This window comes from Triticum urartu, chromosome 7A, assembly GCF_056163025.1.
Source record: "Triticum urartu cultivar PI428250 chromosome 7A, HENAU_Tu73, whole genome shotgun sequence".
Taxonomy (NCBI): domain Eukaryota; kingdom Viridiplantae; phylum Streptophyta; class Magnoliopsida; order Poales; family Poaceae; genus Triticum; species Triticum urartu.
The window spans coordinates 697,374,896-697,519,074 of NC_141879.1; the positions used below are offsets into that span (position 1 = coordinate 697,374,896).

The 144,179-nt window shown below is 47.2% G+C and overlaps 3 protein-coding genes and 1 pseudogene across 3 annotated transcripts; 2 read left to right on the forward strand and 2 right to left on the reverse strand.

Moving 5' to 3' along the window:
* Window positions 1-35,959: 35,959 nt before the first annotated feature.
* LOC147961720 (transcription factor IBH1-like 1) lies at window positions 35,960-37,426 on the reverse strand. The gene is made up of 2 exons (XM_087536921.1): window positions 36,826-37,426; window positions 35,960-36,739 (listed from the first exon to the last, which is right to left on the reverse strand). The coding sequence occupies exons 1-2, from the start codon at window positions 37,399-37,401 to the stop codon at window positions 36,737-36,739; spliced, it is 579 nt and encodes a 192-aa protein (XP_087393047.1). The 5' UTR covers window positions 37,402-37,426; the 3' UTR covers window positions 35,960-36,736.
* Window positions 37,427-43,401: 5,975 nt separating this feature from the next.
* Window positions 43,402-90,394, forward strand: LOC147961721 (transcription factor efuD-like). The gene is made up of 4 exons (XM_087533914.1): window positions 43,402-43,707; window positions 88,726-88,728; window positions 89,186-89,382; window positions 89,854-90,394. Exons 1-4 carry the CDS (start codon window positions 43,402-43,404, stop codon window positions 90,392-90,394), a joined length of 1,047 nt encoding a protein of 348 aa, XP_087390040.1.
* LOC125528732 (uncharacterized) lies at window positions 73,846-78,255 on the reverse strand. The gene is made up of 5 exons (XM_048693171.2): window positions 77,581-78,255; window positions 76,893-77,019; window positions 76,616-76,816; window positions 75,120-75,198; window positions 73,846-74,639 (listed from the first exon to the last, which is right to left on the reverse strand). Exons 2-4 carry the CDS (start codon window positions 76,986-76,988, stop codon window positions 75,148-75,150), a joined length of 348 nt encoding a protein of 115 aa, XP_048549128.1. The 5' UTR covers window positions 76,989-77,019; window positions 77,581-78,255; the 3' UTR covers window positions 73,846-74,639; window positions 75,120-75,147.
* A 20,455-nt stretch (window positions 90,395-110,849) lies between the features above and the next one.
* Window positions 110,850-136,770, forward strand: LOC147961722 (uncharacterized; annotated as a pseudogene).
* The last annotated feature ends 7,409 nt before the right edge of the window (window positions 136,771-144,179 follow it).

The window sequence follows — 144,179 nt, forward strand, 5'->3', positions numbered from 1 at the left end:
CATACTTGAACGGAAACGGATGGTGTCACAAAAACATCAATAGTACATTCAATGTCAGCCTCATACAGTGAGGGAAATTCCCTGCTTGCTAGAGAAACCAGTCGTTCAAACCACTTAATAATCCAGTAATGAATTTTATATTTTAGTCTGCAAGGTCAAAGAGTTTGATGAGCACCATAAAAATTTCAATGGCATTGCAATAACATTACCAGATTATATTGGTCTTGCAAACTTCGAACAGATTCATAAACCACTTTACTAACTCAAATGAAAGGGGAAAAATGCATGATGGGGATGAGGTTCTTGAGCAGAATGGCACATAATAAATACACCACAGTGTTTTTATGCATCAAACCTGACACTCACAAGTCATAAAATACCACTGCAGTCATAATTCTAAAGTGTAATAAAACTATGCTTAGAATATATTTTTATGGTAAATCTAACTATGGTGTTCCAGTTGTATCAGTACAATTATATAGCCGGTTAAGCAAATACTATATCTTAAATTTGAAGCTGCAAAATAGAATATCATGATTGCCATGAGATCCGATAATGAAAGGTCAATTATCATAATCTTTTAATATATATGTACGAAGTGCTACTCAAGGTATGGTGTCACTGTGATAGATCACATAAAATAATTTGATTAAATAGTTGCAAGCTAAAGAAGTTTAGACCATATTAAATAATTAAGTTAAACATTTACATGCAAAAGAGTTTCAACCCTTACCACTTAATCTTGTTTTATCGGCAGAGTTGGAACTCCACTCCTAAGTAAACAAATACAACCGTGTTAAACATCCCAAAAATATATCACATCTTATCAATCTTGTGGATCTGAAGTTTTGAAACCAAATTTTGGACACTGAAACTTGCGTGCTGTAAAATCTACAGAAGAAAGATGAAACAAAGCCACAATAAATGATAGAAGAAAGAGAGGCATATACCGGAATCGAAGTAGATGGCACGTATTCAATTTTTGGTAGTCCCTGACCAGAAATATTTTCTCCTCGCTTTATATGCTATCTTCCCTTCGTTGCTGAAAGTTTTTGTAATAAGGAGAAGTTGTGGCTGCCCTGCTCCTGCTAGAACCGTCGCCAATCCATGCTCTTCTTTGTAACAAGATGATACGAAAGATATATCACTTAGATTATTTTTGCTCAAAGAAGTTCCCATAATATATCAATGGCGTCAACACTGCTACAGTCATGAAGGTCTTAAACTACTACTTTCAGATCTACTGGAGCAAGGAAATTTTGAATAAGATACTTTATTTAGCTTCAGCGGATTTGAGGAGCAAAAATGGTCAATGAACAAAAGCTACAACAGGTGTTTCCCTCCTTTTAAGGGTTACCAGATACCAACAGGCAAATGTCATTGTCCTTTACAAAGCAAGCATGCCTATTTTTTCTGATGAAACTGATATGTATATATCTCTTAAGAAACTGCAGCAGCAGGTACAGATATGAAACATTGCATACCTCAAGAAAAGATGATGTTTCATGGAAGCCATCCGGTGAATCCCAAAACTATAAAGCTTTTAGCCTTTGGTAGAAGTTTTTCATCTTCGCAATAATGTTGACATCTTGCACAACTCCTTCTGAAGCAAAAATAAAAAATTATGTGCCAAGCACCATAGCTAAGTCTTTATACAAGATAATTTTTTTACAATTCTATGCAGATTCTGCTACCAACAAGCCTATAAACATGTTGATGACTATTGCATCTCTCAACTCAATCTCTAGATTAACAGTTGGAACTGGATTAATCCATAAAAAGTCCCCCAAAGGATAACGAATGTTAAAATAGAACCTGGCAAAGGGAAGAGTAACAGCTAAGGTAAGGGATTAACATAGCAATGTAATATGGAGAACCATCACCTCAAAACCAGATACCGGGATTCAGAAGTAAGAAAGAAAACGATCACCTCAAATTTAGATACCTGGTTTCAGAAGTAAGCAAGTATTAACAAAGGCACGAATAATGGCAGAGGAGAAATTGTGATCATATGACAATTGTGATAAATCCTCACATTTATGGTTCAGATCAACAAAAATCACAAATCACTTGATATTGGCTACCAACTCTCAGTTAGCATGGCAGCAGCAACAAACTATGGCAGAGGAGAAATAATGGCCTCCAACATGTTCAGATCATGAAGATAAAATACTTTTTTTGCGGGAAGAGAAGAGAAAAGACTGCATGAGCATGGCCCGAACAGAGAGAGGGAAGCAAAGGGCCTTCCATAGCGAGCCATGGGCTGCAAGCCTGCCATGGTGCTCCTCCGTCACACCCGCAGCCTGCAGAAACCAACCGCACAGATCAAATCAAAAAATCCAGAAGAAGAAGATGAGGTGAGGGGAGGGGAGGCGAGGGGAGGGGAGGAGGATGGAGGGCGCTAGTACCTTTGATGTCTACGTGCTGCAACCCGTCACCGACGTCGATGTCCACCACATCAGCAAGCACCGAGAGAAGGCCGCCGCCGCCGTCGTCGTCGCCCCATCCCCATCCATCCATGGGTGGGTGTTGGGCTAGAGTTTCATCCCCATCCATCCATTGGTCGGGCCAGACCTCCATGGCCGACCTCGAGGCCCAGGTGGACGAGGGCGCGGTGGTGCCGCTGTGGATCTGGGCGCCCCCTCACCTTGTCGTGCGATATGGAGCCTTCTCTCCCATAGCCCCACACCTTGTCGCGCGGATCCAGGCTGAGAAGGTGAGGGGCTGGAGCAGCGGCGCTAGAGGAGGAGGAGGCCGGCGGCGGTGGGATTGAGGCGGCGGGGTGTTGTGGTTGGGGCAGACGAGAGCGGCGGTGGACAAGTGCATCGAGGGCACGAGGGTTCGGGTGAGAGCGGCTGGCTAATTTTCGTAGGTTTATTTTCGTAGATTATTTTCAGAACGAGTTTTTTTCGACCAACCGAAGGGTTTAGCACTGGACATCGTGGGAGCATACCATTTTTTCTTTCCTGGTTCGAGGGCGGAGGGGGAATTGATGGGATGCGGGAGGTGGGATCGAGGACGAAAAAAGACCGTCATTGGTAGGACGGAAATTGACCAGCGGAAACTAGCAACTGCTTTATTAGAAGTAGAGATAAGGCCGGATCAGACCTAGAAATGGGCTCGTGGCATCGGCACTCGGCCGCAGCAATGCGAACGGGATGGGTATGTGTTGACGACCTGCATGTGACGGGCATACACTCAGCTAACTCTTATAGCCGGAGATGCGACCCCCCGCGTCGTTTCCCCTGGAGGCTCGGGGTATTACCATAGCCATCGCCACTACTTCCCCTGCTCCTTTTCGTCTCACCGTCGTTAAGGGCGCCTTCGGTGAAACCGGGCCGGCCTCGAGGAAGGAGGCGTCCGACACTTGCCTGCCGGCACGTGCATGTGCGTGGTGAGGTGGCCAACGCTGAGGCGGTTTCGCATGGTGACACAGCAGCTCCCGGGAAAGGCGGAGCGGCAAGCGGCAAGTGCGCGGGACACTTTTAATGGGTTTCCCTTGCGGCTTGCCCCCCCGCAGTAGGCACCTCGCAACCTTGCAAGAAGAGCCCCCGGCAGTAGGCACCAGATCTCAAGAGAGGAAACTTTACCAAGACTCATCGTTGACCACCACCACACGCCGCAACCTGGTCCCTATCCTAGGAAATTGATCGGAGGCCTGACCACCGCACGGCGCACGCACCGAAGCGAGCTAGCTGTGTGTCCTATTTTCCTTGCTATTTGTTTCTTATAAACCGTGCGTTTTCGATCCGGGAAACTGGAACTGTTCTATTGACAAGTGCTTGCAGAAACAACCTTGTCTTTAGCATACATATCCTTGGTTTCGATAACATAGGGTAAGCTATGAGGAAAAATAAAACCATCTGCATCCGAAACCTGATCAAAGGTAATCAATCTTTTTTCTGATGCCGTTGCCAGAAAATATTTCTGATACCTTAGTAAGTTCACTAGATCCTTGTTTTTATTTTTTATTTTTTGTTTTTACTTAGTTTTTTCCTTGGTTTATCTTTACGCAAGTTTATCAAAAACTCTAAAAGATTAGTAGCATGGCTAACAAAAAGCCTGGGGAATTTGCAGCTCTTGATGAAGATTTTATGCGTGCACCTATTGCACAACCTGCAGTTCCAGCTGAACAATCTGATATTAATCTCACCTTGTTAGTTGTTATACCATGGTTCAGTAAAACCAGTTCAGAGACTCTGCTTTTGAAAATGCAGGTATGCATCTACATACTTTTACTATTTGTTTCCATGGAGAAAAGACAGTACGATTTATGCAAGTTTCCACACTCTCTAATACCTTTTTTGTTTTTAGATACAACTGCAGGTACATAATTTCTGGCACCATTTTCTCTGCTGATCTACAGATAGTAGTCTCTTCACTCATCTAGCTAGCTCAAAAGCACCATATAGACATATACCGATCTAACGTCCTGGAAGAACAAGACCAAATGCTGATGCATATATTTCTTTACCGCTCATATATTTCTTTACCGTATAAATTTCAATGTGTATGTAATAACTTGCTCATTTGGCATGCAGTATCAGCAGTGATGCTTTGGTCTCGGTGTGCACTTACAAAGGAGGCATGATTAAGTATGTGGTAGTGTTGTGCCAGTACGTCGGTGCGGGAGGCACCGCGTGCGGCCGCCATGGTGACGTTGGCGGAGGGCTTCACGGCGAGCTTCCTCTCGTGGAGGCTCATGGCACCGCTGCCGCAGGATGTCCTCGTGCATGCCTGGAGCTGGAGGTCCAAGAGGATGTTCTTGAGGAACTCGTGCTTTAAGGACTTGGTGCCGGTGTTAGGGCCTTGCATTACTTTGTGTTCTTTGTGTTTGCTTGAGGAGAGTCAAGTACAGATGTAGTTGCTGTGGTAAGTAATGTTGATGGATGATGGGTACCAGAAACAGGGGCGCTCCTGATGATTAAATAGCAGTAATCTTCGGCATGTGGTGTCACCAAGATCCTAATCTCAATGATGTACCTGCTGTCGGCGATCGCATTAATACCGCCAGCAGGCGTGTGCTCGTATTCTTCCGTGATGATGATGTATTGTCGTACACTAGGCTTGGACGTAGAACAGACAAGTACGGCTTGAGATGTTCACATGCTTAAGGTCTCCCAAGCTCACAATGGTGTACATAATTACTGAGCTGGCTAGCTTCCCCAGTGTTTATCGACAAAAATGGCTTGAAAAGTAGAGAAAGAGTGGGCTGGTATGGGCGTTACATGTACGCAACGCAAAACATCATACACTTTTTGATAAAAAGAATATATTAATATCGCGAAAATAATATCATACATTTTTTTGAAAATATATATATTAATATCGCGAAGATATCAATTACACACGGCATCTGTACCTATAAAATATCGCAAACAAATTCAAGATGCACACAACCTCAAAAAGAAAACAAAAAAGAAAGGAAAAATAAAGACCCGCCATAGTGATCAACTCCTCTCAGCAGCAACACACAAACCACTACCAAAGACAACACCCAAAAACAAAAAAGGTCTTTAAAAGCAACGCCTTCAAAAAAAAACAATGCATAAGTGCCGTCATCACCCAATTCAAAATTTTAGGTTTTCACCCTGGAGAAAGTCTGATCTCTCGAAACAAAACATAATACATGCCAGCTAACGTACATAAACATTTACCTAGGCGTCGATCTCGTATCAAAAGCATCATGCATCATCACGCATTGCATGTGCGTTTGGTACATACTATTATCATTGTTTACTACGTAGTATTATCATTGTGCGTTGTCGTATGCTGGGTATGGCCGTATGGATACAAGATGGACACGTACGATCCAAGATGTCCACAAGCCTGCTTAGGGTCACGTACTTGAACCCTCAAGCGCATGATGATCGATGGTAACAAACATATAATCACTGAGCTGGCTACCGTGTCATGGTCACAGAAGAAAAATAGTTTGGAATGAACCGGAGGGAAAGACAAGACGCACGCACATGGCACCACATGCAGCGCCAGGGGCTGCGCAAACAGGATGGGGATGTGTTGACGTGCATGCGATGCTGCTGATGCATCATGTAGTCATGTACTTCCTTCGTTTTAAAATAAATGACTCAATTTTATATTAATTTTAGAACGGAGGGAGTAGGAGTATACAATACTTTTTTACAGGGACAAGAATACATGGTAGGTCCGATTTCCTAAAATGTCGCAAAAGTGTAAGTAAAGTTCAGTGTATATATGTAGTCTTGACCATACTTAATCTACTGATGTGGAGGAAGCTTAGGAACCTGGCCAGCGAGGCGGCGAACCGGTGACCATGGATGCACCACGGTAACTTCGAGTTTCTTGGCACCATGATTGAAGAGACCTGCCTTAGCAGCAGCTTGACGGTAAGATCTATATACACTATAGTTAGGGAGCTAGTACTACGTACGTAGTACTCCCTCCGTTCTTAAAAGAGTATACTTTCAACTTTGTTAAAAATCAAACTTTTTTATATTTAAACGTATTTATAAAATAATAGACCAACATTTATACCATCAAATTAGTAGCATTAGATTCATGATAAAACATATTTTCACCATATAACTATTAGGTTTCACAAGCATTGACATATCTTTACATAAACTTTGAGATATATTGACCCTCCAACAAAATTGAAAATGAACTCTTTCAAGAACGGAGGGAGTAGGTGACTGTGTGTGCGCATTGATCGATGCTAGTTCCATGAAACATTGGAGTGCATGGTGCATGCGGCAGCGCAACAGTTAACACACTGCCCGGGGAAAGGCAGGCATGCGGCGGGCCGCGAACATCTTCACATGGCATGGCATGTGTTAATTTGTTCGGAACTTTGGATTTTTTTTTTTTTGCGATGGTACATCGGGGTTGTGATTGCGTGCACATGATCTGATGATTTCCCTTCTTCAACCAATGCACGTTGCGGTTATAAGCGTCTGTCTGGCGAGTGTGGCAACATCCCTACGTCGATTGAACACTATTTTTTCTACAGAAAAGACACTCAAATGCAGGGCCGGCCCTAGCATCTTAGAGGCCCTTGTACGAACTTTTGAACCCCACCGGCCATGGGCCCTCGCCTTGGCACGGCTCTGACTGCCACGACTATCACCAATAATGTTGTGGCAGGTGTGTAGTGGCTGCGACCCGTCGAAAGAACCGACAACGAGTTTCATCCAACGAGAAAAATCATTGGTTGCATGGTGCCTAATTAGTGGAGTATTGCATGCTTTTTTTAGCTTGAATCGGAGTATTGCATGATGCATGGGGCTTAATTAAAGGAGTGTTGCATGTTTTTTAATTTTTTGAGAAGGAGTATTGCATGCTGCGACTCATACTTGCCAAATTTTTGGCTGCATGGAATGGATACACATCTCACGCTGCATAGATCCGGCATTAATTGAGATCGATAATCAAGGATATTAGCAGATTGGCTGATTTCATGGCCAAAATTTTCGCCGCAGAGTTAATTCCTAGCTTGGTCGCGCAGCGGGAGTAGGTGACTGGCTGAATGGTTGTCTCTTGGCTGGTCTTTTTACCTTCTCTATCTTTTCTTCTTCCTAATATGCTTATATATCTACTAGAGACATGCAAACGGATGGGCCCCTGCTTTGGCTGGGCCCTAGGCGGCCGCACTCCTCGCCATGCCCCTGGGCCGGCCCTGCTCAAATGTATCTCGGAGCATCTACAATTGGACTGGGCTATTTTGTTCTCCTATACATCGACAAACGTGTCCGAACAGCGTCCGGACGTGCCCGCTTTAAACCCTCATTTATCTGGTCATTACTAACTATGGTAGACGGGAGCTATTTATTTACACACAAGATGATTGGGATCTAAGGGTAAAACAAATGTGATAATAACTCATCGATAAGGTGGGTGATAGTGTGTAGCACTTAAGAGCATCTATAGTGGTTGGTAAGATTGTCTTATCTTAAGTCTGCCACATAACTTAAAGAAGGCTATAAAAATATGATGTACAACGAGTTAACTCTAACTCTTGTTATTACTAAATACCTAAACATGGTGAGGGATATCATTGCTAGAGATCATTCCTTAATTAAGAGAAAACAAGTCTTTTTATTTCTTTCTCATTTCACTCTCCTCCAGCTCAACATTTATCCTCTTGAAACATGATTTTGCCCCCACTTTATAAATAAAAGCACCGCCTCGAAACAACAAGTCAAATGCAGAGAAGAAGATAAAAAGGTCAGCTCGGTGGAGTTATTCATGCAACCCGAAAAAAAAGGGGATACAAGGCTCGTCGGAGCCAATCGATCATAGGCTAAGAGGTGAAGCAAGTTGGCGGCCTGCCACTATAATATTTAGGGAAACGTTTCGGAACGGCGCGCCCGCCGAACTTTCGGCCGGCCGCTCGCTCTCACATGCAAATCCCGCACACATGCAGCATGATTGCACGCGCACCATGCAGGCAAACTACTCCCGCACGTGGTGGGTTCTACGCAACTGGCCGGCCCCCTTTTCTACCTTATCTCTTTCCCTTTCTTCTACCTCCAGCCCACATCGCCTAATACTCCTTCACGCCCTCGTTTCTCCTCTTCCTGCTCTTAGAGACAGCATGCGCGCTGCTACGACCCACCACGAGCACCGGCTGCAAAGAGAGCCTTGGCTCAGTGGTTGGGCATGCGGTTGTGCAGCCTAACGACCCGAGTTCAATTCCTAGAATTAACAGGTGATGCACAGGGGTTTTCCCCCATTTATTGAGGATCAAGTTTGGTATGTGGTGGAACCACTCATCAAAAAATATCTTGATACTCATTTAAAACATTCTGAGGATCATGTTTATCTTGGTACTCATACTAAAATGGTCATATGCATCCCTAGTTGGTGCAGAGGCCGGGGAAGTGAAATTCTCCCCCATTTTAAGGCACAAGCACCAGCCCCCGCTAGGGCGGCTCGGGCGGCTCCCTACCCAGCCGCCGGGGGCACATACTCCTTCCTCCCCACCCTCCGTCGCCGCCGGGGGACGCCGCCGGTCTAAGCCCGAGGGCCGACGGCGGTGGCTGATGACCCACAAGTATAGGGGATCTATCGTAATCCTTTCGATAAGTAAGAGTGTCGAACCCAACGAGGAGCAGAAGGAAATGATAAGCGGTTTTCAGCAAGGTATTCTTTGCAAGTACTGAAATAAGTGGTAACAGATAGTTTTGTGACAAGATAAATTGTAACGAGCAACAAGTAACAAAAGTAAATAAAGTGCAGCAAGGTGGCCCAATCGTTTTTGTAGCAAAGGACGAGCCGGAACAAGCTCTTATAATAGGAAAAGCGCTCCGGAGGACACATGGGAATATCGTCAAGCTAGTTTTCATCACGTTCATATGATTCGCGTTCGATACTTTGATAATTTGATATGTGGGTGGACCGGTGCTTGGGTGCTGTTCTTACTTGAACAAGCATCCCACTTATGATTAACCTCTATTGCAAGCATCCACAACTACAACAAAAGTATTAAGGTAAACCTAATCATAGCATGAAACATATGGATCCAAATCAGCCCCTTACGAAGCAACGCATAAACTAGGGTTTAAGCTTCTGTCACTCTAGCAACCCATCATCTACTTATTACTTCCCAATGCCTTCTTCTAGGCCTAAATAATGGTGAAGTGTTATGTAGTCGATGTTCACATAACACCACTAGAGGCTATACAACATACATCTTATCAAAATATCAAACGAATACCAAATTCACATAACTACTAATAGCAAGACTTCTCCCTTGTCCTCGGGAACAAATGTAATTACTCACAAAGCATATTCATGTTCACAATCAGAGGGGTAATAATATGCATATAGGATCTGAACATATGATCTTCCACCAAATAAACCAACTAGCATCAACTACAAGGAGTAATCAACACTACTAGCAACCTACTAGCACCAATCCTGGACTTTGAGACAAGAATTGGATACAAGAGATGAACTAGGGTTTGGAGATGAGATGGTGCTGGTGAAGATGTTGATGGAGATTGCCCTCTCCCGATGAGAGGAGCGTTGGTGATGACGATGGTGATGATTTCCCCCTCCCGGAGGGAAGTATCCCCGGCAGAACAGCTCTGCCGGAGCTCTAGATTGGTTCCGCCAAGGTTTCGCCTCGTGACGGCGGAGTCTCTTCCCGAAAAGTTCCTTCCTATTGTTTTCTCATCGAAAGACTTCATATAGAAGAAGATGGACGTCGGAGACCCACCAGGGGGCCCACGAGGTAGGGGGGCGCGCCCCCACCCTCGTGAGCAGGGTGTGGGCCCCCTAGACTTCATCTTTGGCGAGGATTTTTAATTATTTATTTTAAGATATTCCGTGGAGTTTCAGGACTTTTGGAGTTGCGCAGAATAGGTCTCTAATATTTGCTCCTTTTCCAGCCAAGAATTCCAGCTGCCGGCATTCTCCCTCCTTATGTAAACCTTGTAAAATAAGAGAGAATAGCCATAAGTATTGTGACATAATGTGAAATAACAGCCCATAATGCAATAAATATCGATATAAAAGCATGATGCAAAATGGACGTATCAACTCCCCCAAGCTTAGACCTCGCTTGTCCTCAAGCGAAAAGCCGATAACAATAAATATGTCCTCATGTTTAGAGGTACAGGCGTCGATAAAAATAAAATACGGACATGAAGGCATCATGATTATTCTCATAACAGCAACATATATAGATTTTGTCATATGATTACTTATATTCAAGCGATGATCTTTTCACAATGCAAAAGTATGAATCATAAACCTTATTGGGCTCCAACAAACTATAATCTCAGTCATTGAAACAATTGCAACTTATCATAACATCGGAAAGAGTCTATGTCAGAGCTTAAAAGAAAGTCCACATACTCAACTATCATCTAGTCCTTCATAATTGCTAACACTCACGCGATACTTGTGGTTACGGAGTTTTAATCGGACACAGAGAAAGATAGGGGCTTATAGTTTTGCCCCACAACCTTTTACCTCAAGGGTAATGTCAACAATAATGGTTCATGCTCCCATACATCCAGTTAGATATATATATCATGTTCTTTCCAACATGCTAAGCTTGCCAAAGGATAAAATGAAAAAGAAAAGGTGAAGATCACCATGACTCTTGCATAAGGTAGAAGATAATAATAAAGATAGGCCCTTCGCAGAGGGAAGCAGAGGTTGCCATCCGCTTTTATGGTTGGATGCACAAAATCTCAATGCGAAAGAACGTCACTTTATATTGCCCCTTGTGATGTGAACCTTTATTATGCAGTCCGTCGCTTTTATTACTTCCACATCACAAGATCGTATAAAGCTTATTTCTCCCACACCAATCGATCATACATATTTAGAGTAATTTTTATTGCTTTGCACCGATGACAACTTACTTGAAGGATCTTACTCAATCCATAGGTAGATATGGTGGACTCTCATCGCAAAACTGGTTTAAGGGTATTTGGAAGCACAAGTAGTATTTCTACTTGGTGCTGAGAATTTGGCTAGCATGAGGGGGAAAGGCAAGCTCAACAAGTTAGAGGATCCATGACAACATACTTTATCTCAGATATAAGAAAGACATAACTCATTACGTTGTCTTCCTTGTCCAACATCAACTCTTTAGCATGTCATATTTTAATGAGTGCTTCCAATCATAAAAGATGTCAATGATAATATATCTATATGTGAAACCTCTCTTTCCTTATTACTTCCTATTAATTGCAACGATGACCAAGGCTATGTCTACCAACTCCCAATAACTTTTAATCATCAAACTCTTTCTATGTGAAGTCATTACTCTCAATAAGATCAATAAGAACTTTTTGTTTCTTTTTATTCTTGTTCTCTTTTCTTTTATTCACCCAAGATCATGGCAAAATTATTAGGCCCTTGACTCAACACTAATCTTTATTATATATAGCTCGCGGACTCGATTACAAAGAGAGATCATAAAGCAAAACTCAAAACTAGATCATGCCATAAACTTTATTCTACTAGATCAAGATACTACTAATAGGACCGAACTAAGAAAAACGGTAAAGATAGGAGTTATGATTGTGATACGATATCGAGGCACCTCCCCCAAGCTTGGCAGTTGCCAAGGGGAGTGCCCATACCCAGGTGATTATATCTCCTTTGTCGGTGAAGAAGGTGGGGGTGTTGTCGATGATGCAAGCTTTGCGTCCATCTTCCAAGGCATAGGTTCACCATCATAGAAGGATGATCGAGTCTCCGGAATCCTCAAATCTGCAGCCAAACTCATCCTTTTGAATCTATATTCATACTCACAGTTTTGGTTTTGCAGGTCATAGATTTGGGCTTGGAGGTGCTCGATCTTCTCGTGAAGCTTGAAGATGGTCTCCCCGATGTTGTCAGCATCCAACTTGTGGTTGCTAGTGAACTCCGCGATCATCATATGGTTGGAGTTGAGTCCACGTTCCACCATCCCTTGGCACTTGAAAACTTGTTGCTCCACTGCTTCTAGCCTCGTCTCCACGCTTCTGGTCCCCTTTGGTACCTCTTCATCGTGGATGTGCAGCAACCCATCACGCAACTCAATGGTTTGAGGGTGTCGCAGCACCTCCGCGAGGTAAGGGTTGATAACCTTCTCGAAAAACTTGTCCTTGGAAGCACTTGGGGCCGTCATGATGGCTTGGATCTGTCAGAAAAACAGCTCAAAACAAAAACAGAGGAGATTTGCGTGATACGGGAGTCAAAACCTTCGGGAGAATATATAATGAATTTTTACTGACCAAAATACGTATCGTGCAAGAAATCGGAGTCCGGAGGGCACACGAGGTGCTCACGAGGTAGGGAGCGCGCCCAGAGGGGTAGGGCGCGCCCACCACCCTTGTGGGGCCCTCGTGTCCTTCCTGGACTGGTACTTATTTTTCTATTTTTCTAAATATTCCAAAACGGAGAAATATTGCCTTAAAAATTGTTTTGGAGTCGGTTTACTTACCGTACCACATACCTATTCCTTTTCGGAGTCTGAAACGTTCTGGAAAGTGTCTCTTATGTATTCCTCTGGGGTTACGGTTTCAATAATATTGGTTTCAACGTTTATGGGATTACCTGAGATATAATGTTTGATTCTTTGACCGTTTACCACCTTCGGATTTGTGCCTTCGAAGTTGTTGATTTTTATGGCACCGGAACGATAGACCTCTTCGACAACATAGGGGCCTTCCCATTTAGAGAGAAGTTTTCCTACAAAAAATCTTAAACGAGAGTTGTATAGCAATACATAATCACCTACATTAAACTCACGCTTTTGTATCCTTTTGTCATGCCATCTTTTAACTTTTTCTTTAAACAACTTGGCATTTTCATATGCTTGGGTTCTCCATTCATCAAGTGAGCTAATATCAAATAACCTCTTCTCACCGGCAAGTTTAAAATCATAGTTGAGCTCTTTAATAGCCCAATATGCGTTCTAGTTCGAGAGGTAAGTGACATGCTTTTCCATAAACCATTTTATATGGAGACATACCCATAGGATTTTTATATGCAGTTCCATAAGCCCATAATGCATCATCAAGTTTCTTGGACCAATTCTTTCTAGACCTATTAACGGTCTTTTGCAAAATTAATTTGAGCTCTCTATTTCTCAATTCTACTTGACCACTAGACTGCGGGTGATAAGGAGATGCAATTCTATGATTAACATCATATTTAGCAAGCATTTTACGGAAAGCACCATGAATAAAGTGTGAACCACCATCAGTCATTAAATATCTAGGGACTCCAAACCTCGGAAAAATAACTTCCTTAAGCATTTTAATAGAAGTGTTATGATCAGCACTACTAGTTGGAATAGCTTCTACCCACTTAGTAACGTAATCAACAACGACTAGAATATATGTGTATCCATTAGAGGCAGGAAAAGGTCCCATATAATCAAAGCCCCAAACATCAAATGGTTCAATAACAAGTGAATAATTCATAGGCATTTCTTGACGTCTGCTAATATTACCAATTCTTTGACATTCATCACAAGACAAGACAAACTTACGGGCATCCTTGAAAAGAGTAGGCCAATAAAAACCGGATTGCAATACCTTATGTGCAGTTCTGTCTCCAGCGTGGTGTCCTGCATAAGCCTCGGAGTGACACCTGCGTAGGATTGATACGTCTCCAACGTATCTATAATTTTTGATTGCTCCATGCTATATTATCTACTGTTTTGGAATATATTGGGCTTTATTTTCCACTTTTATATTATTTTTGGGACTAACCTATTAACCGGAGGCCCAGCCCAGAATTGCTGTTTTTTTGCCTATTTCAGTGTTTCGAAGAAACGGAATATCAAACGGAGTCCAAACAGAATAATCCTTTCTGGAACGTGATTTTCTTCCCGAATATGACCCAGGAGACTTGGACCCTGCGCCAAGGAAGCTTCGAGGTGGGCACGAGATAGGGGGGCGCGCCCTACACCCCCAGGCGCGCCCCCACCCTCGTGGGCCCACCGAAGCTCCACCGACATACTTCTTCCTCCTATATATACCCACGTACCCCAAACGAACAAATACGGAGCCAAAAACCTAATTCCACCGCCGCACCTTTCTGTATCCACGAGATCCCATCTTGGGGCCTGTTCCGGAGCTCCGCCGGAGAGGGCCGTCATCACGGAGGGCTTCTACATGATCATAGCCTCTCCGATGAAGTGTGAGTAGTTTACCTCAGACCTTCGGGTCCATAGTTATTAGCTAGATGGCTTCTTCTCTCTTTTTGGATCTCAATACAATGTTCTCCCCCTCTCTTGTGGAGATCTATTCAATGTAATCTTCTTATTTTTGCGGTGTGTTTGTTGAGACCGATGAATTGTGGGTTTATGATCAAGTCTATCTATGAATAATATTTGAATCTTCTCTGAATTCTTTTATGTATGATTGGTTATCTTTGCAAGTCTCTTCAAATTATCCGTTTGGTTTGGCCAACTAGATTGGTAGTTCTTGCCATGGGAGAAGTGCTTAGCTTTGGGTTCGATCTTGCGGTGTCCTTTCCCAGTGACAGAAGGGGCAGCAAGGCATGTATTGTATCGTTGCCATCGAGGATAACATGATGGGGTTTATTTCATATTGCATGAATTTATCTCTCTACATCATGTCATCTTGCTTAAAGAGTTACTCTGTTTTTAACTTAATACTCTAGATGCATGCTGGATAGTGGTCGATGAGTGGAGTAATAGTAGTAGATGCAGAATCGTTTCGATCTACTTGTCACAGACGTGATGCCTATATACATGATCATGCCTAGATATTCTCATAACTATGCTCAATTCTGTCAATTTCTCAACAGTAATTTGTTCACCCACCGTAGAATACTTATGCTCTTGAGAGAAGCCACTAGTGAAACCTATGGCCCCCGGGTCTATTCTCATCATATCAATCTCCATCATTTTAATCTTGCTTTGCTTTTTTTACTTTGCCTTTTACTTTTCACTTTGCATCTCTATACCAAAAATACCAAAAATATTATATCTATCAGATCTCACTCTCGTAAGTGACCGTGAAGGGATTGACAACCCCTAATCGCGTTGGTTGCGAGTAGCTATCGTTTTGTGCAGGTACGAGGGACTTGAGCGTGGCCTCCTACTGGATTGATACTTTGGTTCTCAAAAATTGAGGTAAATACTTACGCTACTCTGCTGCATCATCCTTTCCTCTTCGGGGAAATCCAACGCAAGCTCAAGAGGTAGTAAGAAGAATTTCTGGCGCCGTTGCCGGGGAGTCTATGCAAAAAGTCAACATACCAAGTACCCATCACAATCCCTATCTCTCGCATTACATTAGTTGCCATTTGCCTCTCATTTTCCTCTCCCCCACTTCACCCTTGCCGTTTTATTCGCCCTTTCTTTCTCCTTCTCCTTCTCCTTCTCCTTCTCCTTCTCCGTTTGCCTTTTTCTCGCTTGCCTTTTGTTTCCTACATTGTTGGATTGCTTGTTTGTCGCGATGGCTCAAGATACTACCAAATTGTGTGACTTCACCAATACCAACAATAATGATTTCCTTAGCACTCCGATTGCTCCTCTTGCCAATACTGAATCTTGTGAAATCAATACTGCTTTGTTGAATCTTGTTATGAAAGATCAATTCGCTGGCCTTCCTAGTCAAGATGCCGCTACTCATCTGAATAGCTTCGTTGATTTATGTGATATGCAAAAGAAAAAAGATGTCGATAATGATGTCGTTAAATTGAAGCTATTTCCTTTTTTGCTTAGAGATCGTGCTAAAGCTTGGTTTTCGTGTTTGCCTAAAAATAGTATTGATTCTTGGAACAAGTGCAAAGATGCTTTTATCTCTAAGTATTTTCCTCCCGCTAAGATCATCTCTCTTAGAAACGATATTATGAATTTTAATCAACTTGATCATGAACATGTTGCACAAGCTTGGGAGAGAATGAAATTAATGATACGTAATTGCCCTACTCATGGTTTAAATTTGTGGATGATTATACAAATTTTTTATGCCGGATTGAATTTTGCTTCTAGAAATCTTTTAGATTCAGCCGCGGGAGGCATTTTTATGGAAATTACTTTAGGAGATTCTACTAAACTCCTAGATAATATTATGGTTAATTATTCTCAATGACATACTGAAAGATCTTATAATAAAAAAGTGCATGCAATAGAAGAAATCAATGTTTTGAGTGGAAAGATGGATGAACTTATGAAATTATTTGCTACCAAGAGTGTTTCTTCTGATCCTAATGATATGCCTTTGTCTACTTTGATTGAGAATAACAATGAATCTATGGATGTGAATTTTGTTGGTAGGAATAATTTTGGTAACAACGCGTATAGAGGGAATTTTAATCCTAGGCCTTATCCTAGTAATCCTTCTAATAATTATGGGAATTCCTACAACAACTCTTATGGAAATTATAATAAGATGCCCTCTGAATTTGAGAATAGTGTTAAAGAGTTTATGAATTCACAAAAAAAATTTAATGCTTTGCTTGAAAAGAAATTGCTTAAAGTTGATGATTTGGCTAGGAACGTTGATAGAATTTCTCTTGAGGTTGATTCTTTAAAGCTTAGATATATTCCTCCTAAGCATGATATCAATGAGTCTCTCAAAGCCATGAGAATTTCCATTGATGAGTGCAAGGAAAGAACCGCTAGGATGCGTGCTTCCAAAGATGCCTTTATTAAAGCGTGTTCTTCCAAATCCTATGAAAATCAAGATGAAGATCTAAAAGTTATTGATGTTGTTGACGCTCGAAAATGGCATGATCGCAAAGAGTAAGTTGAGGCTATAATGAGATGATGTCAAATTCATGATTTCATGTCACCATTGGATGACTCTCTTCAAGCCGATGGGAATAAATATATAGATGGTCCAAAACGGAGCTCGGATGCAAAAGTTATGACAAGTTCGGAGATGTTCATGTTGACACCAGAGTAAAGAAAGGCATAAAACTTACTCAAGATGGCCTATGATGGAAAATGTTTCAACATGAAAGTTGTTCGTCTCGTCAAATCGGTTGATTTTGATATAAAAACTTGTCTTAATCCGAGGTCGTATGCAACCTGTGGAGGCAAAACAATGTCAGAAACAGAAGCTGCAGAGTTATTTCGGACCGACCGAGTTGATTTGATCGGTGAGACCGAGTTCGTCCAAAAATTTACCAGAGAGATGGCAATGTTGACTCGGTAGGACCGAAGCAAACTAATCGGTAAGACCGAGATTGATCCAGAAATTACAGAAAGTTACAGAGAGTTGGCCACGTTCACTCGGTGGGACCGAAGCAAACCAATCAGTGAGACCGAGATTGATCCGGAAATTACCAAAGATTCGTGTCCGAGTTAGGTTAGGGTTTTTGATGTTTTGGATGGAATTTTTAGTCCTTTTCTTGTACGGAAAGTCCAGCCGCCTCATAAATAGATGAGAGGTGACGGCCGATTGAACAACACACAATCGATCAATTCATCTACCACTTTTTATCTTTTATATTTTCTCCTTAACCCTAGTTCTTCTTCTTCCTCGTTCTTCGTCTGTTCTTCTTTGCAGGGCGGCGAACCTCGAGGCCCTAGGGGCGATCAGGTCGACCTAGGGCAGCCCATAGCCGCCGCGCGTCCAGACGGGGTCCCTACCGGACGTGCGGGGTTTCGGGTCTTCAAAAGCGCCCGCCGGATTGCCTGCGTACCGCGCTTCCGGCCGGGTCTCCTTCGACGTGAGCTGCTGTGCATCACCCTCGGCGTTGGAGGTACACGGTGACGTGTTCGTGTGTGAACACACTTTTTGGCGACTCCGCTGGGGACGAAGCTTTGAACGGTCTCCAGCCCGTTCTTGCTACGAAGAGATCGTCATCAAGTTGCTGTAATCTACAAAGGTAATATGAATACCCAATTCCCCTTTGTAGATGCAAATAATCCATGTGTTGTTGTTGGATCACCTAATGAGCATAATGTATCGGCTAGCCCTAGTTTTATCAATCATGCATCTAATTATGCGCAAGGGCCGATGCAAAGCAATCTTCATGCTTCAAATTCTTATAATTTTAGCAACGTACAACATATGTATCCAAACTCTCATGCATCGGCAACCCCACAAATCCATATGCCGATGAACAACATGATGGGTTTGGTTAATCAATTTGAAACACCTCATGTTAAAATTTCCAATAGCATACAAGAAAGTGTTTCACCTTTTTATTCATCGGCAACTAATTTGCAATATGTGAATACAACCTTGCCGATGGAAGGGAGAATTGGCCATGCTACTGCTAGCTATTCGGCCAGTTACTCTCAACCGTCATATGCTACACCTCATGTTAGTAATTTTTCGGCACCATACACAACTGTAGATGCTCAAAATTCGGCTTCACACCTTTCAGGTCATAGCCGAATAAATGTAAATTTTACAGGAGCGGTTATACCAAATATTGTAGAAGATGAGGTAGTGGTGGCTGCATTGAAGAGTTTAGCCCAGAATAAGAGGATTAGTGCTATTTGCCTTGAACAACATGAAAAGGGGCTATTTCCTGATTGTGCCGCAATAAAAGCTAGAGTTTTGCAAGAAGATGAATCTTTGCCAATTGATAAAATTGGCGAGCAAAAATATGGTTTTACAACAATGCATATGCCTTCACCTAGTACTACATCATATTATACACCCCCTACACTATTGCAAAATTTCGGCAACACCCGTGTGTCATTGCCGAAAGAATCTAAAAACATCGGGGGGCAATTATATCCGGAGTGGGCTGAAATTGAGAAAAAGCTTAAAGCCAACTTTGCCGCTCGCCGCTAGAAACAAATAGAAAAAGAATTGGCTCAGATAAAAGAAGCATTGCCAATGGGTAGTATCAATGAAAAGAAGGATGATTCAGAACTTGAAAGTGCTTTGGTTGAAAAAGCCGAATCAAGTAGTATATATTCCAAATCCATCAAATCCAAAGAGGCAAGTATTATTGAGAAAGGGCATGGCAAGCATAGCAAAACAACCATGCTTGATTTTTCTGAAGTTAATGGAACCTACTTCCTGCCCTATGAGTTTCGTGCCATAGAAATTGACAAGCTTCAAGGACAAGAACAAGTAGCCGAACAAAGTTCGATTGACAAAGATCTTCAAATTTATGATGCACGAAATCAAGAAGAAAATTGTGACATGGTGTTGGGAAGTCATCCAGAAGCAAAGCACAATATTATTCATCATATTCAATCATCATGCTCTCCCAACATATTTGAAGAGGTATGTCTAGCAAGTAATTTACCTATTTTCAGATTTGGTCACAACTTTATTGTTGATGCGTTTATTAGAAAAATTCTAGTAATTAATTTTCAAAGACCAATGAAGAAGGGCAATTTACTTGTTAGCAATAAAATTGTTACTAATCGTATCGGTATATTGCACCATTCAGAAAGACCGATAGTGAAAAATTATTGAAGCCAAGGCTTTCCCCATTGCTTTATCTAAAGCTCATATCTAATTGGGTAGCTTTGCTTATTTCGTACTTGGCTTGCACTTGGTCTCAACTGAGACATGTATGTTCTAAATATCTTTGTTTCAAAAATTTAAGGCCAAGGTTAAATTCTATTGCGAAAACCGATGCTAATATAATATCTTATCCAAAGGCATTGGAGATAGAGTGGAAAACACAATGCATAGCCGAATGGGAAGATTCCAAATCTGAACCATTTGTTTGCTTACCTCCAAAACCGTTCACACAGCAAGATCGGCTAGAAAACAAGAAGTATACCTTCAATTCAAGCATGTGTGATCAAATATTTGATTTGTTGCTGAAAAATAATTACATTACAATCCTTGATCACCATGTTAAGCCATCAATCCAAGGACGAATGTATTGTAAGTTGCATGGTTCATTCAAGCATAATTTTTAGGATTGCAACATGTTTCGTCAAATAGTTAAACCGGTCATTGAAAAAGGACTATTGAAGTTTGTTGAAACACCAATAGATGACCGCTCTATTCCGATTGGTCCCGGTGGCAAAAAGTTTTTGCATCGGCTGCTTCAAGCCGATCCATTTAAAGAAAAGGTAAAAACCTCAGGTGATGGGATCAACCTTTCATGTAAAGAAGTAGTTGAAGATCACAATGAACATGTACTTGAGGGTGAGAATTCCATCGAATCTACAATGAAGATGCTAGGGACTGGGGGGCAACAAGAAAATCCAATGATCGATGAAAGCAAACCAAGAGAAAACAAAGGCCGAAATAAGCGCAAGTGTAAGAGATCAAAAATCACCTTCGCTGAACTATTGGATAAATATCAAAAGAAGAGTGAAGAGAAGAATGCTTATCGGCCAAATCATGCAAAGAAACCAAGATCACCCCCAAGGCGCAAATATGAGGATCGGTATTGGCAAAGTGAGCATTTTAATGCAACATATTCATATCCTTATTTTGGGCCGCCAGTGCCAATGCCGTGGATACATCCCTATGCTCATGTAGATCCATATCCATCATGGGACAGGTATGATACAAGGGCACACTCTCCATCTTATTTTAGACCATCTAACCAATATTATGCATTTCTGAGAAGATCAACATTTGAACAATCATATGTTAAAGACTGTTTCAATCATAAGGAATCGGTCCGGAGCTCAAAGAAGAAGAAAGAGGTGGTCAAACAAGTGTACCGTGTTAAAAGAGATGGTCGTAAGAGTGCAACTTCAGATTTGATCTCAAATGAAAAGGAGCCAATTAATGTGTTGACATTGGCTACTAAAGGCAATGAGACAAAGCAACCAATTATCAAGAGTCAAAGTGCTAAATCTGAAGAAAAGAAGTTGACAGTGCACAAGGTAAAACAAGAATTGCCATTGCTTCAAACAAAATCACAGCCGGGGTGCCCACACGGCTTATCGTATTGGCGAAAGAAGGAATTACAAAAACTTAGTGCACAAGAGCTGAAAAAGAAGAACATGGCATGGGTTCCCAAGAGGAGCAATCAAAATAAAAATGATGTGCAACCTTCTATTGCAACAAGTGTTATAAAAGTGAAGAAAGAGAAGGATGGAAACCAGAAATAATTAATTCGAAGGTTTGCATCACCCCATCAAAATCTTCGGTTAGCACATCATCCATGTTTTTCAACCATACCATTGATGCCTTTGCCATGGAGTTCATCATCAGGTATGATAAATTACCCTCCCTGGATTTATTTTGATCCATGGAAGCGACATAATTTTCTGCATCATGAGAGGGTATTACCAAATCTCTATACAATTTATTAGCTACATTTTTTCTTGCTAATCCAAAGGGCCGAAATATTTGATTGCTATTTCATTTGTTTATTTCGGCTATACATGATTTGGTGAATGAATTCTACATGGACCTCATGGTAATGGCCAATACTTATCTATCGCCCTAAGAATATATGTAAGAATGGCCGGTGTGGTACTCTAACACCGTCCTTAGTTTGAGTAGAGATTGAGATAAGTGCTTGCAAAGGAATTTATCAAATTGATGTCATTGATGATATTATGTATAGACCAATTCACCAAAATTGCAAAGTGAACTTATCTTTTGATTGGGTGTTCTTTGGCTTGTTAGTTTTCAAAACTTACGTAAGGCCAAATCATGGTTGATTTTATTATTGAGCATCATATTGACATCATGCATAATATTGTTTTTAGCTTGATCTCTCTAGTACCATGGAGATTATATATTGATGGTTAAATTTCTAACAATGGCCAAGGTGTTGGTGTTGTTTATTTATCTCCATATGAAGCTATTTTGTGTAGCCTCATGCCGCTTAAAATATTTTCGCACAATGATCAAAGCCGAATATGCATTGTTATTCGGATTGGAGCTTTGCCTTGCTATAGGTGCTATACATATTGAGGCTTCCGGTGATTCGTTATTGGTAGTGCAACAAATATCCAAGGGTTATCAACGTTTTGATGAATCACTTATAGTTTATCTTTTGTTATGTCTAGATGCAAGATTTACCTTGGGTTGCTTTAAAATTGTTCATATTTCTAGACATGACAATTCGGAAAAGTTGGCACAGCAAGCATCTGGCTACTATGTTAATCATGGTGTGTTGCATTTCTATCAATAGCCGATGCTTAGTCTCGTCAACATAGGTAAGGCCGAACTGAAGTCCACCGCTTCGGCCACTAATATTTTTTTATACAGGTAAAAGTGAGGATTGGAGAAAGTTTATTGTTGATTATCTGCAAAGTCCTAACAAAAAGGGTGAACAATATGGTTCAGAGGATGGCCTTGAGATACATATCTATGGAACTTCATCGAATTGTTAATGAAGTTGAAAAGGTTTCACCCAAGTTTGCATCAAGGATTCAAACAAATAATGGCTGATTATATATTTATCGCCCTAAGTACATGCAAAGTGGCCGATGGAGTGTTGACATCGTCCTTAGAACCAACAGGTACAAGTTATTTTTCGGCACGCTACATTTGCCGAAAAACAGGGGGGCATGTGTTGACGCTCGAAAATGGCATGATCGCAAAGAGTAACTTGAGGCTATAATGAGATGATGTCAAATTCATGATTTCATGTCACCATTGGATGACTCTCTTCAAGACGATGGGAATAAATATATAGATGGTCCAAAACGGAGCTCGGATGCAAAAGTTATGACAAGTTCGGAGATGTTCATGTTGACACCAGAGTAAAGAAAGGCATAAAACTTAATCAAGATGGCCTCTGATGGAAAATGTTTCAACATAAAAGTTGTTCGTCTCGTTGAATCGGTTGATTTTGATATACAAATCGTCTTAATCCGAGGTCGCATGCAACCCGTGGAGGCAAAACAAGGTCAGAAACAGAAGCTGCAGAGTCATTTCGGACCGACCGAGTTGATTTGATCGGTGAGACCGAGTTGGTTCGAAAATTTACCAGAGAGTTGGCAATGTTGACTCGGTAGGACCGAATCAAACTAATCGGTAAGACCAAGATTGATCCGGAAATTACAGAAAGTTACAGAGAGTTGGCCACGTTCACTCGGTGGGACCGAAGCAAACCAATCAGTGAGACCGAGATTGATCCGGAAATTACCAAAGATTCATGTCTGAGTTAGGTTAGGGTTTTTGATGGTTTGGACGGAATTTTTAGTCCTTTTCTTGTACGGAAAGTCCAGCCGCCTCATAAATAGATGAGAGGTGACGGCCGATTGAACAACACACAATTGATCAATTCATCTACCACTTTTTATCTTTTATCTTTTCTCCTTAACCCTAGTTCTTCTTCTTCCTCGTTCTTCGTCTGTTCTTCTTCTTTGCAGGGCAGCGAACCTCGAGGCCCTAGGGGCGATCAGGTCGACCTAGGGCAGCCCATAGCCACCGCGCATCCATATGGGGTCCCTACCGGACGTGCGGGGTTTCGGGTCTTAAAAGCGCCCGCCGGATTGCCTGCGTACAGCGCTTCCGGCCGGGTCTCCTTCGACGTGAGCTGCGGTGCATCACCCTCGGCGTTGGAGGTACACGGTGACGTGTTCGTGTGTGAACAGATGTGTTCCCTATCAAATCTTTGTTTTGCAATATGAATCTTGATGAAACTGAATATGATCTTCCTTTACCTAGAAGGTGTTCTAAAAATTCGGAGTATTTAGATCTTTATGATGAAATTGATGAAAGTGGGATTGAAAGAAATAAAAATCTAGATGTTGCTAAACCCACTATTTTGGATTTCAAGGAATTTAATTATGAAGTTGCTCTTTGATTGATTGTGTTTCCTTGTTGCAATCCGTGCTAAATTCTCCTCATGCTTATAGTCAAAAGAACGCCTTCACTGAACATATTGTTGATGCCTTGATGCAATCTTATGAAGAAAAACTTAGGTTGAAAGTCTCTATCCCTAGAAAACTCTATGATGAGTGGGAACCAACTATTAAAATTAAAATTAAAAATCATGAGTTTTATGCTTTGTGTGATTTGGGTGCTACTGTCTCCACTATCCCCAAAACTTTGTGTGATTTGCTAGATTTCTGCGATCTTGATGATTCCTCTTTAAACTTACATCTCGCGGATTCTACTATTAAAAAACCTATGGAAAGGATTAATGATGTTCTTATTGTTGCAAATAGGAATTATGTGCCCGTAGATTTCATTGTTCTTGTTATAGATTGCAATCCTTCTTGCCCTATTATTCTTGGTAGACCTTTCCTTAGAACGGTTGGTGCGATTATTGATATGAAGGAAGGGAATATTAGATTCCAATTTCCATTAAAAAGGGCATGGAACACTTTCCAAGAAAGAAAATAAAATTTCCATATGAAACTATCATGAGAGCCACTTATGAATTGCCTTCCAAAGATGGCAATACCTAGATCTATCCTCGCTTTTATGCCTAGCTAGGGGCATTAAACGATAGCTCTTGTTGGGAGGCAACCCAATTTTATTCTTAGTTTTTTTGTGTGTTTTTCTTCTGTTAGGGAATAAATAACCCATCTACCTTCTGTTTGGATGTGGTTTTGTGTTTTAATTAGTGTTTGTGCCAAGCTAGACCTATTGGATCTTCTTGGATGATAGTTATTTGATCTTGCTGTAATTTCCAGAAACTTTGCGTTCAGTGCCCGAATTATTAAAAATCATCAGAACGTCATAAAATACTGATTCCAATTGCTGCTGATAAATAAACAAATTGTCTAGGTTGTATAATTTTGGTAGTTTTTTGGAGTACCAGAAGTTTGCGTTAGTTACAGATTACTACAGACTGTTCTGTTTTTGACAGATTCTGTTTTTCGTGTGTTGTTTGCTTATTTTGATGAATCTATGGTTAGTAAAATAGTTTATAATCCATAAAGAAGTTGGAATACAGTAGGTTTAACACCAATATAAATAAAGAATGAGTTCATTACAGTACCTTGAAGTGGTCTTTTGTTTTCTTTCTCTAACGGAGCTCACGAGATTTCTATTGAGTTTTGTGTTGTGAAGTTTTCAAGTTTTGGGTGAATTCTTTTGATGGATTATGGAACAAGGAGTGGCAAGAGCGTAAGCTTGGGGATGCCCATGGCACCCCCAAGATAATATAAGCACACCAAAAAGTCAAAGCTTGGGGATGCCCCGGAAGGCATCCCCTCTTTCGTCCACTTCCATCGGTAATTTACTTGGAGCTATATTTTTATTCACCAACATGATATGTGTTTTGCTTGGAGCGTCTTGTATTATTTGTGTCTTTGTTTGTTAGTGTGCCACAATAATCCTTGCTGTACACATGTTTTGAGAGAGCCATACATGAATTGGAACTTGATAGAATACTCTATGTGCTTCACTTATATCTTTTGAGCTATGTAGTTTTGCTCTATGTGCTTCACTTATATCTTTTGAGCGTTATAATTTTGCTCTATGTGCTTCACTTAGATCTTTTAGAGCACGGTGGTGGTTTGTTTTAAAGAAACTATTGATCTCTCATTCTTCACTTAAATTATTTTGAGTCTTAATAGCATGGTAATTTGCTTAATAATAATATGTTTGGTATTCAAGATTTGTGAAACTTTCTTTTGAGTGCGTTGAATACTAAGAAAAGATTGAAGCATGATAATTGTTTTGAGATATGGAGGTGATAATATTAAGTCATGCTAGTTTAGTAGTTGTGAATTTAAAGAATACTTGTGTTAAAGTTTGTGATTCCTGTAGCATGCACGTATGGTGAACCGTTATGTGATGAAGTCGGAGCATGATTTATTTATTGATTGTCTTCCTTATGAGTGGCGGTCGGGGACGAGCAATGGTCTTTTCCTACCAATCTATCCCCCTAGGAGCATGCGCGTAATACTTTGCTTTGATAACTTCTAGATTTTTGCAATAAGTGTATGAGTTCTTTATGACTAATGTTGGGTCCATGGATTTTACGCACTTTTTCCCATCCTTCCACCATTGCTAGCCTCTCTAATACCGCGCACCTTTCGCCGGTATCATACACCCACCATATACCTTCCTCAAAACAGCCACCATACCTACCTATCATGGCATTTCCATAGCCATTCCGACATATATTGCCATGCAACTTTCCACCGCTCCGTTTATCATGACATGCTCCATCATTGTCATATTGCTAGCATGATCATGTTGTTGACATCGTATTTGTGGCAAAGCCACCATTCATAATTATTTCATACATGTCACTCTTGATTCATTGCATATCCCGGTACACCGCCGGAGGCATTCATATAGTCATATTTGTTCTAAGTATCTAGTTGTAATTTTTGAGTTGTAAGAAAAATAAAAGAATGATGGAGACTATGATTCCCCCATAAGTCGGGATGAGACTCCGGACGAAAAAAAGGAGGCCATAAAAAAGGGAAAAGGCCCAAATAAAAAAATGAGAGAAAAAGAGAGAAGGGACAATGTTACTATTCTTTTACCACACTTGTGCTTCAAAGTAGCACCGTGATCTTCATGATAGAGAGTCTCTCGTTATGTCACTTTCATATACTAGTGGGAATTTTTCATTATATAACTTGGCATGTATATTCCAATGATGGGCTTCCTCAAAATTGCCCTAGGTCTTCGTGAGCAAGCAAGTTGGATGCACACCCACTTAGTTTCTTTTGATAAGCTTTCATATACTTATAGCTCTAGTGCATCCGTTGCATGGCAATCCCTACTCACTCACATTGATATCTATTGATGGGCATCTCCATAGCCCGTTGATACACCTAGTTGATGTGAGACTATCTTCCCCTCTTTTTGGTCTTCTCCACAACCACCATTCTATTCCACCTATAAGTGTTATATCCATGGCTCACGCTCATGTATTGCGTGAAGATTGAAAAGGTTTTGAAAAAGTTAGAGTATGAAACAATTGCTTGGCTTGTCATCGGGGTTGTGCATGATTTAAATACTTTGTGTGGTGAAGATAGAGCATAGACAGACTATATGATTTTGTAGGGATAACTTTCTTTGGCCATGTTATTTTGAGAAGACATAATTGCTTTATTAGTATGCTTGAAGTATTATTATTCTTTATGTCAATATGAACTTTTGTCTTGAATCTTTCAAATCTGAATATTCATACCACAATTAAGAATTTTTGCATTGAAATTATGCCAAGTAGCACTCCGCATCAAAAATTCTCTTTTTATCATTTACCTACTTGAGGACGAGCAAGAATTAAGCTTGGGGATGCCTGATACGTCTCCAACGTATCTATAATTTTTTATTGCTCCATGCTATATTATCTACTGTTTTGGACTATATTGGGCTTTATTTTCCACTTTTATATTATTTTTGGGACTAATCTATTAACCGGAGGCCCAGCCCAGAATTGCTGTTTTTTTGCCTATTTCAGTGTTTCGAAGAAAAGGAATATCAAACGGAGTCCAAACAGAATAATCCTTTCTGGAACGTGATTTTCTTCCCGAATATGACCCAGGAGACTTGGACCCTACGCCAAGGAAGCTTCGAGGTGGGCATGAGGTAGGGGGGTGCGCCCTACACCCCCAGGCGCGCCCCCACCCTCGTGGGCCCACCGAAGCTCCACCGACGTACTTCTTCCTTCTATATATACCCACGTACCCCCAAACGAACAGATACGGAGTCAAAAACCTAATTCCATCGCTGCAACTTTCTGTATCCACGAGATCCCATCTTGGGGCCTATTCTGGAGCTCCGCCGGAGAGGGCCGTCATCACGGAGGGCTTCTACATCATCATAGCCTCTCCGATGAAGTGTGAGTAGTTTACCTCAGACCTTCGGGTCCATAGTTATTAGCTAGAAGGCTTCTTCTCTCTTTTTGGATCTCAATACAATGTTCTCCCCCTCTCTTGTGGAGATTTATTCGATGTAATCTTCTTCTTTTTGCGGTGTGTTTGTTGAGACCGATGAATTGTGGATTTATGATCAAGTCTATCTATGAATAATATTTGAATCTTCTCTGAATTCTTTTATGTATGATTGGTTATCTTTGCAAGTCTCTTCGAATTATCCGTTTGGTTTGGCCAACTAGATTGGTAGTTCTTGCCATGGGAGAAGTGCTTAGCTTTGGGTTCGATCTTGCGGTGTCCTTTCCCAGTGACAGAAGGGGCAGCAAGGCACGTATTGTATCATTGCCATCGAGGATAACAAGATGGGGTTTATTTCATATTGCATGAATTTATCTCTCTACATCATGTCATCTTGCTTAAAGTGTTACTCTGTTTTTAACTTAATACTCTAGATGCATGCTGGATAGCGGTCGATGAGTGGAGTAATAGTAGTAGATGCAGAATAGTTTCAATCTACTTGTCACAGACGTGATGCCTATATACATGATCATGCCTAGATATTCTCATAACTATGCTCAATTCTGTCAATTGCTCAACAGTAATTTGTTCACCCACCGTAGAATACTTATGCTCTTGAGAGAAGCCACTAGTGAAACCTATGGCCCCCGGGTCTATTCTCATCATATCAATCTCCATCACTTTAATCTTGCTTTGCTTTTTTACTTTGCCTTTTACTTTTCACTTTGCATCTCTATACCAAAAATACCAAAAATATTATATCTGTCAGATCTCACTCTCGTAAGTGACCGTGAAGGGATTGACAACCCCTAATCACGTTGGTTGCGAGTAGCTATCATTTTGTGCAGGTATGAGGGACTTAAGCGTGGCCTCCTACTGGATTGATACCTTGGTTCCCAAAAACTGAGGGAAATACTTACGCTACTCTGCTGCATCATCCTTTCCTCTTTGGGGAAATCCAACACAAGCTCAAGAGGTAGCAAGGATCTGTTCATGTTTATGCTCAGGTACACAACATCTAATAACACCATCTACTCCTTCTTTATAAAGATGTGGGTAATCCCAAAAGTAATGTCGTAAATCATAGAAAAACTTTTTCTTTTGTTGGTATGTGAAGCTCGGTGGTATAAATTTAGCAACAATATAATTAGCCTAATCAGCATACCAAGGAGTACTACGAGAAGTACTTATAGCATTTAATTGTTCGTCAGGAAAGCTATCATTAATAGGTAGTGGGTCATGAAGAACATTTTCTAACCTAGATAAGTTATCTGCAACGGGGTTCTCAGCTCCTTTTCTATCAACGATATGCAAATCAAATTCTTGTAGCAAGAGAACCCACCTAATAAGTCTAGGTTTAGCATCTTTCTTTTCCATAAGATATTTAATAGCAGCATGATCAGTGTGAATAGTTACTTTAGAATCAACAATATAGGGTCTGAACTTATCACAAGCAAATACAACTGCTAAAAGTTCTTTTTCAGTAGTAGCATAATTTCTTTGAGCATTGTCTAGAGTCTTACTAGCATAATGGATAACATTTAATTTCTTATCAACTCTATGCCCTAGAACAACACCTACAGCATAATCACTAGCATCACACATAATTTCAAAGGGTAAATTCCAATCAGGTGGCTGAACAACAGGTGCAGAGACTAATGCTTTCTTAAGTATTTCAAATGCTTCTACACAATCATCATCAAAGACAAATGGTATATCTTTTTGCAATAAATTAGTCAGAGGCTGAGAAATTTTTGAGAAGTCCTTAATGAACCTCCTATAAAATCCAGCGTGACCAAGGAAACTTCTTATACCTCTGACGTCCTTGGGACATGGCATCTTTTCAATAGAATCAACCTTGGCTTTATCAACTTCAATACCTCTTTCAGAAACCTTGTGTCCCAAAACAATACCTTCATTAACCATAAAGTGGCACTTTTCCCAATTCAAGACAAGATTAGTTTCTTCACATCTCTGCAAAACTCGATCAAGATTGCTCAAGCAATCATCAAAAGAGGAACCATAGACGGAAAAATCGTCCATGAAAACCTCACAAATCTTTTCACATAAGTCAAAGAATATAGCCATCATGCATCTTTGAAAGGTAGCAGGTGCATTACATAAACCAAAATGCATACGTCTATAAGCAAAAGTACCAAAAGGGCATGTAAAAGTAGTCTTTGATTGATCTCTAGCCGACACAGGTATTTGAGAGAAACCAGAATAACCATCTAGGAAGAAGTAGTGTGTGTGTTTGCATAATCTTTCTAGCATTTGATCAATAAAAGGTAAGGGGTAATGATCTTTCTTAGTAGCTTTGTTTAATTTGCGGAAATCAGTTACCATCCTATAACCTGTAATAATTCTTTGTGGAATCAATTCATCTTTATCATTCGGAACAACAGTAATACCTCCCTTCTTAGGGACACAATGAACAGAACTTACCCACTGACTATCAGCAACGGGATAAATTATACCTGCCTCCAGAAGCTTGAGTATTTCTTTTCTTACTACTTCTTTCATTTTAGGATTCAGACGTTGTTGAGGATCATGAACTGGTTTGGCATCTGCTTCCAAGTTTATTTTACGTTGACATAGGGTGGGACTAATGCCCTTAAGATCATCAAGAGTGTATCCAATAGCAGCACGGTGCTTCTTCAGAGTTTTCAATAATCTTTCTTCTTCATGCTCTGAAAGGTTAGCACTAATAATAACAGGATATATCTTCTTTTCATCAAGATAAGCATATTGAAGATTATCAGGCAACGGTTTAAGCTCAAACACGGGATCACCCTTGGGTGGAGGGGGATCCCCTAAAATTTCAACAGGCAAATTGTGTTGCAGAATAGGTTCCTGTTTAAAGAATACTTCATCTATTTCCCTTCTTTCATTCATGAACATGTCATTTTCATGGTCTAGCAAATAGTATTCTAAAGGATCACTAGGAGGTACGGCAATAGAAGCAAGACCAATAATATCATCCTTACTAGGCAATTCTTCCTCACGATGTTGTTTACTAAATTTAGAGAAATTAAACTCATGAACCATATCATCCAAGCCAATAGTAACAACATTCTTTTCGCAATCTATCTTAGCATTAACAGTGTTCAAGAAGGGTCTACCAAATATAATGGGACAAAAGCTATCTTGTGGAGAACTGAGAACAAGAAAATCAGCAGGATATTTGATTTTCTCACACAAGACTTCAACATCTCTAACAATTCCCACAGGTGAAATAGTATCTCTATTAGCAAGTTTAATTGTGACATCAATTTCTTCTAACTCAGCAGGTGCAATTTCATACTTGATTTCTTTATACAAGTCATAAGATATAACACTAGCACTAGCACCCATATCACATAAGCCATGATAACAATGATCTCCTATTTTAACAGAAATAACAGGCACGCCTACCACAGGTCTATGTTTATCTCTATCACATGGTTTAGCAATTCTAGAAGTTTCAACGTTGAACTGAATAACATGCCCATCAATATTATCAGACAAGAGATCTTTAATAATAGCAATATTAGGTTCTACTTTAACTTGCTCAGGGGGTACATAAGTTTTGATATTGCTTTTACGAACAACAGTTGAAGCTTTAGCATGATCCTTTACTCTAATAGGGAAAGGTGGTTTCTCAACATAAGTAGGAACAATAGGATCATTATAAGTGACAGTCTTTTCTTCAACTTTAATAGGTGTAGCTACTTTTACTTCTATGGGAGGATGATATTTAAACCACTTCTTCTTAGGGAGATCAACATAAGTAGCAAAAGATTCGCAGAAAGAAGCTACTATCTCGGAGTCAAGTCCATATTTAGTGCTAAACTTACGGAAAATACGGTATCCATAAAAGATTTAACACAATCAAACTTAGGTGTCATACCTGACTCCTTACCTTCGTCGAGGTCCCAATCTTTAGAGTTGCGTTTAATTCTATCCAATAAATTCCATCTGAATTCAATAGTCTTCATCATAAAAGAGCCAGCACAAGAAGTGTCGAGCATGGTGCGATTGTTTTCAGAAAGCCGAGCATAAAAACTTTGCATAATTATTTCTCTCGAGAGCTCATGATTGGGGCATGAATATAACATTGATTTAAGCCTCCCCAAAGCTTGAGCGATGCTTTCTCCTTCGCGAGGCCAGAAATTATATATATAATTGCGATCACGATGAACAAGATGCATAGGGTAATGCTTTTGATGAAATTCCAATTTCAATCTTTTATAGTCCCACGATCTCGTATCGCATAGCCTATACCATATCAATGCGTCTTCCTTCAAAGATAAAGGGAAGACCTTCTTCTTAGAAACATCATCGGGTACACCTGCAAGCTTAAATAATCCACAAACTTCATCCACATATAATAAGTGCTCATCAGGATGCTTTGTTCCGTCTCCTGTAAAAGAGTTAGCTAGCAGTCTTTCCATCATACCCGAAGGAAATTCAAAAGGAGTTTCATTTTCAATAGGTTCAGTAGGTTGAGGAGCAACTCTTTGCTCTACTAGATGGGGCGAAGATACCCCGAACAAGCCCCTCAGAGAATTACTTTCCATAGTAACAAGTGACAGTAAATTTCAGCACACTATATAAATTTTTCCTTACCAAATTCCACCTACCAAAGGCGCTACACTCCCTGGCAATGGCGCCAGAAAAGAGTCTTGATTACCCACAAGTATAGGGGATCTATCATAGTCCTTTCGATAAGTAAGAGTGTCGAACCCAACGAGGAGCAGAAGGAAATGATAAGCGGTTTTCAGCAAGGTATTCTCTGCAAGTACTGAAATAAGTGGTAACAAATAGTTTTGTGACAAGATATATTGTAACGAGCAACAAGTAACAAAAGTAAATAAAGTGCAGCAAGGTGGCCCAATCCTTTTTGTAACAAAGGACAAGCCAGAACAAACTCTTATAATAGGAAAAGCGCTCCCGAGTTCACATGGGAATATCGTCAAGCTAGTTTTCATCACGTTCATATGATTCGCGTTTGATACTTTGATAATTTGATATGTGGGTGGACCGGTGCTTGGGTGCTGCTCTTACTTGAACAAGCATCCCACTTATGATTAACCTCTATTGCAAGCATCCGCAACTACAACAAAGTATTAAGGAAAACCTAATCATAGCATGAAACATATGGATCCAAATCAGCCCCTTACGAAGCAACGCATAAACTAGGGTTTAAACTTCTGTCACTCTAGCAACCCATCATCTACTTATAACTTCCCAATGCCTTCCTCTAGGCCCAAATAATGGTGAAGTGTTATGTAGTCGACGTTCACATAACACCACTAGAGGCTAGACAACATACATCTTATCAAAATATCAAACAAATACCAAATTCACATGACTACTAATAGCAAGACTTCTCCCTTGTCCTCAGGAACAAACGTAATTACTCACAAAGCATATTCATGTTCATAATCAGAGGGGTAATAATATGCATATAGGATCTGAACATATGATCTTCCACCAAATAAACCAACTAGCATCAACTATAAGGAGTAATCAACACTACTAGCAACCTACTAGCACCAATCCCGGACTTTGACACAAGAATTGGATACAAGAGATGAACCAGGGTTTGGAGATGAGATGGTGCTGGTGAAGATGTTGATGGAGATTTCCCTCTCCCGATGAGAGGAGCGTTGGTGATGACGATGGTGATGATTTCCCCCTCTCGGAGGGAAGTATCCCCGGCAGAACAGCTCTGCTGGAGCTCTAGATTGGTTCCGCCAAGGTTCCGCCTCATGACGGTGGAGTCTCTTCCCAAAAAGTTCCTTCCTATTTTTTTCTCATTGAAAGACTTCATATAGGAGAAGATGGATGTCGGAGACCCACCAGGGGGCCCACGAGGTAGGGGGCGCGCCCTAGGAGGGGGGGGCGCCCCCCACCCTCGTGAGCAGGGTGTGTGCCCCCTGGACTTCATCTTTGGCGAGGATTTTTCTTTATTTATTTTAAGATAGTCCATGGAGTTTCAGGACTTTTGGGGTTGCGCATAATAGGTCTCTAATATTTGCTCCTTTTCCAGCCCAGAATTCCAGCTGCCGGCATTTTCCCTCCTTATGTAAACCTTGTAAAATAAGAGAGAATAGCCATAAGTATTATGACATAATTAACGTGAAATAACAGCCCATAATGCAATAAATATCGATATAAAAGCATGATGCAAAATGGACGTATCAGTGGCGGAGGACATCACCTCTCTCCCGTGGATCTGGGGTTGTGCAGATCCCCGAATCATGTGGAGGTGCCTCAGATCCGATCGGCAACAGCGATGGCTGTGGCGCGGCGGCGCCGGAGGCGGCGCGGGCCGCGGGCGCGGCGGCATCGGAGGCGGCGCGGGCCGCGGGCGCGGCGACCAGCCCTGTTCGGGCGGCGGCGGCACTGCGGTCGGCGGCGGCGGCGGCGCGCCATCTGCCTTTAGATCGGCGACGGCGGCGTGGAGGGCATCGTGGTCGCGTAGGCAGCACCTCCGTCAGATCTGTTCTGATCGATGCAGTCGGCGGTGGTGGTCATCTCTTCCGTCAGAAGTGATCGGCCTGCGGCTGGTGATCGGATCTCGAGATCCGTCAGCTAGTCCTGGCTATGAGTCGGGGAGACATAGTTGCCGGTGAAAACCGAGCCGTTGGCGGGCGATGGCGGCGTTTTGCATCCTTACCTTGATGAAGGCATCGTCGTGTAACTGTTGTCAACCCCTCGTGCTGCTTCGGGTGAAACCCTAGGATCTGGTCTTCCAGATCGGACGATGGCGCTACTACGGTGCCGTCTCTCTCTTGGGAGCATCGTTTGTGGAGCAGCGCCGGAAGACAGAGGCGGGAGGTGGAGCGGCTTCGTCTTGCACGGAGCTTCGGTGGAGCTGTCAAGTCATGCCTGGCCGACAGGTGCTACGCTGAGTCATGCCTGGTCGGCAGGTGCTACGCACGACAGATCTTCCAAAGACTTCAAGTTGTGTCAGCTGGTGGTACTTGGCAGCATGGTGCTGAGGTGTATGAGCGGCGACCGCGACGTGCTCAGTTTTTTGCACGCAGGGAGGAGGTACCGTTGGGCGCCGTGGTGGCGTCGACGATAGCTAGACCGAGCAAGGTTGATGCATCAGTACAGTTCTGAAGATGGAGCGATGGCTGTTGGCCGCGGTGGCCTCTGAGAGCACGCCGGACCGGCGAGACCCATGCCCGGCAGGCGTCCTGGATGGGTCCTCAGGTCTTAGATGTTAGGTTTGGCTGCAATGTCTGTTTGGTATTAGGCCCAGGCTATCTGCGCCCCTTCATCAACTGGATAGGTGTAGCGACAGTTTGTTGCTTAGACGGCGGCTTTAGCCTTACTGTTGTATTACTTTGTAAGGTCTTGTTAGAATAATTAATAAAGTGGCCGTATGCATCGCCCAAATGCAGAGGCCGGGGGTCATCCTCCTTTTCTAAAAAAACGAGCACCGGCTGCATCCGGCTGCTCCATAGCAGCAACGACACACCGTCGTTTTGTTGGAACTGGCACCGCGGGGGAGCTGCAACTAGTTTGCCGGAGAGCTGCAACCAGCAATGTGTGGTGTTACAACCAATAGAGCAGGCGACGGGGACAGATGCCATGGCGGAGCTGCAACCACAACGGGGCAGGCGACGGTGGGTGCCTAAGGCTGATGAGTGTTACAACTTCGGCATCCAAATGCTGGGACCAACGCCCGGTTTTGCTACCACTGTGGCGATCGTCGTCATAGACGCTTGGAGCATGGAGGCACAGGAGCTGCAACCAGCAGCACGAAAAGCTGGAACCGGCTAAAAAAAAGCTGGAACCCCAGCGAGAGCATGGGCTACGAGGCCCGACGTCGGCCGCTACCCTTTGCTGCAACCGAAGAAAACAAAGCTGGAGCCGGCGACAAAAAATGCTACATCCAGCGACAAAAAAAGCTACCACCGTCGAGCATCTGCACGATGGAGCTGCATCCATGAAAAAAAATGCTACAACCGGTAAGTGATTTTGCTGGAACCAACACGAGCGCCGGAAGGCCACACGCCGCCACCGTAGTTGCTACCATGGGGCCATCTCCGTCGGAGCTATGGCCATCTTCACCGGAGTCACGACCGCCACCATCGGAGCTGCGACCGTCGTCATGGGGAGCTGCAACCACGAGGGGGCACGCTGCTGTACACATGAAGCCGGTGGGAAAGGCAGGAGACGACGGCGGCGAAGGGCGGCGACCGAGGGTGAGTGCCGCGACAGGCGGCAACAGACGAGATGCGCAAGGCGGTGCTTCGAAGCCGAGTGCGTGCTCATCCATGGCGACACATTGGGCTGTTTTTCCATAGAAGAGAACGCAGGGAGGAAGAGAGAATCGTGTATTTGGGCCGGTGCGCCGGCGCAGAGTGTTGCCCTAATATTTATCACTTCGCCAAGTTGATCCGTGTCCCGCTGCATAGAGAGTGGGTGCCACTACAAGGGTGGCGTCTCCTCCCAAAAGAACAAGAGAAAATCCTGATATATATTTTTCACCACTCCCCGAGCATCAATCATCATGGAGACCATGTCTTTCTTTTTGCAAAGGCAACGGCACTCCACCACCTCATACAAAATAATGCCTCTTTTTCTCCAAGTGCACACTAAGACCAGGAATCACTGCACGCCGTTGAGCGACCTATTAGTTACATACACAATGAAACTTAGCAGTAAATGGAATTAAGCAACTAAAACTTTTGACGTACCGGCCGACCCATGGAGCTGGATCTTTTCACGGCTTCGGAGAGCCGGCGGAGCACATCGACCTGAGCACGCAGGTGAACGGCGTAGTCCATGGTCTCACGGAGCAGGGTGACCTCGTCGACTGCGGCGTGCCGGCCTCCCGGTATCACATCCCTCAGCGCGATGGTCCACCTCCTAAGGAGCCTCCCCGCAACATAGCTCCTCTTGCAGCCGCGGCACCTCCTCACGATCCTCCGGCACCTCTGTACCTTGCACGCTCTGGACGCCGGAGCCAAGATGGCCTTAGGCCACCTCGCTCCACCGCCGTGCGCAGTCGCCATAGCGACGTCCACGGCGGACATGACGGCGCGCTTCCTCACGCGGAGGCTAGTGGTGCCGCCGAAGGACGTGTTCGGGTGTGCCTGTAGCTGGAGGCTGAGGAGGAGGTTCCTGAGGAAGGCCTGCTTGAAGGACTTGGTGCTGGTTCTAGGACCTTGCATGGTTGTGTCTGCTCTTTTGCTGGAGCAGAGACAGGATGTACTTGCTGTGAGAAGTAATGTTGACGGATGATAGGATCGTACTTGCTGGCGCAGAAACATGGGCGCTCCTGCTGCTTAAATAGGACTGGTCTCTGGCATGTGGTGTCACTAAGTAGTACCTTAATTCCTTAAAAGGTAGTACCTTAATTCAACATGCATGTGCCATAGCCATATAGGACGTGTCGTCTTATCTGATTCATAATCTCTCACACATGCATGGATGATTTTTACGATGATGTTGGATATTAATGCTCCTCTTTTTCATGATGTATACCTTGTGTCGGCGACTTGAAGCTCAAAAGTATAGAACCTCATGCTCATGGCATTTAATTGCGACACTGTTGACGTGCTCATATTCTTCGATGATGACGATGTCTTGTCGTATGCTATGCATGAACGTAGACTGGACAACTAGGACGCGAGATGTCCACAAGCTTAAGGTCTCCCAAGCGCATGATGATATACCAGTGAGCTGGCTCCCGTGTCATATTCACACATAAATGGCTCGAAAAGTTGAAAGGGAGTTGAGCTATATAAGGTGCGGAGTACAGCACAACACATGCCCACTAAGCGTATATATACACATCTCAAACGTCTCATTATCACAAATTGCCTGTGTCTTAGGCCCTTAGCTGTACATATCATCATTGTGTGTTGTCGTATGCTGGGCATGGAACTATGGATACAAGCTGGACAAGTACGATCCTGCATGTCCACAAGCCTGCTTAATTAACTGAGGTCTCCCAAAGTCTCAAGCGTATGATGATCATAACTTAATGTCACTGAGCCGCATGGCTCCCCTGTCATGGTCACCGGCAAAAATGGCTTTGGAAATTAAGTTGGAGACGAGGGAGCTCGGGAGGTAAGGACAAGACGCGTGCACATGGCCGCACATGCAGCCTCAGCGCGGCGCTGACACTTGGCTTCAGCTCTCCCCTGCGAGCTGGATGGGGTTGTGTGTTGACGTGAATTTGTTCCGGACATTTGAGCCGTGCATGAATGCACATGATCACCCCGTTTTTATTGGACTACCTATTTCGTCGGATGACTGGAAGAAGTTTAGTTTCGGTTGATTTTGACCCTGTTAGATAATCTTGTTAAAGATGGTTTATTAGTGTTAGCTAAGTTAATTAGCGATCAGGTATTGAAGTACTACGTACTAGTTGGTCTAGTTTCTGTAGTACATGTATGGCTCGGAGTAGTAGTCTGATTGGAGTTGGTTGGCCGTGTGTCCTAGTAGTATATTGTCTACGTGAGTCAAGGTGTAATGACTTGTACGTGTGACCGTGTGTGGAGAAAACAGAAAATAAAAGATAAAAGAAGGGCACGACAAGGGCCCTTGGCTATCAAAGTTTTTGCGTGCACATGTTCATCGTGATTTGATGTGATCGATCCTGTGGGCGAGTTTCAACAATTGGTATCTAAAGCAAGGTTCGGGAGTTGAAGCCGTGCTTGCCCCGAGGTGGCGATCTACTAGCGCCTCGGGGCGGGCGATGAAGTCGCTGGGTGGTGCAGCGATGAAGAGGTTCTGGTGATCGTCGTTTGACGGAGCGACATGGAGGGAGACGGCAGGCTGTCGTTGGCAAGGTGGTGGAAGGAGATCGTTGACGGGAGAGGTGATGCCGAAGTGCGGCGCTGGAGCTCATCAAGATCGTCGTCCGAAGGAGTCGGATGAGTCAAGGAGTCGTGCGTGTTTGCACGATCAGTCATCGTTGTGTCTGTGAGTCATCATCGTGTCCAAGTGCTGGTCTCTGAATTCGTTGAGTGCAAGCGATGTGCACGGTGTTTCGTGAGTCATGTCCATGTCCTCGTGGAGCGTCCTGGTTGCGGCCAGTGTGGATTCGGTGTGATGCCGAAGGCGGACGATGGTAGGCGAAGCCATCGTAAAACGAGGAGGTGTGCGACCAGTGGAGAGTGGATCTACTGCAAGCAAGTACAAGGAGTATGGTGCGAACCGAGTGCAAGGCAACGGCCAAGCAATGGCGGTGGCACACCATGGCATAGCAAGGAGGCACTGCATGTTTCCAGGCGGGTCATACTCAATGTACCGATATGACAGTTGAATATTAAGCTCGGCTTGTAGTGGGACAGCGACCAGTTAAGATGAACAACGTGAAGACTGATGATGTGTCCAGTCTTGCACGTTGCACGCGTAGTTGCGACCGTGTGGGCTGGTAGTTCAGATCATGCGTCAGAGTTTGGATCAACAAGTTACGGATCTTCAACGGGTCAAGATGAGAAAGAGCATGAAGGAGATGAGAGCATCAAGATTAGGGGGAGATTGTTAGATAATCTTGTTAAAAATGATTTATTAGTGTTAGCTAAGTTAATTAGCGATCAGGTATTGAAGTACTACGTACTAGTTGGTCTAGTTTCTGTAGTACATGTATGGCTCGGAGTAGTAGTCTGATTGGAATTGGTTAGCCGTGTCCTAGTAGTATATTGTCTACGTGAGTCAAGGTGTAATACAAGTCCGTTTAGGACTTGTACGTGTGACCGTGTGTGGAGAAAATAGAAAATAAAAGATAAAAGAAGGGCACGACAAGGGCCCTTGGCTATCAAAGTTTTTGCGTGCGTATGTTCATCGTGATTTGATGTGATCGATCTTGTGGGCGAGTTTCAACAGACTCAATGATTGGATTGAATGTCTGGGTGTGGGAAATAGCTGCCGGGCAAGAAAAATTATTAGTGATTGACACATAGCAAATGCGCTTTTTGAGAGATCTACTTGAACTCGCCCATCGCTGATTTGGAGAGGAGCGAGCTTCACGCGCTTCTCATGTGGTGATCATAGATAGGCAATTTATCATTCTCTTCAGATATATCCTAATTTATCACTAGATCTTTATGTCAGCGTAAAAGTAACAGAGGTGCATATAGAAAACATATATACGTTATCCTACATCACATCTCAATCCCACCAACTTATCTCTTCTACCATGAGATTCCGAAGTATGGATCCTGCTAGTCTTGTAATGAACCCAGCAAATACGGTCCAACGTTCACGTGTCCGCGCTCATGCGGGAGTCAGATGGCAAAAGCAACACCCATGCATATGGTGTGTCGAAACAGGCACCAGCCTGCTCTGTCTCTCCCTAGTCCGTGAGCATATGCATGCATTTCTTCGCTTGTTCATCCTAGCCTTGGTCTGCTCCGGTCTTCGATCCACCAAGTATATTCATTCCACGGAGCTTAATTCCAAACTCCCATGTCTACTGATTAGTCACAAGGCTAGTTTGTCTCCACAGATACATTGCTCTCCCTTGAAACATGGGTGATGTCTCCGGAATGCACGGGCTGTTCCATCTTATCCGCGCTTGTGGCTGTGATGCACATGTTTCCTCTTTTTCCTTTGTGTAAAAACGAACCGTAATAATGGTTTATTGCAAAAAAAGGAAGAAGAAATAATCCTTCTGTACTAAGAGCGCTCGAAACCTGTGTATATTGGAAGAACCCCCATTTCTTCATATTTGTGGAATTATATTTCTAAAATTTAAATAATTACAAAAGGCTCAATGCGCAAAAAAAGTTCTAACCAACACAACGAGGTGCTTGATTCTTTGTAGTAACCTTTTAAAACTTAGATATTTGATTTTTAGGTACTCTTATATGTTGCGCTTTTGCCCATCGGTACTTTGTGTTTCAGATCCATCAACGATTGGTGGAGCAGCGTCGCCGCTGGGAACCAAAGGAATGCCACTATTGCTAATTTGCTGCCTATTTTGCCTTTGATATTTGGAACGAAAGAGACCGTCGTATTTTATAGAACTCCACGCCGGCCATATTACTTCGTCTGTCGGCCCGATCAACTCCGAACTAGCCATGCGGGCTCCCCAATCTGGATATGAGTCTCTCGATGTTGTACAAATAGTGCTTACTTGCAAATAAACTTATTTTTTCTCTTGAACTCCTACGTGTATCTCCCTAATCTATTATGCAACGGCATATCATCTGTTAGTCTAGCTTCAAAAAGTTGTTTGAACTCTTACTGGCAGCTAAACTTATTGGCTCATTGTTTGCTCTAATTTATGTGTAGGATGGATGCAAGTTTTGGTATTGGGAAAAAGATTACATCGATCTATTGATAGCACGAAAATTTATAGATGCTCATGCACTCATTGCTAGAATAGAGGCTAGAAATAAGACTAGATGTGAAGCAACGTCTACATCTTCTGAATCGAAGAAGAAACAACTGTGCAAGCTCGAGAAGCCGCAGATCAATAATGAAGACATAAAGAAGATATTAATCCAACTAGTGGGGAGCAGTTATGGAAGTTGGATATCTTTTAAAATGTCTATTTATGGTTCTTGTTTTCTTTGATCTTTCTTTCGTAGCTAAGAATTGGTGAATTATGTACTCCAATGTATCAAAATGTTGTTGAATGAGAAATAAAGGAGTAAAGAAATGTGTTTCGGTGATTGAAAATGAAATGCAAATGAAAAAAAATACTCCGTTATATATAAGGGGTCGGTTAGGTAGGGCAAAAACTTATTAGAGTAAAAATACTCCACTAATGTTTTACTCCACCAGACACTTCACTATTTTTAGCAGATCGGTCAAAATGCCCTAAATGAATTCAGTTTCTTTAGTGTAGTTTTTCATTGATCTTAATATCAATCCAAGTACGGTGAGCTTGCTTGTATGTGGAGTGAATATATAATCTCATGACACTTACTATTTTTCTAAGAAAAGTACGGCAGTTCAATAACTCATCATAAAAGTTAGGCAGCACCAGCCATCCGATAAGTTATTACATATTTATTTCTTCCTAGCTCCCATTGAACATGCAAGTATATATATAGCTCCGATGTATGCACCGTCTTTAATAGTCATTTATCTCAAGAGAGTTAGCCACTATGGACTCCGTTAAAGTCATGCTTCAGCAAAATATGAAACATACATTGTAGCACACATGCACATCACTACACATATGTTAGATTTCGGGATGCATTAAGAAAATATTTGCATGTTGTTCTTGCAAATCTTGCACATCATATTCCGTTGTGGCATTACTGTGTGGTCCTACGATGCAGGTGACCATCAGAACTAGCAAGAGTAAGAACATGCTTAGTTTCATGCAAAAGTTTTGCTTATCAGTGTTTGGGAAAGCCGAAAATGTTAGCTGATATCTACTAATGCTCAGCAACAGGCATATTTTTTATACCTCTAGCATATACTTTCTCCGTCCGAAAAAGGTTGTCCCTAAAACGGATGTATCTAGCATCAAGTTAGTGCTAGATACATTACATCCATTTGAAGGACAAGGTTGGAACAAATTTTTTTGGACGAAGGGAGTACGCGTAAATACATACAAAAGACGTTCGCCGTCTTCTCCCACGGTGAGCCTGTCCACGCCATGCGACACACGATCCCCACATTCTACGAGCCCGGCCACCATCCCCGGCATGCCTCCACGATGGGAGCCCGTGGTGGAACCCTCTCAACTCCATGCCACAAGCAGCTGAGTCCGGTGACCCTCGCTTGAACACGGCCATGTTGCCGTGCATGCAACCTTGAAGGTTCTCAACAACGTGGACACCATCACTATGATGAACACAGCGAAGGCTCACACTTTCAGGCCCTGTCCTGCAGCATTCGCATTGCCGTCGGAAACGTGTAATCGATGCCACGACGGCAGCGGTACCAAGGAATTGCACCGCGAGGCCGACGAAGAACAACAACAGTACTGCATCGCGCCTCAACGACGACGGCGACTTCTCAAGCTCAGTGACCTTATGGCTCTGACACGCCCGGATTTGTGCACAGCTTGCTTCCTCGGTTTGGACTTTGGACCACTTGGAAGTGACGCTGGGACGATGGCACTACGGTGGCTATCCGAGTATTAGGGGGAGTGAGAAGAAAATATGGCCGCCGAGAATTGGTGCTTGTATGGCCGTCGGACACGCACATGCATGCATATCCGACTCCAATTCCTTTCCCGTTTCCAACAAGGAGTCCAGTCCAGCCGTCCCGGCCACGTCTATAAACAATCTCCCCAGAACCAGGTTTAACCACGATTTGATGGATCTACCATGAGACTTCCTGCCGCCGCCGCTGAGATGACGTCCGTGTCCGTCGGCCCGTTCAACCGCCTGGTGAGCCTAGCGGGGCGCGCTTTCTACGACGATCTCCTCCCGGAGGCTGCACAGGGCATGGCCGTCGTCGTCCTTGACGCCTTGACAAGACGGAACGGACAGTGGGTCCGAGAGGACGACCTCGCCGCGTCTCTAAGGATGCAGCCCATGCCGCTCCGCCGCGTCCTCCGCTACCTCGAGGAAGAGATGATAGTGGCCAGAGACCACCGTAAGGAGCCAGCGCCAGCCAATCCAGCCGCCACTGCTGATGGTTATACCATGGAGGGTGATGTTAGAATAAATCCGAGGCATACCGTTGACCATCCGAGGACCAAGCAATCACATGACCACGACACCGAGATTTGTTAACGAGATTCACCGATATGGCTACATCCCCGGGGCCTGACTATGGGCGCTCTTCCCCATGACACCACTACAATACAGCACCCGGTCGCCTTGGACACCGGCACATGCCGTCGGCTTCCCCTGCGTCCCGGTGCTATTATGTTGGCATAGGTTACATCGTGTGTCTACCCCCGATATATATGAGAGGCCTAGGATACAAATGTCCTATTAGGACACAACTCCTACCCTGTCTACACACAGTCCAAAACAAAGTCCAACTGTAACCTACCTTGTACAATAATATTCGACACAACTCTAACAAACTCCACCTTGGCGAATATTCTCCATCATCTTGGATTCATCCGTGCGTCGAACCTCCATGTACATTGGACTTGAGATACGCCATGAGCACCGCTGCTACTCCCAGACTCCACATGACTCCACCTGCAATTGTAGTCCCTTCTCGTCTTCCTCACAGTCAATACTCGAGCAAAATTAAGTTCCTCAATACTCTACTTTGTGCTCCCAACTTCCGGAGTTTCCGTTCAACGCCATCACTCACCGATAATTTATCTGCGTGAAAATGAACAACTCACATATTGGATGTCACATACAAGAGTTACCTGAACTCAACATCACCGCTCTTTCTTGACCGTCTGTCTAAAAATTGAAGGAATTTCACTGTCGCCCTGTGTCACCCTGAGTCAAATTCACAATTGTCTCATCCTTTTTCCCGGATAGTCTTTGACATGTCCCATAGCTATAGCACTCCGCCTCCTTCTGCTTTGTCATCCGCACTGAACACCACAGAATATACGACCATATACTCTCTCAGCTTTTGACAATTTCAGACTTTCCGCCACTTTCTCAGATTCTCCACGGTCAACTCCTGTCCGTCAACTAGCACCGATAGACCCAGTCACCAACTTGAATCTGGTACTCGTAACACTGCTTCAGCACCCTTGCACACTTTGTCTGACCACCGGTGCCTTGGTCTGTCGCTGTGTTCCGTGCTTACCGCACGCCTCGCCGCTATCACCGCGTCAAGCCTCTGCTGTCCTGGTCGAGTCTCCCGGGTAGCTAGCCCACACTGCCTCAACCCCCACTGCAGAGAACCATCGATCATCACCGACCGATGCCGAGTATCATGTCTCCATCAGACCACTGGTACCCAGTCCGATCCACGTGTCTCTCGCTATCCCGCTGAAATAGGCTTCGACTCTCCATGCATTTACGTCGTAGCCCCTCCATCAGCACAGAGTGAAGTCGTCCATCAGACTCCAGCTCCACCTTCAACATGACTCTATGTAGCTGGCCATGCTACCCTGCGCCCTGTTGACTTCAAGCTCCCTTGTGCGCACCGTCTTGAATCAACTCCGCGCCATAGTCTGTCGAAACCGCACAAGCCCTCAAGCCTGCACCACGTGTTTCCACGCCCCAGAAGTCGGCCACCATCAGCATGACGCTCCTATGTCGTCGTCACCAAAATCACCACCGTCTTCTGCTTTCACCAACATATCTGTCGATTCGTCTGACAGTCCAGTCCGACCCAGCCGAAAATTATCCGACTGCAACCATGCTCCACCCTGCGTCGTGTCCTCTCCGCACATTCGTACATTGCTTGACGCCTTGTGTATGCATGAACCTGTAAGACGAGCTCCAGACTCCTCCGAGCCTTATACGCTCGTCACTAGTTTATTGTTGTCTCTTTCGTAGGACGTTCTAACTAACCAAAAGCCATCAGTCCGACCATGCCCCACCAGTTATCCTCCTGCCGTGTGGCTCTCCGATCACCCGCTGCTCACCTAATGGCTTCTCTCGCTAAAACCATCCGGACTCGCACGACTCTGTATTTGTTTGTCCACGTCGTCCATGCTCTACGGCCCTGAAAACACTTGCAAACCTAACTCTGCCGATTGTCATAGTCCCCTGAGCAAGCTGATCATGCCAACACCATCTAAACTATACAAGAACCATCGAGAATATGATCACAATCCAACAGCCAACACCAGTCCTCCTCTTACACATCACGTATCTTCCTGATGCATGCACTCCATGTACTTTCTAGCACAAACAGCACCAAATACGCAACGTGTCCTGAATCCTGCCCTTTGACTTCTGATTGCTCTTTTCCTTTTAACAAATCTCATATCGCCTGCATGCACCGAAGCTCCTTTTGTAGACATGTAGCGATCAAAGCTGCTCCCTGATGGACTGCCTGCGTGCCCATCTTGCTGCGTTTGGGCCATCCGAGTGCCATGGGCCTGCTACTGCATCCGGCCCAGCTCCAGCCTGCATCGAGCGATCGGCCTGAAAACACGCTAGCTCGCCCGCCAACGCGCGTGTCGAGCCTCCCGTGCCGCATCCTCTCCCTGCTGCCGCAGGCTCTACGCTTGGATCCTTGCCACCTCGAACCCAAATACTTCCGCACGTGCTTCCGATTTTCTGGAACTTTCAATCTCGCCGACTCTACCCGAACAGCTTCTCCGATTCGGATTGCTTTTCAACCAAGCCTTCCGTCCGCTGATTCATTCGCCGCCATGACGAAATAAACAGCAAACTAGCTTCGTCTCCTCTAGATCAACGCAGTTGCGACCTCTAAATAACCTAGCTCATGATACCACTTGTTAGAATAAATCCGAGGCATACCGTTGACCATCCGAGGACCAAGCAATCACACGATCACGACACCAATATTTGTTAACGAGGTTCACCGATATGGCTACATCCCCGGGGCCTGACTATGGGCACTCCTCCCCATGACACCGCTACAATACTGCACCCGGTCGCCTTGGACACCGGCACATGCCGCCGGCTTCCCTTGCGTTCCGGTGCTATTATGTTGGCATAGGTTACATCGTGTGTCTACCCCCGATATATATGAGAGGCCTAGGATACAAGTGTCCTATTAGGACACAACTCCTACCCTGTCTACACACACCGGTAGAAAAAGGGTCTGTTGTCCCGGTTCGTAAGGGCCTTTTGTCCCGGTTCTGAAACCGGGACTAAAGGGTCGGTACTAATGCCCTGTCCCTTTAGTCCCGGTTCAATCCAGAACCGGGACAGATGGGCCTCCACGTGGCCTGTCCGCGGAGCCCAGGCAGGAGACCCTTTGGTCCCGGTTGGTGGCACCAACCGGGACCAATAGGCATCCACGCGTCAGCATTTCTGTGGCTGGGGTTTTTGTTTTTTTTTGAAAGGGGAGGGGGGGTTGGGGGTTTTGGGGGGTTAATTTAGGTGTTTCATATATTGTGTTAGCTAGCTATAATTAATAGAGAGAAGTGTCCTCTCTTATGTCCGTACTTGGTCGACGCTACATACTATACATACGTATAGAGAGGACTAGACACGCTAGCTAGCTAGTAAGCAAACGAAGGAAACAGAAGATCGTCATGAACATATATGCATACAGAGAGAAGTGATATCGACCACCTCTCCTTCTCCGAGAGATTGGTCGAACAACAAGTTCTCGTATATCTATCCGGCACTACCGGCTACATATATACAATAATTATCTCTTACAGATATAATCATACGGACTCATGGTCCACATAGTATTCTCCGTCTTCAGCGATCACGTGGTCAAGAAAGAATGCCACCAATTCCTCTTGAATTGCTCGCATGCGAGCTGGTGCTAGGAGTTCATCCCGCTTCCGAAACATCTAATTTAAAGAAGGGGGTCAATACATATATATATGAATGAATGAAACTCAACACAAATGATGGTAATAAAATAAAATTGTGAATGTTGTTATTTACGTACTTCATATTGTTCGTCAGTGTAGCCCCGCTCACAGGTCGTGTGGCGGATGGACTCGCAAACGTAGTATCCACAGAAATCATTCCCTTGTTCCTGCCACAACCACTTTACAAGAAATAGAGGTCAATCAAACTGATAAGTAAGAATGCCAAATGGTATTGATGAAACTAGCGCTTGAATCACTAGTAGATGCGCGGAACATGCTACTATAGTACTTACTTTCGGGTGTCTAAATTGCAGCTCCTTCGGCAGTCCCGGAGCTTTTCTGGTGAATTTTCTCCAAACCCTGCCGGACAAAGAAAACAATTACTTGATATATCAGGAAATGAACAAAGTTGCTGATATGGTGGATAATGATCGATTTAACTTACTTCTCGAGTATTTGAGTCATGTCTGCATAGTCCTGGGGATCTTTTCGTCTTGAGTCTAAGACGGTTACTAATCCCTTCTCAAGCTTAATCTCTAGGAGAATATAGTGGAAACTGCACACGCATGCATAACTCATCAATTACATTACTATAACCTTGACTAATATATAAGGGAAACCGAATACGCACAAGACAGTAACACTCACTTGAAGTTGTAAGGAAAGAGTATTATATCTTTGTTTTCATTTATTACCAACGATCGTAGCAAGTTGCCCTCGGTAGCTGCGGCATGAAATTTAACCTGAGTTGCATCTATGAGATATGTGTTAATGAACCCAATATCACCGACTTGTCTTTTCTTCAATTCGGCGATCTTCAATCTGCATAATATAGTGAGCATGATTATAAATACATGCAATGAAAGAGCTGAGCTATATAGAGAGACTTAATGACAGAAGTAGTACTACTTACAGACAGTAGCAAGCGACCGTTGTTTTATCGAGGGCCAATTGATTGAAAAACTGAAAGAACTCCTCAAATGGAACAGGCAATAGTTCAATTCCAACGAGGTCATGCTCCTTTTTAACTTTCACATACAAAGTACTCCTCCCCCCAGAGTCTGCAGATTTTCAAGTACCAATCATGCAATCTTCGCATCATCGTTGATAGAGATCTTTCATCTTTGACGAGAGGCTTTCCGTACTCGTATCTTTGTATCTGCACCTCCATGGGTTCAGAATGTACATCGTCGGGCAGGTAATTGGCAAGATTGCTATAACCGGGCACCATCCTCGGATCATTCGCGACGTTATCGCTAGGCACCTTGAGCAGGGGGCACGATTGCTTCGCTTGTTCGCCGAGCTGGGCAATTTGTTTCCCAGCTCGTCGTTCTTTCAGCCTTTGATCACTGACAGTACTTCCCGACTGCTCCGCTTCGGCAAATTCCTTTCCAATAATGCGCTCATAGTTTCCTTTCGGCGGAGACTTGGGTGGTTTTGTCAGGGCAGCCAGAGTGCGCTTCGCTTTCACCGGATCTACCTTCTCCTCCGGAGGTGGATGTTTCTTTGCTTTCACCCCTTCTAAGAAGTTCATCACTTCTTCTCGTGCGATCTCGGCGTTCTCCTCCGGGGTCCTCTCGTATGGTAACTTCTGTGGAGTCTTCAGAGAAGGACCAAATCTGTATTTCCTCCCGCCTCTGGCTGTACTGCTAGACGCCGGCTGAGCAGACGGAGCGGTTGTCTTCTTTACTTGCTTACGAGGCGGAGAAGAAGGACTACGACGCGCCGGAGCAGCCGGAGCGGCGGCAGGTCTCTTCTGCCCTTGCTGACGAGGCGAAGAAGGAGGAGGCTGGCTGCTCGGGCGCGTCGGCGCAGGCGGAGAAGGAGGCGAAGTGCCGCCCCGCGCTGGAGAAGGAGCTGGTCGAGTGCCCTGATCGTCACTCGCCGGAGGAGGAGGCGGTGGAGGAGGCGGAGTGCCCTGACTCGCCGGAGGAGGAGGCGGTGGAGGAGGCGGAGTGCCCTGACTTGCCGGAGGAGGAGGAGGAGGCGGAGGCGTCCAGTTCGGAAGGTTGATGAGCTCCTTCCGCCATAGGCATGGAGTCTTCAGATCAGACTGCAACACCCTCGATGCGGCTATATCTCCTACGTGTCGAAGCATGACTTAGAGGCATAACCGCATTGAAAGCAATGTCGCAAGTGAGGTAATCTTCACACAACCCATGTAATACATAAGGGAAAGAGATACATAGTTGGCTTACAATCGCCACTTCACACAATTACATGAATAAAGCATTACATCAAACAGATACAATCAAGGTCCGACTACGGAACCAAAATAAAAGAAGACTACCCCAAATGCTACAAGGTCCCCGATCGACCCCAACTGGGCACCACTACTGATCAACTAGAACGAAACAACACAAAGGACAAGATCTTCATCGAGCTCCTCCTGAGCTTAGTTGCGTCATCTGCACGGACTCATCGTCACCTGCAAGCTGGTTTTGGAAGTATCTGTGAGTCACGGGGACTCAGCAATCTCGCACCCTCGCGATCAAGACTATTTAAGCTTATAGGTAGGGTAAAAGGTAAGAGGTGGAGCTGCAGCAAGCGACTAGCATATATGGTGGCTAACATACGCAAATGAGAGCGGGAAGAGAAGGCAAAGCACGGTCGATAAAAGTATGATCAAGAAGTGATCCTAGAATAACCTACGTCAAGCATAACTCCAAAACCGTGTTCACTTCTCGGACTCCGCCGGGAAGAGACCATCACGGTTACACACGCGGTTGATGCATTTCAATTAAGGTCAACTTCAGGTTTTCTACAACCGGACATTAACAAATTCCCATCTGCCCATAACCATGGGCACGGCTTTCGAAAGTTCAAATCCCTGCAGGGGTGTCCCAACTTAGCCCATCACAAGCTCTCATGGTTAACGAAGGACATTCCTTCTAGCGGGAAGACCCGATCAGACTCGGAATCCCGGTTACAAGACATTTTGACAGGTAAAACAAGACCAGCAAGACCGCCCGATGCGCCGACATCCTGATAGGAGCTGCACATATCTCGTTCTTAGGGCAACACCGGATGAGCGCTCCGTACAACTAAAACCAGCCCTCAAGTTTCCCCGAGGTGGCGCTGCAAAGGACTCTAGTTCGGACCAACACTTAGACAAGCACTGGCCCGGGGGGGTTAAAATAAAGATGACCCTCGGGATACTATTTCGGACATGCCGCGGACGCGTGCAAGTGTGGTTGGGCTCAAAACGGACGACGGAGAGAACTCGGAGAACCCGGACGAATGCAAGTTTTAAAACATGATGATGCAATGCACATGATGACATGATAAGATGCAACACGCAAGCAAATGACATGACAACGACAACGAATAACTGGAAAACACCTGGCACATCGGTCTCGGGGCGTTACAACACTCCACCACTACGAGAGGATCTCGTCCCGAGATCTAGAATGGCACCGGAGGGAAAACGGAAAAGAAAGAGAAGAGGTAAAACTAAGTTGCTTCTTTGACAAATGAGTGAAACCATGAACCTTGAAGAGGTTAAGCCATTTCGAGAAAAGAATACAACGGAGATGAACGAAGTTGAAAGCACTCCGTTAAGAAAGAGGAACAAGGAAGAACAAATTCGAATAGCACTCCGGTTGAGAAGGGATGCAAGACTTGATAAGGCGAAAAGAGCTTGAGGAAAAAGGACACAACACTTTGGTTAAATGGATAAACCAAGAAAAGAACACGATCCTGACAAAACGAAAAGATGGGTTGAAGAGAGCAACATCACAATGCCTCCGGAACGAAAGAATAGAAGATAGGTAATTGAGAGAAAAGAATGGAGAAGAAAATGCCAAGTTCTGTCACAAAAGAGCTTGACAAGGCATCTTTTAGGAGAAGGGTCGAACGGAATTGTTGGAAAACCAACAACGAAAAGAGTAAGCTGGTAGTGGGATTATGAAAAAAAAACTTCTCAAAACTATGAGGTGAAATTTTGCCACTAACGGAACAATAGATTGACTTGATATCAAGGAGATGATAAACTTACTCACCGGAAGGATAAAAGAACTTGGGTCCTTTATAAGCACCATAGATAGCAACAATCCTTAGGGAAAGTTTTAGGTGAAATATAACCCAAAATAATTCCAACAAAGAGGTTGATGGATTTAAAATATCTCATTCTTAACAACATTCGAATCATGAAACATGAACTCAGATTATGAAGAATGACACAATACCATCTCCAATGATACGGAAGAAAGAATTGCACTCCGGATTGCAAGATGAAGAATGCTTGAGCTCCTTAGAAAAGAATCTCGATGAACGCTTCGAGAAGGAATTAAATCCTTGATGAACCATCATGTAGAACCTTCATGAAGAACTCCGGTAACAAAAGGATGATCAAACAAAAGGAAAAAGAAGTTGAAAACACAAGGTGAAACCTTGTAATGTTTTAGATGGATCTCCGTGGTGATATAATTGCGAGAGCTTGGAACTCCAAAAAAGAAAAGATGAAACAAGTGAAACCGAGAATTTGAAGAACCTCCGGAATAGGGAATTAATCACTTGGATGAACAAGAATAAGAATCATGTTATGCTTGTCCTTCACCAATTAAATTGATGATATACCATAGATTTGGCACACTACTTATTCTCGTAGAAAGGATTAAGATAGATATGGAGCAAACTTGAGAAGGTCTTCAACAAGTCACCGGTGGGATTGAGAAGAACGAATTAATATATACGATAACGACTGACGAGAACTCTTGCACGAACCACTGTTAGGATTGACAACGAATAAATAGATATGATAGCAAGGAAGAAAAATCCTGAATAGCCACCGTAAGAATTGGAAATGAACGAAGTAAAGGGATGAATCACTGGTAAGAATTAGCAAATGAACGAAGATGCTTGTGGGAATTTAGATGCAAGTGAGCGAAAAGATCATGAGCTGATTAGAGGATATTTAAACGATGCACCGGTAAGATTTGGAGAAACGAGAACTGAAAGCTGGGAATGAATAATCTTGAATTGATGGACTCCGGATAACCAAACTAAGAAGACTCCTGAATTGCTCCGGAAGGGTGAAAAGAATTGTCACAATCAAAACAATTATGAGAGGATGACATCAAGCTAGAACCATGAATCTCTGAGAGAGCGGACAAGATATGGAGGAAAATTCTTCTTCGGTCTTCAAATGCCGAGAATGACGATGAGAAACACCACCATGAATCGTTTAGGCACTCCGGAAGAATCAAAAGCGAAGAGATTGAACCAACGCTGAAAAGAGTTGGAAAGATCTTGGAGAAAGACATTTGACTGATGATAAATCATTCTTACATCAAACTTCAAAAAGAATTTAGGATAGCTCCGGGAAAATAAGAAGAGTCAGGTAAGATCCTGGGAAAAGACCTGTGGGTTAGGGCCCACTGAAAAGATACACCGTTGAACTATTGCTTGGAAGAGAGATTTGTACCGGTTAAATAAAATGACTTGAATGAGATAACAACCTCGAAATAACTTGAATGGATCGAGAATGTAACCGTGAGTCTTCTGAGATATCTTCAGCACTCCGGAACAATTGAATAACGAGAAGTGAATGATAAAGAGATGCACCGGCATGAGAAGGTATTTGAAACAAGGAAAAGGGATATGAGATCAACACCGAAAACTTGATTTGAATCCACCGGAGAAGAAAACGAGTGAAGAGTGACGAACTTGAAGCTCCGTTAGAATCTTCATGAGAATCACCGGGAAAGAACATGAAGGAAAAGAATGGAGAGACTTCACATGAATAAAAAGATACTTGATTAAGAAATCTGAGTCCTTGAAGAAACAAGGGTGGGAGGGTGGGAAAACACCATTGAGAATGAAACGAACACCGTTGAGACGAAATGATAATTGATCTTGCTGATGTAGAAATGATCGGATCCACTTGAAGAGAAACACGCCGGTGAAAAGGATAGATAAGACAATCTTGATGATCAAGAAGGATTGGTATCCACATCGGAGTATGAGAACACTATTTGGGGAAGGTATGGAATCAACACTTGACATCGAAGCAACTCGAATACCACAACTCAAAACAAAAACAAAGGATTGGCTTGCAGAATAAGCCAGAGCAAACATATGATAGAGATTTCGTCCGAAGTTTTCGTGGTGGGGCCTACACGGGCTCGATCGTACAGCACCATCATGTACAAGGCAGTGCACATGACATACGAAGCGTCCCCGAGTCAGCATAGCCAAGGACTCTTTAAGACACAACGAGACCACTGTAAAACCGACCGTGAATAGGCGGACCACTAGACGTCGAACCCCAATTTTCACATCATACATCTGTCGGAAAGAAATCCTAAGATCTACTTGAATTCCCACTTATAAACTCCTGAAATTTTTACAGTTATGCAATCAGGTGTTGGGGATACAGGGGAAGCATAATATCTCACCCAAAACTAACAAATTCTACATCCAGCTGTATCCATCCTTCAACACATAACCAAGAAACCTTCGGAAATCATCTACCTCAACCTTCGAAAAGCATCCGTTATACGAGTTATGGCAATACTCCCGAACTCCCGCCCCAGTACTGGGTGGCGTCGAGGTTATCTCACCAACAACTGCATAAAAGAGATTTTCGATGTCAGCGTACTAAACTCAGGTATTCCAGAACTGCAGCGATAAAATTGTGACGACAACACCTCGGAGCTCAACTCCCCGGGACACTGCCACAACCCCTAAAGACAGGAGGCACAAGAACAATGTTCTCGTCACAAAACCATCGGAACGATTCCAAGATACCCGCGTGATCCTAAAAAAATTTTAGTGAAATTTGAGAAGAGAAGAGTCAAAACTCTATGTCAGGATGCCTTACCAGAGCGATGAGGAGACTGGGGAGTAAAAAGAATTCCTAAGCTCTCCGATATATAATTCCTAAATGAATCAAAACATTTTTCTAGACACAACTCAGCTGCTAATAACGATCAAGCAATGGGGGCTCCTAAGGTCGGGGAATGGCTCTGATTACCAACTTGCAACGCCCTCGATGCGGCTATATCTCCTACGTGTCGAAGCACGACTTAGAGGCATAACCGCATTGAAAGCAATGTCGCAAGTGAGGTAATCTTCACACAACCCATGTAATACATAAGGGAAAGAGATACATAGTTGGCTTACAATCGCCACTTCACACAATTACATGAATAAAGCATTACATCAAACAGATACAATCAAGGTCCGACTACGGAACCAAAATAAAAGAAGACTACCCCAAATGCTACAAGGTCCCCGATCGACCCCAACTGGGCACCACTACTGATCAACTAGAACGAAACAACACAAAGGACAAGATCTTCATCGAGCTCCTCCTGAGCTTAGTTGCGTCATCTGCACGGACTCATCGTCACCTGCAAGCTGGTTTTGGAAGTATCTGTGAGTCACGGGGACTCAGCAATCTCGCACCCTCGCGATCAAGACTATTTAAGCTTATAGGTAGGGTAAAAGGTAAGAGGTGGAGCTGCAGCAAGCGACTAGCATATATGGTGGCTAACATACGCAAATGAGAGCGGGAAGAGAAGGCAAAGCACGGTCGATAAAAGTATGATCAAGAAGTGATCCTAGAATAACCTACGTCAAGCATAACTCCAAAACCGTGTTCACTTCTCGGACTCCGCCGGGAAGAGACCATCACGGTTACACACGCGGTTGATGCATTTCAATTAAGGTCAACTTCAGGTTTTCTACAACCGGACATTAACAAATTCCCATCTGCCCATAACCATGGGCACGGCTTTCGAAAGTTCAAATCCCTGCAGGGGTGTCCCAACTTAGCCCATCACAAGCTCTCATGGTTAACGAAGGACATTCCTTCTAGCGGGAAGACCCGATCAGACTCGGAATCCCGGTTACAAGACATTTTGACAGGTAAAACAAGACCAGCAAGACCGCCCGATGCGCCGACATCCTGATAGGAGCTGCACATATCTCGTTCTTAGGGCAACACCGGATGAGCGCTCCGTACAACTAAAACCAGCCCTCAAGTTTCCCCGAGGTGGCGCTGCAAAGGACTCTAGTTCGGACCAACACTTAGACAAGCACTGGCCCGGGGGGGTTAAAATAAAGATGACCCTCGGGATGCGCGACTCCCAAGGGAAAAAGGCTAGGTGGCGAATGGTAAAACCAAGGTTGGGCCTTGCTGGAGGATTTTTATTCAAGGCAAACTGTCAAGGGGTTCCCATTATTACCCAACCGCGTAAGGAACGCAAAATCCGGGAACATAACACCGATATGACGGAAACTAGGGCGGCAAGAGTGGAACAAAACACCAGGCATAAGGCCGAGCCTTCCACCCTTTACCAAGTATATAGATGCATTTATTAAATAAGAGATATTGTGATATCCCAACAAGTAAACATGTTCCAACAAGGAACAACATCTCCATGTTCCAACAAGGAACAAACTTCAATCTTCACCTGCAACTAACAACGCTATAAGAGGGGCTGAGCAAAGCGGTAACATAGCCAAACAACGGTTTGCTAGGACAAGGTGGGTTAGAGGCTTGGTTCAACAATATGGGAGGCATGATAAGCAAGTGGTAGGTATCGCAGCATAGGCATAGCAAAAGAGCGAGCATCTAGCAAGCAAAGATAGAAGTGATTTCGAGGGTGTGGTCATCTTGCCTGAGATCCCGCAAGGAAGAAGAATGAGTCCATGAAGAAGACAAACAGACGTAGTCGAACGGGTCCTCACAAACACGACGTTATCGGAACCGACCCGAAGAAGCAACACCGGAAAGAAGCACACAACATAGTAAACAACCACCACATAAGCATGGCACGATGCGCAAACAAGTATGATGCATGTCCGGTTTAATGAGGCATGGCATGGCAAAGTGCACAAACAACCCTACAAATTAAGTGGAGCTCAATATGCAACGGAGTTGCATATTGAAGAAAACACCACATGACTTATTTAGTTCTCTCTCGTTTATGTACCCAACAAGATTAAATGTTGTTAGCATGGCAAGAGGGTGAAGCAAATGAAAACTACCTATCTAGTCAAGTTTAAATGAGGCCGGAAGCAACAAGCAACAAGTCCGGAAAAACCTCATGTGCATATTTTACGGTTTGGTACTGTTCTTCCCTAAAACACAATTTTAGAATTATTAAACATGCAAAATAAAGCCACCATGTTAAACTAGGCATTTTTCTACCCCATTTACATATAAAGATTATTTTAAACCGAACTACGGTTATTTAGCTATGAAATAAATCATTTTAGCATGGCATAGGAGCAAATTTAAACAAACATCATTTTAAACATTTCAAACATAGATGAAAGTAGCATATTATGAAACTAGACACAATTTTAAGCATTTTACATATATAGAACTTTTTAATCCGATGCACCGTTTGTGAGTTATTAAATGCATGAAGATGAGGGTCTTTTCTGTAAAACGGCATTCTCTAGAATAAAAGACAAATTCGCAGGCAAGGAAAAAAACACAATCGGGCTGAAACTGCTGGCCCAACAGTGCACAGGGGGTTTGGGTGGCTGCTCACATCGGGCTCTCGGGCCGGAAGCGAAGAAGCGGCTGGACGCAGGCTGGACCTTCGAGGTCCCACGCTCGACCAGCGAGGTCAACGGGCACGGGCGGCTTCGTTCTGTCGCTCGAAGCAGAGGACATGGACAGGCGACGCGGCTGCAGTGGAGCTGATGCAGGGAGCGGCGGCGCGACACTGAAGATGGCAGGGCGGCCCTAGCGCAGCTCCCGGCGACGAGGACCAGGCGAGGAGGAGCGGATCCAGGCGGAGGTGACCAGGAACTTGGCGCGCGAGCAAGGAACTTGGCAGCGGAGACTTGGGCGCAGGCAGGGCTACGGGGCGACGCTGCTGGCGAGCTGGGGACGTTGGGACCCGAAGTAGAGGAGCGGGCGCTGCTCCGGCGGTGAGACGGCGACCCGGCGAGAACCGAGGCGAGGCAGGGGCGCAAGCGTCCTCTTCTGATCGACCTGAAGCAAAGCAGCAATGGCGACAGCTTGCAGGAGGGTTCGTGGGGCTCCGGCAATAGGGAGGCGCGTCCTTGGCGAGGCAGGGGCGCGGACGACGCGGAGACGGCCGGATCCGGGCGGCGAGGAGGCAAACGGCGACTGGACTAGGACGGCACGAGGACGACGCCGACGAGCTTGGGCGAGTTCCTGCCTGTTCCTGGGAAGGAGAGAGAGAGCCACCATGAGAGAGAGAGAGAGGGAAAATTAGGAGGGGGATCGGAGGACAGGGAGGAAGGGTCGACGACCCGCGGGGCTCCAGCAAGGTTGGGGAGGTCCGGCGGCATGAACGTGCAGGGCGGCGGGGACAAGCTCGGTGCTCACGATCCATTCAGGATCGATCCGAGGAGGGAAGAGGAGGCACGGCCTCGATCGTGCTCGAGCAGATGGGCGGTGATGAGGCAAGGCGGTGGTGGTTGGTCGGGGATGGATTGGATCGGCTTGGTGGTTGGTTGGGCACTGAAAACAAAGAGAGTGGCGGCGGGGATGGATTGGATCGATGGAAGGATGGGACGGGATCCCTAATTCCTAGGGTTGCCCATTATATACGCAACTGGGTTAGGTTAGGGGCTAACGGAACCCTCCGATCGTAAATGGACGACCGAGAATAACAGGTTAGAGGAGTCCAAATAAGAAAACGGTGACGTTTTGTAGATGTTTGGGGATGATCCAGATACAACGGAAACGACTGTCCGGGTCGGGTTCGGGACAACTTCCGGACGCGCGCGTGGGGTCGAAGCACTGTGCAAAGAAGGGTAGGCATGGGCCTAGGTGGATTGTGGAGAGCGGGTTGGGCTGAGAGAAGAGGGGAGAGAGGGACCGGCATCTGTTTCCGGAGACCGAAAACGTCCGACGTTAGACCGACTATATTGTCGCTATAGTTAAACGTTGGGGCGTCAAACGGACTCAGAATGCGATGAAACTTGACAGGCGGTCTATCTACACTATAATAAGACCACACGCCAACTTTCATCCCGTTCCGAGAACATTTTCCGGCCACTTATAAAATACTATTTCGGACATGCCGCGGACGCGTGCAAGTGTGGTTGGGCTCAAAACGGACGACGGAGAGAACTCGGAGAACCCGGACGAATGCAAGTTTTAAAACATGATGATGCAATGCACATGATGACATGATAAGATGCAACACGCAAGCAAATGACATGACAACGACAACGAATAACTGGAAAACACCTGGCACATCGGTCTCGGGGCGTTACAACACTCCACCACTACGAGAGGATCTCGTCCCGAGATCTAGAATGGCACCGGAGGGAAAACGGAAAAGAAAGAGAAGAGGTAAAACTAAGTTGCTTCTTTGACAAATGAGTGAAACCATGAACCTTGAAGAGGTTAAGCCATTTCGAGAAAAGAATACAACGGAGATGAACGAAGTTGAAAGCACTCCGTTAAGAAAGAGGAACAAGGAAGAACAAATTCGAATAGCACTCCGGTTGAGAAGGGATGCAAGACTTGATAAGGCGAAAAGAGCTTGAGGAAAAAGGACACAACACTTTGGTTAAATGGATAAACCAAGAAAAGAACACGATCCTGACAAAACGAAAAGATGGGTTGAAGAGAGCAACATCACAATGCCTCCGGAACGAAAGAATAGAAGATAGGTAATTGAGAGAAAAGAATGGAGAAGAAAATGCCAAGTTCTGTCACAAAAGAGCTTGACAAGGCATCTTTTAGGAGAAGGGTCGAACGGAATTGTTGGAAAACCAACAACGAAAAGAGTAAGCTGGTAGTGGGATTATGAAAAAAAAACTTCTCAAAACTATGAGGTGAAATTTTGCCACTAACGGAACAATAGATTGACTTGATATCAAGGAGATGATAAACTTACTCACCGGAAGGATAAAAGAACTTGGGTCCTTTATAAGCACCATAGATAGCAACAATCCTTAGGGAAAGTTTTAGGTGAAATATAACCCAAAATAATTCCAACAAAGAGGTTGATGGATTTAAAATATCTCATTCTTAACAACATTCGAATCATGAAACATGAACTCAGATTATGAAGAATGACACAATACCATCTCCAATGATACGGAAGAAAGAATTGCACTCCGGATTGCAAGATGAAGAATGCTTGAGCTCCTTAGAAAAGAATCTCGATGAACGCTTCGAGAAGGAATTAAATCCTTGATGAACCATCATGTAGAACCTTCATGAAGAACTCCGGTAACAAAAGGATGATCAAACAAAAGGAAAAAGAAGTTGAAAACACAAGGTGAAACCTTGTAATGTTTTAGATGGATCTCCGTGGTGATATAATTGCGAGAGCTTGGAACTCCAAAAAAGAAAAGATGAAACAAGTGAAACCGAGAATTTGAAGAACCTCCGGAATAGGGAATTAATCACTTGGATGAACAAGAATAAGAATCATGTTATGCTTGTCCTTCACCAATTAAATTGATGATATACCATAGATTTGGCACACTACTTATTCTCGTAGAAAGGATTAAGATAGATATGGAGCAAACTTGAGAAGGTCTTCAACAAGTCACCGGTGGGATTGAGAAGAACGAATTAATATATACGATAACGACTGACGAGAACTCTTGCACGAACCACTGTTAGGATTGACAACGAATAAATAGATATGATAGCAAGGAAGAAAAATCCTGAATAGCCACCGTAAGAATTGGAAATGAACGAAGTAAAGGGATGAATCACTGGTAAGAATTAGCAAATGAACGAAGATGCTTGTGGGAATTTAGATGCAAGTGAGCGAAAAGATCATGAGCTGATTAGAGGATATTTAAACGATGCACCGGTAAGATTTGGAGAAACGAGAACTGAAAGCTGGGAATGAATAATCTTGAATTGATGGACTCCGGATAACCAAACTAAGAAGACTCCTGAATTGCTCCGGAAGGGTGAAAAGAATTGTCACAATCAAAACAATTATGAGAGGATGACATCAAGCTAGAACCATGAATCTCTGAGAGAGCGGACAAGATATGGAGGAAAATTCTTCTTCGGTCTTCAAATGCCGAGAATGACGATGAGAAACACCACCATGAATCGTTTAGGCACTCCGGAAGAATCAAAAGCGAAGAGATTGAACCAACGCTGAAAAGAGTTGGAAAGATCTTGGAGAAAGACATTTGACTGATGATAAATCATTCTTACATCAAACTTCAAAAAGAATTTAGGATAGCTCCGGGAAAATAAGAAGAGTCAGGTAAGATCCTGGGAAAAGACCTGTGGGTTAGGGCCCACTGAAAAGATACACCGTTGAACTATTGCTTGGAAGAGAGATTTGTACCGGTTAAATAAAATGACTTGAATGAGATAACAACCTCGAAATAACTTGAATGGATCGAGAATGTAACCGTGAGTCTTCTGAGATATCTTCAGCACTCCGGAACAATTGAATAACGAGAAGTGAATGATAAAGAGATGCACCGGCATGAGAAGGTATTTGAAACAAGGAAAAGGGATATGAGATCAACACCGAAAACTTGATTTGAATCCACCGGAGAAGAAAACGAGTGAAGAGTGACGAACTTGAAGCTCCGTTAGAATCTTCATGAGAATCACCGGGAAAGAACATGAAGGAAAAGAATGGAGAGACTTCACATGAATAAAAAGATACTTGATTAAGAAATCTGAGTCCTTGAAGAAACAAGGGTGGGAGGGTGGGAAAACACCATTGAGAATGAAACGAACACCGTTGAGACGAAATGATAATTGATCTTGCTGATGTAGAAATGATCGGATCCACTTGAAGAGAAACACGCCGGTGAAAAGGATAGATAAGACAATCTTGATGATCAAGAAGGATTGGTATCCACATCGGAGTATGAGAACACTATTTGGGGAAGGTATGGAATCAACACTTGACATCGAAGCAACTCGAATACCACAACTCAAAACAAAAACAAAGGATTGGCTTGCAGAATAAGCCAGAGCAAACATATGATAGAGATTTCGTCCGAAGTTTTCGTGGTGGGGCCTACACGGGCTCGATCGTACAGCACCATCATGTACAAGGCAGTGCACATGACATACGAAGCGTCCCCGAGTCAGCATAGCCAAGGACTCTTTAAGACACAACGAGACCACTGTAAAACCGACCGTGAATAGGCGGACCACTAGACGTCGAACCCCAATTTTCACATCATACATCTGTCGGAAAGAAATCCTAAGATCTACTTGAATTCCCACTTATAAACTCCTGAAATTTTTACAGTTATGCAATCAGGTGTTGGGGATACAGGGGAAGCATAATATCTCACCCAAAACTAACAAATTCTACATCCAGCTGTATCCATCCTTCAACACATAACCAAGAAACCTTCGGAAATCATCTACCTCAACCTTCGAAAAGCATCCGTTATACGAGTTATGGCAATACTCCCGAACTCCCGCCCCAGTACTGGGTGGCGTCGAGGTTATCTCACCAACAACTGCATAAAAGAGATTTTCGATGTCAGCGTACTAAACTCAGGTATTCCAGAACTGCAGCGATAAAATTGTGACGACAACACCTCGGAGCTCAACTCCCCGGGACACTGCCACAACCCCTAAAGACAGGAGGCACCAAGAACAATGTTCTCGTCACAAAACCATCGGAACGATTCCAAGATACCCGCGTGATCCTAAAAAAATTTTAGTGAAATTTGAGAAGAGAAGAGTCAAAACTCTATGTCAGGATGCCTTACCAGAGCGATGAGGAGACTGGGGAGTAAAAAGAATTCCTAAGCTCTCCGATATATAATTCCTAAATGAATCAAAACATTTTTCTAGACACAACTCAGCTGCTAATAACGATCAAGCAATGGGGGCTCCTAAGGTCGGGGAATGGCTCTGATTACCAACTTGCAACGCCCTCGATGCGGCTATATCTCCTACGTGTCGAAGCACGACTTAGAGGCATAACCGCATTGAAAGCAATGTCGCAAGTGAGGTAATCTTCACACAACCCATGTAATACATAAGGGAAAGAGATACATAGTTGGCTTACAATCGCCACTTCACACAATTACATGAATAAAGCATTACATCAAACAGATACAATCAAGGTCCGACTACGGAACCAAAATAAAAGAAGACTACCCCAAATGCTACAAGGTCCCCGATCGACCCCAACTGGGCACCACTACTGATCAACTAGAACGAAACAACACAAAGGACAAGATCTTCATCGAGCTCCTCCTGAGCTTAGTTGCGTCATCTGCACGGACTCATCGTCACCTGCAAGCTGGTTTTGGAAGTATCTGTGAGTCACGGGGACTCAGCAATCTCGCACCCTCGCGATCAAGACTATTTAAGCTTATAGGTAGGGTAAAAGGTAAGAGGTGGAGCTGCAGCAAGCGACTAGCATATATGGTGGCTAACATACGCAAATGAGAGCGGGAAGAGAAGGCAAAGCACGGTCGATAAAAGTATGATCAAGAAGTGATCCTAGAATAACCTACGTCAAGCATAACTCCAAAACCGTGTTCACTTCTCGGACTCCGCCGGGAAGAGACCATCACGGTTACACACGCGGTTGATGCATTTCAATTAAGGTCAACTTCAGGTTTTCTACAACCGGACATTAACAAATTCCCATCTGCCCATAACCATGGGCACGGCTTTCGAAAGTTCAAATCCCTGCAGGGGTGTCCCAACTTAGCCCATCACAAGCTCTCATGGTTAACGAAGGACATTCCTTCTAGCGGGAAGACCCGATCAGACTCGGAATCCCGGTTACAAGACATTTTGACAGGTAAAACAAGACCAGCAAGACCGCCCGATGCGCCGACATCCTGATAGGAGCTGCACATATCTCGTTCTTAGGGCAACACCGGATGAGCGCTCCGTACAACTAAAACCAGCCCTCAAGTTTCCCCGAGGTGGCGCTGCAAAGGACTCTAGTTCGGACCAACACTTAGACAAGCACTGGCCCGGGGGGGTTAAAATAAAGATGACCCTCGGGATGCGCGACTCCCAAGGGAAAAAGGCTAGGTGGCGAATGGTAAAACCAAGGTTGGGCCTTGCTGGAGGATTTTTATTCAAGGCAAACTGTCAAGGGGTTCCCATTATTACCCAACCGCGTAAGGAACGCAAAATCCGGGAACATAACACCGATATGACGGAAACTAGGGCGGCAAGAGTGGAACAAAACACCAGGCATAAGGCCGAGCCTTCCACCCTTTACCAAGTATATAGATGCATTTATTAAATAAGAGATATTGTGATATCCCAACAAGTAAACATGTTCCAACAAGGAACAACATCTCCATGTTCCAACAAGGAACAAACTTCAATCTTCACCTGCAACTAACAACGCTATAAGAGGGGCTGAGCAAAGCGGTAACATAGCCAAACAACGGTTTGCTAGGACAAGGTGGGTTAGAGGCTTGGTTCAACAATATGGGAGGCATGATAAGCAAGTGGTAGGTATCGCAGCATAGGCATAGCAAAAGAGCGAGCATCTAGCAAGCAAAGATAGAAGTGATTTCGAGGGTGTGGTCATCTTGCCTGAGATCCCGCAAGGAAGAAGAATGAGTCCATGAAGAAGACAAACAGACGTAGTCGAACGGGTCCTCACAAACACGACGTTATCGGAACCGACCCGAAGAAGCAACACCGGAAAGAAGCACACAACATAGTAAACAACCACCACATAAGCATGGCACGATGCGCAAACAAGTATGATGCATGTCCGGTTTAATGAGGCATGGCATGGCAAAGTGCACAAACAACCCTACAAATTAAGTGGAGCTCAATATGCAACGGAGTTGCATATTGAAGAAAACACCACATGACTTATTTAGTTCTCTCTCGTTTATGTACCCAACAAGATTAAATGTTGTTAGCATGGCAAGAGGGTGAAGCAAATGAAAACTACCTATCTAGTCAAGTTTAAATGAGGCCGGAAGCAACAAGCAACAAGTCCGGAAAAACCTCATGTGCATATTTTACGGTTTGGTACTGTTCTTCCCTAAAACACAATTTTAGAATTATTAAACATGCAAAATAAAGCCACCATGTTAAACTAGGCATTTTTCTACCCCATTTACATATAAAGATTATTTTAAACCGAACTACGGTTATTTAGCTATGAAATAAATCATTTTAGCATGGCATAGGAGCAAATTTAAACAAACATCATTTTAAACATTTCAAACATAGATGAAAGTAGCATATTATGAAACTAGACACAATTTTAAGCATTTTACATATATAGAACTTTTTAATCCGATGCACCGTTTGTGAGTTATTAAATGCATGAAGATGAGGGTCTTTTCTGTAAAACGGCATTCTCTAGAATAAAAGACAAATTCGCAGGCAAGGAAAAAAACACAATCGGGCTGAAACTGCTGGCCCAACAGTGCACAGGGGGTTTGGGTGGCTGCTCACATCGGGCTCTCGGGCCGGAAGCGAAGAAGCGGCTGGACGCAGGCTGGACCTTCGAGGTCCCACGCTCGACCAGCGAGGTCAACGGGCACGGGCGGCTTCGTTCTGTCGCTCGAAGCAGAGGACATGGACAGGCGACGCGGCTGCAGTGGAGCTGATGCAGGGAGCGGCGGCGCGACACTGAAGATGGCAGGGCGGCCCTAGCGCAGCTCCCGGCGACGAGGACCAGGCGAGGAGGAGCGGATCCAGGCGGAGGTGACCAGGAACTTGGCGCGCGAGCAAGGAACTTGGCAGCGGAGACTTGGGCGCAGGCAGGGCTACGGGGCGACGCTGCTGGCGAGCTGGGGACGTTGGGACCCGAAGTAGAGGAGCGGGCGCTGCTCCGGCGGTGAGACGGCGACCCGGCGAGAACCGAGGCGAGGCAGGGGCGCAAGCGTCCTCTTCTGATCGACCTGAAGCAAAGCAGCAATGGCGACAGCTTGCAGGAGGGTTCGTGGGGCTCCGGCAATAGGGAGGCGCGTCCTTGGCGAGGCAGGGGCGCGGACGACGCGGAGACGGCCGGATCCGGGCGGCGAGGAGGCAAACGGCGACTGGACTAGGACGGCACGAGGACGACGCCGACGAGCTTGGGCGAGTTCCTGCCTGTTCCTGGGAAGGAGAGAGAGAGCCACCATGAGAGAGAGAGAGAGGGAAAATTAGGAGGGGGATCGGAGGACAGGGAGGAAGGGTCGACGACCCGCGGGGCTCCAGCAAGGTTGGGGAGGTCCGGCGGCATGAACGTGCAGGGCGGCGGGGACAAGCTCGGTGCTCACGATCCATTCAGGATCGATCCGAGGAGGGAAGAGGAGGCACGGCCTCGATCGTGCTCGAGCAGATGGGCGGTGACGAGGCAAGGCGGTGGTGGTTGGTCGGGGATGGATTGGATCGGCTTGGTGGTTGGTTGGGCACTGAAAACAAAGAGAGTGGCGGCGGGGATGGATTGGATCGATGGAAGGATGGGACGGGATCCCTAATTCCTAGGGTTGCCCATTATATACGCAACTGGGTTAGGTTAGGGGCTAACGGAACCCTCCGATCGTAAATGGACGACCGAGAATAACAGGTTAGAGGAGTCCAAATAAGAAAACGGTGACGTTTTGTAGATGTTTGGGGATGATCCAGATACAACGGAAACGACTGTCCGGGTCGGGTTCGGGACAACTTCCGGACGCGCGCGTGGGGTCGAAGCACTGTGCAAAGAAGGGTAGGCATGGGCCTAGGTGGATTGTGGAGAGCGGGTTGGGCTGAGAGAAGAGGGGAGAGAGGGACCGGCATCTGTTTCCGGAGACCGAAAACGTCCGACGTTAGACCGACTATATTGTCGCTATAGTTAAACGTTGGGGCGTCAAACGGACTCAGAATGCGATGAAACTTGACAGGCGGTCTATCTACACTATAATAAGACCACACGCCAACTTTCATCCCGTTCCGAGAACATTTTCCGGCCACTTATAAAATACTATTTCGGACATGCCGCGGACGCGTGCAAGTGTGGTTGGGCTCAAAACGGACGACGGAGAGAACTCGGAGAACCCGGACGAATGCAAGTTTTAAAACATGATGATGCAATGCACATGATGACATGATAAGATGCAACACGCAAGCAAATGACATGACAACGACAACGAATAACTGGAAAACACCTGGCACATCGGTCTCGGGGCGTTACAACACTCCACCACTACGAGAGGATCTCGTCCCGAGATCTAGAATGGCACCGGAGGGAAAACGGAAAAGAAAGAGAAGAGGTAAAACTAAGTTGCTTCTTTGACAAATGAGTGAAACCATGAACCTTGAAGAGGTTAAGCCATTTCGAGAAAAGAATACAACGGAGATGAACGAAGTTGAAAGCACTCCGTTAAGAAAGAGGAACAAGGAAGAACAAATTCGAATAGCACTCCGGTTGAGAAGGGATGCAAGACTTGATAAGGCGAAAAGAGCTTGAGGAAAAAGGACACAACACTTTGGTTAAATGGATAAACCAAGAAAAGAACACGATCCTGACAAAACGAAAAGATGGGTTGAAGAGAGCAACATCACAATGCCTCCGGAACGAAAGAATAGAAGATAGGTAATTGAGAGAAAAGAATGGAGAAGAAAATGCCAAGTTCTGTCACAAAAGAGCTTGACAAGGCATCTTTTAGGAGAAGGGTCGAACGGAATTGTTGGAAAACCAACAACGAAAAGAGTAAGCTGGTAGTGGGATTATGAAAAAAAAACTTCTCAAAACTATGAGGTGAAATTTTGCCACTAACGGAACAATAGATTGACTTGATATCAAGGAGATGATAAACTTACTCACCGGAAGGATAAAAGAACTTGGGTCCTTTATAAGCACCATAGATAGCAACAATCCTTAGGGAAAGTTTTAGGTGAAATATAACCCAAAATAATTCCAACAAAGAGGTTGATGGATTTAAAATATCTCATTCTTAACAACATTCGAATCATGAAACATGAACTCAGATTATGAAGAATGACACAATACCATCTCCAATGATACGGAAGAAAGAATTGCACTCCGGATTGCAAGATGAAGAATGCTTGAGCTCCTTAGAAAAGAATCTCGATGAACGCTTCGAGAAGGAATTAAATCCTTGATGAACCATCATGTAGAACCTTCATGAAGAACTCCGGTAACAAAAGGATGATCAAACAAAAGGAAAAAGAAGTTGAAAACACAAGGTGAAACCTTGTAATGTTTTAGATGGATCTCCGTGGTGATATAATTGCGAGAGCTTGGAACTCCAAAAAAGAAAAGATGAAACAAGTGAAACCGAGAATTTGAAGAACCTCCGGAATAGGGAATTAATCACTTGGATGAACAAGAATAAGAATCATGTTATGCTTGTCCTTCACCAATTAAATTGATGATATACCATAGATTTGGCACACTACTTATTCTCGTAGAAAGGATTAAGATAGATATGGAGCAAACTTGAGAAGGTCTTCAACAAGTCACCGGTGGGATTGAGAAGAACGAATTAATATATACGATAACGACTGACGAGAACTCTTGCACGAACCACTGTTAGGATTGACAACGAATAAATAGATATGATAGCAAGGAAGAAAAATCCTGAATAGCCACCGTAAGAATTGGAAATGAACGAAGTAAAGGGATGAATCACTGGTAAGAATTAGCAAATGAACGAAGATGCTTGTGGGAATTTAGATGCAAGTGAGCGAAAAGATCATGAGCTGATTAGAGGATATTTAAACGATGCACCGGTAAGATTTGGAGAAACGAGAACTGAAAGCTGGGAATGAATAATCTTGAATTGATGGACTCCGGATAACCAAACTAAGAAGACTCCTGAATTGCTCCGGAAGGGTGAAAAGAATTGTCACAATCAAAACAATTATGAGAGGATGACATCAAGCTAGAACCATGAATCTCTGAGAGAGCGGACAAGATATGGAGGAAAATTCTTCTTCGGTCTTCAAATGCCGAGAATGACGATGAGAAACACCACCATGAATCGTTTAGGCACTCCGGAAGAATCAAAAGCGAAGAGATTGAACCAACGCTGAAAAGAGTTGGAAAGATCTTGGAGAAAGACATTTGACTGATGATAAATCATTCTTACATCAAACTTCAAAAAGAATTTAGGATAGCTCCGGGAAAATAAGAAGAGTCAGGTAAGATCCTGGGAAAAGACCTGTGGGTTAGGGCCCACTGAAAAGATACACCGTTGAACTATTGCTTGGAAGAGAGATTTGTACCGGTTAAATAAAATGACTTGAATGAGATAACAACCTCGAAATAACTTGAATGGATCGAGAATGTAACCGTGAGTCTTCTGAGATATCTTCAGCACTCCGGAACAATTGAATAACGAGAAGTGAATGATAAAGAGATGCACCGGCATGAGAAGGTATTTGAAACAAGGAAAAGGGATATGAGATCAACACCGAAAACTTGATTTGAATCCACCGGAGAAGAAAACGAGTGAAGAGTGACGAACTTGAAGCTCCGTTAGAATCTTCATGAGAATCACCGGGAAAGAACATGAAGGAAAAGAATGGAGAGACTTCACATGAATAAAAAGATACTTGATTAAGAAATCTGAGTCCTTGAAGAAACAAGGGTGGGAGGGTGGGAAAACACCATTGAGAATGAAACGAACACCGTTGAGACGAAATGATAATTGATCTTGCTGATGTAGAAATGATCGGATCCACTTGAAGAGAAACACGCCGGTGAAAAGGATAGATAAGACAATCTTGATGATCAAGAAGGATTGGTATCCACATCGGAGTATGAGAACACTATTTGGGGAAGGTATGGAATCAACACTTGACATCGAAGCAACTCGAATACCACAACTCAAAACAAAAACAAAGGATTGGCTTGCAGAATAAGCCAGAGCAAACATATGATAGAGATTTCGTCCGAAGTTTTCGTGGTGGGGCCTACACGGGCTCGATCGTACAGCACCATCATGTACAAGGCAGTGCACATGACATACGAAGCGTCCCCGAGTCAGCATAGCCAAGGACTCTTTAAGACACAACGAGACCACTGTAAAACCGACCGTGAATAGGCGGACCACTAGACGTCGAACCCCAATTTTCACATCATACATCTGTCGGAAAGAAATCCTAAGATCTACTTGAATTCCCACTTATAAACTCCTGAAATTTTTACAGTTATGCAATCAGGTGTTGGGGATACAGGGGAAGCATAATATCTCACCCAAAACTAACAAATTCTACATCCAGCTGTATCCATCCTTCAACACATAACCAAGAAACCTTCGGAAATCATCTACCTCAACCTTCGAAAAGCATCCGTTATACGAGTTATGGCAATACTCCCGAACTCCCGCCCCAGTACTGGGTGGCGTCGAGGTTATCTCACCAACAACTGCATAAAAGAGATTTTCGATGTCAGCGTACTAAACTCAGGTATTCCAGAACTGCAACGATAAAATTGTGACGACAACACCTCGGAGCTCAACTCCCCGGGACACTGCCACAACCCCTAAAGACAGGAGGCACCAAGAACAATGTTCTCGTCACAAAACCATCGGAACGATTCCAAGATACCCGCGTGATCCTAAAAAAATTTTAGTGAAATTTGAGAAGAGAAGAGTCAAAACTCTATGTCAGGATGCCTTACCAGAGCGATGAGGAGACTGGGGAGTAAAAAGAATTCCTAAGCTCTCCGATATATAATTCCTAAATGAATCAAAACATTTTTCTAGACACAACTCAGCTGCTAATAACGATCAAGCAATGGGGGCTCCTAAGGTCGGGGAATGGCTCTGATTACCAACTTGCAACGCCCTCGATGCGGCTATATCTCCTACATGTCGAAGCACGACTTAGAGGCATAACCGCATTGAAAGCAATGTCGCAAGTGAGGTAATCTTCACACAACCCATGTAATACATAAGGGAAAGAGATACATAGTTGGCTTACAATCGCCACTTCACACAATTACATGAATAAAGCATTACATCAAACAGATACAATCAAGGTCCGACTACGGAACCAAAATAAAAGAAGACTACCCCAAATGCTACAAGGTCCCCGATCGACCCCAACTGGGCACCACTACTGATCAACTAGAACGAAACAACACAAAGGACAAGATCTTCATCGAGCTCCTCCTGAGCTTAGTTGCGTCATCTGCACGGACTCATCGTCACCTGCAAGCTGGTTTTGGAAGTATCTGTGAGTCACGGGGACTCAGCAATCTCGCACCCTCGCGATCAAGACTATTTAAGCTTATAGGTAGGGTAAAAGGTAAGAGGTGGAGCTGCAGCAAGCGACTAGCATATATGGTGGCTAACATACGCAAATGAGAGCGGGAAGAGAAGGCAAAGCACGGTCGATAAAAGTATGATCAAGAAGTGATCCTAGAATAACCTACGTCAAGCATAACTCCAAAACCGTGTTCACTTCTCGGACTCCGCCGGGAAGAGACCATCACGGTTACACACGCGGTTGATGCATTTCAATTAAGGTCAACTTCAGGTTTTCTACAACCGGACATTAACAAATTCCCATCTGCCCATAACCATGGGCACGGCTTTCGAAAGTTCAAATCCCTGCAGGGGTGTCCCAACTTAGCCCATCACAAGCTCTCATGGTTAACGAAGGACATTCCTTCTAGCGGGAAGACCCGATCAGACTCGGAATCCCGGTTACAAGACATTTTGACAGGTAAAACAAGACCAGCAAGACCGCCCGATGCGCCGACATCCTGATAGGAGCTGCACATATCTCGTTCTTAGGGCAACACCGGATGAGCGCTCCGTACAACTAAAACCAGCCCTCAAGTTTCCCCGAGGTGGCGCTGCAAAGGACTCTAGTTCGGACCAACACTTAGACAAGCACTGGCCCGGGGGGGTTAAAATAAAGATGACCCTCGGGATGCGCGACTCCCAAGGGAAAAAGGCTAGGTGGCGAATGGTAAAACCAAGGTTGGGCCTTGCTGGAGGATTTTTATTCAAGGCAAACTGTCAAGGGGTTCCCATTATTACCCAACCGCGTAAGGAACGCAAAATCCGGGAACATAACACCGATATGACGGAAACTAGGGCGGCAAGAGTGGAACAAAACACCAGGCATAAGGCCGAGCCTTCCACCCTTTACCAAGTATATAGATGCATTTATTAAATAAGAGATATTGTGATATCCCAACAAGTAAACATGTTCCAACAAGGAACAACATCTCCATGTTCCAACAAGGAACAAACTTCAATCTTCACCTGCAACTAACAACGCTATAAGAGGGGCTGAGCAAAGCGGTAACATAGCCAAACAACGGTTTGCTAGGACAAGGTGGGTTAGAGGCTTGGTTCAACAATATGGGAGGCATGATAAGCAAGTGGTAGGTATCGCAGCATAGGCATAGCAAAAGAGCGAGCATCTAGCAAGCAAAGATAGAAGTGATTTCGAGGGTGTGGTCATCTTGCCTGAGATCCCGCAAGGAAGAAGAATGAGTCCATGAAGAAGACAAACAGACGTAGTCGAACGGGTCCTCACAAACACGACGTTATCGGAACCGACCCGAAGAAGCAACACCGGAAAGAAGCACACAACATAGTAAACAACCACCACATAAGCATGGCACGATGCGCAAACAAGTATGATGCATGTCCGGTTTAATGAGGCATGGCATGGCAAAGTGCACAAACAACCCTACAAATTAAGTGGAGCTCAATATGCAACGGAGTTGCATATTGAAGAAAACACCACATGACTTATTTAGTTCTCTCTCGTTTATGTACCCAACAAGATTAAATGTTGTTAGCATGGCAAGAGGGTGAAGCAAATGAAAACTACCTATCTAGTCAAGTTTAAATGAGGCCGGAAGCAACAAGCAACAAGTCCGGAAAAACCTCATGTGCATATTTTACGGTTTGGTACTGTTCTTCCCTAAAACACAATTTAGAATTATTAAACATGCAAAATAAAGCCACCATGTTAAACTAGGCATTTTTCTACCCCATTTACATATAAAGATTATTTTAAACCGAACTACGGTTATTTAGCTATGAAATAAATCATTTTAGCATGGCATAGGAGCAAATTTAAACAAACATCATTTTAAACATTTCAAACATAGATGAAAGTAGCATATTATGAAACTAGACACAATTTTAAGCATTTTACATATATAGAACTTTTTAATCCGATGCACCGTTTGTGAGTTATTAAATGCATGAAGATGAGGGTCTTTTCTGTAAAACGGCATTCTCTAGAATAAAAGACAAATTCGCAGGCAAGGAAAAAAACACAATCGGGCTGAAACTGCTGGCCCAACAGTGCACAGGGGGTTTGGGTGGCTGCTCACATCGGGCTCTCGGGCCGGAAGCGAAGAAGCGGCTGGACGCAGGCTGGACCTTCGAGGTCCCACGCTCGACCAGCGAGGTCAACGGGCACGGGCGGCTTCGTTCTGTCGCTCGAAGCAGAGGACATGGACAGGCGACGCGGCTGCAGTGGAGCTGATGCAGGGAGCGGCGGCGCGACACTGAAGATGGCAGGGCGGCCCTAGCGCAGCTCCCGGCGACGAGGACCAGGCGAGGAGGAGCGGATCCAGGCGGAGGTGACCAGGAACTTGGCGCGCGAGCAAGGAACTTGGCAGCGGAGACTTGGGCGCAGGCAGGGCTACGGGGCGACGCTGCTGGCGAGCTGGGGACGTTGGGACCTGAAGTAGAGGAGCGGGCGCTGCTCCGGCGGTGAGACGGCGACCCGGCGAGAACCGAGGCGAGGCAGGGGCGCAAGCGTCCTCTTCTGATCGACCTGAAGCAAAGCAGCAATGGCGACAGCTTGCAGGAGGGTTCGTGGGGCTCCGGCAATAGGGAGGCGCGTCCTTGGCGAGGCAGGGGCGCGGACGACGCGGAGACGGCCGGATCCGGGCGGCGAGGAGGCAAACGGCGACTGGACTAGCAGTACAAGAAATATGTCAACTTGTGACCTTGACTATTGGTCACTGAAAGGTCATTGTTTTTTATTTGCGATCTTTTTGTGACCAAAAACAGATGGTCAAAAATTGGCGGTCGTAAACTGAAATTAACGACCTTCTCTATAAGGTCGTAGACGTTTACGACCAAAATATGTCTACTGTTTTGTTTTGGTCACTAGCAGCCTCCCCAGGCCACGTAGGCATCCGACGTGGCAAAATTGCGACCAATTGAGAAGGTCGTTGATAAGATTCAGCCTGGTCCGATTGAGTGTTTTACATGGGCCAAGCCCAACAATTCAGTCTTTTTATATTATTTTTCCGTCAATTTTTGATCGGCTTCATGGGCCAAGCCCATTATTGCAGCCTTTTTATTTCCAAGGTCGTGATACTTTCTTGGACCATTCCTTTTTTTGTTGGCATCTATTTCTCGATTGGGCCTCGGCCTTATTACAGTCCATTTCCTTATTTTTTAGTTTTTTCCTGTAAATATTATTTGGAAAATCACCTTTTTATATGCCAAATACTATTAGGTCCCACTTGTCAAGTTCTAATTAAAGACAGCCAATGTTTCAATTTCCACACAATTATTTCAGTCAAAACAGCAAACAAATGAGAATTATCAAACCACATGCCAATATTGGCAATAGCACAATCTTTACATAATTCATTTCACCATTACATGTGATACCATCACAACATATAAACCTACTACAAATACACTCCAGTCTTCTTCACTTTCAAGCTGGAGCTCTTTACATGAGAGGAAACACCATTTCTGGATATGTCCGTACAGGCTGAACAAAGGCATCTAACAATTAACCAAAAGAGTTAGAAACAAAATAAAAACAAATATAGAAAGCAGCTAGGGACTAAATTATGAACCATCTCTACATGTAACATGTAACCATAATAACCACAAGGACTAGCTGTTGCATGAATACCAAAACTTCCAGAAATGGTTGTTCAGAATACAAGAAGGCATAGTTGTTGCATGTATACCAAAACTCCCAGAATGGTTCTAGATGTTGAACGCAGAAAACGATTTAATCTTTGATGGTTCATTGAGCACGACACGAACGATTTAAGATAACAAGACATATGTTCTACACTAATTTTACACAAATCATTATCAATTACAATTTACAACAGACTTAAAACAAAACACCATAGCTTCTGCATCACATAGGGAATCAACACAATGGCATCATGGCCCATCGACCAAAGAACAAAAGAAAATAATGGGATAGACCGGAGACTTATCTAGTCAGAGAAGATAGCGTTGATGTAGTTGCAGCACAGCTACCTCAAGACTGTGAATGTGGTGCCATGGTCGGGGTTGATGCGCTCGAGCAAGGTAAGATTCATGGCCTCGTCGGGTCTGCGAGAATAAGAAAAGTATTAGCTATATTGCCCAGTAGGACTAGCTAGCATCCAGAGCATGCATTGACTGGACACATATTCCCTTTAACAAAATGACAAGAGTCCAAACCCCACCGCGAAGGGCCCAGGTACAAACTGTCAATATAGGTAGCATCAATTAAAAGACTATAATGATAGCGGCCCATCCAAACAGCAGACAATGTAGGAAAAAGGAGGGTCTGAGGAGAACAATAGACTAATCCAGAAGCAGAATTTGGCACCTACACAACCTAACTAATAATGCTTGCAAGAACAACCAGACAATGATGGATAAGGACATATAATCTGCAGATATCCAATAATCCAATCACAGGCATTCACAAACAGTACATGTCACACTCCCATGACATATGGTTTTGTTACCACAGGGTTTCCTCATAAACTATTCTCTACAAGACAGGGACATTTGCAGCAACAACAAAAGCAAATTCGTGTTTACCTTGGGTCAAAGTCTATGGGGAGCTCAATCAGAGGTCCAACAGAAGCCCCATCCAGGAGGGCTCACATAGATCTTTATGCTGTATCAGAATTAACACATATTTTAGATGACAGAAATAGAATCCTGAACACACCAGTAATAATCGACTTCTGACTAGCAACGGCAAACAGATTCAGGCACAAGCAATTTTATAGCAGGATGAAAAATCTATGTGCAGAATTCATGAATGAAATTATAGTAGTAGCACAAAGGACCCTCACAGACATTTGTAATAGTATGCAAAGGTAAATAGAGTTCCCAGCAGACAATGTATTCCAGTTATTAAACAAATTCTCACCAAGATAATCAGTACAATGGTGAACCAAACACTGTAATAATCCAAAGCCGATACTAATAAGCAGCAGGAACCTCCCTACTTTTGTGATATAAAACTAATATCAGACCAATTTTGTACCAAGTTGTACATAATCAGTGACGTGCAGCATGGGAATGTCCAACAGTCAGTTGTTAAAAATGTTCAACAACCTTTTAGTTAACTATAAGAGGGCTTGTAGGCTTTCCAAACTATTAATTGACAGAACCCAAAATTGTATAACGAGATCACATTTTTATTATATGACAAAAAGTTAACTAAAGCCAACAAAACAGTAAGGATCAGTGAAATATTAACGTTGACACGTTTACATATTGTGGATGTGGACATCGACATCATCAAGGAGCAGGGGTTAATAATGGACAGGTTTAATCTAGACATCTACTAGTTAAATCAACTTGATTAGCGTCCGAGCTCTATACTGTTTACCACTCACTCAGACTCAGCGGCACCTACTTACCAGTCCTAAATTGACAAGAGAATGCAGTTGGATTTGCTGTGGAGCATGTGTGTGTAATACGTACTAGCAACGAAATGAAGTGTCGATTGGAAAATTCCCCGTCGACGGGTGAGAGCTGAGAGGATGATTTTGCATGGGAGGGAGTGGAGTGGTGAAAAGTGTACAGTGTTGCTCATATTTCTGGCTTTGGCATAGCAGAACACAAACTGAATAAAAATGACTTAGTTCGCCCACTTGAATAAGAATAGCAAGTCATGAAACTACTAGCGCCAACCCACAGATAATGTGTATAGAAATGGTAGCTAGAAACTGACCCAGTACCACGTGAATGATATTTATAGATGATTCATGAAACGAATATGCCCCCCCTGAATAGTTATTAACAGGACTTAAAAGTGTATAAGAATTCACCTTCTATTACTCCCTCCGTCCCATAATTTAAGAATTTTTTGCAAGCAATGTTAGCTTGCACAAACGTCTTATATCGTGGGATGGAGGGAGTATTTGACAAGAAGGTAACTAACGCCAACAGAGCAACAAGGACCAGTGCAATATTAACATTGACACATTTTATATCCCGTGGAGGTAGACACCATCAAGAAATAGGGGTTAGTTAATAATGGACAGGTTTCAACTAGTTAAATCAGCGTCCGAACTATATACTGGGTTCCACTTGGACGATGTTGGCGCCAGCCAGCGGCGCTTGGTCCAGCAGGGGCAGCAGCAAAACAGGCAGAGGCACCAGCTGCTGGCATAGGTGGCGAGGATGACCTGGTTGATGAACACCAGGAACACCCCCAGGATGCCGAGACCCGTCGCCGACGGGCTCCGGTACACGCAGTTCGTCCCGTTGTACTGCACGGACTAACATATACTCAGTTAGCACAGATCTATCGAATTGATGAGAAGAGAATTGTGATGTTCAATCTTGGATCCATGCCTTGGAGCTGTAGTTGTTGGCGACGAAGCCGAGGGTGACCGCGACGGAGCCCAGAAAGCCCAGGACCATGCACACCAGCACCGCATCTTTCTCCATGTTGCCCGTTCTCCTTTTTCTTCTGGATGAACTATCAGCAGTTAGAATCACATTGGACTGTTTTACACAGATGTATAAAAACAGGGTCTTATAAATGTGCAAAAGTTCTTACAAATGCTTGTCATGTACAGGGCACAAAATTTGTATTCCGAAAACTTGTTGACTGAATCGTGCCTTGACGGCCTCGCGCATTGAACTATAGAAGTCAAGCTTTGCCGAGCTCTATTTCTACTTTTGTACATAATTTTTCGGCATTTGTATAGACACCTTATTCCATCAGTTAAGTGACTCACCGAACACTTGCTTGTCCCCCTAACAGGACATAACTGAAATTTCCATGTCCCCCTAACAGGACATAACTGAAAGAGTCCTTGCAAGATTAATGTCCACAGCATGGTGAAAGCCAGGCAAAACTACCATACGCCTAGTGATTACCTTAACAAGAAGTCATATAGCAACAAGTAAAACACAGATGAACCCCTGAACATCAAACAATCTTCAGATGTTGTTGTTCTATACACCCAACCTACAACAATTGCGGCTACACCCAAACTACAGCAGCAGTTCTACCAGATGGAGTCAGTTGTCTCACCTACAGAAGCTCACCAGGAGCGAAGTTGAGGAGGGCTGGGGAAGGAGCAGCTGGATGCAGGTCGGGGACGTTGTCGAGGAAGGACGCTGGCAGAAGGAGCAGCACAACCGGCCTTGAGGTCCAGCGCGTCGACGGCCTGCCTGGCGTCGGGTGCCCTTGCGGAGATGCCAGAGGAGGAGGCTGGTGAAGCAGCAACGACCGGGATCGACTGCTAGGGTGGAGTACAACAAACATGGCCGCCCCCTCCTCCGAGGAGACGATGGACCCCTCCCTACAGCGCGAGGTGGACGGGGGCCGTCCGAGGATCCAGCTGGACGGAGCGGCGTGCATCGAAGCACGCGCGCGCCGGCGAGCCAGCCGGCCGCGACGCCAAGGCTGCAGGGCGGCGGTGCATCTGTCGGCAGTGAGGTTCGGCAGTGCCCTGGATCTGCTGCGGGAGGTGCGGAACGATGGGCTGCGCGCGGATCTGGCGTCGTCGGGCTCGGATGAATGGGCGGCGAGATAGGAGGAGAGGAGGGATGATGGGCGGCACGCGCTCGGAAGGAGTGGTGCTGGTGGCGGCGCGAGGGAGAGGTGGCGGCGGCGATCTGGAAGGGGAGGAGCTGGAGGTGGCGGCGCGAGGGAGAGGTGACTCTCGCTCTCTCTCTCTCTCCGCGCGTGGGTGGGTGGGTGGGTGGATGGATGAGGGATGAAAAGATGGATGGATGGACGTGTGCCATGTCATCGATCCATGGCACATATGTTTCCACCAATGATGATTAAGCTTATGCAATTGTTTTTTTTTCTTTTGTTTCTCTTACATATTTTCTCACCAATGTAAATAACATATCCAATATTAGTTGCAAAAGGGCACCACTTCATTTTTCAAAAACATTATACCATATTGACTAACTCGGGGAGGTTTCGTTGCAACTCCGGCGACCCCTGACAATATTACATCACAACACTGGTGGCCCGACAATGCTTCATTGCAACTCCGTCGGTCCCGACAATGTTGGATCACAGCACCGGCAGTCCACGGTGATGCTATGTTGCATCACCGTTGACTATTGCAGCACCACCTTCTGCTGCAACCCCCAGCGGCCTTGCGACACCATCGTCGTGTGCATGACCGATGGCCACTACCCAGCAGCCTGCGGCGCCACGCATCACTGCCCCACACCATGAGCTTCAACACCCCTCACATCAACAAATCGTCACCACTATCGTCGAACCGCAGCCATCACAGCAGCGGCATCTTCGCCGACCGGGGGGGAGAGGGCACAGACTGAGGAGAGGTTATCAAGGAGAGAGGACATGAAGGTTGCAGAGGGGAATAGCGAGAGAGGAGCAAGATTATCCCCCGATTCAAAAGGATGAAGAGGACAAATAACAAACCTGGACTATGATAACTATCTTAAAAAAGTGTTCATGGCTTAAATGACTGATGTTATGGCCACATTCATGGCACGGTTTGTTCAGATGATCTCAAATTTTGCACAAGTATGCATCTTGAAATTCCGAACAATGTTGCTTAAGGGAGTTTTCATTTTCTTTGCACGGAAAATTCATTTTCCATTCTCCGAGTGCCCAAAATGAGTTTTTTTGTGAAGGACCTACCATATATTTGTTGCAAAATTGAACCAAATAAATATTATAAAATACTAGGCCAAAATTAATTCACGATTGAGCAAATGGTTGGGTGTCAAAAGTTTTTATCCACCTCTCGTGAAAAAGACAAATTTCCGCTCATTCAGGAGGAAACGGGTCAAATTTGAACTGCAGCTACCTCATAGTTTGCTCTTTATTTTTTCAAAAAATCATTTCTAGGTACATAAGTATCTATTTAATCAGAGAAATATCAAAAGTTTTCCAATATTCAACCACTAGCTAGGAACGGTCAAACCTGCCGTTTTGATCGCATTTCGAAACGGGCATAAAAAATTCAAAAAAAATCAAAAATTGGAAAACCTTCGCATTGTGTCATTATATGTGACCAAGTTTCCAGAAAAATAAATAAATTTGTAATACGGCAATTATTTTTAAAAAGTGTTCTTAGAAACGAGCTATCATGCGTGAAGATTCAGGGTTTTCAAGCCAAATGATCAATCTTATGGCCACATTCATGACATAGTTTGTTCAAATGATCTCATATTGTGCACATGGGTGCATCTTGGAATTCCAAACAATGTTGCCGAAGGGAGTTTTCATTTTGTTTGCACGGAAATTTCATTTTCCATTTTTTGAGTGCCTGAAATGAGTTTTTTTTTGTGAAGGACCTGCCATATATTTATTGCAAAATTGGACCAAATCATTTTTCTAAAATACTAGGCCATATTTAATGCACAATTGACCAAATGGTTGGGTGTCAAAAGTTTTGATCCACCTCTGGTGAAAAAGACAAATTCCCGCCGATTCAGTTGGAAGCGGGTCAAATTTGAACTGCAACTGCCTCATAGTTTGCTCTTTATTTTTTCCAAAAATCATTTATAGGTACATAAGTATCTATTTAATCAGAGAAACACCAAAAAAATTCCAAGATTCGACCACTAGCTAGGAACGGCCATGCCCGCAGTTTTGACCGCATTTTGAAACGGGCATAAAAAATTCAAAAAAAATAAAAAAAAAATTGGGAAACCTTCGCATTGTGTCATCATATGTGACCAAGTTTCCAGGAAAAATAATAAACTTATAATACGGCAATTGTTTTAATAAAGTGTTCTCAGAAATGAGCTATCACGCGTGAAGATTTAGGGTTTTCAAGCCAAATGATCAATCTTATGGCCACATTCATGGCATAGTTTGTTCAAATGATCTCATATTGTGCACAAGGGTGCATCTTGGAATTCCAAACAATGTTGCCTAAGGGAGTTTTCATTTTCTTTGCACGGAAAATTCATTTTCCATTTTTCGAGTGCCCGAAATGATTTTTTTTGTGAAGGACCTACCATATATTTGTTGCAAAATTGGACCAAATTAATTTTATAAATTACTAGGCCATATTTAATGCACAATTGAAAAAATGTTTGGGTGTCAAAAGTTTTGATCCACCTCTGGTGAAAAAGACAAATTCCCGCCGATTCGGGAGGAAGCGGGTCAAATTTGAACTGCAACTGCCTTATTGTTTGCTCTTTATTTTTTCCAAAAATCATTTTTAGTTACATAAGTATCTATTTAAGTATAAATACATGGTTTGGTGGTGATACATTGAGGTTTGGATGGTGGCCCAGGGCCCCAACTCCAAATCACGTGAACTCGCATGCCTGGTGCGTGGTCACCGCGTGACCTTGGCGTTGACATGCATTCTGGGAGGCCTAGGCATGTATAGTGGGTTGGGCACTCCCCAGGGAGGTTCTAGGAAGAAAATTGCAACAGAAGAATCTCACGAGGAGACCGACCTATGCTCAAAGATGAATTAGCAGCCAAGTGTTTGATTGGTAGTACAGGAAATGCACATGGCCAATGGGCCTGAGTTTTGGCTGAGGATGATCATATACTAAGAAGAATGTCTTCGAAAATTTTCAGATCAAAAGGAGGATCCTAGGTGGTACTTGCTTTGCAAAGTACCACACTGGACAGAAATATGAATGTTGAAGCTGGGCTCAAAATAATGAATGGATTGAGCTGAAATTTGGTGGAGGATGGTTATTTGGGCATTGGAAAGCACTGTAGAAAATTCATACCATTTGGACATGCCAAAGTGGTACTTCCTTCACAATGCTCTTCTATGGACAGAAACTTGGGAAAACTAGTGAGAGAAATTGGATGAATGAAATGAGCTCAAATTTGGTTTAGGTAAGTTACATAGGTATGGTCATGCCTTGGTAGATTTTCATATCATTTGGGTAAGCCTAGCTAGTACTTACTTCACAAAGCTTCCCTTGAGGTAGAAACTTTGGAAATTTCATGAGAAAGATTTACTAGGAAAATGGAGCTGAATATTATCATGTGGCAATTATTTGGGTATGGAAGAGTGCCCAAAGAGTTTGAGGGTAATAGGAGGGGTCTAGATAACACTTACTTTGCAACGTGCCAATCTGGCCATAAAATATAAAATGAACCTGGGCTCACATAGATGATTTGACTGAGCTACAATTTGGAGGAGGGTGGTAATTTGGGCATATGAAGGAACTGTATAAATTTCATGTCATTTGGATATATAAAAAAGATACTTCCTTCACAATGCTTCTAGGTGGACAAAAACTTTGGAAATTTGCCGAGGAAGATTTGCTAGGCAAATGGGGCTGAATTTTTTCATGCGGCAATGATTTGGATAGGAAAGAGTGCCCAAGAATTCCGAGGGCAATCAAGAATATATAAATAGCACTTCCTTCATAAAGTGTTGTTGTGAACAGAATAGGAAAATGAATATTGTTGAATTAGTTTTGAACTAGGCAAGGAAGGATTTTTACATATTTGACGAAGATATGACCCAAAGAATTTATGAGATTTTTTGGGAATTTTCGGAATGACAAAAATATAGGTTGCTTCACAACCTAGGGCAAAAATTGACACATGGACATGACACATAGGCAAAACTGATGAGGTGGCGCCAAGTCATACCAATCCACCACAATTTACAAGGTTATGACCATCTATATTGGTCATGATCAGCTAGAAATAAGGCAGCGGACTAGTGCTGTCTGCTTTATGACCATTTCATGTAAGGAAATTACGACCTTTCTGACCAAAATGGTCGCAATGGTTTAGGGTTTGGAGCACCCCGAACAGCTTTTGACCAATTGTTCTAAAATGGTCATAGATTTATGACCAATTCTTCCAGGGTCACTGACAGAAGGTCATAAGTTGACATATTTCTTGCAGTTGAAACTTCCAGGAAAAAACTTCGAATTGGGAGGGCGATCCTCCCGGTCCGGACTGCTATCTACTATCTACCTATCTAGCTACCCGGGCTCGTTGTGAGGCGGGACCCAACCCTCCTCTTCACTCCACTGCTTCAACAGAAATGGATCCATCATCTGCTACCCATGAGTAATAAGGTTACGAATCTACCACTGATCCTAGTGTAGGACGGCACGAGGACGAGGCCGACGAGCTTGGGCGAGTTCCTGCCCGTTCCTGGGAAGGAGAGAGAGCCACCATGAGAGAGAGAGAGAGGGAAAATCAGGAGGGGGATCGGAGGACAGAGAGGAAGGGTCGGCGACCCGCGGGGCTCTAGCAAGGTTGGGGAGGTCCGGCGGCATGAACGTGTAGGGTGGCGGGGACAAGCTCGGTGCTCATGATCCATTCAGGATCGATCTGAGGAGGGAAGAGGAGGCACGGCCTCGATCGTGCTCGAGCAGACGGGCGGTGACGAGGCAAGGCGGTGGTGGTTGGTCGGGGATGGATTGGATCGGCATGGTGGTTGGTTGGGCACTGAAAACAAAGAGAGTGGCGGCGGGGATGGATTGGATCGATGGAAGTATTGGACAGGATCCCTAATTCCTAGGGTTGCCCATTATATACGCAACTGGGTTAGGTTAGGGGCTAACGGAACCCTCCGATCGTAAATGGATGACCGAGAATAACAGGTTAGAGGAGTCCAAATAAGAAAACGGTGACGTTTTGTAGATGTTTGGGGATGATCCGGACACAACGGAAATGACTGTCCGGGTCGGGTTCGGGACAACTTCCGGACGCGCGCGAGGGGTCGAAGTACTGTGCAAAGAAGGGTAGGCATGGGCCTAGGTGGATTGTGGAGAGCGGGTTGGGCTGAGAGAAGAGGGGAGAGAGGGCCCGACATCTGTTTCCGGAGACCGAAAACGTCCGACGTTAGACCGACTATATTGTCGCTATAGTTAAACATTGGGGCATCAAACGGACTCCGAATGCGATGAAACTTGACAGGCGGTCTATCTACACTATAATAAGACCACACGCCAACTTTCATCCCGTTCCGAGAACATTTTCCGGCCACTTATAAAATACTATTTCGGACATGCCGCGGACGCGTGCAAGTGTGGTTGGGCTCAAAACGGACGACGGAGAGAACTCGGAGAACCCGGACGAATGCAAGTTTTAAAACATGATGATGCAATGCACATGATTACATGATAAGATGCAACACGCAAGCAAATGACATGACAACGACAACGAATAACTGGAAGACACCTGGCACATCGGTCTCGGGGCGTTACACAGACCCCAGCCTAGTCTCCCCTTCACCGGTAGGGTGGTCAAGCTGGAGGTCCTCAAATCCCTCCGTTATTTCATCCACCATCACCCTAGCACATCCTTCTGGAATCAGCCGGCAGTGAAAAGTTGCGCCGGGTTCAGTAGGATAAACAGAGCCAACAGCCGCCTTGACCTTTAAATTCATCCATTGCGTCGTAAGGTGGCAATTTTGAGACTCCGTGATAGCATCCATGGGATAGCTGGCAGGAGCCGTCAAGGCATGCTCCGGCTGAAGCAGCTCGGTGGAAGCCACGCTGCTTCTCCGCTGAGATGGCGGGGTAGCTTCGAGGGAAGCTTCGGCAGTACGTTTGCTGCGATTTGCTTCTCGTTCCTCTATCGCTTGTACCCTTGCTTGCAGCGCCTGCATTTGGGTCTGCTGCACTTTTTTCCTCCTCTCATGGGATTTGTAACCGCCTGCGTCCGGAAACCCAACCTTCCACGGAATGGAGCCTGGCGTGCCTCGTGTCCGTCCAGGGTGCTCAGGATTCCCGAGGGCCATTGTGAGCTCGTCGTTCTCTCTGTCTGGAAAGAACGTCCCTTGCTCTGCTGCTTCGATATACTGCTGAAGCTTCCTGACTGGTATGTCCATTTGATCGTTCGTCCAAATGCACTTTCCTATTACAGGGTCCAAGGTTCCGCCAGCCCCGAAGAACCAAGTCCGGCAACGGTCTGGCCAGTTAATTGTCTCTGGTTCGATCCCTTTATCAACCAGATCATTCTCAATCTTGGCCCACTTAGGCCGGGCTACGAGGTAGCCACCTGACCCGGTGCGATGGTGATGCTTCTTCTTTGCAGCATTTTGCTTGTTTGTCGCCGACATCTTCTTACTCTTTTCCAATGTCTTGTGGGCCACAAATGCGGGCCAGTGATCTCTGATCTTCTCATATCTGCCCTTGAATTCTGGTGTCTCATTATTTTCGACAAACTTATTCAGCTCTTTCTTCCACCTCCTGAATAGTTCTGCCATCCTCTTAAGAGCAAAAGACTTGATTAATTGCTCTTTAACTGGCTTCTCTGGATTATCCTCTCGCGGCAGGGTGAAATTTGACTTCAGCTCAGTCCAAAGATCATTTTTCTGCATATCATTGACATAAGACACCTCAGGGTCTTCTGTAGCCGGCTTAAACCATTGCTGGATGCTGATCGGGATCTTGTCCCTAACCAGAACCCCGCACTGAGCAACAAATGCGTTGTTTGTTCGGATGGGTTCAATCGGTTGGCCGTCGGGCGCGATTGCTATGATCTCAAACCTTTCATCCGAGCTCAACTTTTTCTTCGGGCCTCGTCTCTTTACCGAAGTTGTGCTCGATCCGGAGGGCTAGAGAAAAGAACAAAGACTTAATTAATATGTGTACATACCAAAACAATGAATGCATCAATTAGCTAGTCAGCACAGGCTTAACTAATATATATACCTGGCCGGACTCAGTTCGGTCACCGGAGCCGTCATCACGGTCTCCTTCTTGCACCGGCATTGGGTCACCGGAGCCGTCCTCATGTTCTTCTTCTTGCACCGGCATTAGGTCACCGTAGCCAGCTTTTTCACCCTCTCCTTCCAGACCATCGGTGTTGTTGAGAAACAACGAGACGACATCACTTCCTTCTGCGATTATGTCCCTCAACAACGCTTCTTTTGCTTCGTCTCAGGCGGTGTCCATAATTTCTACAAATATTTACAACATGGCAATTATTATTCAAACATGACAGATGGATATATTAGTGGCAAACGTAGAACTATCTACCTAATCATAGTAAGGAATCATATATATTAATTAGTGGCCTCGACGTTGCTTCTCTAGGGTTTGGGGTGGCCTCGACAATGCTACAAGGGTTTGGGGTGGCCTCGAGAACGCTTCAAGGAGGGGGTAATATCGACCCCCCCCCACGTGTTGAAGCTATCGGGAGGGGGTATATCGACAACGACGACACTACATCTATGTCCCTCGACGACCCTCGTTCCCGATAAAAGAAGAAGAGGAAGAAGAAAAAAAAGAGGAGAAGAAAGAATAGAGGAGACTCCTCTATTCTTTCTTCTCCTCTTCTCCTCTATTCTTTCTTCTCCTCTTTTTTTTCTTCTTCCTCTCCTCTATTCTTTCTTCTCCTCTTTTTTTTCTTCTTCCTCTTCTTCTTTTATCCTCTTCTTCCTCTCATGTTCGAGAGGATCGTCGAGGGGTCGGGAGGTTGCCTAGTGTCAAAGGATTCAACAAAACCATGTCTTCATCATTAGGCGAAAGTAACAGGTGCATGATGGTACGAAGCTCTCCAAAGTTATTTTGGAACGGAGTCCTAGATAGGATAATTTGCTTTTTGGTACAAAGTTCAGCAAGAACCTTCCAAATATCGTTATTTGGAAGGCCTTTGCTGAAATTCATACAAAAAGGCAAATTATCCTATCCGGGACACCATTCCAAAATAACTTTGGAGGACTTCGTCATGCCCTGGTTACTTCCGGCTAATGATGAAGCCATGGATTTCTTCAATACTTTGACACTAGGAAACCTCTCTCGACCCCTCGGTGATCCTCGACCCCTGGAACCCTCGACGACCCTGGAACCCTCGACCCCTAGACGACCCTGGAACCCTCGACCCTCGATCCCTCAACCCTATAGAACCCTCGAACCCTCGACCCTTGACCCCTTAACGACCCTCGACCCTCTACCCTAGTTCCCTACCCTCGACCCCTCGGCGATCCTCGACACCCTCGTTCCCGATAAAAATTAAGAAGAAGAAGAAGAAGAAGAAGAAGAAAGAGGAGAAGAAGAAAGGAATAGCTAGAGGAGAAGATCAAAGAAAAAAAAGAAGAAAAAAAAGAGGAGAAGAAGAAAGGAATAGTGGAGAGGAAGAGAAAATAGAATATCTATTTTCTCTTCCTCTCCACTATTCCTTTCTTCTTCTCCTCTTTTTTTTCTTCTTTTTTCTTCTTCTTATTTATTTCTCCTCTTCTTTTCCTCTCCTCTTCTTCTTTCTTTCCTCTTCTTATTTTCTTCTTTCCTATCCTTCTTTTTCTAAAATTGTAACTTTTGCATATATAAAACTTTTCTAAAATTGTAACTTTCTATATATGACCAAAAAACTTTCTATGAACAAAAAAACATTTTTAACATATATATTTAGCAAATTCTAGCCACATACATCACATACACATATACATTATAGCCACATACACATATACATCACATATGAACAAAAAATAAACTAATAAAAATAAAAAAAACATATTGCAACATATGAACAAAAACATATAGCCATATACATACACATACATTATATATATATGAAAAAAATTAAACTAATAAAAAAAGTGGTGGCGCCGGCGGGGCAGAGGGGCATGGCGGCAGCGGTGGCGCCGGCGGGGCAGGGCAGGGCAGGGGCGCGGGAGCGAGGCAAGGCAGGGGCGCGAGGCAGGTGCTCACAGAGGGGTGTCGGAGCACGGCGGGCGGCGTCGGGGCGCGGGGAGCGGCGCCGACGTCGGGGCAGATGGCGTCGAGGGCGGCGGCGACAGCAAAGTTGAGCAGCCTAACGGTGTCGGAGGCGGCGACGATGGTGAGGTGGACCAGCCTGACGGCGTCGGAGGCGGCAGCGACGACGAGGTGGAGCAGCCTGACGGCTCGGCGGCGACGACGACGAGGCAGAGCAGCGGGCGTCGGACGGAGAAGAAAGGGATGGATTTTGGAGAAACTGCTAAGTGCTGCTTATATAGCAAAGCCTTTAGTCCCGGTTCGTGGCACAAACCGGGACTAATGCCCCCCTTTAGTCCCGGTTGGTGCCACCAACCGGGACCAAAGGCCAATTTTCAGCAGCCCAAAGGGCGGGAAGCGGCGACCTTTGGTCCCGGTTGGTGGCACCAACCGGGACTAAAGGGGGCATTGGTCACGGTTGGTGGCACCGCGCCCAAATGTTTAGTCCCACCTCGCTAGTTGAGAGGGAGCCACACCTGTTTATAAGGTGCGGTGCGCCTTCCCTCTCGAGCTCCTCTCTAAAGCAGGCTTTCGGACCTAACCGTGCAATATGTGCCTGTGGGCCTACTGGGCCTCCCACGGGCCTGAATCCTGGCCCATGGTAGGGTTTCTAGTCGTATTCAGGCCGTGGGTGCCCAGTAGGTGGCACTTTTTTTGTTTTTTTGTTTTTTTGTTTCTACTTATAACAAAATACTTATTGTTGCTATATTTAATTTTTTTTCCAGTTTTTTTGTTTTGTTTTCTGCATTATTTATTTTCTCCAGAGCATCTAATTAATTAAACCATACATTGAAACTATGTAAAACATTTCAATGCGAAAACAAATGCGATCATAATCGCAACCATGGTAACAATTGATCCAACGACATAATGATACCAAGCCTCGGTATGAATGGCATATTTTCTAATCTTTCTAATCTTCAAGCGTATTGCATCCATCTTGATCTTGTGATCATCGACGACATCCGCAACATGCAACTCCAATATCATCTTCTCCTCCTCAATTTTTTTATTTTTTCCTTCAAGAAATTGTTTTCTTCTTCAACTAAATTTAACCTCTCAACAATAGGGTTGGTTGGCATTTCCGATTCACATACATCCTACATAAATAAAATCTCTGTCACGTTGGTCAGCATAATTTTCATAAACAATAAATGAACCAATAGTTATAAAGATAATATATACCACATCCGAATCATAGACAGGACGAGGGCCGATGGGGGCGGATACCAAAACCATCGCACTATATAAGATGCAATAATAAAAGTAAGAAAATAATACAAGTATCTATGTAAACATACAAGTAAGAATATTTTTCCTTTCAGAAAGAAGATAAGAACAAGAGGCTCACCACGGTGGTGCCGGCGATGAGCTCGGCGCGGGTGATCGACGGCGGTGAAGACAGGGACGGGGCGTGACGGACCGCTAAACCTAGACAAATATTATGGAAAATGAAGCTTGGAGGTCGAGCTTGGAGATGAGAAAGCTTAAGTAGTGTGGCTCGGGCATTCCATCGAACACCTTGTGTGCATAGGAGGTGAGCTAGAGCACCACCAAGCCCTCTCCCCCTCGGCCAGAGAAAAACAGAGCACTGGGGTGCTCTGCTCGCGAGCGAGGGGTATATATAGGCACCTCATTGGTCCCGGTTGGTGACATGAGCCGAGACTAAAGGGGAGCCTTTGGTCCCGGTTCAAGCCACCAACCGGGACCAATGGTGGTGGGCCAGGAGTGAGGCCCATTGGTCCCGGTTCATCCCACCAACCGGGACCAAAAGATCCATATGAACCGGGACCAATGGCCCACGTGGCCCGGCCGGCCCCCTGGGCTCATGAACCGGGACCAATGCCCACATTGGTCCCGATTCTGGACTGAACCGGGACTAATGGGCTGACCCGGCCTGGACCAAAGCCCTGTTTTCTACTAGTGACACAGTCCAAAACTAAGTCCAACTGTAACCTACCTTGTACAATAATATTTGACACAACTCTAACAAGAAGGAGAAGGTGAAGCTGCACCAAAAGTCCTACTGCTGCCTGGACTACGCGCAGGCATGCGACGCCGTCAGGTACCGGATACACCGCATGAGGAAGAAGATTAGGGACGAACTCACAGCGGACAGCAGGGCCACGATCCAGCAGTACCTATGCCCAGACTGCGGGACAAAGTACTCCGCATTGGACGCCCTGAGACTGTTAGGTCACAGGCAGGAAACTCACGCGATCACGGTGGCGGCGAGAGACGCACGCAGCAGAACGACACAAGGAAGGAGATGATTTTTACGCCGCGTAACTTCCTCGGCTTTTCCTTCTCTTTCCTTTATTCAACGAGAATCAAGATCCTAAAGTTACGCCACAACTCCAGATGAATCGTGCCATCCCACGACTCGGCGTTGTGGCCCAACAATACACACACGATCCGGCTAAACCTAGACTCTCGGGTCAGCCCATAACTAAAGCATGCAGCACGTTACATGTGCCGTGCCAACTACCTGCAACTTAACACAAAAATAGAAAAAAAACACACCTCAACGTGAACAAGCACGTTTCAGGCTACAAGTTGAAAACACATGCACGTACACAGTACCCTACAGAACTAGTGCATCGAGCTAAGGACTAATGAAATATTTGAATTAAGCAATGTAACAAGATTAGCACCAACGGAGACTCATCGCCAACGACTACGAGTGCTTCCGCTGCGAGCACTGCAGCAGCGAACTGGTGGTAGAAAACGCTGCCACGATCGCGACTGACGAAGCCGATGGCGATGATGGTAACGGCGCACGGAAGCGTAGGCGGATTGAGAAGTTGCAGGACATGCAGCGGAGGATGGACGAGCAGCTAGAGCCACTTCAGGCGCAGATCCGGAGGGTGCAGGGCCTGGCCGCTCCAGAGTTCATGAGCCTATGGTCATGGCACAAAGCAAATAATATTGTTGATGCAGCAGCCGCAGTTCCGTGTCGCCCAGCAGAGACAGAGCTTGAAGTTGGAATATTATTGCATGGTGCTGACCAGTCTGGCATGGGTGGTGGCTCAGGGTCAAAAGTCTTTCCTCCGTGGATGGAAACAGAAAGCATGGAATTTACAGAACAGACCGGTATAAAAGCAGAAGCGGATGAAAACAAGGATGATAAAATGGTGATGAACTCAAATGAAGAAGAAGAGAAGCGTATATTGAAGCAGGAATACGCCAAGGCAATTTGTTGAAGGCCTTTGGGAACATCAGATGGACACAAACATCAAACGTGAGGATGAAGAAGCTGCGATTGAGTGGGAAGATGGCTAAAGCGCACTCTCAACATCACAAACAAAATTTCTGCTTCGGTGCCACCTACTTTTATCTGTAGTCGATAAATTTAAACGTCAAATTTTTTTTCAACAATCAAAAAAGGAATTTCTGCCATGCATGGTGATAAAAAATAACACTTGTACAGAGAGTGTTCAAAACCTGGTTATATCAGACCGCCTTTTTTCAAACATGTGAATCAAATTTCTAGAATTTTTTTCCATATTTACCTGTATTACATTGAAAATTGCCATTGTGTACTTTGTGGTTCGTTGTTTACTAGGCTACCAAGGAATTTGTTGGTTAATGCTCGAGTCTCTTGCAGCCATTTGCACCGTTCCCGGCTCCTTAGTGATGGCGTGAGAAGTGGATCATCCAAAAAGAAATTACATATTAATATTATGCAAATGGTGTACAATGGTAGACTAGGGTGTTAGGGTAGAAAGGAAAGGCATGAAAATTCTTCAAAACTACTAACTAGTCCTACACAATGAAAACTACAGGTCATTAATTAAGAACAGAGGACTATGATTGCTCTCAGCTCTCATATCAGCATGCTTCGGGTCATCAAAGAGTAATGGTGCATGGAGATGCACTGCCTATAAGTCCATTACCTCAATGCTGATCTTTTCCTAATGCCTCCCAAATCTAACATATTTGCGATAGTGTGCATGCATAGCACAACGTGTGTTTTGTATTTACTAAGAACACTACAAAAAAATAATGAGGTGGATTGTCTCAAGTACTATCCATCGGGGCTGCTCAGTTGAGATAACTTGACTTTCTTTGATAGTTTCTTATATGGCAACTCATGGACATGGTGGATGGTATGTGGGTATAGCCCTAAAGATGACGTATTGACTTGCTACATGTTTTGTTACATAACCAATATGAAGCTTGGTGACATGGGTTATACATCCACTCCTCCAACCAAGTGGATGTATTTGGCACGATATAAAGATCAAAGATAAAATATATGAGCAGGTGACTTCATTTGGCCAGAACAGGCCATGTCAAGATCTCTCACAACTTAACATAATATATACCTCTTGTTGTCTACAGAATATAATATATTAAGAAAAGCTAAAGACTCTAATACAATAAGGTCCACCTGATCGATGGTCTGAAGATGTTTTGGTGCTTAGTAGGTTATTGAGGAACTAGCTTAGTGACCCACGCATTTGCACAGCTAAATTCTTATAACAGTACTAATATTGTTCTAAATTTAAGATGTTCATTTGTAGGTTTAGATCTATATAAAATTATGGCTCAAGACTATACAGAAAATTGCCTGGGAAGAATATTATTATACTGAAATCAATAATATCTATTTATAGCTAATGTTCGAAATTATGAAACATCAGGTAAATATTTGTGTCCCCTTTCTTCTCGGACCACAACATTAGCGATATTTGTATTTACTTTAGTGCAATGTTTTCATCTAGATAAATGTCCCATACATTCTCATCTAATCTAGTAGTAACATTTTGCTGCTAGCATTGTGACCTGCAGTTTTTTGTCTTGAGATGTAATATTATTTTAGGTTGTTTCCTAGATAGAATAAATCATGTTGTTTCATCTTGCATTGCATGTGTTAACAACTTAAAAAGGATCCATCTAGAAATAATGTAAATATTTTGGCTCATACTTGCACTGAAACCTGGAGATCTCTTTGTATACCCACCTCCTAGTTGGTTGTAATACCAGCATATATTGTTCGTTGGTACATGTCAGCCTGCCAATACTTTCTTGGCAGCTCATCTTACAGTCATAGTCTATTTTGCATGATCATCAATCTAAGCCATTACATTATATTTAGAGCTCTTTTACGGTACCCTGGTACTCCCAAACGACACCCAGGAGTACCGTGCAGATCTGGCTGTCCGCATGGAGGGGCAAGGAAGTCATTTCCCAAACTGCAGTCCGCACGCACAGACAGTCCAAAGCGCATCACGGGCGATTCTGAAGAAAAAAAAATAGAACACTCGATCTAAATCCCATTTCGTTTCTGTGGTGGCGGCGTGACCCTCGCGATAAGGCCGTGCGGCGCCCCCGACATCCCCGAGCGCCGCCGTCCGACACCACCGCGCGCCACCACCGTTCGCTGCGCGGCGCCGACGTCCCGCCGTCGTACACCCCCGCTTGGGGCCGACGTGCGCCGTTCCACACCCCGTCCGACCCAGAAAGTGCGGCCGTCCGACATCCCGAGCGCCTCCGTCCGACACCAGCGCGCACCACCGCCGTTTGCCGTCCAGGTCGACGTTCTTCGGTCCCGGTTGAACATGGTGTACTTGCTGGCATGCATGAAACGAAACGTAATTTTGGCAGCTGGTGGCCATGCACGTCGTAGGCCCTGCTGCAAAGTATGAACGAATTCGGACACCAAACGCACGTTACGTCACGACCGGCCAGTATATTAGGGGTTTTCATCGGGAAGATTATAGAAAATGCATCGAATGTCAGATATCACCGAAACTTGGCATGCCTGCTTGCCATGACAACTCCAGTGTCTGGAAAAAATTTGGGTCAGGTTGATGGATGTGGGCAATAGTGCTTCTAGAATTGCCTTTACCGGCCTACCCGAACAGTCCCAGTTGAACATGGTGTACTTGCTGGCATGCATGAAACAAAACGCAATTTTGGCAGCGGGTGGGCATGCACGTCGTAGGGCCTGCTGCAAAATATGAATGAATTCGGACACCAAACGCACGTTGCGTCACGACCGGCCAGTATTTTAGGGGTTTTTCATCGGGAAAATCCTACAAAATGCATAGAATGTCAGATATCACCGAAACTTGGCGTGCCTGCTTGCCATGATGACTCCAGTGTCTGGAAATTTTTTGGGTCAGGTTGATGGATGTGTGAAAAAATTTAGGTCATGTTGATGGATCCCATTTTTATTAATTCTGTGTTCTTTGTATTGTCGTGCCATGCTGAATACATCCAAAGTTGTACTAAAAAAAGAATACATCCAAAGTTTGTCACAATAAAAGGTGTCCATTTTTATAGATTTATACCAAGTATCCTTTAGAAGTAGATTAGTTTTCTTTTACCATTCGTAACAACAAGACGATATATATGAAGTAGATTAGTTTTCTTTTACCATTCGTAACAACAAGAAGATATATATGGTTGCAGATTGCGTTCTCAAAAAAAACATCTATATATACACACGCCCATAGAAAACCCTTGCGCTCGTATTCATCCGCCGCCGCCGTTGCCGTCGTGTTACATCGCTTTGATGGCAGAAGAACCATGCTATTTCCCTATGTCAAGAAAAGCTTCGATGGCATCGGCACAACCTAAAGCATCGCCAGCTTCGCCATATCCTGAAGGAAGAAGCAAGGTTCAGGTTACGCAAACATCATCACACAAACTTTTCCATAGGACGTGTGCATCTCGGTATTGCATAGGGAATAGCACAAGGGTACATTACGGACCTAGAATCTTTTTTTTGTTTCAGATAATTGTTTGGAAAACTCTACTTAATTTATGCTATCTTAAAGAGATGAGTATCCCTAGTTATCTATTACCAAGTTTCAATCTCTTAGATATATTTCTCAAGTTAGATTATTTCCTACTGTTTGTTAGTTTGGCTTAGGCCCCAAGTTCGGTAGATCTATCATGTATAGAGAAGAATCTGGCTTCTTTTTGCCTCCAATAATCGTCATCAACCAAAACTTTGTTAGGCCTAGTAGGGTGGAATACAAACATAGATTTGACTCCTTTTTTTTATTTTTCCCATATGAATGACATGTACCTATGTTGTTGTGCCTTTCATCAGCAAGCATCACCGGCCACAAATTCTTCCAGTAAGAAAAGTGGGATTACAGGTTCACAGACTCCTACCACACCCAAGCTGCAGAAAGCACAAGTATGTACTAATATATGCTGAAAAATAAAATGTAGAACGATACGGAATTTCTATTTTTTGTCATCTTCTAATGTTAGGATGCATCACCCGCCATGGCTTCTGTAAATAAACCTTCTATAAACAAAGCGACAACGACTAGAGAGAAGAAGGTATGCATTTTTTTAATTGGAACAACACACATAATAATAACTTGACAGTACAAAGCCTCTCTTGATCTTTCATCAATTTATCTACTTAGTATGATATTTACGTACAGGAAACAGTGGCCTGCTGTCAAGGTGCTATTTATGACCTTCTTTGGATTGTTTGCGATGATAATCAGAGGAAAAAGGTTACAGAATCTAGTCTGCAGGGGTTACTACACCTACGTGATATTCAAATTCGTCGCCAAACAGTAAAAAAACTAGCTGATACTTTCATCCGGAAGTTGAGGCATTTATTGTGAACAACAAACAGTTAAAGATACATCTGGAAGATGTAGTTAATATCATGGATCTGCCTTCGGCAAGGGGGATCCCTGATATTAAACTTAGGTATGCAGACAAGAAGCTTGAGTTCGAAAAAAAACAGAAACAAGCCCAACTGTTCAGATTATACGTAGACCCAAAAGAGCAAGCAATCACCTACAAGGGCCTAGTGCAACAAATAAGAGAAAGCAAAGGATCTACGGACGAACACTTCTTGAGGAGAATTGCTTTGTGTGTAATTTGTCGACTGCTATGTCCAAGTACAAAGTCACAAGTCAGTTCAGAATATTTGAACCTTATGTTGGACGATGGTGATGTACATAAGATAAATTGGGCAACCCTGACACTTGATCACCTGATTGCGAGCTTGAAGCAGTACAAGAACAATAAGCAAACAAATCTTGCTGGCAACCTCGCTCTCTTACAGGTAATACGTAATGACTATTTATTTCCACGTAACAATGTACTTGAGCTATGGTTTTGCGTCTCATTTATTTTCACTATGTTGCAATGCAGGTGTGGTACTGTGAGAAATTTTATGTGAACAAAGTTAAGCACAATATAGATATAAATTACTCTCCTCGACAGAAGCCTTTGATACAATCATGAGACAAGGAGAAGGTGGCAAAGAGGGAACATGCCAACTTTGCCGAGGGAGATGTAAGTAAAGGATTGTGTACATGATCGTGCCACATAATTGAGTTTTACTTTCTTTACTATCATGTACTAACTATTCATCTCATATTATTCAAAATAGATTATTGAGCACCTCATGAGTGACGTGGAGTACGTTCTACACAGACCAGTGTATGCTAGCAATGAAGTACGCGCAATCAGAACCATATTTACTGCATTTCATACTACAAAACATATTCTAACTATATTCATCCTTCTATATGCAGGGCCGAACGTTGCAACAAGTTCATAGAACTGTGCAAGTAATAGAGAATAAAGTCATGGAGAAAGAGTACACAGACGAATACAAGTACTTCAAGCCACTTGTTGATGGTCTGGCTGACATTGAACACAACACAAGCCTGACCAACAGAACCCTGCTTCGTGTTGTCAAGTGTTTGGAGGTAAAGTCTTATTCACTAATGCACAATTTTATGTTGCCAAATGATGTGTGATAGCAAGCACCACTTATTTCCCATGCAGGCTAATAAGTTTGTTCTTCCTGACATATCAGATGAAGAAATTGAGGTAATTTAAAAGATAGTTTACTTATCTGTTTGTGTGTCTTACTGCCTGTTAAACTCCCATTCTCCTTTATGTACAAGCCTTTTTGTAAGAAGGGTGACAAGTGCACATGGCACAAGGGACAACACAAAAGACAAGAGGAAGGAGAATCTGAACATGATGAAGAGGAAGGAGAATCTGAACATGATGAAGAGCAAAGAGAATCTCGTGAACATGACAGCGAGACACCTGCCAAGCGGCAGCAAGGGCTTTCAGGCACTAATATAGGTGATGAGGGTGACACAAACAGTAATGCCAAAGGGACGGTGCGTCGGTCAAACAGGAAATCAAAAACCAATAAAGAAGACGAGTATTCATACTATGACCATGAAAAGAGGCAACTTCGTGGTATGTCGCACACATCGTTGCCTGTCATGTAGTTGTATACCATTGTGCTTTCTTTATAACATAGATAAATCCACCTGCTAATTGCAGGTCTGAAAGAAACACTACAATGGGTAAACAGACAAGATGATACAACGCCTTTGGCCCAAATTGGTGATATAACACTAAACAAATCATCCCTGCATTCCCTAACAGCCAATAAGTTGCCGGACAACAATGCCAGATATGTGGATTGCTTGGTAAGTATTTCATGCTTCACTTATTACATCTGCACTGGGATATGCACTAATCAGTGCTCACTTGCAATACTAGGCCATTGATGCTGGCATATATATCAATCGCCCACCAGAGGGAGAGTTTGACATAAGAGATGGCAAAAAAATCTTTGTCAAGAGCATAATTAATGTGCAAAAGCTCGTTGCAGATATAGAAAATCACACTATAGCGAGGAGTTCAAAAATTGACAAGTCTCGCTCAATTGCAAGGATCATTGCATATCTTGATCATGACATGGTACAACACAATAACTACCTGCTGAATTTTATTTACGAATTGTTTGGTCCTTGCTCTAACATATATGTTTATGCAGATTTTTTTTACCCTTGAACGCTGGACTACACTGGTATCTGGCAGCCCTAGATGCGCCTAAAAGAGAAGTTCAGATTCTCAATTCAGCCCCTGGTGTTGGTCCAATGGACGAACTGGATCATGCGGTGAGAATATCCTTTTGTGCTCCTAGTACTACTACAACTTGTAGGTTATATGCATTACTGACTACCAACAAACACTCTTCAGTTGGAAGCGATAACGGCGTGGTTCCAGCAGGCTGAAGAAAGAATTAAACAACTTCCAAACCCAACAAACTGGCCAGACTTCAACGTGGCCACGTGGGACAAGAAGACAATCAAAGGGCTGCCAACCCAGAAAGACGGGTACACACGTTCATCACTATGTTCTTAATTTGTAAACTCGACCAAGGCAATTCAATCCTAATTCATACTTGCAGGAGCTCTTGTGGACTCTACCTTCTCAAGTACATAATGCTTTGGACGGGATCCAAACTATCCAAAACATTTTCAAAGGTGCGCATATTTAGACTATTTCATGGGTGCACTGTACATTACTTCCTTGGTTAAGGAATTACTTTAGATACAGATGGCGTACATCCCAGGATTATCTTTGACTGTTCACCATTTGTATGCAGAAAGATATAGATATGTACAGGAGACAACTTGCACATGACATACTCAACAGTGACAGAAATTTACTCCGGAAAAACCAGCAGCCAGACCAGACAAAGGCAATTCCTGACAATGAAGTTTCTACCAAAAAAAGAAAGAGGTCCAGGACGAGCACCAGCAGTAGAACTACACAATAGATATGGCTTTCGCATAGACATTCGTCTTAAATCAAACGTTTTCCCATTTGCTCAATAATTCGGTTTGTAAGCAATAATTTGATGTTATTTACCCGACACTTGGTGTGCGACAATTTGCTCAATAATTCAGTTTGTAAGCAACAATTTGATGTTATTTATCCGGCACTTAGTGTGCCACTTAATTATTTGTATACATAGGTCTCTTTACGTTAACATGGTATCTTGTATTACTACTCATGTTTGGTCACTGACCAAATATGCTACCCGCATATCCAATACGTCAAGAAATAAAGGATTGTTTTCTGGCCTTGCAGTGAGCTACTAAATAATGGAGAAAACATATTTTCAAACATTGCAAGTTCTTACTTGTTAGAGACACTGAGCTACAAAAAAAATGGACAAAACATGGTATCTATCATGTACTCAACATCATAATCTATTGTCTGATTTCATCATAACCAATACAGAGAAAAGCTAAAGCAATTACCAAAGATAATGAGAAGGGCTGGGTGATCTTACGAAAAAGCCATCATATTGACAGAAAAATCCCCTTTCTACATGCTCCGGCGCCCCTAGATGGAGCAGCTGCTGGACGAACGGAGGTTGAGGGGTGGAGCCAACTCCGGCGCAACTAGATGGAGCAGCTGCACGACGAGCGGAGGTTGAGGGGTGGAGCCAACTCCGGTGCACGGCAGCCGGTCGGCGCAGCCACGTGGTTGAGGGAGGGGAAATCGCCTGAGGTGGAGAAGGAGGAGGCGTGCGCCTCGCCAAATACGGCCGCGGCCGCGGTGGCTGCCGCATCCGCCGCCGGAGAGGCTCTCGCCGGAATTGGAGAAGGCGGGGTGGAGCCAACTCCGGCGCACGGCAGCCGGTCGGCGCAGCCACGTGGTTGAGAGAGAGGAAAGCGCCTGAGGTGGAGAAGGAGGAGGCGTGCGCCTCGCCAAATACGGCCGCGGTGGCTGCCGCATCCTCCGCCGGAGAGGCTCTCGCCGGAGTTGGAGAAGGCGGAGGCGTCCGCCGCCCTACGCCGGAGATGGATAAGGCGGAGGCGCCTCGCCAAATACGTCCGCCGTGGCTCTCGCCGGATTTGGAGAAGGCGGCCTCCACCGGAGTTGGAGAAGACGGAGGCGTCCGCCGCCCTCCGCCGGAGATGGAGAAGGGGTGGACACGAGGGGCGAGCGGACAGGGAGATGGAGAGGGGGTGGAGACGGGGGGCGAGCGGACAGGCTACGAACGGACTGTACGAGAGGCAAATGGATCAGGAGATAATTATAACAACTGGTGATTACCCTTTTACCTCTGTCACCGAGGCACTCCATCTCTTTCCCGGTTAGTATTCCGTGGGACTGCTGCTGGAGTACCTGATCGCACAGTCCGTTGGATTACGAAAAATGAACGGTGGCTAATCATTTCGGGGTACCGTAAAAGAGCTCACTAGAAAAGAAAATACAACCAATTCCCAGAACTTCATGAAGAGGACCCCAGAACGCGGATACATATTACAATCGGGTCTGAAGCATCCTCCTCACAGTACCAACTTCGCCGGCGCTGGGGACACAACCACTTGGTACAACGACGCCTCCACAAGAGCAAGCCATGAACTCTACTTGAAGGATGCACTGCCTCCCCTGTGGTATCTTGGCCGGGAGGAAGAAAGATGGTCGCCCTTCAGCCAAGCAAATCGGCAACGCAACAGAAGAGATGAACCGTCGGCCACCGTAATGGCCGCACAAGATAATCCGAAGCAGCTGCCGGAGATCCACTTGTCCCCAAAAGCATCGTCGCCACCTCACCCGTGGATTTTCCTATAAAACATGGCGAGTCGGAGAGCCCCTTTCTGTAGCACAGGGACCAACAAAGCCGATGTCATTTGCACATATTTAGATCAACAAAGTAGCAACGAGGCATTAACCGTTTTGATCGGGCACATCTCTCTCTACCACTACCTCGACAGCCAAAGAAGAACAGCGCCCTCACCACAATAACTTGCCATAGCACTAGAACGAGCTTATTCAAGGGGATCCTGCCAGATCCAGCGCCTCCTGCTTCCCTCCACCATGGGGGCAAGCAAGAAGACAATGGCGGCCACCACCAGATGCTGCTCGCGAGCGCTAGTGGTTTGCATCCCAACGACATATCGCCAGACCATGGCATGAAGCCAACACTAACTAACACTACGTACTACTACCCTAATATGGACAAGGAAGACCCGAGCACCTCTCCATAGCCATCCCTAGCAGGCAGTGCCGTCGGATGAGGCGTTGGATCGGGCTGGGCAGTCCCTGGTCGACTCTCAAAAGAGAGGCGATAGAAGAGAGGAGAAGGGGATGGAGGGGGAGAAGGGATAACAACGTGAATAAATTCGTAGGTTGCTTGTACTTGGTTGGGTAATAAGATAAAGTTAAGTTGAGCGCTAGGCTCCAATCAACTGATATTTGGGAAAAAAACAGTTGGCTCGCCAGCCACCCGACCTTGATAGCATAACCGTTGGATTGACGACAAACTATGTCGTCTTTGTCTCCCACCAATGCAGCAAAAATCTCGTACAACCGACCGATTCGCCCGACAGCGCCATCCAGAGACCTCGCGGGTTCATAGTAGTCACTGCACTCTGTGATGGAGTGAAATACCGCCAAATCCCTTGGTAGGATTCATGACAAGGTTGGAAGTACCGAAACAGAGTCTGCACACACAGGTTACCTAGGTTCGGGCCTCCAAAAAGTAATACCCTATATCCTGCTTGTCTTTGTAATTCATGGCGGGGGATACCTCATGCAGAGGATAACTATGATGAAGGAGATTGCTACCGAGAGTTTATTCTGAGATTGGATGATTTATAGAACCCGGGGTCCTCCAGGTGGGCTCGGTTGGCCACTCCCCGGGTCATGGCCCCGTCACTCTGCAACATCACCATCTAGCCTTGCTAGAGCACCTCTCGTTGGATTGACAGCAAACAACGTCCTCCTCGTCTCCCACCAATGTAGCAAAAATCTCCTACAACTGACCGAGTCGCCCGCCAGCGCCATCAGGAGACCCCACAGGTTCTTAGTAGCATCACTGCACTCTGCAACATCACTGTCTATCCTCGCTGGGGCATCTCTCAGTCTCCTCATAACAGCCCGTCTCCAGCTGCAACATCCCTCGTTCGTGGCATCACGACATGTTCCTTTTGAATAACCTTTCTCGCAGTCCTTGTATTGTCAAGAGATGGTTGATACTGATGGTTATTTTCTTTTGACGTTTTTTCTGTTGATTGCTTTCGGTTTTTCCTCCATCTATGCATAGCTTCGTTCTTGTATGACTTTACTCTTTCCTGATGTGATCCTTTCCGTGTGAACGTTGGTGTTGGTTATTGATTGCCCCCCTAATATAAGGTAGCAAGGTGTTAGACCCCAAGTTCAAAGTTTTGTAGCAAGCATCAAATTTGTCTCGATGAGAACCAAGGTATCCATTCGTGGACGTAAAAGCTTTCATTACCAATGATAAGTTGATAATTTTTTTTGATCTTTTATGAAAGAGTTTTTAAATATTTTTTACAAATAATATGTGTGTATCAATAAGAGTAAATGCAACCACCTAGATAAATTTCAGGAACAAATTCTTTTTGAAACTCATGAGTATTTGTTTGAAAATTGAAATGCATAAATATTCGTTCTGTGTAACTTGTTTGAAATGTGCGAATATTTGATTTGTTAGTTAAATATTTGAGCAGTTTTAACATGGTCCCTCTTACCCCCTCCTAAATATTTAGCTATATATTTGTATTATCCTTTGTTTGCACAACCTCACTAACTAGTTCTCATTCTTATGTCTATAGTTGTGTCATCAACAAGGTCAAGCCGGTTTCGGTCGAGTAGCTACAACAACAGTGCGTCGGTGGCTTGTTCTAGCGGCAGGAATGGTCTACGGACTTGATTCAATTTTTATTATGTTTGAAGAGCTTTGTACTACTTATGATGAACATTTATAATTGATTCGGATCATTTTCTAAAAAGAAGTGTTGAAGTGTTTCGTGCCAAAGAAATGTGAGAGCATTTAAAGAAAATGCGGGAGGACAAATTGTAAAGTTTGCACTTCAGGAATCTTGCAAACTTTTCCTAGAGCTTAAAGTATTTTAGTTCTCTAAAGCTTATATTAGAGGCTTAGTTTTTACGAATCTGCTAGAGTAACTCTAGTACCCTGTGAGACGACTACCAAGTAGTGCTGCTGTGTCTTCGATCTCATCTCATGGTGCTGGATAGTCTTTGTTGCTCATTTGGGTCTGTAATAAAAAAAGTAGAGAGAACTTCAGCTCTCGGTCTGAATAGTTTGAGTTTTAGAGGGGCTTTGAACCTGGATTGTGGATGTTGATCCACTCTAGTGGCTCTTGATTCTACATCTCCTTGTGGATGCCGACGGTGATGTACAGTCAAACATTGTGGGGTAATGATGCAGCGTAGATGCACCGCTGGACCAACCGGTACTACAGTCTAATCATTTCCTAATGCCTCCCAAATATAACTAACATGTTTGTGTGAGTGTGCGCAAGTGGCCCAATGTATGTTATGTATTTTCCTAAAACATGAGTTTAACAAAAAAAAAGAGTGGAATTGTCTTAAGTACTATCCACCATGACCAGCTAACTCGAAGATAACTTATGTTGGCACACCCGATGAGTATCTTTCTTTATCTGCTTCTTGCTATGTTATCACTATGAACCACAGTTGATGGGAACCTTATATATGCACGAACACTTGATGGAGGTCAACAAAAAAATGCCATAACAACTCATCGATGAGGTAGGTGGTGACTACTCATTGGTTTGTTGTACTTTTTGTTCAGGTTTGATTCAGTTTGTACAATAGCTTTTTCAACCAAGTGAGCTTCTTGTACTTGGTTGATACTAACACTAGTGCAAATATGGTCATCATACACGGTTAAAAAATCTATCACACATGCAAGTGTGATTAATCATCGCCTTGTGATGTTGTGTGATAGATATGTCGGGAAGTTTTTTTTCTTGTATGAGAGGCGCTCTCACGTTACAAAACAACACATACTTGCATGAAACTCATATGCATGCAGCAATATCCCACCCGCTTTCATGAAGCCCGTATGCAAACATTTGTATCCCAGCCCACCTGTTGCATGATTGAGCCAACAAATAACTAGATTCAGTAGACTCTCTGCTCGGAGAAAACTTGTCCCACATCGATGAGCCAAGGGTGAGGGAACCAACATATAAGAGCATCTACAGTTGGGCCCTTGTATTGCCCTTATATGTCCAAGTGGACGGCACGGTCAGTGATCGATCAAGGAATAACGACCCAACCAGCCCCTCAAACCGGCCATATACGTCCGGACTGACTGGCACCCCTCATACCCAGCCCTTACCTCGGGTGGATATGGGGAGTCCCGGGCATGTCCAACATGTCGTACCTGGCAGACCGAGGCACCGAACCCACCCCAAATTCCATCAAATATCCCCCGATCTAGCCAGACCTACCCTTTTCCTCTCCTCTCTTCTCCCTTGTTCGTGCTGGCCCTACACTAGCTCCACAACCACCCTAGCTCTGTCATCGTCCCAACCCCATAGCGCCGCCACCAACACCACAAAACTCCTCCCCGTCATTCTTCCACCCCGGACACGGTCGCCGCCCCAGACGTCGTCATGGTACGTGTTGCTCCTCGGGCCATACACATTGCCCTCTGTGTGTTCGACAAAATGTTTGGGCGGTTCTTTTGTTCTTTGTCGGCAAAACAATGGATTCATTAGATTCGTTGGATGAGAAGTATCAGAACAAGGAGCTTGATGAATTCGTTAAAAAAAGGTTCATTGATTCGCCGGATCCAGACGATGAAGATGTTGAGTTCTTGATGATGATTAACATCCAGGAGGAAATGAAGAGCGAACTGGAGCACATTTTGAACTTCAAGGATCCAATCAAAGGGAGGAGAGTTGTAAACATGGATAGGATCACTGGCGCCCTACTGCTCTACAAGGACTACTTCCAACCCGGACCAACATTGCATGAAGCGTTTTTTCGTCGATGCTTCTGTATGCGCAAAGCATTATTCTTCCGCATAGCGGAGGGAGTTGATGTACATGATCTGTACTTTAGTCTCAAGAAGGATTGTTGCGGACAACACTCATTCTCTTTGCAGAAATGCACAACTCCGAGGATGCTTGCATTATGCACCGTCGCCGATGTCATTGGTGAGATGGTCTGAATGGGCGAGAGCACATGCCTTGATGCCACTGTGAGGTTTTCCTGCACCATGGTGAAGTTGTTTGGAGTAGAGTATTTGAGAGAACCAAATTTGCAAGATACAAAAAGGTTTATGGCAATGGGAGTGGCAAGAGGTTTTCCTGATATGCTCGGTTTAGTTTATTGCATGCATTGACAATGGAGAACTGTCACAAAGGTTTGTGCGGGATGTACCAAGGTCACACGAAAGAGGCAACCATCATACTGGAGGTAATGACATCAAGGGACATGTGGATTTGGCATGCCTGATTCTCACAATGACATCAATATGCTCCAGCAATCTCAACTTTCAGGGGTCTTTGTGATGGGGATGTTCCTCGTGCAAGTATACCGTGAACGAGCACAAGTACAACCTGTGTGGTACTACCTTCGATGATATCTATCCTAAGTGGGTGGCGTTTGTGAAGACCATGTCAGATCCCCATGGCAACAAACAATGCCACTTTTGCAACAATGCAATAAGCAGTTATGGAAGATGGGAATAGGGCATTCAGAGCACTCCAAACTCGTTGGGGTGTTATCCATGGAGCTACAATGATGTGGGAAGCAGAGAATTTGGCAGTTGATGACATGTTGTGTCATTTTGCGCAATATGGTTATCAAGGATGAGGGCGAAGGGATTGCTCGAACGCATGATTTTGAGGAGTCCGGTGTAAAACTCCTCCTGGAACAAGATGCACATCATATTGTGAATTTTCTATAGATCATCAAAATCTTTGAAATCAAAACAATCACGTGGAACTACTCAATGATCTTGTGGAGCATATATGGATACACAATGAAAACCAAGGAGTTTAACTTTGAATCGTGCACTTCGAATAAATTTTATGTTTGAACTATGCATTTTTCGCTATGAAAAAATGTTATTTACATGCCATATTCATGTGTATGATCGACATGCATGGATTTGATGTTTTAATATGATGAGTGTGGTTGTCCAGCAGGACATTGGAGGCGTCTCTGGCGCTATCCTGAATCGTATTCAAGCGTGTACGCAGATGTTCAGGGGGTGGATTTTCTCAATACTGTTGTAGATGCTCTCCAAAACTATCACTTAAAACAGACACACTATCCCTCCACGGACCATGTGCGGGCGGGTCCGCGGACAGGATACGGGAGGGAGCCATAGAACCTTATTCCCAAAACTTCCTTATTTCTCCGGTTGGGAGGAAAGAGTAAAGAGAGAGGTGAGAGGGGGACCATGTGGTTACTTTTAGTTGGACATGTGTGTCTCATGTGCGATTCAGAGGAGAGAGAGAAAAGAGAGGACCACATGGTTTCTTTTTGTTAGTCAAGGGGATGTCTGAACTCCTGCATAGTCCCCTCATGGTTGTTACCAGGATACCGAAAGACAGACACGCAGACCGATGCACGGATATTTAGGGGTCCCCATTGGATGGCAAAAGTTGTCCGGACGCCGTCGTCTGGACATACGCAGGCACTTTCAGGGTCCGCATTCTATTTCTTTACAAAATGTTAGAACCACATGAAGAGCTATGGACACACACACATAGAGAGAGAGAGAGATAGCGTGGGCGCCCTCGAGTGTATGGGCGACTTTGACTTCTTTTGTTTATGTTTTTGCGTGCCATTGTTTATAACATGCTGGCAACAGATGGCGGGTCTGCAGTGGTGGCCACATAGGAGGTGTCAGATCGTGGCGGTCCTCCGTTGATGGGTTGCTCCCTTGGCTTCGCCGTATCAATGGTGGGATCTGGGGCTCTATGAAGGCTTCAATGCTCAAGCTTGCGCTTGGCACATTTGATCCCGTTAGCTGTTCTGTAGCGTCATATATCTTTGCCGTTTTATTTTCACGTTTTCTTTTTTATTTATGGTCTTATCATATGTATTACTTGGTGATGGCTTTATTTATAAACCGGGGTGCATGGTTTTTTCGTCCACGCGCCATTGACGGCCCCTTCTTGACGCAGACATGATAGGGTGTTCTACCGCTTTTTTCATCTTGGTTTCGCATGGATATGATAGAACCTCGCTTAGTTGGACGGGTGGATGTACAGACTCATCCAAATATGAACGTTTATAAAAGAAGTGTAGTAAGGGAACTCCTTCTCATTGAAATTGCTTCAAGTGTGTTTATTGAAATGAGTGTATGTATGTATGTATGTATGTATGTATGTATGTATGTATGTATGTATGTATGTATGTGTCATGGCACGGCCCAGCTCAGGACGGAGGCCCAAGGCCGCGCGACGCAACAGGAGATTGGCTCGAGCGCTCGAGGCCCAGCGCAAGGAGGGGATTCTAGGCATGGCAAGCAGCTCAGCTATATGAGGAGATTCAGAGAGCAGAACACGGGGAAGAAAAGACTGGAACCTAGATCCTCTCTCTGTATCCTTTCCCCTCTTCTCCTACCTCTACCCACAAATTGTATCTGAATTGTATCAGGAAGAACCTTGAACCCTAGCTGGTTCATAACACTTGGTATCAGAGGTCACTTCGTTCCTATTCGATCCGCGCGTGATCCGTCAGTCCGATTGTGGTGAACGACGGTGTCGGTGTCAAAACCGGCGGATCTCGGGTAGTGGGTCCCGAACTGTGCGTCTAGGCCGGATGGTAACAGGAGGCAGGGAACACGATGTTTTACCCAGGTTCGGGCCCTCTTGATGGAGGTAAAACCCTACGTCCTGCTTGATTAATATTGATGATATGGGTAGTACAAGAGTAGATCTACCACGAGATCAAGGAGGCTAAACCCTAGAAGCTAGCCTATGGTATGATTGTTGTATATGGAGTTGATTGCCTACGGACTACAACCCTCTGGTTTATATAGACACCGGATAGGGTTAGGGTTATATAGAGTCGGTTGCAATGGTAGGAGATCTTGAATATCCGCATCCCCAAGCTTGCCTTCCACGCCAAGGAAAGTCCCATCCGAACACGGGACGAAGTCTTCAATCTTGTATCTTCATAGTCCAGGAGTCCGGCTGAAGGTATAGTCCGGCTACCCGAACACCCCCTAATCCAGTACTCCCTCGGTAACCCCCGAACCAGGCTTCAATGACGACGAGTCCGGCGCGCAGATTGTTCGGCATTGCAAGGCGGGTTCTTCTCCAAATCTTGTGTACCTGCAGGAATGATGTCCGATTTTTGTAATGTAGTGCTCCTCGGCTTCCACGCCCAATAATGGCCATCTTCCACGTGTCAAACGAATGCGAAAAGCTGGGGCGTTTTTACATCCACACCCCTAGCCGTATAAATGAGCCGCCTATTTAACGGGATGGGGATTTAGGTCCAAACCACATCTTCTCCTTTCCGCGAGTTATCATCAGAGCGCTTCCAGCAAAGGTCCATTCCAACATGTCGGGTGGTAGGTGCGACATATGCCAACGGGTGGCTTATCATTGTGGGAGCCAGTAAGACGTCGCCGGTGCCTGGAAACGGGATGAGGCGAAGACATGCACGCCGGCGAATCTTACCCAGCTTCGGGGCTCTCCGTGGAGATAACACCCCTACTGCTGCTCTACGGGGTCTCCGCATGGTCACTAGATAAACAAGTAGCTACACGGTGCTCCTTGAGCTGTTTGGCGAGAGGAGGAAGAAGGGCACGGCTTGCTCTCTTCTCCTCCCTATGTGGTGTCTGAAACTAGCAGGGATTCATCCCTTTGCATGGATGCCCCGGGGGGTTTATATAGGCCTACCCCCCGGGGGCACAATGGTAATCCGGCTGGGCGCGGGGCCCAGCCATCGGTGTCTATGCTCTCCGGCTTCTGCGCCGGCTGCTGGGGCCCGCCGGCTAGTGGGTCCCGTCGGCTGCCGGCTCCTTGGTCGACAGGCAGGCCCCACTGGCTAGGGCCTTGTCGGTGGCTGGTTACTGTTGCTCAATCCTGATGACGAGGGTTTCGCCGAAGTGGGCGTGGCTACAGTGCCGCCGCCCGGTGGGCGATCACTGTAGCCCCACCGCGTCTTGTCTCCTTAATGGGGCGTCTTCTTCGAGGGAGGTGGCAAGCCGGCTGTGGGGAGCCGGCTCTATCTTGGGCCGACTGGGGGAGGTCTGGCCGCCTTCGGGTGTCTCTCTGTCCGAAGGGGCCCACCGCCCGTGGGCCGTACTGGTAGCCCGTCGTGGATGACATCGGGGTCAACGTGGCAACAGTGCTGCGCCGGACGGGTCATGGCCACCCGTACGGCGCACTGTGCCAGGCGTGCTCCGGGATTTGGGGGTGGCAGGCTTCACTGTAGCCACGCCCCGTCACATCGCCGTTACGTGGGTGCAGACTTCGAGGGTACGATCTTGACCGCTTTATGGGAGCCGACTTCTTGGAGTCGGCCTTCCCGCGGCCGGCTTCTCGGAGCCGGCCCTCCCGCGGCTTTTCTTCATGAGGGCTGAAGTCGGGCCGCCTTCCGATAGCCGGCCTGGAGACAGCCGGCAAGGGGAAGGCGGCCCCCGTGTCTTGGATTCTTGAGGGCCGAATCGGCTCGTAATTTTTCAGAAGGGCCAGGGGGAGCCGGCTAGGCTACCCATGGTTATTTACTCCGACAGTAGTCCCCGAAGCTGATCGAGCTTTGAGGCTGACAAAGGGACAAGAAGCTAGGTCAGCTTCCTATCCCGAGGGGCCGGCTTTGCTCGTACGCGCCGTCTTCGGAAAAGCTCCGTTTCTCGTAGGCGGGAACGCGGGCCACGTGGCGAGGAAATCCTGCCAACGCACGCGCGCGACGGGACGCCGCCGCAGGCCCGGGCCAGCCACGCGCAGGCCTCGGTCCGAGCGCGGATCTTCTGCAGCCCACATGGACCGTTCGCCTTCCTGCGGCGGTTTTATTCTGCCATCAAGGCACAATAATCGCGGGACGTGGGGGAGTGGGCGCAGTTGATCCCCACGTCCCCCCACGCCGCGCCTCCTCGGCTCTGCCGCGCGGTCTATAAGTAGGAGGAGGAGGGGAGCGGCAGAGGCTCGCGCGCTCTCCCTCACTCCGCCCCTTCTCGCCCTCTTTCTTCTTCTCTTCGCCGCAGCAACTCTTTGCCGCGCCGTTCCGCCGTCGCCTCGTCTTGCTCTCCGCCGCATCGCTCCCATGGCGCTGTCGAGCTCGGGGGATGGCTCCAACGTCCACGAGGACCACGTCGAGTTCCTCCGCCGGACGCGGCGTCTGCCCGGTGAGAACCTTGTGCGGGTTCGTCAAGCGCCGGCGAGGGAGATTTCGCCGGCACCGGAGGAGGGCGAGCGGGTGATCTTCCACTCGCACTGCCTGCGCGGCTTTGACCTCCCGGCGAGCGGATTCCTCCGCGCCTTCCTCGAGTTCTACCACCTCCAGCTGCATCACCTCACGCCTAACGCGGTGATGCTGCTGTCGGCCTTTGTCACCCTGTGCAAGGGCTTTCTTGGAGTTCTCCCCACGCTCGAGCTCTGGGGGGAGTTCTTCCAAAGCAAGCTCGGCACCGTCGTCGCGGGCGTGCCCGCCCCCTGCGGAGCCTTCATTGCCATGTGGCGGGCGAGCGAGAACAATCCGTTCCCGTCCATTCCGCTGATCCAGTCGGTGAAGCTGTGGCAGAAGTCTTATTTCTACGTGAAGAACGTCGCCCAGCAAGGCGACTACGTCAACCTGCCGGATTACGTAACCGGCCCGCCGGCTGGGAGGCAGCCTTCATGGAGTTACCGGGCCAGGTCGCTGTCTCAGGCCGGGAACGCAGCCGTCTCCCAGCTTCGGGTGATGATCCAGTCGGAGGGCCTGACCGGAGCCGACTTGGTGGCCGCCTTCGTGGAGCGCCGGGTTCTTCCGCTCCAAGGCCGCCCTCACATGATCTGCCAAATGAGCGGCCGCTTCGACCCGTGCCGGCTGAGCACCAGGGAGATGCCTCACGCAGAGGTGTCTTACATGGTGAATTATGTCTCCAACTGCAAGCTCGCCGAGGATTGGCGATACGGCAAGGAGCCGTATTCCCGCGCCAACCCTCCGCCTGCCGTAAGTCCTTTCTTGTTTTCTTCCCTTTTTTTTGTGGCCGGCCTCATGATAGCCGATTCTTGATCAATTGGTTTGCCTTTTGCAGAACCCTCTTCTCCCGCTGACAGTCGGGGCTGTGGGGGCAGAGCGCCAGCTCCTCCCCGACCGCACGGTGGACGACGCCGACGATCCGGACCTGGGAGCGGCCGCCATGGAAGACGCCATCATGGGGGAAGGCGACGAGGCCGGAGGCACGGTACTCGGGGCCAGCTTCGAGGACTGGCCGGATGACGACGAGGTCGAAGTCGCCCCGCACCGCTAGCCGGCGCCCGATCATCAAGGCGCGGGCTCATCTGCCGTGCCGGCTGCCCGTGGCGGCGCGCAGAAGCGCCGGGCCACGTCGACCTTCTTCAGCAGCCGGCCGAAAAAATCCAAGGCCTCCATGGCGGCGACCAAGCGGGATGAGGCGGCCGCGAAGGCGGCCCGCTTCCGCAAGGCGGTGAAGCAGCCGCAGGCGATCTCTGCGTAAGTCGTTGAATGTCTTGCGTATATATTTTTTGTCTTCTTCGTCCGAAACTCTCCTAAACCTTTCTTTTCTTGCCGGACAGGGCGCCGCTTTCTCTCGAGCGAGGTCCTGGCGGCTCCGTAGTCGGGCCGACTGGAGGGTCCTCAAGCTCCTGCCACGTGGATCCCCGCGCCGACCTTAAGGAGGCCACGGAGCGGAACGCGCGGGAGGCGGCGGAGCGAAGGGCCACCCAGGCGACGAAGGAGCAGGCCGACGCGGCGGCCAAGGCCCGAGCGAAGGCGGCAACCGCGGAGACGGAGGCGGAGGCCTCGCACAATCGGCCTCCGCTGCTCGTTGTTCCCCTCCGCGCCGTGGCCCCCGACGTTCCCGTGCCCCCGTCGGAGGAGGTCGACCAAGGCCCGCCGGTGATGGAGAGGCGGGAGGACCCCATGATCTTCGTGGAGGAGGCGTCGCAGACGGCGCCGACTGGAGCGGGCCAAAGCGGCCAATCAGCTGCGGCGCCAGAGCAGTTGTCCAGGGGCGAGCCGGCGGCAGGGGCCGGCCTCGAGGTGCAGCCGGCATCATGCCGGCGCGCAGGGGGTGGCGCCTTCGCGCCGGAACCGCACCGAGCAGCGGGCGCCAGCCAGACGGCGGAGGCCCTGGAGGCGGCCCGCGCCAGTACGTCTGAGTGAACTCCCAGCGGGGGGACGGGCGAGCTGAACGCGGCAGCCCAGGAGGTCCTGAACCGGCTTCAAGCTCAGGCCACCTCGCTGCAGCGATACACTCAAGAGTTTCTCTCGACGTGGGCCGTTATCCGGGTGAGTCTTCTGGCCTTGGTTATTTTGTTCTTTCGATTTCTTCCATGGGGGCGCGTCAGCGCACCCACTGGGTGTAGTCCCCGAGTTCCGAGCCAGCTGCTGCGCAGGCGGCTTGGAACTTACTAGGTTCTGACAACTTAACTTATCCTTGCTTCCTGTATAATCTTTCAGGAGTATCATAACCTTCGCGCAGCCGCCTTCAACTCCCAGGCTCAGGAGCTCGGCCGGAGAACTGAGGACCTAACCAGCAGCCGGAGTGCGTGTTTGTCTCGTTCATCTCCTGTGGGGGCGCGTCAGCGCACCCACTGGGTGTAGTCCCCGAGATTCGGGCCGACTGCTGAGTAGCCGGGTCGGATCTTCCTTGATGACTTCACCTTATTAATTTCCTTTGTCTTCATGCTTGCAGGAGCCAATGCCGATTTGAGGGGGCAGCTCAGCGAGGCGCAGGCCGCCCTTCGCACCAAGGAAACTGAGTACGACGCCTTGGTCCTGGAGCGTGACCGCCTGGCCAAGAAGCTGGCTGACCAGGAGGAGAGCCACAAGGCGGCCCTGAAGAAGGCGCAGGATAACGAAGCCGCCCTGAAAGCCGAGTTTGAGACCGAAGCGGCGGGCTGGGCTGAGACCAGGCAAGCGCTGAATGAAGGCTTCGGCCGTATTGAGGATTTGATCGACGGTAAGCCGCGTTCCTCGCTCCTTGCATGCCCCTTGCCGCCTGATTTTTGTTCTGACTTGTGCTGCTTTTTATTCTCTGTGCAGACTACTTTCCCAGTTACTCCGTCTTTGCTGCCCAAACCATTGAGGCCCATCGCGAAGCGCGCCGTCAGGCAGGGGCCGACATCGCGCCGGACGTGAGTCGGACGCTTGAGGAGCAACTCTTGGCGGTCCAAGCGCGGCTGCAGCCGGCTCATCGTATGCTCCGCCGCCTCCAGCGCGCCGGGGCGCAGGTGTTGGCCGCCCTCTGGCCAAGCGAGACGATTCCCCGCACCCCGAGTCGGACTGCCGACTGGCTAGAAGTTGCGGTTGGCCGCTTCGAGGCTTGGAAAGCATCAGCGGCCCGGCTTGGAGCTGGGCGCGTGTTGGAGTTCGTCCGAGCTTGGTATCCGGGGCTGAACCTGGACCAGCTGCCCACCTGGCGGCTGGAGGCCGACGAAGAGCTGGAGGAGGTGCGGCCGGCTATCGCTCAGCGCGCTTCGACGATCGCCGAGTGTACTGACATCAGCGTCTTCGCTCCTGAAATCAATGACGACGGCGTTGCCCAGCCGGAGGAGTGGTTCGGGCTGGACCCGGCAGCGGGTGAAGACTCGGCGGAGGAGATCGCCTCCAGCGATGAAGGCGAAGACGACGAAGGAGAGGAAGGCGAAGACGTTGAGCCGACAGGTGAAGCGGCCAGCCAGCCTCAGCCTGATCGTGCCTCCAGCAACGAGGCGCGTGCTAGCGCGCCCTCTGCGGGAGGCGGTGATCATGCCGAGGTTCGCCAGCCGGCCACTCCTCCAGCCGGCACTTCCGTCTCCACCGTCCTGCCCAACTCGCCAGTCGCTCCCTTGGCTTAGTCTGCCGTCCTTGTTTTTTCCTGCTTGTTGCCTTTTGAACAACTTTTATTAAACTTGCGCAGTTCCACCCACCGGGGGTGTATTCGAACTATGTTGAATGCTGGCCTTTTGAAGGTCTTTTATGTAAATATTATTGCGTGTTTGGTTTCCATTCATGTATGCTTTTTATCCTTAGGCTGTTTCCTTTGCCGCCTTCCCCTTCTGGGAAGGCAAGTACTCGAGCTTTCTTAGATTGGAGCGAGGTGAATGGAAGCCGGCCGGCCGGCTACTCTGGTAGCCGGTCGGCGGTGGGAGAAAAACCGGCTTTTGTTATATTAGTCCGTTAGTCCCTAGCCGTTTTTCGTGTGGGCACCCGTTCCTGCCCCTAACTCTTGCCAGCCGGACAGCCGGTTCTTCGAACTGCGACTTTTGGCAAGAGAAGGCTTGGGAGCCGGCACACTACTTGTCTGACTGCGGGTAGGACTTCTAATATAACTCCAGGCGGCCAGTCCCCGGGCCGACTAGTCGAACCCGGTGCCGGACGGAAAAAAGTGAATGCAATGACAAGGCCATAAGCATGATACTTTTCATTCATCGATAAAAGATGGCAGTCCCCGAGCTCTCCTCGGGGGGCCTATTGTCTCGTATTTAGTACAAAAGTTAGCGTGATACATACTGCATTTCAACTGTAAAACCTTCGGAGGAGGTTGGCGTTCCATGGTCGTTCTGACTCCTTGCCGGAGTCGTCTCTCTTTCGTGCCTTCGGCTTCTGCGCGTCGATCAGGTAGTAGGAGTCGTTGCCTAAGGCTCTGCTGATGACGAAGGGGCCCTCCCAAGGGGCCGAGAGCTTGTGCTGGCCGGCTGTTCGCTGGATCAGCCGGAGCACAAGATCGCCCTCCTAGGGATCTTGGCTTGACCTTCCGGCTGTGGTAGCGGCGCAGGCCCTGCTGATAGATGGCGGACCGGCTGAGGGCTAACAGCCGGCCTTCTTCCAGCAGGTCGACGCCGTCTTCTCGTGCTTCCTTGGCCTCGGCTTCCGTGTACATGGTTACCCGAGGCGAGTCGAACTCGGTGTCAGTTGGGATGACCGCCTCGGCACCATATACGAGGAAGAAAGGAGTGAAGCCGGTTGACTTGTTTGGTGTAGTGCGCAGACTCCAGAGGACAACCGACAGCTCATCAAGCCAACAGCCGGCTGAACGCTCCAATGGTACGATCAGTCGGGGCTTGATGCCGGAAAGGATGAGGCCGTTGGCTCGCTCGACCTGGCCGTTTGACTGCGGGTGGGCGACGGACGCTAGGTCCAACCGGATGCCTTGCGTCGCGCAGAAACGTGCCAAGGCTCCCTTGGCGAAATTCATGCCATTGTCGGTGATGATGCTGTGTGGTACGCCGTACCGAGTTGTTATATCTGTGATAAATGTCACGGCAGTCGGCCCATTCAGCTTCTTGATCGGCTTTGCCTCAATCCATTTGGTGAATTTGTCCACGGCGACAAGCAGATGTGTCATGCCGCCGCGCGCCGTCTTGAATGGGCCCACCATGTCCAGTCCCCAAACGGCGAAGGGCCAAGTGAGGGGAATGGTCTTGAGTGCTGAAGCCAGCATGTGTTGCTTGGAGCTAAAGAGTTGGCACCCTTTGCAATGTTTAACTAACTCCTTGGCGTCATCCAAAGCAGTCGGCCAAAAGAAACCATGGCGGAAGGCTTTGGCGACAAGTGATCTTGAGGCCGCATGGTGGCCGCATTCTCCTTGGTGGATGTCTCTGAGGATTGCGATGCCCTTCTCTTGCTCAACGCATCGCTGGAGGACTCCAGTGACACTGCGCTTGACGAGTTCTCTGTTGACGATTGTGTATGCTCCGGCTCGGCGTTGGACTTGTCTTGCCTCTACTTCGTCAGCCGACAGATCTTGGTTTATTAGGAAGTTGATGATGGATTGAGCTCATGACGGAGCTGCGACTTCTTCTATTGCCAAAACGGCTACCGCGACCAGGGCGGGCGGGCTGGGCGGTGAAATGCTGGAGTCGGCTGCCGCCTGTTGTGTTGGTGTAGTCTCCGGGCTGACTACCGCAGTCCCCGAGCCGGGTGAGGCAGTCCCCGGGTCGGGCGTAACTACGGAAGTCCCTGAGCCGCCTGCTGATACCCCCTGGCCAACTACCGAAGTCCCCAGGTCACCTGCTTGGTTCTTTGAGCCGGCTGCGTCGGGGTCAGGCGGCACGAAGATGGAATCGGACTCTGGAGACGGCTTGATAGACGGCTTGAGGAGGCGTTGTAGAGAGACACCGGTTGGTATTGCTTGCCGAGTGGAGCCTATTCGAGCCAAGGCATCAGCTGGCTCGTTGTCGGCTCGTGGTACGTGGAGGAACTCGCATCCTTCAAAATACCCACTGATTTGCTGAACGAGGAAGCGGTAGCTTGCCATATTTGCGTCCTTGGCATCCCAGTCGCCGGATGATTGCTGGACCACCAAGTCCGAGTCGCCATAACATAGGATCCGGCGAATGCCAAGTTCTTTGGCAAGCCGGAGCCCGTGTATGAGCGCCTCGTACTCGGCCACGTTGTTGGAGGCGGCAAAGTGAATTTGCAGCATGTATCTGAGCTTGTCGCCTTTGGGAGAGGTGAGGATGATGCCGGCTCCCAAGCCGGTGCGCATCTTGGACCCATCGAAGTGCATGCGCCAATGAGTGGAGTCGGGAGCCGGCGGTAGGTACTGGGTCTCAGCCCAGTCGACGAGGAAGTCGGCCAATGCTTGGGACTTGATGGCGGTGCGAGGCTGGTAGAAGATCGTATAGGGGGCCAGCTCGATGGCCCATTTCGCCACCCGGCCGGATGCATCCCGGCTGCCTATGATCTCAGCCAGCGGGGCGGTGCATACAACCGTGATGGGATGCTCTTGGAAGTAGGGCTTCAGCTTCTTGGCGGCGAAGTACACGCCGTAGCACATCTTCTGGTAGTGCGGGTAGTTCTGCTTCGAGGTAGACAGTACCTCGCTCAAATAGTACACCAGCCTCTAGACCGGCTGGGCTCGGCCTTCTTCTGGGCGTTGGACTACGATGACGGTGCTGACCACCCGGCTGGTTGTGGCAATGTAGAGGAGCATGGGCTCTTTCTCAGTCGGCGCCGCCAGGACAGGCGGCGTGGCCAGCATCTTCTTCAGCTCGTGAAAAGCTTGATCGGCTTGGTCATTCCACTCGAAGTGGTTGGTCTTCTTCATGAGGCGGTAGAGGGGAAGAGCTTTCTCTCCGAGCCGGCTGATGAAGCAGTTCAGGGAGGCCAAGCATCCGGTAAACTTCTGGACGTCTCGAAGTTTGGTGGGAATCACCATTCTCTCAATGGCCTTGATCTTTACTGGGTTGCATTCGATGCCGCGTTCGAAGACCAGGAAGCCTAGGAGCTGGCCGGCTGGCACTCCGAACACGCATTTCTCGGGGTTAAGCTTGATTTGGAACCGGCGTAGGTTCTCAAATGTTTCCTTGAGGTCTTCCAGCAAGGTGCCGCGCTTCTCCGTCTTCACCACAATGTCGTCCACGTAGATGTGGGCATTTCTGCCGAGTTGCTTGAGGAGGCACTTCTGCATGCAACGCTGAAAAGTGGCACCGGCATTTCTCAAGCCGAATGTCATAGTCAGGTAGCAGAAGGCTCCGAATGGCGTGATGAAGGCGGTCTTCAGGCGGTCTGCTAGATCTAACTTTATCTGGTGATACCCGGAATAAGCATTCAAGAAACTCAACAGCTCGCATCCGGCCGTGGAGTCTATCACTTGGTCAATCCTTGGCAGGGCAAAGGGATCTTTGGGGCAGGCCTTGTTGAGGCTCGTGTAGTCTATACACATGCGCCACTTGTTGTTCTTCTTTAGCACGAGGACCGGGTTGGCGAGCCACTCTGGCAAGAAAACTTCCATAATGAAGCCGGCTGCCAGAAGCCGGGCTATCTCCTCTCCCACAATCCTGCGTTTCTCCTCCGACAGTCGGCGGAGGGGTTGTTTGACTGGCTTTGCGTCTTTTCGGACGTGTAGTTTGTGCTCGGCGAATTCCTTCGGAACGCCCGGCATGTCCTTGGGGGACCATGCAAAGATGTCCCGATTCTCACGGAGGAAATCGGCGAGCTCGCCTTCCCATTTTCTGTTTAGGTTTGCCCCGATGACGGCAAACCTCTCTGGGTGCTCGGGGTCAAGAGGTATCTTCTTCGTCTCCTTGGCCGGCTGGAAAGATCCTTAAGCATCATGCTCCTTGGGATCGGGGGACAAGGCCGACTGCTTGCCGGCCATGGCCACGACTCGGTCCAACATTTTCTTTTCTTCGGCAATCACAAGGGACTCGGCCAGCTGACTGCTGGCTGCTGCGCACTCAGAGGACTTCTTATAATCGCCGGCTATGGTGATGACGCCTTTGGTGCTCGGTATCTTCATCTTGAGGTATGCATAATGGGGAACTGCCATGAACTTGGCCAAGGCGGGTCGGCCAAGCAATGCGTGGTAAGGGCTCTCTAGGTCCACCACTTCAAACCAGATCGCTTCCCGGCGGAAATGCTCTTTGTCCCCAAAAAGTACATCAATCTTGATCTTGCCAATGGGGGCGCAGGACAGGCCGGGTACGATGCCATGGAACACAGTCCGAGTAGGCATGAGTTGCTTCGTCTTGACATTCAGCTTCTCCATGGTGTCACGGTACAGGATGTTGATGCTGCTCCCGCCGTCTATCAGCACGCGAGAGAATCGGGCAGCGCGTCTATCCGTTGCAAGGGTGGCACCCAAAACCAACGCATAAGAGCCGGGAGACGGCATCACCTATGGGTGGTCGGTTCGGCTCCAACTGATAGGTTTTTCTGACCAGTGCATGTGCTCGGCGGGGTTGGCAGCAACCATGCTGACTTCCTGGTGCTCTCGGCGCTTGCTGCGCCGGTCTTCGGGCTGACTTGTAAAGATGACATAGGCGGCGTGCTCGTCGGGGAACTCGTCGTGCACGGCTCCGACTGCGGGCCGAGCGGCCGGCGGCTGCGGAGCCGGAGGCGGCGGCCCGGCAGGCGGAGGCGGTGCGAGCCCTTCGCCTTTAGAGATTCGGGTGAGCCAGCGGCACTTCCGGGTCGTGTGGTTGGACGGCTTCGCGCCGTTGTGGAACTTGCACGGGGCGTCGAGAGTCTGCTCGTAGGAGAAGGCCGGCTGCCAAGCCGGCTTGCTGCCCCTCTGCTTCTTGGGTGCGGGCCGCGCTTCGGGCTGCTCGTCTTCGACTGTGGCCACCTGCCGACTGGTGGAGGGCGGCACCGGGCCCTTGCGCTTGTGGTCGTTTTGGTGTGGGCGTTGGCCGGAGTCCCCAGCCGGCGTCTTGAGTGCCGGGTTGAGTACCTTTCCGGACGTGTCTACCCGGAGTTTGGTCTTCATCGAGGAGTCGGCGGTGGCGTACTTGTCCGCTATGATCAGAAGCTCGTCGAGGGTAGTCGGCTCGTCGCAGAGGAGCTTGTGCTTGAGGAGGGTGCCTTCTCGGCACCCGGCAGTGAAGTATTCTATGGCTTGCACCTCGTGCACCCCTTTGCAAGAGTTGCGGAGCTCGGCCCAACGCGTGAGGTAGTCGCGAGTGGACTCGGCGGGGCCTTGCACGCACAAGGAGAGCTGTCTGGGTTTGGGAGCCCGCTTGTAGGTGCTGGTGAAGTTGCGGACGAAGGCTTCTGTGAAGTCTAGCCAGCTGTTGATGTTGTATGGCTTGAGGCTGTTGGGCCAGGTCCGCGTCGTGCCCTACAGCATGAGGGGCACGTACTTCACGGCAACACGTCTGTTGCCGTTGGCTATGTTAACCGCCATGGAGTAGTCGATCAACCAATCTTTCGGCTTCACGGAGCCGTTGTACTTGGGCGTGTCTCTTGGGAGCGAGAACCCTTTGGGGAAAGGCTCGTCGCGGATGCGGGCGCCGAAGCAAGGCGGGCCGACGTCGTCTTCTTCTTCTAGCGCCAGGGATCGCGCCAGGCGGTCCATCCGATGGCGGGCGTTGTTCTCGCCGACTCCTTCGCGGCGACCTAGCCGGCCGCTGAGAGTCGGATGCGCAACAGGCGGCGGGGTGGGATATCTCTCTCCATGGGGCCGGGGCGGAGGCGGGTTGCCCCGCCACACCACGGCGCGGGGGTGGCCTTCTGCGTCTCGCTCGATGGAGAGTCGGGTTTGGCTTTGGCTGGCAGCCGGTTCTTTCTCGCGCCGCGCGCGGGTTTTACCCGTAGTCGGCGTCCGGGACGTCGCGCCGTGATCTCGGCGTGGGGGAGGGTTTCCATGCGGGCATCGGCTTCGTGCCACTGCGCGGCTGCATCGATCAGCTGCTGGATGCGTCGGGTCATGTGGGGGAGTTCTTCGGCCCCCGGTCCATCTAGCTCGCCTACGGCCGCCTGGGCGGCGCGCAGGTTCTCGAGTGGAGTAGCGTAGATTGGGCGGTCGACTCCTAGCGTATCGGCGATGACAGCGCCGCGCTGTCTGACAACGCCGGCCCGGCTAGGCCCGCCTGGGGGCGGCGTGCCAAAGGCAGCGTGGTCGGCCTCACATCGGTGGGCCTCAGCGAGGCGTCTTATGGAAACCAACTTCCGGCCCTCCGCGAGGAGGGCAAGGCGGCGAGCTTCCAGTGCTTCAGCGTCGGCATCGGCCGGGAGGGGGATGGACAAGTCGTGGACCGCTGCGTGCGGGGCCTCGTGGGCGCTCTCGTCAGAAGCGCCGCCGTGGCTGATGACCATCACCTCGGTGGTGACAGCGTCGCAGCCATCGGCCCGGGGAAGCGGGTCGTTGTAGATCGCGACGTTGGTGGGGAACGCGTCGAGTGAGGCCGTGTCGGAGTCGACAGGCATCGGATCGGTGGAGCCAAACGACTCCAAGTCCACGGCAGGCTCGCCGGAGACGTGGAGCTGGCCGAGGAGGTTGACGAGGTGGTCGGTGCCCGCGTCGGAGGCGAGCTCGTCAGAGATGAGAGTCTTGTCAAGGAGATCGGCGAGGTTGCTCGCCGCACAGATGTTGGTGAGGCCTTGTAGCACGTCGTGGCAAGCGCCATCGGGCGTGCCGGGCTGGCTACGCTCGCGGGGGAGGAAGAGGGTTCCCATCTAGAACAGGTCTCCGGACGGCGGTGCACCTGGCCCCACGGTGGGTGCCAAATGTCAGGTGGTAGGTGCGACATATGCCAACGGGTGGCTTATCATTGTGGGAGCCAGTAAGACGTCACCGGTGCCTGGAAACGGGATGAGGCGAAGACATGCACGCCGGCGAATCTTACCCAGCTTCGGGGCTCTCCGTGGAGATAACACCCCTACTGCTGCTCTGCGGGGTCTCTGCATGGTCACTAGATAAACAAGTAGCTACACGGTGCTCCTTGAGCTGTTTGGCGAGAGGAGGAAGAAGGGCATGACTTGCTCTCTTCTCCTCCCTATGTGGTGTCTGAAACTAGCAGGGATTCATCCCTTTGCATGGATGCCCCGGGGGGTTTATATAGGCCTACCCCCCCGGGGCACAATGGTAATCCAGCTGGGCGCGGGGCCCAGCCGTCGGTGTCTACGCTCTCCGGCTTCTGCGCCGGCTGCTGCCCGCCGGCTAGTGGGTCCCGTCGGCTGCCGGCTCCTTGGTCGACAGGCAGGCCCCACTGGCTAGGGCCTTGTCGGTGGCTGGTTACTGTTGCTCAATCCTGATGACGAGGGTTTCGCCGAAGTGGGCGTGGCTACAGTGCCGCCGCCCGGTGGGCGATCACTGTAGCCCCACCGCGTCTTGTCTCCTTAATGGGGCGTCTTCTTCGAGGGAGGTGGCAAGCCGGCTGTGGGGAGCCGGCTCTATCTTGGGCCGACTGGGGGAGGTCTGGCCGCCTTCGGGTGTCTCTCTGCCCGAAGGGGCCCACCGCCCGTGGGCCGTACTGGTAGCCCATCGTGGATGACATCGGGGTCAACGTGGCAACAGTGCTACGCCGGACGGGTCATGGCCACCCGTACGGCGCACTGTGCCAGGCGTGCTCCGGGATTCGGGGGTGGCAGGCTTCACTGTAGCCACGCCCCATCACATCGCCGTTTCGTGGGTGCAGACTTCGAGGGTACGATCTTGACCGCTTTATGGGAGCCGGCTTCTTGGAGTCGGCCTTCCCGCGGCCGGCTTCTCGAAGCCGGCCCTCCCGTGACTTTTCTTCATGAGGGCTGAAGTCGGGCCGCCTTCTGATAGCCAGCCTGGAGACAGCCGGCAAGGGGAAGGCGACCCCGTGTCTTGGATTCTTGAGGGCCGAATCGGCTCGTAATTTTTTAGAAGGGCCAGGGGGAGCCGGCTAGGCTACCCATGGTTATTTACTCCGACACAACATGACCAGCCGTCACGGCTCCTCCCCTCGCCCCTCCGGTCCCAAACCCGGGGACTGGGAGAGTTGCACCATCCTGCATACCGAGTTAGTGTCGCTTCAGGCCAAGGGATTTCTCCCTCAGGCATACATGGTCCCGGTCCGAGCCGGTCTCGCCACCTACAATGGTGGAAAACAAGTGGAGAGCACCCCCAATCCTTCTAAAGGAGAGCGGGTGTGCCTCATCCCTTATCTAATAAGGGGACTGGGATTTCCAATTCATCCATTTCTCCGCGGGCTTCTGGAGTTCTACGGCCTCCAGCTGCACAATCTCACGCCTGCCTCCGTATTGCATATTGCGGGTTTCGTCGCCCTTTGCGAGCTATTTTTAGGCGTTGAGGCTCATTTCGCGCTGTGGAAGAGGTTATTCTGCCTGGTGCCCCGTTCGCAAAAGGGGTCTATATACCAAGTGGGCGGAGCCGAAGTATGGCGCATCGCCGGGACCGGATACCTATCCGGAACCCCAAAGAAGGCGTCCGAGGACTGGCCTTCAGAATGGTTTTACATAGATGACGTCCCGCTGCCGGACCCTATCCGGGTCGGTCTCCCTGAGTTCAACAGTGCTCCATTGAAGAAACGCTTGAGCTGTCGTCCGCGGAGCTCTCAGAGAGAAAGCGACAGAGATGTCCTTTACCTGATGGGCCGGATAAGACTGTTGGCTCATTCCGGACTAACCATGATCGGGGACATGGCCGCATGCATTATGCGGGGGGTGCAGCCACTTCAATATAGAGGCCACCCCATGTGGGATTTCAACGGGGAGGATGACGCCACCCGTTACGGTCGTAAGGGGATGGCCTCAGCTTCCGCTCTAGTAAAGATCTTATCCTCTTTGTACAAGGGAGAAAAGGAGGAATTCCTTTGCGTCAACCCGCAGGCCGGATTTACTATGCACGATCCTCCCAGTTGGGTAAGTGAACAACTGCGCTTGCCCGTTTGTTTTATACTCCCACGGTTAGATATGTAGTCTAACGACTTCAATGCAGGAACTGCGACAGGTGGTAAAGGATATAAACAGCCGCCCTCCACAGCCCGAGGACCCAGAACGGTCCCTCGATCCGGACTCCGAAGAGGATCCGGACATATCGGTGGAGCTTATCGACGGGGTGTTCCATCAGCTAAGCAAGGACAATACCTTGGTAGCCATCACGGCTGATTACCCAGGGTTAATCCCGGCCTCCCAGGTGATAGAAACTGGAGTCTCATTCCCTTGAGAGAGATTCCACTCTCACGTATTCCGGTGTTTCTGACGACAACCGTGTTTTGCAGGGGAGATTTCCGAGGCAGGAGGCCGAACCTGCGGCAGCTAGCCAACGAGGGGCCGCAGGGCCCCGTGGGGCAAAAAGGAATGTAGTCCGGACTGAGATGCCGGCGCAAAGGTATAGCGCACCCTCTGTCTCCCTGGTGTTATTCTATCAGGGCATATTAACGTTCGTGCTATCTTCAGAACGAAGAGACCTCGCCGGACTACATCCGGAGAGGTTGCCAATCGCGCCTCTACCAGACAGGCTCCAGCGTCTGGCCAGGAAGCGGAGGCGAGCACAAGGCGCACACCGGACGCTCCTCCGACAGAGGATGCGGACAGGCTGTCTGCCACAAATTCTGAAGTGGATAGTGCCATGAACCACAGGCGTCGCCGGACAGTTCTACGCGACGCTTGTTTCTCCCAAGAGGCTTTAGATGCCTTTAATTCGGGAGATGCATACCTCCGTGCCGCTCAAAATGGTTTAGCCAAAGCCACGAGCAGTATGTAAAAGACATACGGGTAAGAAAATTTTGGTCAAATATATATATATATATATATATACTAGTAGCCCCCGAGACTTGAAACAGTTAGAGCAACTGATTTAAGGATCATTTAATATGCAGGTTCTTACAGAGAAGAATACTGTACTGTCCCAGGAGCTGGAAAAGTGCAAGGCCCAACTAGAGGCCGCACTAGCCGCAGCGGGGGAGCCCAAAGAGACCCCCTCAGGTAAGGTACACTTCGAAATATTAGTATTGTGCGGTGTGGGTGCAAATCTGACAAATCATGTTGCAGATGGCGCCGGACTCGATCCAGAAAAGCAACAACTCTTACGCCAGCTAAAGGCCGGTGAGAGTACGTTGACAAAGGTGAGGCGAGAGAAGAATGATCTTCAGGATGCCAACACCAGGCTGGACGTCAAACTTAAAGATGTTCGTGGCCAGCTGTCGGACTCCACGAAGGAGAATCAGCGACTTCGACGCGGCATATTTAGTAAGTGCTTGAACGAACTTTGAAAAAAGAGTTCGGCGAGGAAGTTGACTAACAGAGTAATGTCTGTAGGGATTCTCACAGGTCGTCCTGCAGAGGAGATGCCCGGTTCTACGGGTGACCTTCTTCCCGAACTCATGCAACTGCACGAGCGAATTCGGCAGGAGATGCGAGGCATTGCCCAAGCCTTATGGCCTGCCCACTCCATGCCCGAGGGCCTTGGAGAGCTTGCGGAGAAGCTGAAGGGAGCTCGGCGGCGCTTCCGGTTGTGGAAGATATTGGCCTGCCGACAAGGCACTAGGGAAGCCTCGGCCATGGTGAAGACTTGTTTTACGAAGTCTGACCCAAACCACATGGCCGAGGTCGGACCAGTGGGGCCTGACGGGAAGGAGATCCTTGTGAGCTTAGTATACGGCCAAGTAGAGTTGGCCGTGAAGTATTCCCAGCAGGACTGTAAATTAGACAGCCTGTTAGATGGTATAGAAGAGGAATACAATCAGTCAGAATGACTATGTAATTTTGAATTGACATGTGTAATGCCTTCTAGCCGGATTGTAGATCGTTTGTCGTTGCCGACCTTTCCGCTTCAACCTCGGGACCTGACGGTCCGGAGTGTGTCCGAATACCATAGCGGTTATATAAGAACCGTGGTATGCGTGGAGACCAGGCGTAGGGGTCATTAGTGCTTTATCAGACAAGTGCCCAACTAGTTATGTTATATTACATGGTTAGTAAGAAACATCTTCCAGAGAGAATAGTTCCGTTAGGGGTTCCTTTCGCTGGGAGGCATGCCCTAAAGTGCATGTCCGGATTGCATAAAAAGACGCAGAAAAAAGTATCTAGGGGCGCATAAAATGAGTAAAAATATCATCTTTTATCTCACCGACCGAATATTCCCTTAAGAACGCTAGCTTTCGGCTTCACCCAGTCTGAGGTACACATCCGGCTGACCCGGCAGTAACAATCGCATGGGTGCTCCCTTTACCGCCTAGCCGAACAATCGGGAACATAGGGGTAAGCACAGGAGCCAGGCAACCCAGCTTGGCCAAAACTTAAGTCATATCGATGCATATAATGGTGAAGAAAAAGGTACATGCGGAAGTTTGACGCATGTGTTGGGCGTGAAGCCCGTATAAATAAGCTTCTGTTAAAGAAGCCCCCGGGTTTAATGAGCGCGAGTGGCGCGTCACTAGATGAGCCTTTAAGGGCTATAAAAGAAAAGAGGGGAAGGAGAGAAATGTAAGACAGAAAAATGCAAAAAATGGACAGAGGAAGGAGACGAACACAGAGTCCGGCGCTAAGCATAGAATCTTCGGAGACGGGTGGCGTTCCACGGGTTCGGCTCGAGTCGGTTATCCGACGCATCTCGCAGGCGGTACGCCCCGCCAGTCAAGACTTGGTCGATTATGAATGGACCTTCCCACTTGGGCTTGAGTTTGTCCTTTTTCTTATCCAGTAGGTGTAGAACTAGTTCGCCAACATTGTAATTTTTGGCCCGTACTTCTCTGCTTTGATATCTTTGGGCCTGCTGTTGATAAAATGCGGAACGGGCTTTTGCCACGTCACGCTCCTCCTCCAGGGCGTCCAAGTTGTCCTGCCAATCGAGCTCGGCTTCTCTTTCTTCGTACATGCGCACTCTAGGTGTGTCATGAATTATGTCGCAGGGCAGAACTGCCTCTGCGTCGTATACCATAAAAAATGGTGTGTATCCGGTGGTGCGATTTGGCGTGGTCCGCAGCCCCCATAGCACGGAGTCGAGCTCCTCTACCCAGTGCGTGTTAGATTCCTTGAGGGACCGCACCAGTCTGGGTTTAATGCCGCTCATGATAAGACCATTTGCGTGTTCGACCTGGCCGTTGGTTTGTGGGCGATAGACGGAAGCATAATCGAGCTTGATGCCCATGTTTTTGCACCAGAGTTTTACCTCGTCGGCGGTAAAGTTTGTACCGTTATCGGTTATGATGCTGTGGGGGACGCCATAACGGTGTACAACCCCGGATATGAAGTCTATCACAGGTCCGGATTCGGCCGTTTTAACAGGCTTGGCTTCTATCCATTTGGTGAATTTATCCACCATGACCAGTAAGTATTTTTTCCTATCGGTCCCACCTTTAAGGGGTCCGACCATGTCAAGCCCCCAGACCACAAAAGGCCAGGTGATGGGTATAGTTTGGAGTGCGATGGGTGGCATATGGCTTTGGTTGGCAAAAAGTTGGCAACCAGCGGATCGTTGGACTAGGTCCTGAGCGTCTGCCCGGGCCGTCGGCCAATAAAAGCCTGTACGGAAAGCCTTGCTAACAAGGGACCGAGCAGCGGCGTGGTGACCACCGAGTCCGGCATGAATTTCAGCCAGAAGGTTCCTCCCTTCCTCTTCGGAGATGCACCTTTGAAGGACTCCAGTAGTGCTTTTCTTATAAAGCTCTCCCTCATGGACTCTATAGGCTTTAGATCGCCGCACTATGCAGCGGGCCTCGTTTTGGTCCTAGTAAGGTAGGCTAGGAATGATTCTGTCCACGGGGCGATGACCGCCATTATTACGTGGGTTGAAGGTGTAATTTCATTGGCAGAGCCTCCAATTGTGTCAGATTGTTCAGCGTCGAGTGGTGCGGCTGGGTCCGGGCTGTTATTTGCGGGTTCCCCCTCCCATGCTATGGATGGCTTGAACAATCTTTCCAAAAATATGTTGGGGGGGACTGCGTCACGTTTTGCTCTGATGCGTGCCAGGACGTCCGCTGCTTGATTGTTTTCTCGGGCTATATGGTGAAACTTCAGCGCTTCGAACCGAGCTGACATTTTTAGGACGGCGTTGCGGTAAGCTACCATTTTTGGGTCCTTGGCGTCGAAGTCTCCATTTATTTGGGATATCGCGAGGTTTGAATCCCCTAGGCGCTGGATACCCATGGATACTGCTATCCGGAGACCATGTAGGAGGGCCTCATATTCGGTTGCATTGTTGGAATCCATGTACATGATCTCGAGCACATATTGGACTGTGTCTCCTATGGGGGACGTCGGGACGACGCCACCCCCAGTCCGGCCAACATTTTGGAGCCGTCGAAATACATAATCCAGTTTGAATATGTGCCGTACTCTTTAGGGAGCTCGGCCTCCGTCCATTCTGCGACGAAGTCGGCCAAAACTTGCGATCTAATAGCTCGCCGTGGCTTATAGGTTATATCGAACGGGAGAAGCTCGATGGCCCATTTTGCAATCCGGCCCGTTGCGTCGCGGTTGTTGATAATATCGTTGAGTGGTACTTCCGAGGCTACTGTTATGGAACACTCTTGAAAGTACTGTCGTAGCTTCCGGGATGCCATGAATACCGCGTATGCAATCTTTTGATAATGCGGGTACCGTGATTTGCATGGAGTGAGGACAGTGGACACGTAGTAGACCGGCCTTTGAAGGGGGAATTTGTGTCCATCCGTTTCCCGCTCGACAACGAGCACTGCGCTGACAACTTGGTGTGTTCCTGCAATGTACAATAACATTGGTTCGCCGGTGATTGGCGCGGCCAGGACTGGGTTTGTTGCCAATATGGCTTTTATTTCATCAAGTCCGGCCGTGGCGACATCCGTCCACTCGAAGTGTTCGGTGCGCCGAAGGAGGCGATAAAGGGGTAGTGCCTTTTCTCCCAAGCGGGAGATGAAGCGGCTTAAAGCCGCCACGCACCCGGTTAATTTTTGTATTTGTTTAAGGTCCTTTGGGACATCCAATTGTGACAAAGCTCGGATCTTGGCTGGGTTTGCTTCAATTCCTCTACCGGATACAATGAAGCCCAAGAGCTTTCCGACTGGAACGCCGAAGAGGCATTTTTCTGGGTTGAGCTTGATGTCATATTGTTCGAGGTTATCGAATGTAAGCCTTAAGTCGTTTACTAGGGATTCGACATGTCTTGATTTGACGACCACATCATCCACATACGCCTCCACTGTTTTGCCAATCTGCTTTGCCAGACATGTCTGGATCATGCGCTGGTATGTTGCGCCGGCGTTTTTTAGCCCGAAGGGCATTGTGTTGAAGCAGAATGGGTCATATGGTGTGATGAATGCTGTTGCGGCTTGGTCTGATTCTGCCATCTTGATTTGATGGTAACCGGAGTATGCGTCGAGGAAACACAACAAATCGTGTCCTGCGGTGGCATCGATAATTTGATCGATGCGGGGGAGGGGGAAGGGATCCTTTGGGCAAGCCTTGTTAAGGTCTTTAAAGTCGACACACAGGCACCAGGATTTGTCCTTCTTTGGTACCATCACCAGGTTTGCTAGCCAGTCCGGATGTTTTATGTCTCTGATGAATCCAGCCTCCAATAGCTTGGCTAGCTCCTCTCCCATAGCCTGTCTCTTGGGTTCGGAAAAACGCCGAAGGGTTTGTTTGACAGGTTTAAATCCTTTTAGGATATTTAAGCTGTGTTCGGCCAGCCTGCGTGGGATCCCTGGCATGTCTGAAGGGTGCCAGGCGAAGATGTCCCAGTTCTCTCGTAGGAACTCTCGTAGTGCGGCGTCTGCATTAGGGTTCAGTCGTGCCCCGATTGAAGCTGTTTTATTGGGGTCCGGTGGATGGACCTGGAATTTGACTATTTCGTCGGCTGGCTTGAAGGATGTGGATTTGGATCTCTTATCGAGTATCACATCATCCCTGTTAACCGTGGAGCGCAGCGCAGTCAGTTCCTCGGCCACTAAGGCTTCGGATAGCGCCTCAAGGGCTAATGCGGCCGTCTTGTTTTCGGCGCGGAGTGCTATGTCCGGATCACTAGCTAGAGTGATAATTCCATTCAGCCCGGGCATCTTAAGCTTCATGTACCCGTAATGGGGTATTGCTTGGAAGATTGTGAATGCTTCCCACCCTAGTAAAGCGTGATATCCGCTCTTAAATGGGGCCACCTGAAACATGACTTCTTCGGACCTATAATTATCCGGCTCTTAAATGGGGCCACCTGAAGGGTCGCCGCACTGCGCCTCTACCATGGCAACGTGGTGGGTGACTTGGGGAGAGTTAATTTCTCTTAGATTGGGTTTAAGCCCAACCTGGTCGTAATTCGTAGCGACCCCCAGGGCGGCGATGCGATCCAGGAGCTCGTTTACGGAAGAGAGCTCCATTGGATCTAGCTGCTCGACGAGCTCCGAGCTAATGTGTAGGTTGCTTTTGATGACCCGAGAGGTCACCGTCGGCGCAACAGCCGAACAGGCGGTCATGAGGAAACCACCTAGCCGGAGGGTTTGGCCGACAACCAAGGCTCCCTTAGCAATGGCGCCATCTTTAAAGACGGGAGGAGGCATCCTTCCTGATTGTGATGGCACAGAGGAACCCTCAATGAAAGCACCAATGTCGGTGTCAAAACCGGCGGATCTCGGGTAGTGGGTCCCGAACTGTGCGTCTAGGCCGGATGGTAACAGGAGGCAGGGAACACGATGTTTTACCCAGGTTCGGGCCCTCTTGATGGAGGTAAAACCCTACGTCCTGCTTGATTAATATTGATGATATGGGTAGTACAAGAGTAGATCTACCACAAGATCAAGGAGGCTAAACCCTAGAAGCTAGCCTATGGTATGATTGTTGTATATGGAGTTGATTGCCTACGGACTACAACCCTCCGGTTTATATAGACACCAGATAGGGTTAGGGTTACATAGAGTCGGTTACAATGGTAGGAGATCTTGAATATCCGCATCGCCAAGCTTGCCTTCCACGCCCAGGAAAGTCCCATCCGGACACGGGACGAAGTCTTCAATCTTGTATCTTCATAGTCGAGGAGTCCGGCTGAAGGTATAGTCCGGCTACCCGAACACCCCCTAATCCAGTACTCCCTCAAACGGATTTTTGTCCGCCGCTATAAATCCTCTCCTTCGGCAGGAACTTCCGCCTCGATTGGGGCGATCTGGCGCCGAAGAAGCGTGGGCCAACCGCTGTAGAGCAGCAGATCTCGGCCACCATGGATATGGTGGAGCAGCAGGGGCGGCGACCAACGCCAAGCTCGACTCGATCTTCGAACAACTCAAGGGTGTCACCGTTTGGATGCAGCAAATGGATTCCACAACAAAGTCTCTCACCGAGTCGGCCTCCCTGCTCCAGCTCCACGCGGAGGATGCGACGGCGCGGCTGGAGGCGCTCGAATCGTCGCCATCGCGTCCACCTGATCCAGCCAACACCACCGCGACACCACCAACTGTGGAGGAGCGCACCCATGGCGTGGATCGGCCCAATGGGCACGGCGGGCATCCCCAACATCGGGGGCCGGTTCTAGGGGATCCTAGATCCTCTGGTCTGCCTCCGACCAATGGTATGCCCCATTATGCACCCCACCTGTTCGACAGAGAGTCTCATCCAGAAGAGTGTCGCATGTCACACACATCACACCATCCTCCCTTTGGTAGCACACCCAAGATGGATTTTCCCAAGTTCGACGGGACCGATTATCAAGTTTGGCTTGATAATTGCGAACTATACTTTGAGATTTACAGTGTGTCTGAAGTGATGAAAGTAAAATTCGCTTCTCTGAACTGTGTGGGCAATGCGGCGCTCTGGCTCAAAATGCTTCAGAAGCGCCGGGATGTTGCGACTTGGCATGATTTCTGTACTTCGGTTAGAAAAAAATGGGGTCGTGATAAACATAAATTCTACATGAGGCAAATGCTGCTGTTAAGTCAAGTAGGCACAGTTGAGGAGTATATAGCGAAGTTCGACACGCTTAGGCATCAAATTCTGCTTGCTGACCCGCACACTCATGAGATTTTCTTTGTGGAGCACTATACTGCTGGTCTTCGTCCTGATATTCGCTCTGCCGTTGTTTTACATCGTCCTGAAGATGTAGATACTGCTAGCTGTTTGGCTTTGTTGCAGGAGGCGGAGTTGGTGCACGAACAACCTCAGTCATCGGGCAAGTCCTTTCGACAATCAAATCGTCATAGCTCCTCCAATGACAAGCCAAAGTATACAACATCTACTGATGATTCACGCAAAGTTGCAGAAAAACTCGAGGCACTGTGCAATTACAGGAAGGCCAAGAACCTTTGTTTCACTTGTGGCGAGCCATGGGCACGGGGTCACAAGTGTCCGGACAAGGTACCGATACATGTCATGGAGGAACTCTTGGAAGTTTTACAACTAGACGACCCCCCTGATCCGCAACAACAACCAGACTCCAGTTCCGATGAAGAGGTCATGCTTCTATCAACAGCTTCCAAACCAGAGACGTCAGTTCGTCGACGGACCATCCGCCTCCATGGCATAATTGGCAAGCGTAGTATCCTGATCTTGGTGGATTCAGGGGCAAACTGCTCGTTTGTGGATGAGAAATTGGCCGCTGACCTCCATCTGCAGCCTCAGGAGATGGCTCCAGCACAATATGTGGTGGCCGGAGGAGCCACGATGACTAGCTCGCAGTGGATACCTAAACTGTGTTGGTGGACACAGGGGTATACCTTCCAACAAGATGTGAAAGTTCTTCCACTGGGATGCTATGACCTTATTGTGGGGGCAGATTGGCTTGAAGAACACAGCCCCATGTGGGTTCATTGGCGTCACAAGACCATGCGTTTCACTCATGACGGGCATCGGGTCACATTGACTGGTATCAAGGAAACGGGAACACGCTGCAAGCAGATATCAGCATGCAAGCTGCATGGCTTGCTACGCCGGGGAGCAATTCAGCATGGCGTTCAGGTACGAGCTATGCATCAGGAACAAGATCTGCTATCTATGACAGAGCAGAACACACTGTCAGGGACTGTATCTTCAAACACAGCGATGCCAGCTGAGGTTGCAGAGTTATTGGTGGAATTCCAGGACTTGTTTCAAGCCCCTACATCCTTACCTCCTCGGTGAGCCCAAGATCACAAAATACCATTGATTCCTGGTGCCCAACCAGTAAGTGCAAGGCCATATCGTTACACACCACAAAAAAGGACGAGATTCAACGTCAGATTAAGGAAATGCTCTTACAAGGGATCATTCGTTTGAGCACCAGCCCCTTCGCCTCCCCGGTGTTACTTGTGCGAAAGAAAGACGGTTCATGGCGATTCTGTGTGGACTACCGGATGCTGAATGCAATCACGATCAAGAATAAGTACCCCATACCCATCGTTGATGAACTGTTGGACGAATTGGCCGGGGCCTGTTGGTTTACTAAGTTGGATATGCTGTTAGGATATCATCAGATTCGTATGGCAGAGGGAGACGAGTTCAAAACAGCTTTTCGCACACATCAGGGGCTTTACGAGTTCTTGGTGATGCCATTTGGAGTTACAGGAGGGCCGTCGACGTTCCAAGGAGTGGTGAATTTTTCATTTGACGGCCTACTGCGCAAAGGAGTGTTGCTATTTATGGATGATATCTTGGTGCATAGTCACACATTGGAGGAACACATTCAAAAGTTAAGAGCTGTTTTTCAGATTCTGAGACAGAATCAGTTTGTGATCAAACGCTCCAAGTGTGCTTTCGCGCAGCAGAAAATAGAGTATCTTGGTCATGTGATTGGGGCGGAAGGAGTGGCTACAGACCCAACAAAGGTTGCAGCGGTTACAACTTGGCCAGTGCCGACGAATTTGAAGGAATTGCGTGGGTTTCTCGGCTTGACAGGCTACTATTACAAGTTTATTCATAATTATTGCATCATAAGTCGACCTTTGACTGAGATGTTAAAGAAAGGGCTCCGGTTTCAGTGGACTCCGCGGGCTGAGGAAGCATTTTAGCACTGAAACACGCAATGGTGAGCGCCCCTGTGTTATCCGTTCTGGATTTCTCGAAACAATTTGTATTGGAAACTGATGCATGCAAAGAAGGGGTCGGAGCTGTTTTGATGCAACAAGGTCACCCGGTGGCGTATTTGAGCAAAGCACTATGCTCTAAAAACCAGACCCTCAGCACATATGAGAAGGAGTGTCTCGCGTTATTGATGGCTGTGGACAAGTGGCGACCATATCTGCAACATCAGAGGTTCGTGATCCGCACAGATCACCAAGCATTACAACACTTGTCTGATCAGAGGTTGAGCACGGGCATTCAACACAAAGCTTTTGTGAAGCTCATGGGTCTCGATTACATAATACAATACAAAAAAGGGTAAACAATGCGGCGGCAGACGCCTTATCTCGGCATCCACAGCCTCCCTCTCTACTAGCAATCTCTGCCTCGGTGCCCGTGTGGCTGGAACAACTTGTGGCTGGGTATGCAGACGATGCACATGCGACCAAGTTGTTAACAGAGTTGGCTATCTCGTCAGATAATGCTCAAGGATTCAGTCTGTCGCAAGGGGTGATCCGCTACAAAGGGCATGTTTGGGTGGGCTCTAACAAAGTGGCTCAACAACATATTATCCAGAGCATGCATGACAGTGCCGTGGGTGGTCATTCAGGTGTGTTGGCAACATATCAACGGATCAAACGCTTGTTTGCATGGCCCAAGCTGAAGGACTCAGTAACAGCGTATGTGCAGCATTGTGAGGCGTGTCAACGTGCCAAAAAGGAACATTGCAGGCAGCCCGGGCTCATGCAACCTCATGACATTCCACCCCATCCTTGGCACACCCTTAGTTGGGATTTTGTGGAAGGGTTACCCAGGTCACAAGGTATGTATGTGATACTCGTGGTCATAGATAAGTTGACGAAATATGGTCACTTTCTCCCCCTCAAGCACCCCTATACAGCAGAGCAAGTGGCACAATTGTTCTTTGATCAGATCTATCGTCTCCATGGTATGCCCTTTCGCATCATTTCAGACCGGGACCCGGTATTCACCAGCACCTTTTGGCAAGAGTTGTTCCGGCTGTCGGACACCATTCTAAACATGAGCTCTGCCCGACACCCGGAGACTGATGGACAGACGGAGCGGTTAAACCAGTGCACGGAGTCCTTCCTCGGATGCTTTGCCCATGATGCTCCACTCAAGTGGGTACGTTGGCTTCCCTTGGCTGAGCATTGGTATAATACCTCTTTCCATACAGCCATGGGTCGGTCCCCGTTTGAGGCATTGTATGGTTATGCACCACGTCCCTTTGGATTGGAAAACCCTGCATCTACTCCGGAGTTGGCAGATATGGTGGCTGGGCAGGAATCGATGCTCGAACTACTTCGACAGCACTTGTTCAAGGCGCAACAGCGGATGAAACGTCAAGCAGACAAGCACCGCAGTGAATGATCATTTGAAGTAGGTGATCAGGTTTTCCTGAAGGTACAACCATACTTACAAAACTCCTTGGCGGCGCGGTGCAACCACAAGCTGTCTCTCAAATATTACGGGCCGTACAAGGTGTTGCAGAAAGTTGGAGCTGTTTCCTATCGCCTCAAATTACCACCCCAGTCCAAGATACACAATGTCATACATGTGTCCCAATTGAAGAAGTTCCTGTTGGAAATATGCCCTAGAGGCAATAATAAATTAGTTATTATTATATTTCCTTGTTCATGATAATTGTCTTTATTCATGCTATAACTGTATTATCCGGAAATCGTAATACACGTGTGAATACATGGACCATAATATATCCCTAGTAAGCCTCTAGTTGACTAGCTCGTTGATCAATAGATGGTTACGGTTTCCTAACCATGGACATTGGATGTCGTTGATAACGGGATCACATCATTAGGAGAATGATGTGATGGACAAGACCCAATCCTAAGCGTAGCTTAAAGATCGTATAGTTCGTATGCTGAAGCTTTTCTAATGTCAAGTATCATTTCCTTAGACCATGAGATTGTGCAACTCCTGGATACCGTAGGAGTGCTTTGGGTGTATCAAACGTCACAACGTAACTGGGTGACTATAAAGGTGCATTACAGGTATCTCTGAAAGTGTCTGTTGGGTTGGCACGAATCGAGACTGGGATTTGTCACTCCGTGTAAACGGAGAGGTATCTCTGGGCCCACTCGGTAGGACATCATCATATGCGCAATGTGACCAAAGAGTTGATCACGGGATGAAGTGTTACGGAACGAGTAAAGAGACTTGCCGGTAACGAGATTGAACAAGGTATATGGATACCGACGATCGAATCTCGGGCAAGTAACATACCGATAGACAAAGGGAATTGTATACGGGATTGATTAAGTCCTTGACATCGTGGTTCATCCGATGAGATCATCGTGGAACATGTGGGAGCCATCATGGATATCCAGATCCCGCTGTTGGTTATTGACCAGAGAACGTCTCGGTCATGTCTGCATGTCTCCCGAACCCGTAGGGTCTACACACTTAAGGTTCGGTGACGCTAGGGTTATAGAGATATTAGTATGCGGTAACCCGAAAGTTGTTCGGAGTCCCGGATGAGATCCCGGACGTCACGAGGAGTTCCGGAATGGTCCGGAGGTAAAGAATTATATATAGGAAGTGCTATTTCGGCCATCGGGACAAGTTTCGGGGTCATCGGTATTGTACCGGGACCACCGAAAGGGTCCCGGGGGCCCACCGGGTGGGGCCACCTGCCCCGGGGGGCCACATGGGCTGTAGGGGGTGTGCCTTGGCCTATATGGGCCAAGGGAACCAGCCCCAAGAGGCCCATGCGCCAAGAGAGAAAAAAAGGGGAGAGTCCTACAAGGGGAAGGCACCTCCGAGGTGCCTTGGGGAGGATGGACTCCTCCCCACCCTTGGCCGCACCCTTCCTTGGAGGAAGGGGCAAGGTCTGCGCCTCCCCCTCTCCCTTGGCCCTATATATAGTGGGGGAAAAGGAGGAGCAAACCAATCTAAGGCCTGGCGCCTCCCTCTCCCTCCCGTGACACATCTACCTCCTCCCGCAGCGCTTAGCGAAGCCCTGTTGGAATCCCGCTACTTCCACCACGCCGTCGTGCTGCTGGATCTCCATCAACCTCTCCCTCCTCCTTGCTGGATCAAGGCATGGGAGACGTCTCCGTTCTGTACGTGTGTTGAACGCGGAGGTGCCGTCCGTTCGGCGCTAGGATCATCGGTGATTTGAATCACGACGAGTACGACTCCATCAACCCCGTTCACTTGAACGCTTCCGCTTAGCGATCTACAAGGGTATGTAGATGCACTCTCCTTCCCCTCGTTGCTGGTTTCTCCATAGATAGATCTTGGTGATACGTAGGAAAATTTTGAATTTCTGCTACGTTCCCCAACAGTTCCTGCCGCCAAACACTGAGGTGGAGCCAGACACGACTGCACCAGCTCCACGCGATTTGGCACTTCTCACTCCAGCCAGAATCTTGCAAACCAAGCTGGTGTCTATTGGCGGCAAGACAACTCCACGGGTGAAGGTATGTTGGACAGGGCGACCAATGATGCATGATACTTGGGAAGAAGCCTTTGTTCTGCATCAGTGTTTTCCTCTACTGTCGACTTGGGGGCAAGTCGCCTCTCAAGGGGTAGGGAATGTCATGGCACGACCCAGCTCAGGACGGAGGCCCAAGGCCGCGCGACGCAACAGGAGATTGGCTCGAGTGTTCGAGGCCCAGCGCAAGGAGGGGATTCTAGGCACGGCAAGCAACTCAGCTATATGAGGAGATTCAGAGAGCAGAACACGGGGAAGAAAAGACTAGAACCTAGATCCTCTCTTTGTATCCTTTCCCCTCTTCTCCTACCTCTGCCCACAAATTGTATCTGAATTGTATCAGGAAGAACCTTGAACCCTAGCTGGTTCATAACAGTATGTATGTATGTATGTATGTATGTATGTATGTATGTATGTATGTATGTATGTATGTATGTATGTATGTATGTATGTATGTATGTATGTATGTATGTAGACACCTGCATTGTACCGTGTTAAAAAAATGGAATTGTCTCCCCTACGATATATTCTACTCTGATTTGTTTGGTAAGATTGTTTCAGGCTGCAATCTCAGGTGCTTTGGACCTAGCCAGGCACACGTGCCCACCTTCATTGTATCGAGGTACGTCTTCTATCAATCTCAGGGGAAGCACCAGTGGGTGGTGGGGCTGCCGCAAATTCGTCCTAAAGTCCATGCTGGACTAGTTGTCACTATTCGGGGACCGCTGCTTCCCAATACGGTGCCATGTCAGTCCTCATCGCAGGAGCTACTCGGACACATCGATCCCATCCTCGGGGACGGGAGAGGGACGAAATCACTATTTTGACCTTTTCAGCAATCTTTACCACAAAGTGAACTTGACATGAAATTATTTCACGATCTGACCCTTTTAGCAACGCCACAGTCCGTGACGTTTCTTCTCCATATAGAAACGCAGGGATATCTCGCGTTTCAGCTCCACATTCAAACGCCAAGCTAGCTCGCGTTTTCGCTCCACATGGAAACGCCAAGCATGTTGGCGTTGTTGCCGAGGCCGAAACGCCAAAGCTCATGGCGTTTCTAGCTAATTAATCACATGGTTGCACTGGTTGTCAAGCAGAGGGGCGAGCAGCGACCAGGTGGCCGAGACCATGTTCATGGTGTACGTTCCGCTGCGGTCCGCCGTCGCGCTGGCCATCACATCACGGCCGCACACCATCTGCATGCCGCGTTGATGGAGTTCCCAGCGCTGCATGGCACTATGCCGGTGATGAGTGCCAGCGAAAGCTGCTTGTCCGCCTCTACATCATGCGGCGCCATGCTGACGGCGAGGACGAGGAGAGCGGCGAGAAGAAGGCTCTTGGTTGCCATTGGCTTGGATCCGCTCGATCTCTCTGTTGTATCTTGTATGTGTGAGAGGAGATCATCTGTCCAACGAAACCCCCGCGTGCCAGCCCCTGGCGACACGGGGAGCGATCTACCGCGCCAGCCCTAGGCCTCCGCTCCTCTCTTCCTCCTCCTGCCGCCGCCCGAGGCCAGGCTGGCGTTGCCTGGCCAGTCACGGCGGAGGCGGGGCCCTCCCCCTCGCGCGGTGGTGGCGATCTCCTGTCGGCTCTCGCCCCTCTCAAGCCATGGGAGCCAAGGAACAGAGGGTAAACCCTTCTCCCATCTAGGGAGAGGGTCAAGGAAGAAGAATAAGGAGGGGGGCTCTCTCCCCCTCGCTTCCGGTGGCGCCGGAACGCTGCCGGGGGCCATCATCATCACCGCGATCTTCACCAACACCACCGTCATCTTCACCAACATCTCCATCACCTTTCCCCCTCTATCTACAGCGGTCCACTCTCCCGCAAACCGCTGTACCCTCTACTTGAACATGGTGCTTTATGCTTCATATTATTTTCCAACAATGTGTTGCGATCTTATGATGTCTGAGTAGATTTTCGTTGTCCTATTGGTGGTTGATGAATTGCTATGATTGATTTAATTTGCTTGTGGTTATGTTGCTGTCCTTTGGTGCCCATCATATGAGCGCGCGCGTGGATCACACCATAGGGTTAGTTGTATGTTGATAGGACTATGTATTGGAGGGCAAGAGTGACAGAAGCTTCAACCTAGCATAGAAATTGATGCATACGGGATTGAAGGAGGACCGGTATATCTTAATGCTATGGTTGGGTTTTACCTTAATGAACGTTAGTAGTTGCGGACGCTTGCTAATAGTTCCAATCATAAGTGCATAGAATTCCAAGTAAGGGATAACATGCTAGCAGTGGCCTCTCCCACATAATACTTGCTATCGGTCTAGTAAAGTAGTCAATTGCTTAAGGGACAATTTCGCCACACCTACCATCACTTTTCCACACTCGCTATATTTATTTTAGTTGTGTCTTTATCTAACAGCCCCTAGTTTTATTTTCATGCTCTTTACTTTCTTGCAAGCCTACCCAAAAACACCTACAAAGTACTTCTAGTTTCATACTTGTTCTAGGTAAAGTAAACATTAAGCGTGCTTAGAGTTGTATCGGTGGTCGATAGAAATTTAGGGAATATTTGTTCTACCTTTAGCTCCTCGTTGGGTTCGACACTCTTACTTATCGAAAACTGTTGCGATCCCCTATACTTGTGGGTTATCAGGTGGACACACCCAAAGAAGGCAATGGCAACGGGACAGCGGAGGATGACCCCTCCAAGAAGCAACCCAAGCGCCGACGTCAGCGGCGCCGCTCTAAGTCTCGCCAAAGCAAAAGTGGTGATACCGGCATAGGAGATAATAGCACTCCGAACAGTGCCGAAGATGATGACAATCCCCTCCAGCAAGATTTAGAGCAGGAGGATGGAGAAGCCAGCCCTCCTGAGAGAGCGGCAGAGGGAGAGGCAGAGGACGATAATTACATGCCTCCCTCCGAAGACGAGGAAAGCCTCGACGATGACGAATTTGTCGTGCCGGAGGATCCCGTCGAGCAAGAGCGCTTCAAGCGCCGGCTTATAGCCACGGCAAATAGCCTTAAGAAAAAAGCAACAGCAGCTTTGAGCTGATCAAGATTTGCTAGCTGACATATGGACTGAAGTCCTTGCGGCCGAGGAATATGAACTCGAACGCCCTTCCAAGAGTTACCCAAAGCGCAGGTTGCTACCCCGACTGGAGGAGGAAGCATTAAAACCTACATCTCTAGCGTATGACGCGGCTGATCGGCCACCTCGTGGCCGTGACAGAGAGGCATTTCAGCCAAAAGCTCAGGCCGCACCCCGACGCCACTCAAATAAAAATGTCAAGGCATGGGGAAATACACTAGACCTGCGAGACGTATTGGAGGACAAAGCAAAACACGCAAGATCGATCTACGGATCGCGAGGGCACCCCACTACGCGAGACAATAACTGTCACGCCGGATACAGTAAAAGTAAATCCGGCCGGGCCAAACACAGCAGACAAGACTCATTTGAGTTGCGTCGCGATATAGCCCAGTACAGAGGCGCCGCACACCCCCTATGCTTCACAGATGAAGTAATGGATCACCAAATCCTAGAGGGTTTCAAACCCATAAATATCGAATCATATGATGGTACAACAGATTCTACGGTATGGATCGAGGACTTCCTCCTACACATCCACATGGCCCGCGGTGACGATCTACACGCCATCAAATACCTCCCACTCAAACTCAAAGGACCAACTCGGCATTGGCTGAACAGCTTGCCAGCAGAATCCATTGGCTGTTGGGAAGATCTGGAAGCCGCATTCCTCGACAACTTCCAGGGCACTTATGTGCGACCACCAGATGCCGATGATTTGAGCCACATAATTCAGCAGCCAGAGGAATCATCCAGGCAATTCTGGACACGGTTCCTAACCAAGAAAAATCAAATCATCGACTGTCCGGATGCAGAGGCCCTAGCAGCTTTTTAAGCATAACATCTGCGACGAGTGGCTCGCCCGGCACCTTGGCCAGGAAAAGCCGAAACCTATGGCAGCCCTCACGACACTCATGACCCACTTTTGCACGGGAGAGGACAACTGGCTAGCTCGCAGCAATAACGTATCAAAGAACCCAGGTACTTCGAATACCAAGGATAGCAATGGCAGGTCACGTCGCAACAAACACAAGCGCCGCATCAACAGCGACAACGCCGAAGATACGACAGTCAATGCCGGATTCATAGGCTCTAAGCCTGGTCAGCGAAAAAAGCCATTCAAAAGAAGAACTCCGGGCCCGTCTAGTTTGGACCGTATACTCGATCGCTCATGTCAAATACACGGCACCCCCGACAAGCCAGCAAACCACACCAACAGGGAATGTTGGGTGTTCAAGCAGGCCGACAAGTTAAATGCCGAAAACAAGGATAAGGGGCTACATAGCGATGACGAGGAGGAGCCCTGGCCACCGAACACCGGAGGACAGAAGAGGTTCCCCCCACAAGTGCGGACGGTGAACATGATATACGCAGCCCACATCCCCAAGAGGGAGCGGAAGCGTGCGCTACGGGACGTATATGCGTTGGAGCCAGTCATCCCAAAGTTCAACCCATGGTCCTCCTGTTCGATCACCTTCGATCGCAGGGACCACCCCACTAGTATCCGTCATGGCGGATTTGCCGCACTAGTCCTAGACCCAATCATCGACGGATTTCACCTCACTCGAGTCCTTATGGACGGCGGCAGCAGCCTGAACCTGCTTTATCAGGACATAGTGCGCAAAATGGGTATAGACCCCTCAAGGATCAAACCCACAAAAACGACCTTCAAAAGCGTCATACCAGGTGTAGAGGCCCATTGCACAGGCTCAGTCACACTGGAAGTGGTCTTCAGATCCCCGGATAACTTCCGAAGCGAGGAGTTAATCTTCGATATAGTCCCGTTCCGCAGTGGCTATCATGCACTGCTCGGGCAAACCGCATTTGCAAGATTCAATGCGGTACCGCATTATGCATACCTCAAGCTCAAGATGCCAGAACCTCGAGGGGTCATCACAGTCAATGAAAACACAGAGCGCTCTCTCTCCGCACGGAGGAGCACACTACGGCCCTCGCAGCAGAAGTGCAAAGCAGCCTCTTAAGGCAATCAACCAGTTCGGCGATCAAACACCCGGACACCGTCAAGCGCGCCCGGAGTAATCTACGCCTGGCACGTTCCGAGTTCGCATAGCAATTCGACCCCACCCCAGTCCCCGCCGAACGGCGAAATCCGTGCCACGCGTACATAATTATGCATTGAAAATACCATGGGCATAGGTGGGGGAGGGGGGCACAACTACGGCATGCCCCAAAACGCGGCTCAACCGCAGGCTTCCCGCTTTGTTATTTTTTCTCTCTTTCAGGACTTTACTCTCTGGAAACCCCATCCGGCAGTACGATTGCCGGACAAACGATGCAACAACCAAGGAGGCAGAAAGCTACGTCGCACCATGGAACTCCCAGGTCGTCTCTGATAACGAGTGAAATACCTGCTTTAAATACCATACCGCAGCTTGTCCTTGGAGGGGACATGTCAAACAGTCCCACTTTTTGCTTATCGCACTACTTGTATCATTCTGCTTCTACGCACTTTTTTGAATAAACAATGCATAGCACTAGTCTGTTATCGCATTCTCTATTCCTTTTTATATATATGTTCATTCATGACATTGAGCACCCGTACACTCTGGTACGGCCAATACGCCAGGGGCTTAAGCGTACCCCACAATACGGCGTGAGAAGTCCGAACACTTTTGACAGTGTGGCACCCCGAACTTATAGCATTATATGCATCAGCTCCGAATCATGTCTTGGGTCAATAGTTGGGTTTTCCCGGCTCCCATGTTTTGGTACCTTACGTTCCGCTATATCAGCTAAGGTAGCACTGGGAGAACTACTGCGATTGTGCTCCGGTTCATTTGGGCAAGCACCTTAGTAGAGAAAGCTAAAACTGACTGTCATGATAAGGCGAGAGCTGGTCGCTGTTCGAGAGGTCTCGAGTCCCTAAAGACTTAGGCCGCTTAGGGCGAGGAGTCGGCTTTGTCCGGCTTAGGCGTGTATAGCGCCTCGAATTCGGCCTTCCGAATACTAGGGCCTTCGCCAAAATTTAAAATTGTAGACTTCTATGGCTAAGTGAGAGTGATAAAGCATTATAGTCCGATTGCCTTGTTCGTTGCGCTGAGCACCTCCCTCGAAGGACCCAACAATGGGAAAAAGAGTGCTCGGATTTATCCCGAACACCCCAGCACTCGTGGCATGGGGGCAGAAGCTGACGACTGGCCATCTCTCAGATTTGATAAACAGCCGCACAGAAGGTAATATTTTAAATTCAAACAAGCGTTGCATAGCGCATATGAACAAGTTTTCATAATACAGGATCACACGAGCAAGTTCATTCAAAAAAAATTACATCCTTCGCACACTCGTCCGCCACAAGACGGGCACCCTTCAGGACACCCTCATAATACATTTCAGGGTGGCGATGCTCCTTGCCCTGCGGTGGCCCCTCCTTCACTAGCTTCTCGGCGTCCATCTTGGCCCAGTGCACCTTCGCCCGGGCAAAAGCCCGGCGTGCACCTTCGATGCAGACGGACCGCTTTATGACTTCCAGCCGTGGGCAGGCATCCACAAGCCGCCTCACCAGGCCGAAGTAGCTGTTGGGAAGGAAGTCGCCAGGCCACATCCGGACTATAAGGCCCCTTATGGCCTGTTCGGCCGCCTTGTGCAGCTCGACCAGTTGTTTCAGCTGGTCGCTCACAGGCATTGGGTGTTCGGTCCCAGTATACTGAGACCAGAACAACTTCTCCGTCGAGCTTCCCTCCTCGTCCTAGTAGTACTTTGCGGCATCCGACACGCTGCGGGGCAAATCTGCGAATGCTCCTGGAGAGCTCCTTACTCGGGTAAGTAATAAGTAATTTACATTCACATGCTTGCTTTGCATTATGAATGCCTTACCCGCCGCTATCTTCTTCATCGCCTCAATTTCCTGGAGGGCCTTTTGGGCTTCAGCCTTGGCATGCTTTGTGCTCTCGAGGGCCGCGGCAAGCTCGGACTCTCGCGTCTTCGCGTCAAGCTCCAAAGTCTCGTGCTTCTTCATGAGAGCCTGGAGCTCTTGCTGCACCTCGCCCACCCGTGCCTCTTATTTCTCCCGCTCGGTGCGCTCCTTGGCTGCTTTGTTTTCGGCCTCGGACAGCGCTTGCTTCAGGCTCGCCACTTCGATCGTGGCCCCTGGCACATTCATGATGATCCTATCATTTTGCAACCACATCTTTTTTATATACATATATAGACAAGGTATTACTTACCTTTGTTCTCCTCGAGCTGCCTCTTGGCAAGGTCGAGCTCTTTCTCGGACCGCTCGAGGTTTTGCTTCAGTACGGCGACCTCCGCAGTCAGTGCGGCAGAGGTCAGCAGCGAAGCTTGCATACGCATATAGACATACTTCTATTAGACTCCTGCAGATATTATTTGATCCTCTATTAGGCTTTTCTTTGTGAACACCAAACAGAGCATCAGGGGCTACTGTTAGAAGGCTGGCACAGGCTTTAGTCAGTCCGCTCTTGGCGGACTGAACCTTCTTGATCACCGCACTCATAATAGTGCGGTGCTCCTCGTTGATGGAAGCGCCGCTAAGCACTTCCAGCAAGTTGTCCGGTGCCTCCGGATGGACGGAGGTCACCGGCACGGGTGGCTTGCCCCTCTTAGCAGGAGGCCGCCTGCCGGAGTCCGGGACAACTGGTGGTTCCGGCGCGGTGTTCGGCTTAGGGCCGAACTTGGAGCCCGTGGGGGTCTTGCCCCCTTTGCGCCCAGGGTCCGGAATGTCTCCTTTGGGTGCCTCCAGGACTACCTCCCCTCGACTTGGTGCCCTTTGAGACAACACCTCGGCGTTGTCCATAGGGCGAGGGGTGGAGGCGGTCAGAAGCGAACCGCTACTCATGGCCGACGGGTCCAAAGAACCGTCCAACGAGGATACGTCGATGCGGGCTCGAGACGGACTGCATAATCATCTTCGGCGTTAGGAGGAGCAGTGCGACAAAAGTATGCTATGAGTTACTCTGGTATCCAAATAATTACAACTTCGCCAGGGGCTTGGCCCTGGCTAACCACTCGTCTTCGCTGTCGGCGGCGGTGGTGGAACAGTCCGGTGGGAGAGTCCTTCCCCTCTTGGACCCTCGGCACTCTTGAACAGCACCTTCCAGACGTCCTTGTATGTCGTGTCAAAGAGCTCGCTCAGAGTCTGGTGTTGGGCTGGGTCAAACTCCCACAAATTGAACGTCCGTTGTTGACACGGGAGGATCCGGCGGATGAGCATGACCTGGACTATGTTGACAAGCTTGAGCTTCTTGTTTATCATATTTTGGATGCAGGTCTGAAGTCCGGTCAGCTCTACCGGATTACCCCAGGGCAGGCCCTTCTCTTTCCAGGAGGTGAGCCGCATGGGGATTCCGGATCAGAATTCGGGGGTCACCGCCCATTTGGTGTCGCGCGGCTCGGTGATGTAGAACCACCTCGATTGCCACCCCTTTATGGTCTCCACATAGGAGCCCTCGAGACATGTGACGTTGGGAATTTTGCCCACCATGGCGCCTCCGCACTCCGCATGCTGGCCACCCACCACCTTCGGTTTGATGTTGAATGTCTTCAGCCATAGGCCGAAGTGGGGCTTGATGCGGAGGAAGGCCTCGCACACGAC

What these genes read in the sequence shown, in the direction of transcription:
- LOC125528732 (XM_048693171.2), bottom strand. Translation starts at nt 76,988, where the DNA reads ATGGAGAAAGATGCGGTGCTGGTGTGCATGGTCCTGGGCTTTCTGGGC. An exon ending in CCAACAACTACAGCTCCAAG is followed by an intron (nt 76,817 to 76,892) that starts GCATGGATCCAA and finishes AGTATATGTTAG; the next exon opens with TCCGTGCAGTACAACGGGAC. An exon ending in CATCGTCCAAGTGGAACCCA is followed by an intron (nt 75,199 to 76,615) that starts GTATATAGTTCG and finishes ATTCTGATACAG; the next exon opens with CATAAAGATCTATGTGAGCC.
- LOC147961721 (XM_087533914.1), top strand. Translation starts at nt 43,402, where the DNA reads ATGACGTCCGTGTCCGTCGGCCCGTTCAACCGCCTGGTGAGCCTAGCG. An exon ending in GCATTGGACGCCCTGAGACT is followed by an intron (nt 89,383 to 89,853) that starts GTTAGGTCACAG and finishes GCACCAACGGAG; the next exon opens with ACTCATCGCCAACGACTACG.
- LOC147961720 (XM_087536921.1), bottom strand. Translation starts at nt 37,401, where the DNA reads ATGTTTCTGCGCCAGCAAGTACGATCCTATCATCCGTCAACATTACTT.